Source organism: Perca fluviatilis, chromosome 17 (assembly GCF_010015445.1).
Source record: "Perca fluviatilis chromosome 17, GENO_Pfluv_1.0, whole genome shotgun sequence".
Lineage (NCBI taxonomy): Eukaryota > Metazoa > Chordata > Actinopteri > Perciformes > Percidae > Perca > Perca fluviatilis.
Window position 1 is genome coordinate 25681942 of NC_053128.1, and position 144179 is coordinate 25826120.

General features: G+C 41.4%; 1 protein-coding gene and 1 long non-coding RNA gene across 2 annotated transcripts; one reads left to right on the forward strand and one right to left on the reverse strand.

The window, feature by feature from the left end:
* Nucleotides 1–5794: 5794 nt before the first annotated feature.
* On the reverse strand, nucleotides 5795–89457 carry col5a1 (procollagen, type V, alpha 1). Its single transcript, XM_039779366.1, is given in 67 exon segments — nucleotides 5795–8495; nucleotides 8749–8982; nucleotides 11792–11860; nucleotides 13506–13618; nucleotides 14900–15167; nucleotides 15273–15326; nucleotides 15442–15477; nucleotides 15578–15631; nucleotides 16360–16467; nucleotides 16707–16760; nucleotides 17235–17288; nucleotides 17474–17502; nucleotides 17505–17568; nucleotides 17684–17737; nucleotides 17849–17902; nucleotides 18028–18081; nucleotides 18171–18224; nucleotides 18390–18497; nucleotides 18751–18804; nucleotides 21167–21274; nucleotides 21371–21424; nucleotides 21589–21696; nucleotides 21823–21876; nucleotides 22047–22100; nucleotides 23312–23419; nucleotides 23506–23613; nucleotides 23961–24014; nucleotides 24543–24632; nucleotides 24834–24941; nucleotides 25974–26027; nucleotides 26126–26179; nucleotides 26288–26341; nucleotides 26439–26483; nucleotides 27059–27112; nucleotides 27305–27349; nucleotides 28120–28173; nucleotides 28647–28700; nucleotides 29925–30032; nucleotides 32415–32468; nucleotides 32919–32963; nucleotides 33848–33901; nucleotides 34151–34195; nucleotides 35345–35398; nucleotides 36609–36653; nucleotides 36740–36793; nucleotides 37563–37607; nucleotides 38123–38176; nucleotides 38891–38935; nucleotides 39487–39540; nucleotides 39629–39682; nucleotides 39796–39849; nucleotides 40258–40311; nucleotides 40593–40646; nucleotides 40794–40850; nucleotides 41339–41431; nucleotides 43328–43402; nucleotides 43521–43583; nucleotides 44147–44188; nucleotides 45837–45893; nucleotides 46323–46835; nucleotides 47730–48170; nucleotides 49155–49262; nucleotides 50937–51068; nucleotides 62450–62612; nucleotides 63324–63537; nucleotides 69470–69637; nucleotides 89048–89457. Coding segments are annotated over 67 exon segments (6021 nt in total). The 5' UTR covers nucleotides 89148–89457; the 3' UTR covers nucleotides 5795–8348.
* A 41069-nt stretch (nucleotides 89458–130526) lies between these two features.
* LOC120545910 lies at nucleotides 130527–131294 on the forward strand. Its single transcript, XR_005636755.1, has 2 exons — nucleotides 130527–130599; nucleotides 130700–131294. It is a non-coding gene; the product is annotated as an uncharacterized LOC120545910 (long non-coding RNA).
* Nucleotides 131295–144179: the final 12885 nt, after the last annotated feature.

Sequence of the window (144179 nt, forward strand, 5' to 3'; positions counted from 1 at the left end):
CTTCATAAACACTTGTGTGGGTGAGCGGGGAGGCTTTGAAAAAGAAAAGAAAAAAACTTACTGAAGACATGCCCACAGCCTCCCTTAATCTGGTGATGCAAAAAGCACGCTCCCTGTACACTAAAACTTCTGACGTCCTAGTACAAGTATGCCGTGTACTTCTGAATATCGCTTCTTGGCTATTTTATAGGATGATTCTGTGTGAAATGAATCATAGCGATGTGTGATTTGTTATTACGTTGAAATATTCTTCATAAAGTTATTGTTTTACGCGACTCCGCCAAGGAGAAAAAAAACAAGCCCATGGTTTGTTTGTACAAGCAGCAGTTGTTAGCCCTCTAGTGGCCGTAGTCATTATGATGGGAGATAAGCAGGAAGTCAAGTTTGTCCTGTTTCAAATCCGTTTGAAAAATAAAAAAATTATCAGCGAGTCATTTTAACTAAACAACAACTACGTCACCTTCTGAGTCACATGCGTCATTATGTCGTGTATGTAAGCATGGAAGTGAACTTAACGAATGTACTGATTTGAATCCAAACTGCTATCTTTTGCTAAACTTAACCAAATAGTTTTGTTGCCTAAACCTAACCAAACTGCGATAGTTTCACAAAGTAACAACGTGTTTAAAACCGTGGATGTCACATTCAGATATTAGGATGGAAAATCATTGGACGCATTTCCTGCCCCCACTAGGGTCTTATTTATGAAACGCTGGGTCGTACTAGACGGTAGGATCAAACAACCTATGTGGTCTTTTGGTTTGGAAGACTTGTTGTGTTTTACATACACCGTTTCATAAAAAAAAAGTGTGCTTGTAATTTGAGGGTTTTGCTTCACTGGTTGAACAGATTGTCTCACATTCGTGACTTGCTCTGAGCTTGTAGTAGATTTCTACTGCTCCTTATACCTTTTGCATCATCTAATTGGATCAGCTAATGACTTAGGGCCTGCAGCTGTGAGATGGTGGGTGGAGTCCATCATTACAGCACACTGACAAGATGGCTTGAGGCTGGCATGTTTTTTTTTTTCTCTGCTTTCATTCTGTCTTTGCTACTAAAATATGACAAAAGGAATCGGAGCTCATAGACCAGTTTAAAGTGCCCATAATTATGAAAAATAAAAACACTTTTTCTGGGATTTGGGGTGTTATTTTGTGTCTCTGGTGCTTCCACACACATACAAACTTTGAAAAAAAAAAACATCCATGCTGTTTTGAGTGAGATACGGGTTTCTGATACTACATTTACACGTGGCCGGCTATTTTCATAAACGGACATTTCAACCTCTCCGTTTTCAGAAAAGTGTTTGTTAATATGTACCTATGTATATATGCCGTCAATGCAGTCAAGAGCATGCCAGACCTGTAGGTGGCAGTGTAACCAGAAGCTCAAGCCCACGTTAGCCAATCAGAATCCCGACAATAGCACCAACAGCAACCAATCACTACCTCTTTCTCTCTCTCGGCTGCCTAAACCAAGGGGGTAAGCGAGCATCTGGAATGCGTAGCTCCCATGGCGCCATTTTGATGCTAACAAGTGATCACCCGCCCTTAGCATTCCATTGACTGCCATTCATTTTGACGTCACTTTGACAGCGAATAGCTGTTTAGGTTTAATTACTGATGTTAACTAGCATTTTAGTTAGCAACAATTAGCCTGTGCCCATGTTATCTCCTTACATATACCTACGCTCTCCATCTCTGTAAGATTGGGAATGATTGAGATTTCTCTTGGCACAGCTACCAGAAAACGTACAACTTTCAGACAGGTTGCTCACGTCACATTTACGTTGTATCTCTCGCTGCGCAGTAAAGCAAGTGATCACCGGAAAAGTGCTTCTAATATCCTTCACTGGTCTCCATCCAGAGCAACGGGATCCGTTGGTCCATTATATATGTCAATGGCCTAAACCTCCGTTTGTCTCAGTTTACATGCAAACGTGCAAACGAGGTTTTCCAAAATCTCCACTTTGGCCGGAGTTTTTAGAAATAATCGTTTTCTGTGATAAAAAATGGGTTTTCGTGTAAATGAGAGGCCAAACCGCAGGAAAATATTTGCGTCTTCCATTCGTGTAAACGGGGCTTCAATGTGTCCTGCCTTCAGTCTCTGGGTGAGCTGTTCAAAATCTGCACGGCTTTCTACATAACTAGCCGAAACGAGGGGCCTAGCATGCTAGCTCGTCTACAACACACACACAAATTCACCCTAATCTACAAAATAAATTGTACAGAACATGTCCCTGTTCTGCAGGTATTCCACACAAAGTTGGAAGTGCGCCCTCGTTTAGAAGAAGTCTCCCGGCTAATCCTGCCTTGTACAGGCCGAAGTTGGAGAAACAGCTAGCTAGCTCATGTAATCCTGCTTTGACAGAGCACACACTGAACTGACAATTAAAAATGGAATAGAGCAGAAAAAAAAAATCAAGGCACTCCTTGATACAAAATGAGAATGGGAGCCAGAGATCATAGCTGCTAACCATCAAACAACAAGTTTGAGTCAAAGAATGGAGACCGAAGTGTTTTGTAAAGTTTTAATCTCCAGTGTAAAATGATGTAGATAAGGCTACAATGTAATACAACAGCACACAAACCCAGCAAGTGATATTGGAGAGACGCAGCCATGTGTAATGTTTGGGTGGCCAGCCTCTAATCACATTAGAAAAACCAAGCATCTTGAACTACAGCCACTCCTCAATCTCAAAGTCTATTAGAGCGGAAAAGCCTGTTATTAATATCCCAATATGACAGCCCGTGTTGTAACACTATCTCGTTCTCTCTCCCCTATCTGATTCATATGTAAGTAGGTCAGTGGTGCCGGGGCCTGGCTATGAATGGGCTCTGTTAGCCGTAAATCCACAGGCTCAAAGCAATTACACATTAACACAGGGCTCTGTCCCAAATTTCCCTTTTAACGTATTGACACTTTATCCCTTCCCTAACCAGCCCGGACCACACATTAGCACTCCTTGACATTTAATATGGAGACTTTTATGTACTGTATGTGTGAATTGATATAATACTGATATATGTTAGTAAGTAAGGTTTATTTGTTTGGCACCTTTCACAATTACAGAATCACAAAGTGCTAAACATTTAAAACAATTACACAGTATCATGTTTCTAACGTCCCAAGCAATCACAGAATGGGAGAAGCAAGTTGTCAAATAAAAATACGTAACAGCAACTGGCAACAGTTTGCTACCACAACAGTGACATCCAGGAAGATATTTACAGTGATTTTAAATCTTGACTGGTTTCCTTTTTAGTTGGGATATCTCGGAAATTGCCTGCAGTTATCTCAGAAAGTGACAGGTCAATAAATCCATGGCACCCATATTCCAACAAACATTCGCCCTACTGTTCCAGCCTGACTCGCTGATGTGCTCATATTATGCTTTGTGCCTTTTCCCCTTTCCTTTATTGTGTTATATATCTTTTTTGTGCATGTAATAGGTTTACAAAGTGAAAAAGCCCAAAGTCCACCCCAAAAGGACTAACCATCTCCAACAGAAAACACTGTTCACCAACTGCTCCAAACAGCTCTATTGTAGTCCAGCCTTTACTTCCGTGACAAACGTGCGCCATTTTGCGTCACAGTGTAACACACATTATAATGCTCGCCTAGCTGCTAGTGTGGCACGCCCTCAAACCAAGCTAGTTAGAGCGGAGGCCCGAAGAGTTCAGATAGTTATACAGCCATGTCCACAGTGCAGAATTAAAACGTTCCGTATGAAATACTAATTTGTTAACATTTAAATAACTTACCACTCTGAAACGTCTTGCTCCAGTCTAGGTTGCGAAGCTGGTTTGGGTTGTTCTGCCTGTGTTTCGGGATCAGACTCGGGTTCGAACGCGTACGGCTGAGCCAAAGCCATAGGTTACCGGCCGGATGGGGTTTGTTTTGGATCACACTAGCTTGTTTGTCAGGGCCCGCCCTACTCTGCTTCTGACTGGCTAGTAGTCCTTACCTAGGTACTGCGCATGTGCGACTCCCAACAAAGATGGGATAGAAGTGCGATGCCTCACTCTGTAGATAAAACAGAGAGCTCAACACACAGGGTGAAAAGAGGAGCTGCAGCAATGTGCAGTACGACAAAAATATGGTGTTTTCAGAAAATTAAACCATGTAAACCTATTCTGGTACAATCTCTAAATATAATTATGAACCTGAAAACGAGCATAATATGAGGTCTTTAATCCAAGTCATATTCTTCACTCATCTTTTCTTTAAATTGAAACATTCATCTACAAGGTTTACTACAGACTCAGTCTGCATTTCCTTAGGGTTAGTCTCCCATGTCTGGAAAATCAGTCTTGACAAAGCTGCTGTTCTTTGTTAAAGACGGGCACTGCCACCTTTCTTACAGGATGTGAGTAATGCTCTTACATTTATTTGTAGTAATAAACAATGAATATAATAATACTTCTCTTATAATATAACACTTCACAAAGGTGCCATTCTGCATAATGAGTAGGTTTTACTTTTGATTCTTCAAGTACATTTAGCTGATAAAAAGCATACCTCTGTACTTACTTACTAAGAAAAGGATCTGAGTACTTCCTAGTTTATCCTTGAGCAGCTCAGATATGCACACTTCAGTGTCTGCTCGATACATTTTGCTCCGCTATAAATTCAGTACTTTGCTCCGAGCACATTTACATGTCCCAAAGTGACCTCTTCACACATCCAGAATCTGCTCTTGTAAAATGTTTCACAAGCTTATTACACTTAGGTGCTGTTGTAGACTTTTGACACATCACCTGTTGACGTCATTGGACAGAGCTAAATCCCTACCTGCTGTTATTATTTTTTTTTCTTCCTATCTTCGACCCAACTTTGATGTCCCACTTATCACCCCCTGCATTGCAAGTAGGTCTGTGTTTAGATGAGGAATTAGCTTTCCCGCTTTGGTTTCTGCTTTACTCACCCAGGATGCTGCCTCAGTAGAATCCATGCATTCTGATCGTCCTATAGCCCTCCTGTAAACACTGCATTAAATATTGATCACGGCATCATGCACAACAACTTTTTTTGTTTGCTTCGCTGTGCTAGGCTTAATGTTCACCGTGTGAGGTTTACTGCTAATGAGACAGCTGAAGTGCTGCAAGTCATCTTCACCACCAAAGATTTGATCAAAGCTTTACAGATTACAGATATTGAAATTAGTGGTTCACAAGCGGGTTAAAAAGCAGAATTTCATTTTAATGATCACCGAGGAAGGTTTGCATGAAATACACACAGTGGAGGAGTTAGCACACATCACATCGTACATATATTTGCTGCCTTATCATAATGCGCTGCAGGCAGCGTAGAAAAATGAGCATGGAGTGATAAAAGTAGGCCTATGTACAGTAGCTGTCCAAAAATGCCTAGCCAGGAAGATTCTTTTCTTGTTGTTGTTGGAGACATCAGCGGATGACTGCGTGTCCTATCACGGATGCAGCCTGGGAACTTTTTTCTTGTGGAGCATCTGTGGAGCAAGAGTAGTTTCACACTATTAAAACATACCGTGGCAGTACAATTACAGTAATAGTAGCCTTACCTGTTATGCAGCAACAGACATCCACTCATTTGTTTAGAGTTTAAATAGTCTAAACCTTCAATATACATTCTCTCTCTCTCTTTCTTACACACATATACACACACACACACACGCACACAGCCAAGAGGTTAACATGAGGACTTTATATATATTTAAAAGATTTGGCCAACACATCCTGAAAGGCTCCATTAAAAGAGCTCATATGTTGTGTAAAATAGCATGTGGTAAATGAATAACCTTTCGACAATAACGTTTGTTTTCCTGTGTGCATGTAAAGAGGGGGCCTCTTACACTTACACACTATGGTATCATTTAACATTTATTTTTTTATTTTAAATAATACAATAAATATACTACAAACGAACATTGGCTTTGGTAGAGTTACAAGTTCATCATTTTGTCTTCACTTCACAATTGTGGACATGACCTTACTCATCTGTAGCATGGAAAAAAACGGATGTATCCTGATGAATAAAACGTGGGCCGGAGAACATGTCACTCTACAAAATTGCAACAAGAGAAAAAAACTTTACAATTTCATGCATACAGATAGGTTTTAATGCTTCAAAAGACATACAAGAGTGGATGGCCACAGTAAACTTGAATTTATTGACATAAAAACCAATATAACTTCTATCCTCTTATCCTTACACAGGTTTGACAAGACTGTGAAAACAAACAAACAGACAGACAAACGGAAATCTACAAGATAAAACGAAACAAAAACAATGGCAGCATCACTGCTGGTTCTGGAAATTTACAAAAAATTGTTTCTCCTTTTTATTTGAGAGGAAAGTGTTAAATTTGGGTGTACTGCATCACAATGAAAAATAAAGCCAAAGATCTACAAGCATGTTATCTTTAACAGAAACGGTTCAAGTCACATATTTGAAGATACAAAATAAAAAAAAGGAAACAAAACAATCCTATGCATGAAGGGCTGTAAAGATTCTGTGGTAGATACTAGTGGTCATAAGCATAGAGAGTGCATAGTTTGAACAAAGAGCATAATTACAACGAGGGCAAAGAAAAAAAAAATAGTAGACCGACAAGCAACTGTTGACGCTGCATCAGCAAACGCTTTCATCTGGCTAATTTAGTGACCTGCTTCTACTGTGGCAAAATTGAGAAAGTAAATACAAAACTAAAACGATTTCAAGCCTCCGTGGCCCTTAAAGCTAAACATATACCTGAAAACCTTTGGTGGAAGGGGTTAGGATTTCAAACACCGAAAACAAAACTTTGGACTATATCCTTTACAGTTGCTTTGGCCCAATCACAACATGTCCACTTCTCAACTCCCATCACGTTGATGTGGCCCAGATGATCCAACAGCAAGAGCTATAATGCAGCGCCTTAGAGCAATGAAATGCAAAGCCAACAGCACCATCTTAGTTTCCTCATGTCATTCCAACATTTGGTACAAGTTTCTTATCCGTGCGCTCCGCTGAAGCAGAAGATAACATACGCCGCCGTGCTGCACTGATCTGTGAGTGGATATGTAGAGAAATGGCATTCAAACATCACCAATGGACATGAAAAAAAAAAAAAGAAAAAAAAAAAAGGGATGCAGCAAAGATCCACCTACGTTGGATGTGGTGGTTACGAGAGTCAAGGGGCTGCTGGTGATGGAATATCATCACCACAAATTTCCTTTCATTCAAACAACACATACTAGAAAAATACATAGCACCACAGAAGAAAGAAATATAGCACCTAGGTTTTGATTTCTTTGTGTTTTTCATTTAAATGTGACATCATCTCCCATTGCATAGTCAGATAGATGTGTATTTGAGGGGGAAAAAACAATAGAAGCTGTTTATTAAGTTAATGATATTACCACCGAGGTGGGTGTTCTGTTCAGAGGGCACAAAAGGAGGAATGTATTCTTTTTTTGTTGTTGTTTGTTTGTTACGTAAATCAAACTGTCACATAATATCACAGAGCTTGTTCTCGTCTTTTATTTCCATTCTGTTCTTAAATTACAACAAGGTGTGCTCCACAACTGCAACAAGACAGGACTTCCCAATTAGTTTTTTTGTTGTTTTTTTTCAATTTACAAGTCGAATTTCCTCAATTTCGATATATTTCTACAATTTAGGTGTTATCGTCTGCTACCTCAATTCATAAAGTCACATGCATGTTTTGAAGCCAGAAGCAATAAACATTACCAGGAAAAATATACAAAATGTACTTACAAACATTAAAATTATTTATATATATTTATATATATAAGGTCCACTCCGAGGGAATGGGGGAGAGAATTATGCACAAACAAAGCTCCCGTAGTGAATGAGCAAAAAAACAAAAAACAAAAGACAAGTGGAAAAGAAAGCCAGGGAGATGAGGGAAAACATGAGATCAGAACTTGAGAAAAGAAAAGAGCCAAATAAGATGGAGTCATTGGCAAATACTGCGACCGTCTGGAACGGCTGCAGCTCTCAGGGTCGCCTTCGTTGTTTGGGTAAAAAAAAAAAAAAAAAAATCAAGTGTGATGACATGGGGCTAGGGTTGCATGTGTGTGTGTGCGAGTGTGTTGTGTAGGAGGCGGGATCTGACATCCAGTTTCAAAACGTGCATGTGATGGAGAAGGCACACTGAGGTTTCAAGGTTTTTTCATTTTCCTCTATTCCTATAGAATTTCACTGTATTCTCATTGTACTCATACTTGTTGCTTTATGGAAAAAAAAAAGTTACTTTTTTTTTACAAATAGAATTGTCCTATTCTTTTTCAATTGTTTTTTTTTTTTTTTTTCTGAGAAAACAAATATATGCTTTTCTTTCTCCATTTGTTCAGTAAACAGTCTTAGCCGACGAAACAGACAGGGCCCACTTCAAATCCAAACTTCTGCGTGGAGCCGCCAAAATCGTTGAACATGATGTCCACAATTGGCACCTGTTCCACCTTTGGTGTGTTGATCTCAAGTACTGTCTTTTCATAACCCCTTTTCAACTGTGGAAGAAGAGAAGAAGAAGAAGAAGAAGAAGAAAAAAGACACAGCAGGGAGGGAGAGTTATTGTGTGAACAAAATATTCTTCAGTAATAAAACAAACAAACACATCACACACTTCTGCAGGGCTCTTATTGACCGTGCCACTACAAAGGCAACAATAACATCATTTTCTGATAGCTTTCATCAAAGGAACCCCGCCGACCGACCGCACACACGCACACACACACACACACAAACACCTCTTTGACTTACCGCACAGCCATCGACCACGGCGCGGACGTAGGGGTTGTTATCATAGGACATCTCCTCATCGTTGGAGCCCAGGAAGCGGATGGCCTTGTCGTAGCTGTCCTGTTCCTGGTCGTGCCAGGCCACCGACTGGTAGCAGTTGTATGTCATGTTTTGTCTGGCTGCCGCGCTCAGCAGCCGCATGAAAGTCATCTGGACCACACTGATGGGGTTGCCCTCCGCATCCACGTAGGAGAGCTGCAAAGAGGAACGCAGATGGAGTTGAACATCCAAAACGTAACACCAGAAAGGACCGGTGTAAAAAAAAAAAAAAAAAAAGAGTAAACCGAGAGGACGAATATCCTGAATATCCTATGAAGATTCACCTAACATATTCATATCTATACAGTGCAGTGTTTTTGTCTCCTGGGAGCCATGTTGATTACATTTATGACTGATTTGTATTCCTGTTTTACCGCTGGGTTTGGATTTCTAGGGTGTGTTTCTTATTGAAAACAGTGTTGTGAAAAAGGAGGTGTCATCCAAGGATGCAGAGGTAATAAACGTCCATGCTCTGCCATCAGAGCAAAACTAACAGAACTTCATTTGCAAATTCTGAAAACAATACAGGACAGCATTTTGACCTCATCATTTTTCTTATTGTCAAAATGAAAAGGCCAGAACCAACAATGTGTGAGTTTGTCTCTCAATACTCTCCCGACTTACCTATCCTGTGCGTGGCACTCAGCTCCAAGCCCATTCATTCCTACTGACGTTCATCTCCAAAGGTTTCAAAAATATTTATGTATTTAAAATACAGCTGGGCACTGTAGATTTAGCTAACGTTACTCCAACAGGAGGACATATTGCATTTGTTTGACTATTTCAACCCGTGGATGAATAAATATTTAGTTTACTATTGAATATTTACAACAGAATAGTGTATAAAGGACTGACTATGTTCACAGTAAAGGAACATGTCAGCCAGTGCTACTGTGTGGCTCACTGATGTTTTTTTTTTTTTAATAGTTTTGGCGCTCTCGTACCATTAGTAGAATCACTTCATAGTTGGTTTTGGCCTTTTCCTAGGTATTTGTTGACAATACAAAATATTGAATATTATCCGCCTTACGCTTAAGAACTGTAATGTGCAAATATCTGCAAATGTCTCCAGGGTGAAGATGAGCGTGGAACAAAGTCCACATTAACAATGGATCAGGTGATGATACTATATGGATTGTAAGAAGGGCTCAGAATATTTCCAAGGTCTAATGCCTGGAAGCTGTGCTGATGTGCAATGCTTAATGTGGAAAAAATATGCCATCAAAGTACAAAAAAAAAAAAAGCATAACTAAACCCCTCATTTAAATATTGATTTTGTAATTATGTAAAATATGTAAATATGTACCAGTCACGGTACATGAAAATGTAATTATCTTAATAGGAAATATGTTGCAGTAATGATACGTTAATTGCCTGCTAATTAACCTAGAATTAACCTAGAATTTAGCTTTTTCAGCCCATGTTACATAAAATCAGAGAAATGTTCAATTAAGCTGATTATTAGCGCTGTGTAATCCTGACCGATAAGATGGCAGGTTTGGAACCAGTCACGGTTTAGTTGAATGTCCGTACCTGACTATCTACATACCAACCATCAGGAATCCATTAGATCCACATAGTCGCTTCGTCTTTCAGACAAACAGGACTTACTGAGAGTAGCGCGCATGCACACCATGCAGCCAGAGCAGCAGACCGTCTGTGAGTCAGGATGTGGTCTTTCTCGACTTGTTGTTCTTGCACACACACACACACACACACACACACACACACACACACACACACACACACACACACACACACACATGCACGTACAAACCCAGAGAGTGCCGACACTCAAACTTGACATTAACAGATGGAGCTAATCATCTTCTCCATCTATTTGTGCAACAATTTAGCGCCAATGATTGATTTAATTAGCCAATTAATAACAAGATATAAACAATGAAGACTTTGTTCTGCAATATGTCTATGAGTGTCGGCATCGCGACTCAACAAAGTGCCACGGTTCTGATGTTTTGATCCTCAAGAGTGGCCGGGTAGTCCCATCATGCTTTTCTTGTTTTACCCAGCCACTCTTCATCCCCCCCTTTTCCCCCGCCCCCAAGCAGCGTGTGGATCCAGCCCGACATCGCCAGGGAAACATTACCTCTTCATCATCACAGCCGCAAGTCAACAGTGACTGAGAACCCAGAAGCCCCTGGGTGGTGACTGAGTGCCTGACCTCTTTGACTCAGAGCTACTCTGCCGGATCTAAGTAATGTTTAAGGGAGACATTGGGAATGTGAGTGCAGCTGAATGGCTGCAGCGGAGGAGAAATGATACTTATTTTTCTCTCCTTGTGGAGGATAGATTACCTGCTGAGGCATGGACTAAAAAAAAAAGTGTCACGTGAAAGAAAGAGAAATGTTAAGTGATGTATTCACTCTCAGGAGTTTTTGTCCAAACTATTAAATCAGCTATGTATGGATATTGCTTCTTGAGTCATGGGAGTGTCAAGGCACACAGTCACTAGGGAATGCTCTCTTAATGTAGCAGAGGTGTCTTAGACTGGATATATAATCAAGAAATTTAAACAGTGAAACAGCAGTACATTGTTTTCCGTTTGTTAAACTCCATTAGATGCCAAATTATAAAGCTTCACCACGGCAAAGCTTGCCTGTACGGTGCACAAACCTCTCCTCCATTTCCTTTTTAGAGCATCACCCATGTTGTTGGACTGTAGGCGAGTGCAGCTCGTTCTGAATCATGCACCACATTAAAGCAACAACCAAAATGCAAGGTGCCACCGCATAAACATAGCAGAACCATGCAGAGCCTCAGGCACACCAGAGTCCAGACCGGAGCCAGGACTCTGGGACCACGGGCAGGGCCACTTACCAGGGAACCTCTCTTGTAGTGACTATACCATGTGCCTGGCGAGTCTTTGGGCCATTTTGCCATTTTGCTCTGTAAAATATAAGAGGCATTCAGGGAAGGGAAAAGGACTTGGGGAAGTCGGGCTTACCAGTTTACCACGTTTGAATTCACTGAACCAGGAGCCAGGATTCTCCTTTACCCAGGATGTGAGTCTAACCTGGGGGCATGGATCGACAGAGAGGCAGAGGAGGGAAAAACAGCAGTGTTAAAGAAAGGAAACAGATCTGACAGAGACACATCCCATCTTCTTCATTTTTTTTTTTTTTTTTCTTCTTCCCCTCTTGCTCCTTCTGTTTGACCTCTGATGAGTCTTCCAGACCTGAAACAGTATCCAGTAAGATCAACCAGACCAACCAGTCCAGTACAGAAAGTTTTAGTAAGCCATTATGCCATTTTGTACAGAACAATCTGTAGCTGGCAGCTAATTGCTGCTGAAAAATTCATGAGTACACAGTGATTAATTACAAAATGATCGCCTGCAAAGAGCTCTTATAGCAAGGCCTCTATCCCTGCTGTGTAGTGTTAGTGCTGTACAGCCATGGTGCACTAACTTTGTTATGCCATTAAAAGCTGTGGATCGGCCAACAGGGCACAGCTCTAATGATCTCAGCCACGACAATGATGAATTTCTCTATAATTAGATGGCCCGGTTTGATATGGAACTGTCCTCAATAGCTTAATGCGTTAATGAATGATGAGCTGGAGATCACTTAGCGCTGGGAGATGGCATACATTAGACCCATGCTGCCTCGAAGGTGACCTGCAATTGTTTTCACTGGGAGGAGTAAATATATTCTTTCTGTGACTTTCTCTTTTTCCAGAATCCATGATCGTGTGTCTGGCTTTGGGACTGTGATTCTGTACAGTGCGTGGACAGTGTAACTATGTGCTCTTATAATAACTGTGCCAATCTAAACGCACGTGGGTGTGTTTGCAGTCTCTACGCCAAGACCGTCAGCACAGGCTTTTCTTTTCAGCCCCGACACAAACCAGAGCAGCCCATCGCCAGCACTCTATAAAAAGTCTGCTTCATTATTCGAAGCTTAAGCTAAATCCTTCTCCTCTGAGGCTTGGTGAGTGTCATCATTAAAATGGCTGTAGCACTGTGCTATTACACAACCCCGACTTGTCAAAGACAGTGTTCCCAATGTTTCAGCACCCTGCTACTCTCCTCTCCTCCACACACTCATGCATAATGAAGTGAAAATCTTCTCAACGTGTCTGCCACCTGCCAAAAGTCTTTACAGTTCCTTAATGGCATTCAATCTAAAAACGGCACTGAAACAATAGTATGGACGAGAAAATGCGTTTGAATGCGGGAGTTGTCTCCCTGTGGTTACCAACTGTCAGAATTAAACTGAGATTAAGCATGTTTATAACTTCGGCCCCTCAGGGGAAATGCAGAGAACCCTGTTGCGTCATCACCCACGTATTATTGGTAACAACATGCAAAGTAATCTCATGGAGGCTAATTATATGGGTACATGAGCTACAATAGAGTTACTGTTGCAAATAGCGCCGTCATGAGATGTTTCGGTAATTTATACAGTATATGCACGCCAGTTAGTCCCAGATGTGAGGAAAAAAAACAATCATTCACTTATCTGGAGTATTCAGCTAATGTTACTTTACTGTCAATCAAATCCACATTTGGAGGCTGGAAATAGAGGTATTAATACCACATCATCTTGCTAGCGCTAATCCCATCCTTTCTGCTTATTCTTCCTCAACCTGACTGTCCATTGTGCGCGCGCGTGTGTGTGTGTGTGTGCAAGTGTTTGTGTACACGCGGCCAGACTTACCCCTTCAGACTTCTTATCTGGGAAGATGCAGCTCTCGCCACCTGCTGTGAAGTTGCAGTAAACCTTGAAGGAGTCCCGAGAGCAGCCCTGGTTTGGATCGATCCAGTATTCACCTGGAGAAATGGAGACAACAGGAGAGCAATTAGAGAGTGGTATATATGATTTGAAGCCTATACTATACTCCCTCAGGCCAAGGCAGTGTCTGACATTATATGGCCAGTGCTAAAAGTATCCTGTCTCTACGGCTACACTTTCAGTCTGTGTTGAGCCTATTTCATATTCTGAGATGTTGTACAAATAAAAACTGTTTAATAATGCCTTGCTTAAGGCAAACATAACATAACTTGTGAAACACAATATACTGTACAACACAAATCTTAATTAATAGTGTTTTCTATGAAAATCAGCATTAAAAGTGTTGACACCCAGTGAGAGACATTTAACAAAAATCTGTCTTGTAATTTCTGCTGTTTGATAACATCATGCAAAGATGGAACATTTTACAGAAATAGAAATATTTGTATTAAAGGGTAACTCCCATTTTTTTCAACCCTTTTTCCTATGTTTTTGTGTCTAAGTGACTGATGGGAACATCGATCTTTGACATCGGTCCAGTATTAAGCGAGATCGCTGCAGTCGGCAGCGGCGAAAAAAGCTACAATGTACTGTAAGTTAATAGGGCAAAAGTGCCCGTTTTGCCACTGACAGATTAATATTCTAAGTGTCTGACAACATTATGGAAAGGATCCCTTCAGAGATAGACCTTTAAAACATCTTTGAGACATTTCTGTTTAACCAGAAACATCTCTGAAGTTGCTAGCGCTAAACCCACCAGACTCCATTTAAAAAAGCAATACTTTTAGCATGTATAGAGCCAACATATGTAAATTGGTAAACTATGAATTTTATTTCAACCAAAACTAGAGTTGTGATTGTTGGAAAAGTGGAAAGAAAAGTGTCTTTTCACAGTTTTATTTTGTTTACTGTTTATTTACATGGAGTCTGGTGGGTTTTGCGAACACAATTTCGCAGATGTTTTTATGTTTATAAAAGGGTCTTACTCTTTAACAGAAAGGTCGACCTCCTTAGAAATCCTTTCCATAATGTTGTCAGACACTTAGACTATTAATTTGTGCCTGTCAGTGGCAAAACAAATGCATGTAATGATGATTAGCTGGTTGATTCTAGGGCTGCAACTAATGATTTATTTCATTATAGATAAATCTCTATTGTTATCTAATTTATTTGAGTCGTTTGGTCATATAAAATGCCAGAAAAGACTATCTAAAGCCCAGGGGGACATCAAGATATTCTATACAGGAATTACAATCTGTGGAGAGGAAGTATTAGCCAATAGACCTGTCGGCTCATTTCAGATAGAGTGGAACACAAACCATCGGGGAAATCGGGGTGGCAGAGCTGCAGGTCTTTGCAGGTACGAGCGGGGTTGGTCTGTGTGCCCAGCGGGTGCTTCATCTGCTCGATCTCCAGTTTAAGGGAGTTGAGCGAGCCAAAGATTTCCTCCATGCCATCGTCGTAGTCCTTGTAGTTGGCATCCGCGGCCGCGTCGTCCATCACCTGGCTGGCATCGATGTTCCTACGAGTTCGGCCCTTCATGGAAGACATTATGGGGAGCGGGTGTATGACATCGCCGGGGGGGCCCTGTTATGGAGAGAGACAGATGCCAGTCAGAGATAAGGATGGAGATTATGACTTGGAAGGATAAGACACAAAAAGGATGATCGAGTAGAAAAGTCTTTGACTTACAGGAGGGCCAGGAGGGCCAGTTGTACCAGTCTCTCCCTTTGGTCCAGTTTGACCCTGAGCAGGACAAGTTAAAGCAATGCTTGATCTTAAGTGGCAAATTCTTTCAGAAGTGTCGTGATTGATACTTTTTCCTTATCTGATGGGGTGCAGGTGTCACTAAAACACTTACCGATGAACCTTTAGCTCCTTTGGGGCCAGGGGGACCCTAAAGGCACAAAAATGGCAAAGCAATCAATATTGGCCTAGACATTACGCGCTATTTGGTTGCACACATGCTGAAGCACAACACATATGATGAGTCTTACAGGTAATCCGGGAGGACCAATGGGACCAAGTGGACCTGAAGGACCAGCAATACCCTATAGGAAGAAAAGAGAGCGTGAATCCATAACTGACATCTGACAACAGAAGTTTATTCCTGATGCAACAGTTCGGGCTGGGCAATATATATCGATATTGATATATGGGGCTGGATATCGTTAATGTGGCTCGGGAAAGGGAAGTTTGGGGTCCCCTGCTGGAGCTGCTCCCCCCGCGACCCGATACCGGATAAGCGGATGAAGATGGATGGATGGATGGATAAATATCGTCTTAAATTTTGGATATCGTGATATGACGCAAGTGTTGTCTTTTCCTGGTTTTAAAGGCTGCATTACAGTAATGTCATGTTCTGAACTATACTTGCGGTTTTATTATTTGCCTTTACCCTCATTATTGGTGATTATTTATCAAAACTCTCATTGTGTTGATGTTTTGTGAAAGCACCACTAGTCAACCCTACAATATCGATATTGATGTATTTGGTAAAAAATATCGTGATATTTGATTTAAATTTTTTTTCCATATCGCCCAGCTCTAGCAACAGTATTGACTAGAATGAGGGATGTAAACACTAGTGACTACATTTGTGCCTGTACAAAATAAAAAACACCCCAACGCCGAGGATTATCAAACACTTTCAGTGGGCTGATTATTGGCACAGATACTCTTCTACAGCACTCCCAGTCTGATTTTGGCATACAGACTTTTAAAAAAAAAAAAAACAAGCGTGGGCCTTTTAACATGACTCCAGTGTAGTTGTACTTACATTGTCTCCTTTGAGACCATGTGATCCTGGTGGACCAGGAAGGCCTCTGTCACCCTTCTCTCCCTGTTCACCTGGGGGTCCGATAAGACCAATAAGACCCGGATGGCCCTGAGGGTAGAGAACAGCACACAACATCAATATCAATAAAACAGTCAATAATACACCATCACAAACATTAGCCATATAATACATCTATCCGGCACACCCTCTAATCATTAGGGTAATGATTTGAGGGCTGGAGGCAAACAACAGATCTAATCAATCTGTTAGAAAATGGGTCCATTAGTCCTAGTATTAAGCTACAGTAATGCTTTACATCCAAACATTCGGCTGGGGAGGTGGCTCACCTTTTCTCCTTTGACACCAGAGTCTCCTTTCAAACCGGGTAAACCAGGAGGACCCTGTGAGAGAGGTGACACATTGGAGATTAGGGGTGTTGAAATGAATCACTGCAGACAGACCATAAATCGATCATTGCCTGCTGATGTTGCTTGCTGATTTTCCAGTCGCTGCTTTTTTTCCTGTTTGCCTTTTGTCTGTTGTCTGCTGTGTTCAGACTCCGCGACATTCAGGAAGTGTCTTTTTTTAAGAGCAGATACAATAAAAAGGGGACTTCATATTTATATCTGACTGCTCGAATTTGTCGATGAAAACCACGTGTAGCAATATAGAATAATATTGAGGAGGTGACGCGTCGTGATGCATCGGGACATCGAAGCAATATCAAATCGTTGACTGGATTATCGAAATCAAATCGAAACGTGACACCAGTGAAGATTCACACCACTATTGGAGAGGGGGATTCAGATCAGGTCTCACACATCACTGTATGCAAGATACTTTGGTTCAAAGGGCCAAGAGTCACTTCTACTCACCATTGGTCCGGGAGGTCCATCCGGGCCTGGAGCACCAGGTAGACCTTGCTCTCCCTGCAAAGAAATACCAATTAGACAGTGTTTATTACCGGCTCATAAGAAAAAACATGTTTCTATAAATAGCACGGCTCCTTTATGTTCAACAGTTTATTGAAAACCATCGATGTGCACCTGCTCTGTGAGCTGTTTTAACAATGACTGCAATAAATTGCCGTGACGGTACGAAACATTTTACTTACAACTGGGCCAGGGATACCCCTGAGGCCTTGCCAGGTGATCCTTGAGGACCAACAGGACCCGTCTTTCCTTGGGGACCTTCCAAGCCAGACTCTCCCTTTCACACAAAAAAAGCGAATACACAAACCATTAGATTCTTGCTCATTTGTTGGGGGCATGATATTGTTGATGTACTGAGTGAAGAGAAAATGTGTATTTGTTGGATGCGTTACCTTGGCTCCCTTCTCTCCTTGTCTTCCCTCAGGTCCCGCAGCTCCAGGGGGGCCCTATTTGAACATAAATAAATGACAGATTAATATTGTGCAATACAAAGAGATAGATAGATATTGATAACATTTTGAAATGACAACGACAAAAGCGCTCAGGACAGTACTTACTCTCTTTCCTGGTGGTCCGGAGGGGCCAGACTCTCCAGTGGGTCCAGGAGAACCCTAGGTTGAATTGTAATTAAATACAAATCAAACAGTATTCATTTTGTGATTTAAATTGAATTTTTTTATCCAAAAAGAAATCCTTTTCAGCACACAGAGTTGTGGTAAAGTAACACAACACTCACAGCTTGACCGGCCTCTCCATCATCTCCCTTGTCACCAGCTGGACCATCTAACCCCTGCATAGGAAATGAACAGAGCCTCAGTCATGCTGCATTGCAGCCAAAAAACAGAGTTTGCACAATGCATTCACTCATGCCATACGTACAGCAGGACCGGGCTCTCCAGGAGGGCCAGGGTCACCAGGGAAACCACTCGGCCCCTAAAAAAAATAAATCAATAGAACTTGCATTACTTTCTTTTTTGAGAAAAGAGATGTAGTTTAAGGTCACATATGTCCTTTGTGAGAAGTGAAAGCGGTGGCGAGAGTGCACTTATTTGTAACATAAAATTTATTTTCTGAAGTCGAAGGTGGAAAAAGACCTACTGGGCTGCCTTTGGGACCATCATCTCCAGGGGGACCTTTAGGGCCGGGAGGGCCAGCTGTACCAGCCGGACCGGACTCTCCCTTTTCTCCTCGCTCTCCTCTTGGACCCTGGAACAATACGCAGTAGGTATGTTATTCTAATTCAGAGATGGTTGTAGAAAACAAGTTAAAAATGATGAAAGGAAACTTCAAAGCAAAATCTAACTCTGTCTCATTATACGTTGTGGTCATTGTAGATAAACTGATTTGTAGTCCAGCTATTGACCAACACTGATTCAATTGGTGGTGAAATTATTGTTGGTCCTTTCATCCTTTGTACTTATTCATCTAAATATGGAGGAAAGAAAACCAGATTACTCACTGGTGGGCCAACTTCTCCCTGAAGACCGGGCTCTCCTGTTTCACCAGCATCGCCCTGAAAAAAGAGAAAGAGAGAGAGAGAGAGGGAATATTAGAGGGTGAGAGAGGCACATATATTATCAGAAAGTTGATTTGTTGATCCAGCGTGGTTCTAAAATTCCCATCATTTACAGCAGCGTCCGCTGTCCTGGCGCCCTTGTCACCCAAATGGGGATAGAAAGAGATGACACAAGAGATTTCAATCCATCAAGTGCAGACAGATTGGGCGCTGACCTCACTCTTCTGCCTGGACCCTGCCTTTATATCTTGTCCTCCTTCCCCTGCCTTATTGGATAGTTGCCCTGTTGACTCACCTATACACCGGGCACTATCGTTATTCACTGTCACATAAGCCTACCATCCTCCCTGTTGGGGTTTTTATTGCAGATGCAGTCTGCCACACCTGTGTAAGGGACAACTATTAGTTTGTGCCATATTTGGGAATCGGGGAGCCAGTGGATCGCACAGCACTGCAGAGCCAATGCCAAGCCATGCGGGGATGTGTTATGATGATGAAGCATGTCCTGAGTCTCTCTAGCATGAACAACAGGATTGCTCTGTATTGTGAACATCAGCTGATCCTCTAAATTAGTGTCTGGCTGTCTTCCAAACCTCTTTGCTGCGGTCAAGAAATCCACTCTAAGCAGTTGACATGTCTTGTTCAAAAGCATGACTGATCCTCCTGTATTAGGAGCAGGTCTTAAAGCTATGTTGCATCAGAGAAGCCCTGCACAGGCCTCGACTCCATCCATACAACAACCTGCCTATGTTCACCACAGGGCTGCCTGGAAAATCTGCTGACAACAGGGAACAACCAAGAGCATGAAAGACAGCTGCTCATCACAGATACAGTATATGAGAGATGAGATGAGATGAGATGAGAGGAAGAAAAAAAAGCCAGAGGTCAGTGGCTTGCCAGCTCCCGGGGCTGGCCAAAAAAATGCCAGATCAGCTCAAGAGCGATTAGCCAAGAGAGCGCTGTGTTTGTTTGCACAGGAGAAGGACAGGCTATCCTCAGGGACAGTATAAAGGTGATTCTATTGACTGGACCAGATAAAACAAATCACATCATCGCTACGGACAAAAAGTGATGAGAAAGTGCAAAGCGCTGCAGTCCAGCGGCGGCAAAAGCTGCCAAAGCGGGCCTTTCATAATGAAACGGCAGCAAAGAATAAGAGATTATATGAGAGCCCCATTTTAATAATGCATTCATCATCTTGCAAGTGCAGTGCCTTTGAGTATTAATTCACACTCTCTCCACCCAGCAACAGTACTGTAGGGGATGGCAGCCCGTCCACTAGATTTGCTGTGCATCTGTCACTCTGCGATGGGAAAGAAATGATCATGTCCAATTTAAAACGGTATCCCATAAATAGGCGTGGGAAATATTAATGGCAGCAAAAGCCTTTTAAATAGGTATCATTCACATTATATAGCCCAGAGCACTCAAACAAACTGTTAGCACACCGAATCTGTCGCTTCCAAAGTGTTACAAAAACCAGTCAGCCGGACAAAAACATGTATATCTTATACAGTAGGGAGGTTCATTGAAACAATTGTACATAATCAGGTGCCATAGTGGTCTGGAATCCATAACACTGACACATTATGGGACCTTTATTGTGTTGTCTGCCTCTCTGGTAAAACTGTGTCATCTTTACTTCTCTAGATGTGACTAATTTCACATCTAAAGAGACATGGCACCCAGTGTTTTTGGAACGGGACCAGAGGTGCCATCTGGAACAAAAAGGCTGTACAGTAGCATACATTGTCAATTGAAAGAATACTGGTCAGCCGGTTTAGTGGACTCCCATGATGGCCAATAACAACAACTCCTTACATCTACTTTAAAAGCCAAAGAAAGTTTCAGTCCATGCTTCTCCAAGCGAAAAAACTGTTTGTGCAGAATACACGATTATACTGTACTGCAATCCAAATACAGTATTTACATGGGTGAATGTTGTAGGCAATGATCGAGAATGAAATCATGATTTCTGTGTGTAATCATAGTAGTTTGTTTAGACAAATACCTGTGAGGCTAGAGTGCAGACTTCATATCTGATTTTACTGTCTGCCTACGTTTTTGTTTACTGATGATGATTGATGATTACGTTGTCCATTTACCTAATTGCCTACAGGGTAGATATACTTAGCATCAAATGAAAAGAGGCACAAAACAACATAACCAAAAGGAGTTCATGTGACTTTGGAGATGTCTGTGTTTACACTTACACCAACCAAAAGGAGTGGCGGGTGTAATTTAAAAACATTTCCTGCCAAAAAAAGCCAACAAAATGGTATGATGCTACATAAACTGCTTACACAAAACCTCAGCGGCACCACTTTACTCTCACACCAGACATAGAAGAGAGGTTTACCTTTTCTCCAACAGAACCAGGGTTTCCAATGCCACCGGGAGGCCCCTGAGGGCCATCTGCTCCTGGGGGTCCTGAGGGGCCTCTGGGACCAGGGGGGCCGGGTGGACCCTGCACGCAAGAGAGAAATACAGTCTAATGAGCAAGGACCCTTTACATGCAAACTTCCTGTTACGTGATGTATTGAATGATGACACAGTCACTTACCATTTGACCAACGTCTCCAGTTTCACCTTTCTCACCAGGTGGACCAGGCAAGCCCTGAGGAGTGTGCAGAGGGTTTAATCATACAGCCTCAGTGCAGTGGTGGAAGAGTTTTTTTGTTTTTTTAACATGTTCAAAATAAAGTAAACTAAAACCACTGCCTCAGTGTTTCTTAATGATAACATTTGACCATAGTTTATATGTTTCGTAGCAGTCCGCACCTGCAGCCCAACTGGCCCTGGAGGTCCGGGGAATCCTCTGGATCCTTCATCTCCCTTCTGGCCAAACAGACCCTGCTGCCCTCTGGGACCAGGCTCACCATCTGCACCCTGCGACAGATGAAAAGGGGGGTCCCGATCAGGAGATACAACGGTCGCTGATACTGTCGGCCTAGCGGATACAGTGGATGAGGCGTTGAGTCATCTGAACACTTGATGCAAAGACGAGACACTTACAGCAGGACCGGGTGCTCCAACAGGTCCTTGAGGGCCGGTGGGACCAGGTGGGCCCTGCAGAGGAGAAGGAACACGTCAAAGGGTCAATCAACTCAAAACTGTCAAAACCCATGAATTCACAGTAAAAAAATTTAATCAAAATGGATCGTGTTAAGAATCTCAGGCAGTGAAATGATACATAAATGATGTACTGTATTTATGATTTCTGTAAATAAACAACTTACATGCTCTCCTTTGTCCCCCTTGCCTCCTTTCTGGCCTGGCTCTCCAAGCTCTCCCTGTGAAATGACACGATCACAGTGTGAAACCAGGACAGATAAAAAAAACTCACAACTCAAGACAAAACACAACTAAGAGAGGGGAGATGAAAACGTGACAGTGAGTAAATGGTCTTCAAACACGCCCCAGGACAGAAACTGACATATTAAAGCACAATAAAACTCAACTATATCCCACCTTTATATTCTTTCCTTAGGGATCTGTCTATGGAAATTTCAATTAAATCTCTCCAAATGACAAATGGGGACAAAAACAGTGGTTATCATGATGGCTGAGTCACTGGGGCTACGGGCAGCCAAAACAGAATAGATAATTAGTCCTGTCTCAACCTGTTTGCACCAGCATTCTCAGAGTGAAAAACCTTGCACCGTTCTTTCAAAGCCTTCACATGCTGTTGGCGTTTGGAGAAATAATGTTAATATCTGCCAAACCCAAAGCAATTTACTTTTGGTTTGAGTCACACAAGGCTCTTTGTGAGGCAGTATTAGTCTTAAAATAAAGGCCTTGGAGTTATTCCTTCCCCGTGGATAGGACTTATAATGGGAAAGTGTCTGAATGTGTGTAAACATTAGCTTGCAAGATCCTTTTTATCTGCACGGCAAATACGCTCTGTATTCTCTGTGTCCGTGTGCACCGTGGGGACCAGTGTGAGGCCGGTTAAGAACTGAGGCATTCTTCAAAGGATAAGAGATTATCCTCTGAGTATCTCCGAGGCTGATCTTCCTGCAAATGTTTTTTTTTTTTTTTTTTGGAGCCGATGAGGAGTTGTTCTCGCTTCTGAATACTAAAGGGTCACTTTCACACATTCTGTCATTGCCACAAAATTCCTCCCTATCCTCTGTCTTTTTGTACAGAGGAGTACAAAGCTGTAACGAGGCAGGTTGACCTTTTAAAGTCCTGTTAATCTATGAAAACTCTGTTGGACAAATTCCCCTTAGAGCACTTAAGGACACAGGGAAAGAGACAAGAGAATATCTGGCTTAGAGCTCAACTGTAAAGTTTAGTGTCTTTGTAAGGTGGTAAGTGTGCATGTGGTGTATATTAGTGTGTGTGTGTGTGTGTGTGTGTGTGTGTGTGTGTGTGTGTGTGTGTGTGTGTGTGTGTGTGTGAAGCAAAGTGCTCAAAAAGTTGAAAGCTATACAGCTTTACTGGATTTCATCCTTTCTCTCTTCACGTGGACGGCAAAACAAGACATTAAAAAGTAACCCACCTTGTCTCCGTCCTCTCCAGGTGGTCCAGGAGGTCCTCCAGGTCCTGGCAGACCCACAGGTCCCTGAATACCATCTCTTCCGGCTGGGCCTTGAGGTCCTTTCTCTCCCTAAAATTTATATTTTTCAGGATGTTGTCAGCCATGCTTGATCTGTGAAAAGTGTTGTAGAAAATGTTCTAAGACGATGTTCTTACCGGTCCACCTTTCTCTCCTGCAGGCCCTGGGGGTCCCTGGGGGCCAGGGCGTCCAGGAAGACCCGTAGGTCCGGCTGGGCCAGCAGGACCACGCTCACCAGGTGAACCCTACAGCACCGCGGCACAGTAATTTTAGTAATCAGAGTAACTGAACGGAAATATCATATTATATATATATATATATATATATATATATATATATTAAGTGATTTTAAGTGAACACTGAAACAAAGTCATCATATCAGGCACATTTACCAAATAGGTCAAACCTCTCTTATGTAAGCAGCAAACTGTGCATATAATTATATTATGTAAGAGACTGGAAGAACTGAGGGTGGGAACTTTGCTATGAAGACAATTCCCAGAGGCCGAGGCCGAGACCATGGAAGGTGAGAGCGAGAGTGAGAGAATGAAAGTGACAAAGTGAGGATGCGGATGCAGTAAATTGCACTCACAGCAGGGCCAGGTGGGCCATGAGGTCCTTCATTCCCTTTCAGGCCGTGAGCCCCCTGCAGAACAAAATAAAAAGAAGGCTTCAGAAAACAAACACATCGGTTGGGGGAAACACATCCTGCCCTACGCTGGACAGGCTCAGCGTGAGATGGAAAACCTCCTGTAGTCCCCAAAGTGGAGGCTGAGAGCAGCCGGGGAGAACAGTTATTCAACAAAAATTGCTTCGAACATCCGTTATATTACAAAAGTGAACAGATATATCGCTTCATTTCTGCATCCTAGAGTTGGAAGCAAAAACTGTTTCTGCCATTGATTTCTTTCTAAAAAAGTTTGCAGTAAGAAAATGGCATGAATTGCATAACTATGACTTTGTCAAGTTAGAGTAGAATAAAAAATTTAAAAAAAATAAACAGCCTAGAGTACACTGTTCCTTATCTGAAGCCCACTCAGGGATGTGATATGATGTAGGATTCTTGAAGTTAACTACAGTGATTTAATAGCCAAGAACGATTACACAATAACCAAGCTGTGAGGTGTATTGAATTTGTGAGATGTTTTTGTACTGAGCAAAAAGCAATACTAACCACAGGGCCAGGCAGACCTCTCTCTCCGGGGAAACCTCTCGGCCCAGGGGGGCCATCCTTACCTGCTGGGCCAGCAGGACCAAAATCACCCTGTGGGTCAAAGCACAATGCCATTAATTCTATAAATGCAGTGTTGTTGTATGTATGCTCCAAATTACACTAAGATAAGTGCAGTTATATCATCTCACAAAACAAAATAATCGAGATGGGATGGGAACAATGTTATTGCAGGTATGATGCTGATTGGGTGCTATAAAGATACAATATTAAACAGATAGCTTCAGGATTCACCTTAGCTCCTTCTTTCCCTGCAGCTCCAGGTAGACCCTGTTCACCAGGTGGGCCTGGGGGCCCAGGATGACCCCGATCTCCCATTGGTCCAGTCTCACCGGTTGGTCCCTACAATTGAAAACAAAATCCCCGGAAAGTAAGACACCACAGCTATAAAAACCCAGATGCAAAGGAGGCGTGAAGAAGAGCAACTACGGTAAGAGGATCACTGTGAGCAAAATCAGCAATTCAACACAAAAAAAAGATCCCACAATTTCTCCATCTCACAAAACACGGCGTGGAGAAGCTGTGTGGGAGGCCCACTAGTCATTAAGGCCACATACAGCTCCGTTATCGCCAATGTTCTCAGCCGGCATTAGCAGAGCGGCTGGGGGGGATAAAGTCTGTTAAATGCTTATGCATAATGGATGAAGAGCCCGTTGCTAATATGGAAGAGAATAAACAACACTCATGGCTTGTGAGATACAGGTATGAGGATTAATCCATGTGTTTGTCGGAAAGACATAATGTTGAGAGCATTCTGGTAGCTTTACTAGTGCACGTCTCAACGATCACAGACAGGTTTCTCTACAACACACAGTGTAACTTTGAAAAAAATGAACACATTTTGAAATGAATACAAATACATATTTGTTATTTTTCAGCATCTTAATGGAGATCTGTCTCTGCACTAGGGCTGTGCAATTAATCGAATAGTACTCGCTATTTCCATTTCGGCTCCTAACGATCACAATGTAACAATTACAATGTAATCGAGAGAAACGAAATTTTTTTACATTGCATTCTGCAGTAAACTCTTATTTTGCCTTGTGTTCTGAAGGGGAATTCAGAAGGTTTAACGGTAAAAGTCCTAAGGGAAATTTCACAGTTTACGGTGTTTTCACTGATGAGTTGCTTTACTGTTTCGCTGTTTAAGTTCAATAAATGCAGCATCTTCCCAAAAGTCAATGAGCAATCGTTTTAAATAATTGTGATTTCAAAACTGACCGACATAAATTGTGATTTTTTTTTTCTCCACAATCGAGCAGCCCTACTCTGCACAAAAGATTACACTCAAAGTTAAGTTATGATACTACTACTAGTTACTGATAATACATATAAGGGAACAACACGGCAAGATGGCCGGTGACTGTGACTCACCTGAGGTCCAACCACGCCTGGAGGGCCAGGAGGGCCAGTCTTGCCTTGGAATCCCTGTTTATTACAGAAGAAGAAAAAACAGAGTTACATGACATTTAACTGACGCTGTTGAATACAGATGAAGAGCTGAGCATTCAAATTATTTTACTCACAGTCTCTCCTCTCTGTCCGGGATGTCCAGGCAGTCCATCTTTCCCTGAAGGTCCCTGAGAAATACATCCAAATCTATGAATGCAAGTGTAAAGAATGCCAAAGGAAAAGGAACGATGGGTTTATATACACAGTCGTGTGTCGTGTTATGAGTCTGGACTCACAGGTGGGCCCTTTGGTCCTGGGAAACCTGTTGGTCCCTGAGGCCCTGGTAGACCCTGCAACAAACGACAAATGATTCCGGGTCAATAATCGGTTGGACTCTACGTGTTATGAGAACAAAACGACCCTTGATGACAGTGTGATGGTACGTACCCTCTCACCGGGAGGTCCTGGTGGGCCGTCATTTCCTGAGTTACCCTGAAGAGACAAAATAATGAGTGAGTGGGCATTCACACCGACTCAACTTTTGGAGAAAAAAACCCCGCAACCCCACGTCCCCTGCGGTGGCCAATCATGTAACCGGAGATCAGACTTGTCAGTCGGTTTTGTGGCGGTCTGAGAATTCCGTACTGTAAACAGGAAACATCACTGCCTCCGTCGCTGCCACAACAAAGTTTTTAAAACACGAAACACAAGTGCCGAACTGCCCAGGAGTTTGTGTAACAGCTGAATGTTTGACAAGCAACAAAGCACACTCGAGCCATCTCGTCTCTTAATTTCTTTCTCTCTTTCTGCCTTCATTCCAGGAAATGATCCTGCCTTCAAGTGCGGTCGGAAACGTCGAGATCTATAAACGATCTGACGGAAAACAGTAGTTGTGAAATATAAAGTCTACTTGTGCTACATCGGGGGCGGTTAAAGAACACAACAGGACGTCAATGACACTTCCACCACCATCGCCGGATGGCTTATTTTGGTCTGAATGGACCCCAAGTGGTGAACTTGTACCACTAAAAATACACAAGAAAGTGGCAGTGAAATATATGACTCACCTTTGGTCCAGATTTTCCTGTTGGTCCTCTTGGTCCTCTCTCTCCTCGAGGCCCCTTGAGGGAAAAGACAAAGTGATTAAAAATGATAGAACGGGTCCTAAGACATATTTGTGACCTGAAACGGTTATGCTTTCCCCGGTTGAATCAGTGTGGGTTCCCCTCAAGCATGCCCAGGTTGAACCTCCAGTTTGACTGTGCCAAGCTCGCCATCTGTATACAAGCACGAGTCTGCTGAGTAAGACTAACCGTTGGTCCTCTCTGTCCGCGTGGGCCAGGCTTTCCTGCTGTTCCCTGTGGACACGGAGAACACAAACAGTGATCAAAGGAGTCACCTCCTCAAGAAGAATCAAACTAATGCCGGCAGTCAGTAACATTTGCAAATAGATTTGAACAGAATTGGGCAATTTAAGAGCTCTGACATCATCTTTAATCATTAATTAGGAATTACCAGTTTCAAAAAATACAATCAATATTTATCCTGACTTACATTAATCAGATTCCTATGTAAATAGGACGCTAGAATTATCAATAATGCACAATACAATGATTTTAAAGCGATATTACAATTACAGTGGCTGCATAAATTTTAATGAGAAAAACAATCATATCTTTTGTGAGGCTTTAAAAAAAAAAAGAATTACAAAAAATATGGTGCTGTGAAACGATGCTAATTGCCCTATTATCCCTTTCTGTCTGGGAGCTTGGTCTCATAAACTTCACAAATGTTTTGTGAAGATGAAAAGCTTTATGTGCCCTGCTCGACTCGCGGTGGCAAACCATTACTCTTGCAGGCAAGCTAATGGCCCAGCCCTTAAACAAAGAAAATGAAACATCGCTCAAGTACCGCAAAGTGATAAACAATGCATTTGGTGGTTCGAAATGAGTTGTGTAAGTGCTCTTTCTGTCCTTGGTAAAAATCTTTATTTTAGAGCCATGCAACTTCCTCTAGGTTGATAAATCTGGAGCTAGGACAGAAGCCTGTCGCCAGCACTACGCCAGTATTGATCCAACCCTTTTTGTAGCAATGAGAAGAATAATAATAACAAGTCTATTTGACATACCCGAGTTCCTTTCTCTCCATTGGCGCCAGGGAAACCTTGGAAACCTTGAGATCCCTGCGTGAGAGAAAGAGTAATTCATCATTTCAGAGACAAACCTTAAATATTAGTTCCTTTGTTTATTCCCTGTGATATCCCTAGCATATTAAACGCAACAGAAGACAGGGTGCACCATAAATAAAAGCAGTGTTTTATTGTTGTCGTATTATAGCAGCTTAGGGCTGACACCAAAAGGCATATTCAAATCCCCGGCTCTTTGATCAGGGAGCTTCAAGCATGTCCACTTGTCAGACTGCGGCTTTGCCTCTGAGAGGCTAAAGCGAGAGCCATCAAATGTTCAGCAAAGCAGCCCGCACATGCACGTGTATGAATTTTTTATTGTCTTTCAAATACACATAGAAACACGCATGTGTGTAGAGACGCTGTGGCCACATGAATTGTGTCTCTTATGAGTAGGGTTTCAAAGTTCCTTTATACTCATATCAGTGAACTAATGGCAATATTGTTATGCAATACATGTGCGCAATTACCTTTGGTCCTTGTCTTCCTGGGTATCCTGGCAATCCGGGAACTCCAAGTTTACCCTGTAAATGAGAAGAGCCATATTTAGTTTTAGATTCACTTTTACAGACTTGAAGTATTGCACTTCCATGAAGTTGGGGGACTCATTTAAGACAGATTCAATGACACAACAGTGCAAACTGATTCAGAACTTTACAAAGCTCCCTCCAGAGCCTCAGACAACATTATACAACTTAGTCAAAAATCGCTTTTTTGGGGGGGTCAATTTCCACATTATGTAATCCTATATTACCTGATGCTTGTGATGCATACATTACATATTTAAGACACCTAGTATTAATGTGACTTTGTACATGAAATTTAGTCTTTTGTTTTTATGGCTTATAATAATGCAAAAGAATTGCTTTGCAATGTTGATTTCCTAACGAGTACCTTGCCAGCCAGCCTAAATGCCATGCAAGCAAACTGCATTATACTACAGTGGTACAGCTGTGAATGTAAACAAAGTAGTAGTGTGTTATTTTAGTAGTAAAACTTCAATAAAATATGAACACCTGCTAAACACAGCTGCATTTATTATGACTAAGCTGAGTGTTAATGTTGGCTGCTATGCAGGCTTCCGTCAAAAGTATGAAAATGAGTCTGCTGTTACCACATGTGTGATCCAGATACAGACCAGTGTCTACATCTATAATGCAGTGTTACTGCGATTCTGCAAATATATGTACAATTCCGATTAAGAAGAACACTTTAAAGCTAGAGTGCGTAGTTTCTGTCGCCCCCATGAGGAATTCTTAGTAATGACAACAACAGTGTCGGTGCGTCCACACGATACAAGCCTTCCATGACCGATTTTGTTAGCACAGTCTAAATGACGCAACATGTTTCGAGCCTTTTGTGAAAGACCACAGACAGGCTGCATCCTCTAGAAAAGACTGACGTTTCTTTTTTTATGCAAAGAAAATGTCAGCAACAGCTAACCCAGTGTTCACTTTAACAATGAAGAATGTTAAAAACTGAATCCATTTTATGCTCCCAGCTGGTTCAAGAGCAGCAGCAATGACAAATCGGTTGCTGTTAGGAAGAGAACGATCGGAAAAACTATTTCAACTATTCAAGCCCTGCTGAACTATCATCCTGGGTCAAACATGACTGATGATACAAAATTGCAACTTGTTTTTGATTCTGTTTTATCCGTCATTGTTAAATTTAGGCAGAGGACACGGTATCTGTTGGATCTCAGCATTTTGGTTGTGAAAGCCAAGCTGGAAAAAAAAGGAGCTTACCTTCTCACCACCTGGGCCAAGAGGACCAGCATCTCCTGGGAGACCTGAGCGACCCTTTGGTCCCTCGGGACCATCTTCTCCTCTGGGTCCTGCTGGTCCAAGCTCTCCCTGGAAAGCACCGGAACACATACTTGTTCATACTTACAACTTATCATTTTCCTTAAAGCTGCAATGTGGAGTTTTCGTGTAAAACATGTTGAATGTACTGTATTTCCTTCACCATAAACCATAAAATAGTTGAAATAAAAAAAAATTAGCAAAGCCAACTTTGTTTTGTTTTCGTATATATTTGTATACCTCAATCGTTTAGATGCATACACCAACTAGCACTTTTCTTTCTTTTCTGCCTTTTGCTTGTGCATTTGTCGATCAGTTGAACTGCGTGAAACAACTACATTACACATTTGCATTCGTGCCCTCGGCAGTGGGCAGGAATGTTAATCCACCTTAATAGACCCAGAAAACCAATTTTCTCAATCAGCTTCTGAATTGACAATGTGCAATGGACACAGAAACGTGCAACTTTTTCTTTTCTTGTAAAGCAAACAAGTCAATTCATTCTGGGTAACTCGGGTCGCCCTTTTTAAACTGTTGTGAGTGTAAAGTTGCTTAAAGAATCAAGTAAAGCTACTTTCCCTTGCCGACCGCGCCTCAAAGCAGTTAGCGATCCTATTATTGCTTCTCTCTGTGAGCGTGCTCCCCTTCTAGCGGGACACCCACTTAATGACAGAGTACAAACTCACTTTGACAACCAGTCGCTGCTGCGGAGACTCAGCGGTGTGTGAAAAGTTATCCAGTTAAAGGGCCTGCGCGGAGTTGCACAAGCAAGCAGCTGTCCGCATACGCGCACTCAAGTACACATAAAACGGCATCAAGTAAACTGTACTTGACTCACACTTGCAAGCTCATCAAAGAGAACACTTGCAATTGAGCGCACGCACGCATGCACGCACACACGCACACACGCACGCACGCACACATGCTTAAAAATTTGTCATTTAGATTCTAGTCCATGTGTGTCTACTCCAGAACAGAGGGATGCCTCAAATCCTTGCTTTCAGCTGGATCTGCTACGTCTCCAGAAGAAAACAGGCTGGTGCCCCATGTCTCTCTCCCGGGTTTGAAAGCGTTTAGAGTGCCATCGATTTCTCCTTCCTTTCTGTACTCAGCTATAGACAGCCTGGTCAGGGATTGGGGGATTGATGTTTGAAGTGCGGGTTGGGGCAAATTATGTTTCTCACTGCAAAAGACTGTTTTCCTGCTCCTTTGACATTGTAAATCCCTAAAGCAGTTTGTTCTGCTGTTCCCGGGATACACCTGTCAAACCTTGTGCTTCTTTTAGCAGTTGAGGTTAGGACTGACTGGAAAGTAGCACACTGGATAGAAAAGGAATTGGAAACTGCTCGCGTGAACACATACGCATGCACACGTGCTAACAGCTGGCAAATGGAGCAACACCTTATGTTTGCTCATTACCCCACCTCCAAAGTAGTCACAGAGGCTTAGGCCATAAGGGGGCTAACTCAGGAGTGGTTGCTGCTTTCACTTAGTTCGGGTAAAGGTCACCCCAACAAAACTAAGCCCCAAAAACAATGTTGAGTACAGAAGTTACAGTTGGCTAATTAGTGTAAGTTATTTGAATTGGCTGCACCATATGAGGAAAATATGCGATAACGTTGTTGAACATCGCGATAACGATATGACTTGCGATAAATAAACAGATATTAAAGTCCACTCAGTTCGGCTGCTTTCAGTATTCTGCTGAAATACAACAAATTGCTAGCCTAGAAATGTAGCGGCAGCAAATTTTATTTGCAGCCAGGGGGGTCTAGGCACTCTCCGTTGGCTTGCGAACTATAAAAACCAAAATCTGGTCAGGCCAATCACATCGTGTATAGAGTCGGTGGGCGGGCTTATGGCTGCTGCTGCTGCTGCTGCTGCTGGGAACAGCGGTCTTCTGGAAGACTTGGAGTTAACCTTTTCTTTGAGAAAAGTACAAAGAACGGCACAGAAATCATTCTTAAAAAAGGAAGATGTGTTTGGAGTTTTGCCGACCGGATATGGCAAAAGTTTAAAGTTTAATCTATCAACTAGCTCTGCTACCTTCTTCGTTGCTCTGCCTGGTTGTAGCGCTATCCTATTACGTGCAGAGGGAATTTGAAAGACAACCGTTTATCCCGCCCCTCGGATTGAGCTCCGTCAATGGTGAGTTCCCAGAGCCAACATCTTGATGTGGGTCTGGCTTGCCAGGCTAACAAATTGCTTGAATGAAAGGAAATCATTTCTAACATACTTGTATTGAACAAATTGAACATTGAACTGAGTATAAAAAGCACCACTGAAAAAAAAGAATGATGCGATATGTCGCAGCGATGACGATAAAAAAACAAAACAATATATTGTGCAGCCCTAATTTGAATGATGTTTTCCAATGCTCAAGATGTGACTGACACATACTGCTGAGTTACAATATAAACAAAGGCGCCTTACCCTGTCGCCCTTGATACCCATATCTCCCTTGAAGCCAGGGAAGCCGTCTTCTCCCTGGTGACAGAATAAAGGAGACAAAGAGGTGAGGATGTAATGAAGGAGAAATAATTGGATAATGCAGATGTTGAAACCATTTGTGTGGTATTCATACGCATAGGCACGCTCAAAGACGAGCACGCGCACGCGCACACACACACACACACACACACACACACACACACACACACACACACACACACACACACACACACACACACAGATGTGGAGTCTTGGCAAGATCCCCTGTTGCCATAGAAACTCCTAATCGCCTTTTTTCCTTTCTGTACCAGGATCAGTTTTACAGGACTTCATTGAGATTATCATTAGCATGAAATATTTCATGCAAGACCCCCACAAATGTTCAGTTATAATTCATACAAATGCTACAATTTCTCTGAAGTTTACAGTCACTTCTTTCACACAGAGACTTTCTTAGACTTTCTTAGCCAATAAGAGCTCTCTTACCTTTTCACCCTTATGTCCTTTAAGACCGCGTACACCGTCGGCTCCCTGCGATGGAAGAACAGACAGATGTTACAGGCCGATAGGGTGCACGTTGGACAAAATGGAGGAGTTCATTTGTAGAGTATGCAGTCCCACAATGAGCAATACACGTATTCACCAATGTAATTAACACAGCTTTTCTAAATTGAGGCAGAAGTCATCTGATTAGCTGTTGATAGCTGATTGTCACTGTCCCGCCCCCCCGAGTGCGTCAAACAAAATGTGCTATGGAGGCTACACTATGTAATCGATGCATTAAAATGTGCTTTGTCTGTAGTTTAGAAAATAACTGGAAAAGCATTTGACATGGTACATCTACTTTTCTTGAACATCCTTCACATCTTCCCAGAGAGAGCAGACACTTCGGACCTCAGCCATGTAACTGAGGTGTAAGTGTGTGATCCCCGTCCCTCAGTGGAAGCTTTACTGATTGGATCAGTCACACCCTCTTGCCAAGATTTCATTTGATGGGATTTCTTTCGTCTCTAGCTGCTGATGAAGGGCTGTGCGCCTTGAGCTGTCATCCGCCCCTGTGACTAACCTCAGCACCACATTATGTGAGCAAGGTGATGTAAGATTTGACTTTCCCGTCTTAATCATTGCATCACTAGGATCGTTTTCATGAGGCCATTCCATTCTAGACAGTCCCTAAAAAATAAGCAGTTAAGCAGTAAACTAGGGCTTTGATTTTGGTAAACAACAGCTTTTTACAAAATCACACTTATAGTTGTTGGAAGAGCCTTGGAAATAATAACATTGTTTTTTTTTTTCAGAGAGGCATTTTGATGAGATAATGTGCAACTATTAGCACATAACGGTTGTTAATTGCAGGGTACCACGACCTGATGTTATCACAAAATGGATTTATGAGTGGTTGATAATCATCTCACCTTCACACCTCGGGGCCCAGGATAACCGATGGGTCCTTGAGGGCCAGCAGGGCCCTGGGGGGAGATAGATGTTTAATAAGAGCTTGTAGCACGCACGCACACGCGCACGCACACACACATGCACACGCACACGCACACACAATTACAGTACACACATACACCCACAATGCAAATGTTATCTACATTAATGAAAAATGTTTTATGCAAATGTCTCTGAACTAGACAAAGGGAGGGGAAAGAAACTTAGAAAAGCTTCAAATAAATTCAAAAAAGAATAAAATGCAAGCTCCAAATAAAACCTACCAAGTGTCCTTTCTCTCCAGAGGGCCCCTCCTTTCCAGGGTGACCCTGTGAATTATTAGGAGAAATATTATTGCATCTCATTTCAGGATAATTACCACCATAAATACTACAACACCCTCTATAACTGAGGGATTAGGTTGTAAACTGTTGGAGGAAAATTGGAATAAGCCTTTAGATTTTTATCTCATGTATTATAAATTGGAATTAATACACAAGTATTATAAATGCACTACATGCTATTACTGGGTTCTACAAGTCAAGACTGCCGTTTTGGGACTTCACAATACATTACGCACATAATGTATATGTATGTGTGCAAACACAAAAGCAAAAACACACATCTAATATGGATGTCTGGTAAAAAAGAAGAAAAAAAATGGAAGCAAATTGATTGCGTTCTCATGAGACAAAGAAGCTCTGCAAAGCCTCTGATGGGTTCATAGTGGATGTGAGAGAGGATGGAGGAGGAAATAGATACTACAGAGTAGAGAAATGAGGGGCACGGAGGGAGCATTGAGGTTGAGAGAGAGAATACCGCGGATGATGGAAGATGCAACAAATGGATGAATAAAAACAAATAAAAAGCTCAGAATGTAAATGGCGGAGAGCTATTTCCACTCCAAAAAGACCCTGAAAGCCATTGAAGCACCAGGGGACATCGTACGCTGTCTGCTCTCCTCCATTTCTTATTCCTCTCTTTCACCAAATCCCTCATTTTCAACACTGTCTCCGTGTGTCTTTTTATCTCACTACAGTTGTTTGTATTTCACAGCCTCCCTCGCCTGGGTCTCTCTCCAGTGCACCAGCCCTCTAAGACACACCTGCCATTAGCGCAGGTGTTTTCTCTGCCGTCTGTGCCTGTGATGGGACAGAGAGTGTTCGCATGTGTGTGGGCGGGTTGTTCCACTGTTACACAGCTGTGTTACTGTGTTGTACCATACATATGTTTCAGACAAATAATTATCGCAGTGCATTTTGACTGCGTTAAGTGGTTTCTAAACATCAAAATGTGACGTACTGCTTTGAAAGTGTTGTTACTCACAGTTAACAATTATGATTTGCAAATTGTCAACATCAACAAAAACTCCTTGTCTTTTACAGAGCGCGCGAGAGAGAGAGAGAGAGAGAGACAGAGAGAGAGAGAAGCTATTTCACTTGCATAGGTTTCTTTGGACGTGTGGTGTATGAACTCACCGGTGGACCATCAGCTCCTGGCATTCCCGGCAAGCCTGGCTTTCCAGTAGGACCCTAGACAGAAGACAAGACGAGATGTAAAGACATCGCAGAGTAAGACAACACATGGCAGTCGAAGGTTAGAGGTAGGCATGGGCTGGTATGAGATTCTGACGGTATGGTAACCTTCAGCAAAAATACCATGGTTTCACGGTATTGCGGTATTGCAATTACAGCTTTAAAATGTATGATTATTGAATGTCTTTCAGTGAATACAATGTATTTTATTAACACAATGCACACTGGCAGGCAGAGGGATTTCTAAACTGCACTTTCTGTCCTTGATGACTCATAAAAAACAGCTCATACCGCAGGAACGGTGTGATGGAAACTCTGGTAACACTTTACTTGAAGGTATCTACATAAGAGTGACATGACACTGTCATGAACACATGAACCCTAACCCTAACTTGTCATGACAAAAACCTAATGACACTTAATGACAGAAGTGTTATGTCATAAACGTTTATGACATGTTTATAATGTTTATGACCCGTTCATGACAGTGTCATGTCTCTCTTATGTAGATAGATTCAATTAAAGTGTAATCAAAAATGTTAGTGGTTTTCAAACCGTGACTTTATCAAACCGCGGTTTACCTTGAAACCGTGACCGTCCCATGCCTAGTTAGAGGTATCATAAAAGAGTCCAAAGCCTTGCTGGCAGGTCTTTGATGCTGTACTTAGGCCCAGTGGTGCTTGGAGCTAAACGCTAAGTTCAGCATGCTAACAAACTGATTACATTTCTGCAACTCCACGGTGGGAAAAAACTGCCAACTGGATAAAATGTTAATAACCACAGACTTGAAATCTATAAAATTGCAGTACATTGTCTCGTTCATTTGCATGAGCTGAAAGCCAAGCTGCTATCTTATTCAGTTCCAAATGCTTATCACACTATTATGCAAACGTGTCCCCATCCCCAACGCAGGGCCAAATAGTGCCTAGTAGACAGTGCAGAAAGATTTTAATCCTGATACATTTTAATCCAATTTCAGATAAATCACATTTTCCAGTTTATGTGGAGGGGTATTCAGCTTATTATTGAACAGTTGGAATTTGAGAATGAATAATGTTTGCATTGTGTTTCTCCTGATTATAAATGAAATATTAGAAGGCTGTGGTATTTGATGTGGCGAAATAGAATCGAATAAAGAATACTTTATTATAAAGTGGTTGAAAGAAGTTGTGTTTCACAATATGTTATTGTTATTCAGTGATCTTACCTTCTCTCCTGGAGGTCCGATGGCTCCCTGGGGCCCGGCAAGTCCCTGCGGAGAGGACACAAAATGCTCAGAACATTTCATTTGATGGATGAACGAAAAATCAAATGTCAGACAACCTGTTCATCACCGACCTGGGCGCCTGGGTTGCCTTGCTGTCCAGGAGGTCCTGGCTCTCCTTGAGGTCCCTGAAGAAAACAAGTTCATTTTAGAAATCTCATTACAAACACAAAGATTGATTACTTTATTTACTTGAGTAAAACCTCCCAAGTGAAGGTAAGAGTGATTAGTTGCTCCATATGGTCCATTAAAAGTGAAATGCTGCTCTCAACAGGTATAAATCAGAAGCTGATACCTAAACAGGCAAATAGCACAACATCTTGCTCTGGCTCAAGGTAGAAGATACACACACACACGCACACACACGCACACACACAAACATACGCATTCACACACCTACTTTCCTAATGACTGAAACTGCTGAATCACAAACACAACACACATCAATTATGTTGAAGCTGTTGATCTGCCATTTCTACCTAGTTGGAACCTTCCCAACAGAACAGACTAGCTGCTCCAGGCAGGTGTTCTCTCATTACGGTCAGGCGCTACCAGAAATTGACCTGGAATGATACAACTGGCCGTGGTGGACTGCTCAAATGGATCTAAACACAGCCGACCTATTCTTCATTATCTGGTAAGTATCCTCTGATTGTACTGGCGTGTTGTGTGTGTGTGTGTGTTTGTGTGTGTGAGTGTCAAGCGAGTGAGTTCATGAGGCAATACTGTGGATTTGAGGATAAAATAGAGAGATATAAAAGTAGTGCATTTTCTGTCTCTGCGACAGTTGCGTTTGTGTGTGTGTGTGTGTGTGTGTGTGTATTGTGTTTTTCGGTTTTGTCTGGGTAATGGAGAATGCTGAAAATTAGCAATTTAATCAATTGCAGCTTCACTTACTATGTTTCCTTTGGGTCCAGGGTGGCCATCCATTCCAGTAACACCCTACAGCAGATGAGATGAACACAACATTTAGCACATATAAGGCAAGGCCAGCACATCTGTACAGTAGTACACTGAAAAGGGGAGTCTAACTTTTAGCTGCTAATTCTCACTCTTAGCTGTAGACAAATTGAACAACCCCACCTTGGCTTTTGCATCTGCACCATATGAATTAGAGCATATGATTATTGTACGTTATATCTCTACACATCCTGCACAGAAATATCACTTCAAAATACACTACTTGATTGATGCGCACTGTCCATGTGAAATCTAATCTGTTGAAACAATATAAACATTAGGTTTAACTTTGCTCCGCTGTAAACTCAATAACCTATGCTACTCTTTGTGTATGCTGTCTGAAATATATTGAGTTTTGTATTTCCCGGTGGGTGTTGTTTGCAGTCTCTTTTGTTCTATGAGATGGTAAAAAAAAAAAAATGATTCTGCTCTCTAAACAGTAAATCACTTGTAACAGCATGGCTATGAAAAAGTGAGAGGAGGGTATGGGGACTCACAGGGGGTCCAGGAGGTCCCTGAGGTCCTTTTGGTCCCAGCAAACCGCGGGGACCCTAGGTGGAAAAAAGAAAAAGGAAATGAGTTTGAGAATGATATCACACCTGTGAAAGGATTGATGAATTATTAAACATGTTAAACAAGTTTCAAAATGATACTTCAGGAAACAACCCTGACTTCCCAAAAGTCCTTGAGGATATTCTGCCGAGTCAGATTGGGAGGAAAAGCTTTCTTTACTACGTTTAATTCCCCACAGCTATGCCTCTCAAACACTGATTTGCATTTCTGCGCTTTGCCTCACAGCTACAGTTACCTAACGAGACCTATTGTCCTGTCAGTGTGAATTCAAACCAATTTGGCACACCCTGGTGGACAAAACAAGTCATAGCAGCAGCTATAAAGGGTTTTCTGGTGGTTTCTCCTTCCCTGTCTTTCTCCCCCTCCGTGGAATATATCCTGATCTGAGAGAGTGGGAGGCTATTATATCAAGCTTGATGTGAGCTGCCTGCATTTATCACCTCCAAAGCTTCCCTTATACAGATGAGGCACTAGCAAAAGCCTCATCAACATACACTTCCCAGCAACATAATGCTAAGAAAAATCTCCATTTATATGAATATGAACAGCGGCTGCCGTCTTCCGATGATATATGATATCATCAGATCATTTGATTGTTCGCTAACACAATGGCATGACGAGAGCGGGCCCTCTCAGCTCTGTCGTACTATCTCTCAGTGTAAGACCGAACGGTAATACGTGCGATCACTCACGGGTTCACCAGGAAGTCCTCTGGGTCCGATGTCTCCATCATCTCCCTGGGAAAGAGAGAGAACGGGTCAGAATGTGGACCAGACCGTGAATGATAATGGAGGAGAAAGTAAGAGTGTGTGTGTGTGTGTGTGTGTGTGTGTGTGTGTGTGTGTGTGTGTGTGTGTGTGTGTGTGTGTGTGTGTGTGTGTGTGTGTGTGTGTGTGCATGCGTGCACGCGTGTGTCGACGATGGAGAGATAATGGAAAGGCACAAAGAAAGAGGTGGGAAAGAGGGGATCAGGCTGCATCAGCTGTGGGTAATGAGGATGGCGAGGGAGATTAGAAGCAGATGAAGGTGTGAAGAGATCAAAAAAATATTAGGGGAGATAATTGAGTATGAGAGGGGAGACGGGGAGAGGAAGTGGAAGTGAGAATTCGGGTGCTGACAAAAAAAAAGGTGAGTTTGGTAGGAGGAAGAAGTCATTTCTGTCGTCTGCAGCATAACATTAACAGTTAAGGAATGTGATACACCAGACACAATCAGAATCTAAATCACCACCCTTCTGTTTCTCTAGGAAATAAATGGGAAAAAGAGGTGTGAAATTATAATTTCTTACCCTTTCTCCATCCTCTCCAGGACTGCCAGGAGGTCCAGAGGGGCCAGATTCACCCTATAACAACAAACATTTAGATTTAACAATGGCACACATCAAATCAATATACATAATACACTTTTCATAGCACCCCAAAACATCTTACTCTGTGTCCTTTTTCACCAGGAAGTCCGGCCAGACCATCAAACCCTCGGTCTCCCTGGAGGGCAAAGACACGTCAGGTTGCATACCACTTGTACAGGATTGAAAAAACACTTTTAAACAGGTATCATGAAATATGCTTATGAATTATGAAAATGGTAGACCAGGTACCTTGGGTCCAGACTGTCCCGGCATGCCCCTGGCACCGTCGGCTCCAGAACGACCCTGTCAAAACGACGACAGTTACAAAACATGTCAGAAATCACTGTGACTGGGCGCCTGGGTAGCTCACCTGGTAGAGCAGGCGCCCATATATAGAGGTTTACTCCTCGACGCAGCGGCCGCGGGTTCGACTCCGCCCCTGCAGCCCTTTGCTGCATGTCCTTCCCCCCCCCCTCTCTCCCCTTTCATGTCTTCAGCTGTCCTATATAAATAAAGGCCTAAAATGCCTTAAAAATTATCTAAAAAAAACAAACAAAAGGAATCACTGTGACTATATGGAGACTAGAAAATGCCGATATAAAAAAATATAATGTTTTTATATCGGCACTCCAAAATGTACAGTATACCAACTATTCAATATGAGTAATACGTTGCATGCTTTGCTGCAAACTCAGTGTGTGTCACGCTTACCCTTCTGCCAGGCTTTCCAGAGGGTCCTAAAGATCCCATAGGTCCACGTGGTCCCTGAAAAAAAAAAAAAAAAGAACACTTCTATCAAACTCGGAATAATTTCTTTATTTTTCTTTATATTTCCATCTTGCAAATATCACACTAAAACAAGAAAAGTTGCATTCTACTCTGCTTCAAAAAGTTACAAAAAGAGTAAGTTTGAAGTCATGCAATGCTTCATTAGTGTGTAAACCTAAACAAATGCATGATTTAGCTGTGGTTTGCTTCGATTTAGTTGTTTCTGTTTCTCAGTAATAGATTTTAAAAAATCATTTTCACATTCTTATTTCTCATACCTGAGGACCTGCCTCTCCAGACTCTCCCTTCAGTCCTGACACACCGGGAGGACCCTGAGAAGAAAAACAAACAGAGATTCAATGGACACTAAACCAATACAAGTTTTCAACTCGGCTACAAACTGTTGATAACATTTTTGACATTAACGTTTTTATTGATTTTGAGTCTGTGATCGTCGTAGGGTGCTTTGAAATACATACCAGAGGGCCGGACCTGCCAGTCAAACCCATTGGACCTGTAGGGCCGCGCATAGCCAGCTGAACACAGGAAGGAAAGGATTAGCAAAAAAACATAAAAAAGAATACAAATATAAAAAAGAAATATATAAAGGAAATATATAAAAGGATATAAGATTGAAAGCTATTGCATTTGATATTATAACATGTATTTGCCATTTGCATGTGTGTGTCTGTGTGTGTGTGTGTGTATATGTTTGTGTGTGTGTGTGTGTGTGTGTGTGTGCTGTAAGTGTATTTGTGTCCGTTTGTTCTCTGTGTGAAATTGTATATTAATTATGCATTCTTGTGCGCAATCGCAGGGTAATAAAGTCTAACAATGAACTTTTGGTGATAAAGGAGTACCAATGATGTATGTGTATAAAGTGTATAGATACAAAGAGACACATGTAAAAAAAAATTATTAATGCAAATATGGCAAAAAATAAAAATACAAAACAATACAAAACATTGCTACATACAGTATAATGTTGACTACTACAGTCTGTTGTGTATGTGGGAACCGTTACCCTAGCCTGCTGCATGATGGCCTGCATCTGGGCCTCCTGCGCTGATACAGCGGGTCCTTTCTGTCCAGAGTCACCTCCAGCGCTCATTCTGAACTATGGAGGGAATCAAAGAATGGTGAGACTTTACTGCAATAAAGATGACACCAGCACACACAGGAGGCACTGGCACAAAACACAAAAGGAATAGCTGAGAAAAATGTGGCAGCGAAAAAAACAACATTTTAGTTGAATCTATTTACCAACAACATCTGCAACATTTCTTTAATACGGTGTCCCTATCTTGGAACTAGGTAACAGATGTCAAACTAAGCATCACCCTCCAGCTGTCAAACCAGCACCATCAAGGTCTGCCTCTGCAGGCCACGAGCTTCCAAGTCTACCGGCATCTGGTGGCGATGAGCCGGCATTGCACCAGAGGTGAATAGCCAGGATTTGTGGTGCAACACAGGTTTGTTTGGGCCATGCATCTCGGTTGGGTTACAAAGCACAGTCCTCGGGAGGCTGACTGTCGGGTTGGTTTAGAGATGCACAGCAACACAACAGTGAAATACTGTGCAGGAACAAACAGTGTTACCAAGAAGCGAAAATACAAACAGTTGATTCAGAACATCAGGGCTGAGTCAGATCTACTGCAGCTCACCCACCATAAACCAAATGTCTCCAGAGCACAGACTTTTCACAAGTATTGCGCAAATCCTACAGTTTCCCAAAGTTTGATTAAATATTGGCCGTTCCCTTTTCTATATTAGTCACAATCAAATATATGCAGCTATTTAATTTTTCCCTCCTGCCAATCTGTGAGCCTTTTGGGTCTGTCTTTGATTCTTTCTCTCTTCAGCTTTTTTTTCTCACTTTTTTCGTCATTCCCCAACATGCATTCCTATTTATCATTGAACTTTGAACAAAATGTTCTGCTACATCAAATTGTTGACTAGCGAGCCCAGAGCAAAAGAAAAACACTATGATGGGAACTACGTTATTGTTTTCACACAAAACCTTACCAACTTATGGTAAGGCAGACTGTCCACAGAAAACAAAGAGAAGCTGCATCACTATTCATTGCACCCTTTGAGCAAAAAAAAAAACAGTGTTAAAATTCACAATTTAACCCCGTTATGTTGATTCCGCAATTTTAGCACTGAGCCAAAGAGTCCTCTGGTGAAAGAAGGGGGAAACAACAATGCATGTTTCCCATTAGCCTCGGAGCTCAAGGATCAGATTTCAAGCCGTGCTTTCTGCCAGTGGATACACCAGAACGACTTGAGTTCCTGTCCAGACGGAGCTTGCCTCATGGCTCACACAGACAGCTCTGTGGACCCCTGAAACCACAACTTCACATCTGCACAACTAATCAGATCCAACGGCAGCAGTATCAGACCTCTTCCGAGCACAAGGAAAAGAAAGAGGTACTTAAAAAGGTAGACAGCGTAGGAAGTCGTTAGCACTGTGGCTGTGTAACTGTCGCAGTCGAGTCATTGGATGCAGCTGAAGCTACGGAGAGAACCGACAGCGTTGCTTTGCTTCCTGTCTAAAGCTGGACGACTTCCTGGATGGACACACGATAGGACAACTGAAATGCTGGCTAAGGAATGTGGAACAAGTTAAAAGTATGTAGGTAGAGAAAGTCCTTTAATACGCAGATTTGAGTTTATGGAGTCAAAACAACTGAGAGTGAGCACTACAGATGATAGAGATGGGGAGGGGGCTATCTCATTTAATAAACGTACCACAAGGGGCTGCTGAAGCACATATTTACATTACAAAATATTTGTAAGCATCAGGCCCATCAAAATCGGTTTCAAAGGAAATCCCCTTCATTCCACTACACTGTGTAAACCACATGTCAGAGTTATTGATAAAAGAGAGAAAGATACGTCATACTTGGCTTTGAACAAGGATGTACAGCCACATGGAAAATGTTTTAGTGCTTTAGGTGTGGGTAAACATAAAAACACAGGGCTTTCTTTTTAACAGTTGTATTTTACTTACAGGCAGCATCAGGACAGTTCCAGGGGGTCCTGGCAGACCATCAGCACCAGGAAGACCAGAACGACCCGGAGGACCCTTAGACGGAAAATAACACAAAAATGATTACCCACACACACACAGACAGAAATGTGGATCGCTTTTTTGTATTTGTAGAGCTTTGAAAATCAGTGTGACATATGCAATTTATACACACCCTCTCTCCAGAATCTCCAGGACTGCCTGGTGGGCCAGAAGCACCTGGGGGTCCGGGGAGACCCTATGATAAGCAAAAGATCTAATTTTACACACATCATACATGCACAATGCCTCACAAAGAAACAGTCATACTTGCTTCACTAAATGTTCTCGCCATTATCTTGCAAAGTGGTCACATATGGCAGAAAGGAATGCATGATACAATATGGGGCAGCTTGTTGAGTTGTAAATCCTTTATGAGGCGCTCTTTATTTGTCTATAGCTCAACGCTTGAATGGCTGGCCTCTGTGGGATTCCATCTGCAGTGTGTCAAGAGCAACTGTGTCTGAAAAAAAATCGTCCTAGATAAATAATTAAGTAGTTGAACATCTGGGCAAGTCCATATCTCTTTGGGGGGAACTGTTTTGGCCACTCCCTTTGCATTACAAATCAGGCATCCGGGGATTTTTTACAGAAAAGCACTGAAACTTGAATTTCCCTATCCATTGGACGTGGCATGCAAAATGGGTGACATAAACTGTTATCGGCTTTTATTGATACACAGGAATCACACAGAAAAATGACAAGATGATGGCGAGAAAAGAAAAAGAGAGGAAGTAAAGAAGGAGAGCAAGCTCGACTTACTGTTGGCCCTTCAGGCCCAGGCGGACCCTCCACTAACATTCCCTGAAACACACAAGCACAGAAATCATCACTTACCACAAGAGTCCCCACAACCATCTCAGGCCTCATTCATAAGTCTGTGTGCAATGATCTCACAGTGTACGGATGCACCCGCGAGCGTTTTGTACTCATCAACACTAAAGGAGGTAGTAAGTGTACATTAATACATGTCCCAACACACCTGCCTATCAACCTTTCATCTCAAAGTCTTTGCTAACTTAATGTAAATTCCTGAATGTCATTTCAGTTTTGCTTGCAATTAATCCATGGAAAAAAGGAGGATGAGTAACTACAGAGCCAGAAAGGGAAAGACGCCCTTAGGTGCTCTCCTACTTGGACAAAAGCAGAGGAAAGTACTAATGAAATGGCAGTAATGATTAATTTCTTCACACTGCCAGATTTGATATTTGATCATGCATGTGATATAAAGCCAGTTTATACATGTGTCTATCCTTTGAAATACATTAAATGAAGTTATGGAAATGCTACCATACATATTCCTCCCTATCGCTAAAAACATCTCAGTTCGTGTGGACGACTTACAAGCATCTGACCCACAGATGCATTGTCGCAGCTCTGTGGCTGTTTGTTTGCGCTTGTGGTACCATGCTGGCTTTCTGATTTGTTATGAGGACAGAAACCCACACGTTATCCAAACTTGTTTAAATTATGTGATGTTTCTCATCAATCCCCCAAAGCTGTACTCTTTGAGCATTTTCATCATACAATTACTGCAGTTGATCTTTGACACCCCCCAGGTTTTGCCTTTGTCTTGCCAGCCGTGTGTGTGTGTGTGTGTGTGTGTGTGTGATGGGAAAGGGGCTAGACCTTGAAAAAAAAAAAAAAGTGTGTATGTGTTCATGTGTGTGTGTGTGATTCCAGCTTTTTGAATGTTTACAAGAAAAAAAAAGACACCCTGGGTGGTTGGAAATGAGTCCTAGAACATGCTTACACACACACACATGCACATGCGCGCACACACGCACACACACACACACACACAGACAAACACAAACATACAGTACACACACGGCCATTTAGGAAGTGGACTTTGACACACCCTCCTTTTTGCTCTCACATATAAACATGAAGACACTCAGTCACAGAAGGATGTATACTTAGTGGAGCTCATTGACATGTGTTTGCAGTGAAACAGCTGTAGCTGCTTTAGAGATATAATTTCCTTCTGTGTCTTATGTACCTTTGCAAACGAACCAAAGGAGTTGTCCTCACCTGTATGAGTATTTGAATCAGGACTGGATGTATTCCACCAGTTTCTATTTAAAACAGCTTAGGTTTTTTGGTAGAGAGGCAAGAAAAGTCTTTCTAACTCCCTTTTGTTCTTCTTGTATTCCTTCCCTCCCTACACACTACCCACACTGTGTTAAGAGATTATTGATAATCCCTGCATGGCCGTTGTCCAAATGTTTATGCTGTAGTCCTGATGACCAGCCAGGAGCCAGGCTTTGCCCACAGATGCTATGAGACAGGTCTGGTGGGCCATGATGAGTGTGTTTGGCCTTGATTGGTGGATTGTGTTTAGATGTGGATCATACATATGTACTCGCAAATATTAACATCCCCGGACCCATGCGCGCACACGCAGCCTACATCTGTTGCTCAAGTATGTTGTTCAAATAGTGATACTCACAGGCTCAATAACAGCAGGCTCTCCCTTCTGTCCCTTCTCGGCACGAGCTCCGTCCACCTGCACACCAAACACACGGAGACACAAACATCATCAGCGGACCCTCTCCTTCAACACCCTCATCATGCTACCCGGACTGATCTTCTAGATCAGGGGTGTCAAACTCAAGTTCCCTAAGGGCCACACTAGAAAATGAGAATCACATCAAGGGCCAGACATAGAGTGTGTTGCTTTTATGTCACGGGAAAAGTCAAATATCTTTGACTGAATTATTGCATGTCTCAGATAGTCTTCTCACTTACAGTTTGAAGAAAATGCCCAAAAAACACGTTGTGAAAAGTAGGTGGGCCAAAATCTATTGTGAACCTAAATGTAGATAGGGGCCAGATTAAAATTAGCAAGGGGACGGATTTGGCCCGCGGGCCTTGAGTTTGACACGTGTGTTCTAGATCATGTCTTTGCCAGTATGTCCTTCCAAATGTTTTTCACCTGTCCATAATACTCATCGGTCTCAGCAGGCAGCACTTTGCCCTCTTTGCCGTTATAATCCAGGTCTCCGTAGCTATCATAGACATCTAAATCGCCATAGTCGGGAAGGTTCTCCTCCTTGAAGCCGTCCTCCAGATCTGCGTAGTCGCCATCGCCTTCCACGCCGCCGCCCGTTCCGGTGGCGATGGATCCCCCTGCTCCGGTTCCGGCGCTGGCCGACCCCCCTCCAGTGGCGGAAGATCCTCCCACAGAGACAGAGCCATCTCTGTCAGAACCGCCCCCGATGGTGATGGTAGAACTGCTGCTGCTGCTGCCTCCTCCACCACCAATGTGGACTGAACTGCTGCTGCTGCTGCCTCCTCCACCACTGACATGAACTGTGCTGCTGCTGCCACCGCCACCTCCGCCACCAATGTCAACGGTGCTGCTGCTGCCACCGCCTCCACCAGTTGTGTAATGGCCATCCACGTTATAGTCATATCCGTCGCTGAAGTCATCGTAGGAACTTCCTACCTATAAAATCGTAGATTTCGTTAATAGAGTGAAATTTGCAGCATTGCTTGTTTCAGTTGGAAGTAAGTGACAATGAAGAGCTCACTTCCTGTGTAAACAAATAACATACGAATGCAAGAACATTACTTTGCATTTTCTGACCTATTAAAATATACACGTAGAGCACTAAGGCTGCATCTAAGGATTCTGTTCATATTATATTCACATCAATCTGCAGATTATTATTTAAATTAAGTTTGCTCTATAAAATGTCATACTGTATAATCTCAAACTCCTAAAGCCCAAGGTTTTAACAAATAAAATACAAATGCAAGAACAGTACTTTGCATTTCTGACCTATTAAAACATACAAGGAGCGTACTAAGGCTGCAACTAAGGATTATTTTCACTATACATACATCTGCAGATTATTATTTAAAGTTTGTTTCCTCTATAACATGTCATAAAATCTCAAACTCCTAAAGCCTCAGCTGACATTTTGAAATGTCTTGTTTGATCATCAAAATAGTTGCAGATGTATTTTTTTTTTTGTCATCCACTTGTCAATTCATCGACTAATCATTTCATCTCTAAGTAAGATGTATTTTCCCAAAGCAGCAATGATTGGGGTCTCTATGAAAAAAAAATGTATTCCTTCATGGTGGCATTTTTAAATACATCCACACTGGCTTTGCTTCCCCCATGTGGATTGGTGGATTATAACATGAGGAAGGGCCCAAAGAAGCCACTGCTCATGTATCCCGCACATAAGTGCAGGTAGGCCTTGCATAGAGTACGTAACAAAGTAAAGAATAGGATTTCAAATGTTCCAAACAGCTTAATACATCTATTAGACCTACAGGTCACACCCACAACAACTAAGTGAGGCTGTCAGTGTAATGAATGGCAACGTACTGATGTCTTATTGCTGGAGATGGTTATAGAAGATCCTCCTCCGCCAGTGATGACCTGCCTTTCGATTCCGGCACCTGTACCCAAGTCAATCTTGCCCCCTGCTCCCAGATCCAGCTCCCCCCCGGTGCCGATGCTGGTGCTGGTGATGGTGACACGCCGAGAGGTGTCGGCATCGGGCGATGCCGTGGCCTCGTCGTAGTAGGTCTCGTAGTTACCGTAGGTGTCGTAGCTGTCGTAATGGCTGGTCTCCTCTCCGTTGGCGTCTCCTCCGCCAGCGGCAGTACCTGAGGAGCTGCTGGATGAGCTGGAGGATGTACCAGAGGAAGACGTGCCAGAGGATGAGCCACTGGAGATGGAGGTCAACACTTTGCCGCCGGTGGTACCAGCACCGCCCCTCACAACCTCCTCAACTTGGGTCACCACAGTGTCTCCGTCTGTCCCCTGTAAGGCACAAAGGAAATGCTTACTTTGGTGCATTTGAAACAATATGATTGTATTTACATTAAGCGAGTAAGTAAAGTTTATTCATATAGTGCTTTTCACGGATACAAAATCACAAAGTGCTTTACATAAAACATACAATATGATACATATTGAAACAAAGTGCAATTAAAATCACAAGGTAATACATAAAAATAAAGGGTCTGTTTAAAAGAGTAGGTTTTCAACGGATTTCTAAAAGAGTCCACAGAGACAGCAAGACCGTATTGGAGGAGGCAGAGTGTTCCAGAGTCTCGCTGCTATCGACTCAAAAGAACGATCACCACAGGTCCTAAGCCGGGTGTGAGAAACAGTCAAAAGATTGGACATACTGGACTTTAGGGAGCGTGCTGATAAATCAGGTTGCAGTAGTTTGCAGCCACATATGCAGGTAACTGTAGGCCTGTCACGATAACAAATTTAGCTGGACGATAAATTGGCCCAGAAATTATTGCGATAAACGATAATATTATCGTTCTGAGACCATTTTCATCTAATATAATGATAACGCCATAATAATGCAGGTAGACCTTTTCAAAGATCAATAAACTTTTATTTCTAAAGAATATTTAAAACTGGAACTGTAATATATCCACAATAAATGAACAATACTAACAAAAACAATAAGTAAAATGGACTCTCCGTCTCTGTTAATAAAAAATGCACTGGAATTAAAATCAAACACAATCAAAAACAATATATACAAATTTTCCGGCCGCAATAATTTCCATTTCAAAATTATTTTTAGTTATCATGCGATTAAGTGATTAAGTGATTTATTGCATATTGCGACAGGCCTAGGCGACTGACTGTGCAATGATCTGTATGTGAGAGTGAGAATTTTAAACTGAATTCTATATTTGACAGGGAGCCAGTGGAGAGACTGGAGAGACTTAATACATGAAGTCCATTTGTGGCAAAACGTATATTGGAGGACTACAGTACCTTGGCTTCTTTTATGGTAGTCTCAGTATCAGATGTTGAATCAAAAGGCTTGCCATCCACATCCTCATAGTACGGGTATTCATAATAGTAGCTGTCCTCCCCCGTGTTCTAAAGGAGAGAAACATGACACCAACACTGAGAGTGAATTTGACTGAGAGAGACAAAATAACTATCAGTTATTAAAAACGTGATTTCCAAACATGATCGACTGCTCTGCTGCTGCTGGGTCTAGCTGACTTATGCGCGACAGACTGGCCATCGATCAGAAGCACACAGGAATGCCTTCTGCTCGTGGAAACCTCATGCTGCATCTCCCTGTTGCAACTTGTTACGAGTGAATGACAAATTGCTTTTCCAGTGCTTTCTTAATGAATCTGTCACACATCGTTAGAGAAAACACAGGTCAGGTTTTTGTGTAACTTGCAGGCATACTGACGGGCCCCAGGGCAGGGAAAAGGTCAAGAGGAAGGACTTCCTGTCCCTCTTTTAACCCTTCTCTGACACACCTTTAATCAGCATGCAGCGTTTTGGTATTCAGTGCAGAAAAGAACACAGTGCAGGGATGCAGGCTTAGGCAGGCACCACACCATTCCTGAACATTATTAACTATCTGCATAGCCTGATAATCTTGTTCTTCCCAGTCAGCACTTTCCTCTGGCAGAGTGCAGTTCTCTTGTATAAGCCAAGAGGCTCTTTTCAGCACAGGATCCAACTAAGATCTTATTTGAGTATTACAGACAATTATGGATTAAGGGAAATTAACTTCCTTGAGTATGATCAGCTATGAGAACACTTGGTTCTTTTGCTGGTTTCTACAATGTCCTGTATGCAAAACTCCAGTAGAATTACCTTTAAGCTGCACTGTGAGCTCCAAGGTACAAAGTAAAAAGGAACATATTTTGGGCTAATATGACATTTGACTTTAAGATGGCGGCACGTATGGACGCTGCGGCCCCTCTCTGTCCCGATAGCGTGGTGTTTTCCTTTTCAATATCTTTAGTATTTTCAATATGTTTTGTCTTTAGTTTTTTTATACTGCCTTACATTTGCACTGTTTAGAATGTATTACTGTATTGTACATATTACATATTATAATTTTTTTTTTTTAGATAATTTTTTGGGGCTTTTCCCTTTATTGACAGTGGATAGACCAGAAAGGGGGAGAGAGGTGGGGGCTGACACACAGCAAAGGGCAGCAGGTCAGATTCAAACCCTGCGCCACTGCAGGACTCAGCCAACATGGGGCGAACGTTCTTACTGTGTGAGCTAGAAGTCGCCCCTACAGTCTTTTTTAATTGTATATATTACTTATCTTTTTTTTTTTTATCTTATCTGTATATATTACTTATCTTTTATATTATACTAGGAGAGAAATGTATTTTTAATTGCTCTGTATGTCTGGCACATATTGCAGAATTGACAATAAAGTTGACTTGACTTGACAGTCGATTCATTTTTTTCAATTAATCCAAAAGTTGTTGCTCTATAAAATGTCAGGAAATGGTGAAAATGGTGATCAGTGTTTTCCAAAGTCCACTATTATGTCCACAAATGTCTCATTTTGTCCACAACTCAAAGATATCAAGTTTACTGTCAAAGAGGAGGGAAGAAACTAGAAAATATTCACATTTATAAAGCTGGAATCAGAGAATTTTTTTTATTCCTCAAACCCGATTAATCGTTTATCAAAAATAGTTGGCGATTCATTTAATAGATGACAACTAATCAATTAATCTTTGCCGCTCTAAACATATTCAAATGATAAAAGGTCTGGTTACTCACATATTCATCTGTGTTGGGGTCCTGGTTCTGAGGCTGGTCGGGCACTGGCACTTCACAGTCGGGGCTGTAGTGCTCACAGTAGTCATAGGCAGCACGGTGGTCTGCTACAATCATTAGCTGCTGGATGTCTCCCTGGAAACAACAAGAAACAGGAAGTCATGAGATGCACTGGACATAGCTACAAGTCATGCATGTAAAAAAATAAAAAATAAAAAAAAGCAAACAGCGACTGAGACGGCAGTCTCACACTCGGTGACCCTTGGGGGGAAATGAAAGCACATAAACAAATAAAGATGAGGGAGAACATCTGCGAGCAGCATTATCACACGCAGAACAGGCAGTCCTGAAACTAGGTCAAGCCAGGGGAATCTAAGGCTGACTAAACGATGAACAACTTTGTCCCGAGTTCAAGATTGTCGTTTTGCATCAGAGCTGAGCACCGGAGTGTGAGACAAAAAGCTTACAGCAAACAGAGTTACAAGAGAACAACTGAGACTTCATGTAGCTGGAGGGGGGAGGGGGAGGGAACAGACAAACACAGGCTCACATTAGGGCTGTGCAATTAATCTAAATTGTAATCGCGATTACAATTTCAGCTCCTAATGATCACAAAAACAGAATAATCGAACAACTGTTTTGCACGTTACGTAAACTCTTATTTTGTGTTGTGTTCTGAATGAAAGGTCAAATGGGGAAAGTATTAAGGGGAATTTCACGATTCAAGGTGTTTTCACTGTTGATTTGTTTAACTTTGAAGTTCAATAATTGCAACATCTTTCAAAAAAGTCAACGAGTAATCGCGCTAATTAATCGTGATTTCAATATTGACCAAAATAATCGTGATTACGATGTTTTACATAATCGAGCAGCCCTAGCTCGCACACACACACACACACACACACACACACACACACACACACACAAGATGATAGATTTTGAAGAGCGTACATTAGCCCTGCCCTAGATCTGAGGACATGAGCGATTTTGCCTTTGAGCTGATTGTGTAAGATAAACGGATCAACTTAGCATGAGTGACATGGAGAACATGAGCAGACCTGCAGTTCAGGTAGCTGACCTGAGCCATCAGTGTGTGCATATACTAAGTTGTTGAGGTGCAGGGGGGGTGGGGGTGGGGAGAGATAGTAGCAGACGTGAGAGATTTAAAGAAAGAGAGATGGAGAATGAAACAGAGATTGATAGAAAAAGAGCAAGAGAGAACAAGAGGGAAAAGAGAAAAGGCTCAGAAGGATCCCCGGGCTACATAGGGAGTTGGGTGTGTGTGTTTGCCACATGTTTCTGAACAGAATGCATATGAAACCAAAAACGCTGTCCTGATCACACTTCCAAATGCAGTGAAGTCATTCCACATCAAGCAAATACAATGCCAACGTAGCTGAAACAAATTTGGTTTCGGGGGGGGGGGAGGGTATGAGAATCACATTGTGACGCAACTATGGGAACAGACCGCCACAGAAGATGGAGTGTTTTTGATTATGTCCAATTGCTGAAAATCTGAAACCTCTCAACATGTCTTTCCAGCTGAAATTCTCCTCAGATAGCTGTCTTTTCTGACAAACATAAATTGATTGCATTTGTGGTCTAACCAGTGACAGTTCATTGAGGAGCACCAGTCCAACTTCTACACTCGAACATTCCACACAGAACTCCCTCTCTCCTGGATCCTTTAGTAACTCTTGCAAAACACTCCACGAGATGATGTTTCCTGCTCCGGCCTTGGCTTGTGCTTGGGCTAATGGTGGATGCAGGAAAACAAATCACAAAACTTTCTCCAAGACAGAAAAATTGGAGTAGCCATTACACTACTATCCCAGCTATGAACTGGGAGCTCCCAGGAAACTTTCAAATGGCTACCTCCGTACCATTTGTCTAAAGTCGGGATCTGTAAGGAGCCTATACTTGGTATCAGTCTGACAGTCAGTCTTTCCCTTATCCTGGCAGGACTGTGTGTAACAGCTGCACAGAAAGGGGGTGATGGGAATTCAGAGTGTTTAAAATGAGGTCACATTCAATGAGGAATAAGCCCTCTGTTCAACAAAACAACCCTGACGTCTGGAACATCGCAACTGCTTTCCTATTCATAATATGCCATTTTTCTGCTTTCCTTTTTCTTTTCCTCCACACTCCTCTTTCTCCATCTCCCAGAGCAGCCAAAGGAATGTCAGGGTAGATCTGGACCACAAGAGGTGTGATCCTAATTGTAAAAAGTTGAGAAAATGAACCATACACCTAGGCATTAATGAGAACATCCTCACAGCACTGAGAGAGCATCATGGCAGAATGAGTTTAATGATGTGTGACAGGAATATATATATCCTCTGCATTAAACTCTTAACTAATCAGGAGCAGTGACTCCAGTTGTAATGCCAGTGCCTACCTCAAGGACAATGGCCTTGCATGTCTTTATGGTGAGAGGAAACCCACGTGAACACAGGGAAAACATGCAAATTCCACACAGCAATGCCCAGCCATAACGGGGGATTTAACCCATTGCTCAGCAGTGCCTACTTGACCACTGAGCTACCGTGCCGCCGAAAGAGGTGTGTGCATGCCTAGTTATAAGGATCGTATTGAGGCTGCAAAGGCTGATGGCTGCTTTTGATTGTACTAACTCGGTAGCCAAAGGCATATGAGAGGGGGGAAAGGATGAGAAGAAGCTGGATAGGGAATGGGGCCTGAGCTGAGCTGTGCTCATGCGTGTTGGACCATTCAGCACAAACAGTTCCAGCCGTCTGAAGTTTTATTCTGTGTTAAAAGTTCTGGACAAAAAAGGGAGGCCAGGCACTGAGCACTGCACAAAACCAAATGCAGATGGATCGGCAAAGAAAATCAACAAACTATTTTTCACTTAGAGGGACATTCTAGCAACGTAACATTGCACTAAGCTTAAGTCTGGAGAATGGTGAAAGACATAAGAATGGTCAAAACAAAATCACTTCTAGTCCTTAGAATAGGTGAGGCTCCAAAACACTGGATCCTACAATTCCCATAATGCAACTTCATTAAATCTTCATTAGGCCCTCCGTGCCTTGTAAATGCAGACATCTATCAACCTTAACACCAGTTTGTAATGCAAACCTGTTGTGAACTCATGGACTCCAAGCTCAATCCCAGATGACCCTGATGACATCACAATGACATCATCAGGGGTTATTTTCTCAGATTTGACAAAGCTCCCCCAGTGCTACAGAAAACATAATACCCCTTTAATTGTTAGCCACAGTTGTATACAAATAAATAGATATAATAATTATGTATAATTATTTGGAAGGGACATCTGATTTTGATCAGATATAAACAATGATGAACTATATGTAAAATGGTCTGTATGTGACAGGCTTACGTCACAAAAATATGCTTACCTATTTTCTTTTCACCCTCCATCTTTACACAGAATTTATTTCTGTGTTAATATAAAAAAAAGGCATACGGTGCATTTGCTCCCATGAAACTGCACACCTTCACAGTGAACCTATTGTCAAAGTCTTGATCCACTGTGACAACCACTAAAGCTGGTTCTGATTTCCTTTCTTTGAGCCAGAGCTGCTCTTTTCACCACACGTCGCTCTACAGATTCTGGTGCCAAACGTTATATAAGCTGATGTTTTACAGATGTAGGAAAGCAGTAAATATTCCTATACTGTACTCCAGCTGTATGCTAATGCCAAATTTCCCATTTAGTATTCTGGCGCTAAATAGTCAACTCCGTCCAGAAGCCCATTAAAGAATGAGATATTTACTCCATTCCTGTACATGGAGGCAACTTCTCTATATTTTGATGACAGGGGACCGCACTGCAAGTACTGTATGTGCAGACTCAGGGATTCAGAATGTGATAACGCTAATTGGTTTAACCCAACACTTAAAAAGAACACAATATTATAGCTTATTCCTCACTTCAAGTCACATCAGCGGAAGCTGATGCATGACACAAAACCAGAGTAAAATATATGTGAAATGATTAATATACAGCAACGCATGCACACACAGACACGCAAGAACCACCAATCCCACACCCAAACAGAGCACACCAAAGGAGAAAAAATGGAATTATACAAATCACACCCAAACCTCTTGGGGGGGACCATAAAAGACATGCAATCAGCTTTCATTTTTGAGAGGGGACAGCGACATTTTTCACTCTGGAGCATCATGTGGTACATCAGAGTGGTGCTTAAGGCAGACATTTCAGACAATAACAGGGTTGCTGCTGTCAGCATCTCCCTGGACTCAGCTGAAATATGACTCCTCTCCTGGCCAATGCTCTGGTGGAAAAGCCATTGCCTGTGGCTGAGGGCGACGGTCGATCTCACTTCACATGCTTTGTGTTAAAGAAACTTCTGAGGACACTTGCATGCACACACAAAACATACACATGAAATCCATAAGTGATTACAGGGCTGCAGTTTACGAGATTAGATTGCAGAAAGTGGAACAAAGGCTGAACAATAACACTTAAGATTGTTGAGATTCATCTATTCTTTTTGTATTTTATTTATACAAATGTTGCATCAACTTTTTTGGCTTTCGTTCCCGAACCTCACCCTGTTTGGCCCACACACATGAAGCCCAGCTGGGTGTTCTGGTTGTGTCCAGGTGGGGGCAGGAGAGTGCTCTAGTGAGCACGAAGCCAAACATTTGTCTCCATCTGAACCTGACCCACAATCATCCAGGGTGGACCGAGTTCATTGTGTTCCCCGCTTCTGAATCTGGTATGATGCATGGCATGGAAAGCAACATCGCTGCGGTTTCAAAATCGTCACGACAAAATGGACAGCTAATGAATGGGGTACATTATTGCTACACAAGCGTCTTAAATGTCACAGAACGAACTTCATGCATATATGCTCTCTTCCTCTCTTTCTTACACAAACACATATACTTTATGCATGAGGTGAAGGGAGTCCAACAAAGGCTTATTTCGATTAGAGTATGGTCCTGAGATGTTGCCAGGCGACCCCCTGCTGATCAGTTTAAGGGGGCTTGCACTTTCTTGGCTTAGAGCAGCATAGCATAAAATTAAACAGCACAAACCAATGCTCCTTATACCTTCATATCCCCAGGGACACCTGATAATGGCTGTGTTTACCTTTTAAGCCTCACACAACGCTAAGACAACAGCTTAAAGGAGAAAAACTCAAGTCTAGTTTCTCTCATTCTCATTTTTCTGGATTATATGTCAGCAAAGGAAAAAATGGGTAGGAGGGCCCCACGGAGCAGGATAAGACTCTGGGAGGTCCACGCTCTGGCTGCATTTTAAGGCGAGCTACTTTCACAACCTAATTACACAGTCACCCCTGAGCTCTGAGCCAGGCCTAGGTCCCAATGCCAGCCCACACCAGCACACTCGGCAGTCCCACCGCCTGGGCAAACTCCAACCTGACCGCAAAAACCAAACAACACGTTGCAGAGGTCAGCCCGCCGCACAGAGGCCATTAATCAGCATGGACACACACACACAAATTGCACATGTACACATAAAACCAACTAGATATGCATTGTCTACATGGCTGTGTAAGTACATACATGCAAACATACACACACAAACAAATCTACAGAATTCAGCTTTTACCAGACATCAAGTACAGTTTCAACCACATACACTTTCCCCTCCAGACTGTAGCTCATTCCCATCGCTCAGAGCAGCTGCCAAGAGCAACAGGCCTGTCTGCCACCCCACTTATCTACCGCACAGGCCCTTAACCATTCCCCCACCTCTCTGCCACTGTTCTGTTTTTTTGGATTGCATCTAGGCCTCACCATCATTTCAATCCTCAGCTTCCCAGCCCCCATCACACTCCCTACTGTATAAGATTTTAATGCTACGTCTCTGAGCACTATGGGAAGCCATATTCACATTTCCTGTTCATTTGGGGTGGGGGAAACCAAAGCAGCTCGCCTCATCTAACAGACGTAGATTCTGAGTGTTTGGCTTGGCCATTTGCTGAAATCTACATAAAAAAAAGTGCTGAGGGCACACTTCAGGCCTTGCTGACACAGTAAAGGAATAACAGAGGGAATACGGGGGTGAAAGACAAACATCTGACATGAGTTAGGGAAATTCTCTTAATTATCCATGGTGGAAACTCCATCTTCCCCGGGGCTACTGAAGTCTACGTCCCATTCCTCAGCCTGAAATGTATAGAGGTAGTGTGTTCTGACAGTGAAGCATGACCTATACCTTGGACAAGATAATGCAGACAAAGGGACTACAGTAATGTAAATGTAATAAATATGGATTTAATATTGTTTACTTTGGAAAAAACGTGTTGGGTGTTTTAAGGTACATAGTTGACTACAACGCTATGCCACAATATACCATTCAAAAGTGACATTATGGTTTCATTATAACACAGTGAAATACACAGCGGTAAATTCTCTACTTTAATCTGTAATAATTCATTATAATCTGGATCACAACATCTGGATTACTGTATGCATAAATCCAGCTGGGACAGATTGCAGTTGCCAGTTTCCCCCACTGACTTGATTTTCTTTGGGAAAACTTGCAGTTTGACAGATAAAAAACATATACATTTGCACTCGACATTGCAGCAAAATACACAAAGTAATCAGTTAATTATGTACGCCTAGCTAAACCTAATACAGTCTAATACAACAGTACTGCAATAAATGCTACCTTCAGGAAGACTATAATGTTCAGTTGTTGTAAAAGCAGTTTTAGAAAGGTGTTAATTCAACTTTATGATCATTTTGGAGGCTATAGTTTGTGGTGCTGTTCATTGTATTACGTTGTGCGGGTGTTTGTATTATTTTGTCCATCCCATTTATATCAATGACCTATATGCCTAATAAACTGGCAACTGAGTGTAAGATAACTGAGGTGGATTCGCAGCACCTTGCTGTTCGCTGTATGTAAATCAACCATGATTGGTGGTTCAAAGCTGCCAAGGACTAACTTGTGGCCACACCTCTGAATAGGCATTTATTGATCTAATCTCAATGCATTCGCAACAATTTCACACTCAATTTATTAGCAGCGCTTTTCAGACCTGTTCACGTGAGATCAGATTTTAGTGCTTTGTGAAAAAAAAAAAAGCTAAACTATAGTATGCCCCCCTTCATATTTCTGCACCAGACCAATCAAGAAGACCCAAGCAGGGCATCACATTTCCAGGTCTCTTCTAATAGGGGTCCATTAAAGAAGCCATTATCTATCAATTGCTCATCCAAGATAGACCTGATAATCAAAGAGGCTAGGTACATTTGTGAATATTGTTGAACTGTGGAGCCACTTATTCAGAAGCTTTACTAGAGCACTGTGTAGCTAATAACAAATAATAAAACAGATGACCATGTAAAAGTCAGTGGGGTCAACCTCTCTGCAAATAGTCAAGATGTAAATCAGGAGAGCCTCTACAAGTGAATACATATTTACCTTAGATGACTGGAACATGTGAACTGTAAATAAGGAGTGCTGAGTGAAGTGCAGGAAAAGAAGAAGAAAAGTCCTGTGCCAGAGATGGAAACAGGATGTGTAAAACTCATCACAATATTAAAGCTCTTAACAAGCATCAAGCTCATGTGTTGCATGTCTTTACTACTTTTTCCTGGCTCTGGTTGCACCATGGGAGCCACACAACTCGCTTCATCCCAGCCCTATTAAAGGCCTCCCAACCCTTTGCGCTGCTCCCCTTACTCTTATCATATTGTCTTTAACTCCCCCACTCATTCCATCTCTAATCTTTTATTTCAATATCTTTACCTCAATCCTCCTTTTCCGAAGAACATCACGCTTCCCTACCTATCCTCCCCAACTTGTCACCCCCCCACCCACACACATGCCCGTCCACCCCCGACCCTCCCCCTTGTTCCGACCATCAGCCTGGGACAGCCTATCAGCGGATACCAAGGAAACCTCTGGATGATGTCATGTGGTATGGTTGCTGTTCCAAGACTGACATCAGCGGGGAGAGAGCTCCTCATTCTTTCCAGAGAATGGCCCAAAGGTTTTGGCTCCACTACCCGAACCTACTGCTCCAGCTTCCCCGCTCCTCCACACTCTCAATTTTCGAACATCTTGTTCTTCTGATCTACTCTGCTCCAACTCCCTAATATGCCAAATTGATGTCTCTCTGTGACAAAAACTACACTATATGATCGCCCACATTCATACTGGACTCAGATGCTTTCGCTCTGTCCAGACTGCAACAATGGAGGCCAGACAACAACTTTTGTGTTTGCACAGCTCCGCCTCGGCTACTTCGATTCACTCAAGTCCCTTGTGGACCCCTCTGAGTGAGGCCAAGCGGTCCATCTGTCCCGTTTGTGTTCCCTCGAACCAACCACAGCCATTTATTTCACTGAATGCTTCTTAGAACCCAGGGATCGGCATTAAATTATCTCTGGTTTTTCTTGGCACACTAACAGAAAAAAAACAACTGTGAACAGTGAACACGGAAATCAAGGGACACATTCTGCGGATGGACTATGTCATGCAAGGTCCTAAATTCTGAACAACAGAGATTAAAACACACTGGGAATACACACATGCTTTCAACAGCCATAACCCTACAGTCACGAAAAGTCATTAGCCGGACTTTACTTAAGATAATGGTTCTTAATGACAGATTTGAACATGTGCATTACAGTCATTACAAGGGAGTAATTACTATTTCATTTGCAACAGATGAGCATTGATTAGCAGGTAAAATACCTGTCTTCTGATATAATCATCACCTTAATTACCTTCATAGTCTTTACTGGCACACGCTACAGCACTCTTATGCAAGCTACCAAGGAAAAAAAATAACATTATGGTACTTATAGAGGGTAGACGCTGTCTCTGTGACCGCAATAACCATGTTAGAAACCAAACCACAAACCACCTCAGCATAGAGTAAGTAGTACTTGCCGCCTGACTGCTGTATGTAAAGAAAGGGAAGAGGAAAAAAAGACACACTGTTCACTTTAACTCAAAGGTTTTAAAAAATCAGATTACCGTACCTGTCCCTCCTCAAGTCTGTATGCAAATAATATTTATTTATTATGTCTTCTTTTTCGGGGAAATTCTTTCTTAGCAGTCATCCTTATGATGCAAGGGAATATATTGTGACTCCAAAGAAAAACTTTCGAGAAATCAAATCAATGCTGTCAAAAACAGCTCTCTCAAATTGACAGTTCAAAAGGTGTTTTTGCTCTGTCTTATTATTTCCCCTTTTACATGATGTTTTTCTAAAGAGGTTGACTGGAAATCGTAGACTTTAAAAGTCAGCTGAATTAATTGGCCTCCAGGTGAAATCGCATACGTTTCTTTGTTGGGTTTTTTATGCTCACCACCTCTTGGTGGTAACTGACTCTGGCAAAAGTCAACACAGGATCAGACTAAACTACAGAGGGGAGAAGGGAGTAAGAGGAGGAAGGGAGCGCGGCCTGAGCATAATTTGGAAACTATGTGGCATATTTTCCGTTTTCTGCACACACTGGAGCCTGTCCTGTCTCCCAACGGGCAGACACACAGCAGGAGGGCTTTAAACATCTCACACAAAATATCTGTCTGTTCCCACGGTAACCATTGGACTGTTACCGCAGCTTTGATTGCTGGCGAAGATTTAAATTGTTCCTGTATCACCCCAATCTCATGACGAGTACGCTACGGGCAATAGTAAAAATTACAGCAGAATTACAACTGTACTGGATAAATGCAGTCATCCTGTTGCCAACTGGAGGAATTTACTAGTGGCCATTAGGGCTTAGGCTAAATAATAGCTATAACACATACACACAAACACACACCAAAAACATCTGTATGTATGCCTCATTAAATAGTTTGAGTCAACAAGTTCACTGTTGTGTGAATGTGAACATAATCCCTGTAATATAAAACAGTGTTGTACTTCCCTGCTTCACTCATGAACCATATCTAACACTGCTATGGAAATAAATGCTTACATATACAGTACAGTGCTGTACGTACTGTCTTTCTTGAAATGTAGCTTTGGTTGCGAGGCTGTGATTAATGGTTTTGACTGAGGGAAAGAAATTAAGTTTTGGTGTTATATCCCATCATATATCTATCTCCCCTATGGCTTGGCAACTTTAGGGATTTTGGGGGAGTGATGTCATATTTCATTTTTTCTTTTTTTTTGTCTGTTCTCGCTGAGTAGCAGTGAGGTCAAAGGTCAGCTGGCTCAGCATAAGTCACATCAGTCAGCTTCTGTTACTAATTATTATTGAGGGCCTCAGCCTCACAGACTAATCCCCCTTTAAACAAGCGCAACTCTGACGGGACAAAGACAACACTATTCCTTGTGCCTTGTGCCTCCCTGTGTGCCTTTTTTGTGTGTGTGTGTGTGTGTGTGTGTGTGTGTGTGTGTGTGTGTGTGTGTGTGTGTGTGTGTGTGTGTGTGTGTGTGTGTCCCTCACAGGGGTCATGTTTAAGAGCCACAGATATCCACACAAAAGCCTGTTTAAGGCACTATCGAAACAAACTCTGATTCTTCACAGTAGGTAAAGACAAAAAGGTATTTCATATAATGATGCACATCCGGTATCTCTATCTAGTTTATAAACCCAAAAAAGGCTTCCTTTCACTAGTCAGATTAACATCCATCTTTCATCTCCAGACACAAAGCTTTTCCAAAGATAAAAAAGGAAAGGAAGAAGTAAAGCCCTCATTCTAATAATGAAAACCTGTCACCGCTTGTTAAAAACCTCTGTAATCAAAAATGGTGCAGCCAATTCAGGGAAACAGTTCAAACATGAAACCACAAACAGAAATATAACAGTTTGACTGGTAGGTTTTAACTGCTTGGTATCCACAATGAGGCGAAACTTTAAAACATCAACAACAGATGCAGAGTTGGACGGCAAAGAAATGCGGCACGGTTGGAACGGAACAGAATCAGGCGACTTTGTGTTTTTGTGTGGAAGTAGTGGAATATATGGCACCTTAAATTAAATTTGATTTGCGATTGTGTGAGTGCGTGACAGAGGTCGGGGAGTAAGAAGCTGGGGGTTCCACGAGCTAAATCCACACATATATAGAGGATGCGGTCGCGACCACAGTCCCCACTCCGGGCGCCATGACACGCAGAATGGGGATTGGGGATGGATGACGATGACCACCAGCTGCACCACGGCCACATGTGTCTGTACTGTATTTAGAATGGAGAATCATTTTCTTTTATCTCATTTGCCTAAGGATTTTAAATCAAAGTCAAGTTGGCCTGAGTATCGTCCACAGAAAGGACTGTTGTACTTACTGATGTACTTACTTACTTACTAAACTCGATTAGTACAGCCTTGAAAATAGCATCTAACAGCAGATGCAAAAAAAAGCATCAGTTTTCAAAACTACAAATCAATTCATTCATACCACTTTGGCACAATCAATTCACACACACGTACCAAATGGAAGTAGTTGAGTGGAAAACTAGTGTGCATCTGGTAAAAATGACACTGACTCAACATACACACAGTTCTAAATAGTGCAATAATAGAATGTAGATTAGGAGTTTGAGTATAATGCTTACCTCAAAGACTTCTTCATCAAGTATTCTAGTTCCAAATACTACAATTCCCTTGGTATCGATGAGGGGGTTGGGGCTTCGGAGCAGCTTCTGGGTGGTCTTCTTTTTACAGTCCAGAATGAGGGTGATGGTCTGCTTGTGCACACTGATGGCCACTCGATGCCATCTGGAAGGGAAGGTGAAGTTAATTCACACACTTACTGGGTTACATGCTGCCCACTTACACGCTACTAAAGGCACTATTAAAAGCCCCTTTTGTGTTTGGCTTCTCGTTCAAATTCAAATATTTCCCATAGACCTTTTTCGCGGCAGACATGTTGACGTGTCATAGTAGGAAAAGCACAGGTGTATTTAAAACCATTCAGGATGGCTGCATTCCACTTAGGAGAGGCCCTGGTGTTGTGCATGCTGACTCACTGAAATAGCTTACTGGGACACTTGATGGAATTGGGCCATCGTTAAGATTATCAATTTAAGCTGTGCTTTTCCTACTATGACAAGTCAAAACGTCTGCTGTGAAAAAGGTCCATTGTGTTTTTTTTTTTGTGGTGACACAAACACAATTCTACACTGCGCCTGCAAGCAGAAGATCCACATTTGAAGACACTGCAAATCCACGTTAAGTGTAAGGGAACAAATGAACAATATGACAAAGAAACAGTGACAAGGCTGCATGTCACAAACAAATCTGTTGCAAAAGGGACACCTGGGCCAGGTGCTGCTTAACAAATTAAACCAGCATCAAAGCCTAACACATCCATCTGGACTCTGATTAGAGGGAAAGATGCATTAACAAAATGCAGAATCTAATATGCGTTTATATGAGTGTACTGTACAACTGCTGGATGTTCATCGAGCCGTAAGCAAGTGCACCTACTTTCCGTCAGCTAGGTTGACTCCTCTGAAGAGGGGGTAGTCCTCAGGGCTGGGTTTGCCTGTGTGGTCCTCGTACAGGAACACTGGAGAGCGGCCCACTTCCAGTCCGAGCTGCTGGATGCCTTGTTCATTGTACAAAGACAACAGGAAGGACTGGCTGCCCTTCTTAGGCTTCACTGTAGCCATAATGGAAAAGTCCTCTGGGAACACATCACCTGGCAGGACGAATGGCGGGTTGGACAGAAGGAGAAAAGTTTTGGAGAGTTATAAGTAGCAGGAACGATTCATCATCATAAGAGGAATGATATTCTATGTTTGTGTCCAGGATGTTGTAACCGTATTATTATTTCAGGAGACAGACTGTGCTCTTCTTCGGTGTCAAGAGGGAGTATGAAAATTATTACTTTTTAATTCTAATGAAAAGAAAAGTTACAAAAACAGACACTTTAGATTGGAAGAATTGGGAAGATGGGATTTGAGCACCGAAAGAAAACACCGGTGATTTGTAACAGGATAGGATTCATCTGAAAGGGATGGCTGGCAGAAGAGAGGAAAAAAACTAAACGTTAGAAGCAGAAGTGCAAAGTCGAGAATTTCCAGCGCAGCACAGGATGAGAAGCATAACGACAAAAGCATGTGATCCTGGGAGACTTTGTCGAACTATCCTTCAGAACCCTCCACTCCGCCTCTCTTCTCCCGCAGCTGATTGATCCAACAGACACTGAGACGCTCCAGCAGAGAACTGGAGATGGGGAAATGGGGAAAAAAAAAAAAAAAAAAAAGAGCTGGTATGGAAATGGAAATACCAATAATAATCTGGTATTTAAACACATAAAAGTTGCAGGAACAGACATAAAAAGGATGTGTTTGCCTCCATCTGCATGGTTCCACTGTGCGGCCTCAACTATTTCCTCTATTTTGCTAAAGTGTGGGGCACATCTGCCAGACAGATTCAGGACCCCAGAAAGAGGGCGGCCTTTCCAACTACCCGAGGAGTCTGGTGCTCACTAATGTCGAGGTCAGACTACACTTTTTGATCTTTTAGTTTGAAAAAAAAATAAAAAATAACACAAAGGCAATCTGGCTACTTTATTAAAACCACTACTGTTGAGAAAAAACAGCTAGCGGGATTATATTTAACATACTGTAAGCAAAAAAAAAAATGCTTGGATTCCAGTAGCAGATCTTTGCTCTTCAGTATGCAGAGCAGAGATTTCCAGACGGCCGGAAAAGAGGGGCAGGGTTTGTGGTTGCAGTGGTTTTGTAGCACCTTGTGCAGCCATCAAACCCCCTTACTCTGTCACCACTTACAGAATAGAAGGAAAACGCGATGTTGGACTGAGCCAATCGGAGGCTGTGGACAAAAAGAAGTCCCAGAGGGAATACGGTGTGGAAACCTGAAGTGAGGAAGAGATAGTGGAAAAGGAAAGAAGAAAAAGAGAAAAGAGACGCTTCACCACCAAGTTTAAATTGGCCCCATCATCCATTCACTTTATTCTTACTTTTTTCATTGTCTTTCACCCAGTCAGCATCTGGGTTCCTGTCTTGTCTTCCTGCATTTTTCTATGATTCCTCCATTAATGCCAGGCATCAAATCACATCATGCGGAGAGCACATGCCTTGGCAGTGTGCTCCCTCAGGAATTCAGCTTGGCATCATATGAGAAAGATTGCTTTAATTGACAGATGCTTCGACAGGATGGTGTAAGGCAGACATCGAGAGAGGGCGGCGAGCACAAGAAAGAAGGAGAAGAGACAAATAACCCTTCATCGTATGGATGAGTTTGGTAACAGATAGATACATGAAGACTTAAGCGGGCAGGAAATTATGAAATTAAAGAGTTATGATGCGAAAAAGGACGCTGGGAAAAATCAGAGAAAAGAAACCACATGCAGGAAAGTTTGTCAATGCATCCTGTTGCATGAGCCACGTCTGTCGCAGAGACAATGACTCAGCGCTGGCTCAGGACAGGCTGTTTGTGTCGAGGTCAAGGGTCAGCTGTGTGGCGAAAGGGACACCATGGCATAGAAGAAGAGGGAGCGGGGGGAGCAAAGAAATGAGAATGACTCATTTTCAAATTCAAAGTACTCTTTTTTTGGAGGGCAAAAATTGAGAATTAATCTGACTCTGAATTGAATTGTAGTAGCATTTACTTCTCATTTGTACATCCGTGTTTGTGTGTTCCGTGTCCTGCCCCCACTGAGAGGGCATTCAGAAAAGCTCGGGTTTCTTTTGGAATGTGTCTCTGAAACCGCTACTTCGGGCCACCAGATGAGAGATACTTCATTCCTCATTTAGTGTGTGTATGTGTGTGTGGACATGGTGGGAATGGAAAGTCTGTGATGCCAGAAGTCCTGAGAGTTTACACTGGCAGCACCATCATCAGTGTAAAAAGGTCTGGGAAAGTCAAAGACTCAAAGACAAGCCCAGACAGGCAACCACACGCGACCCAACAATTTCCTCCAGATTAAATAACCAATGAAAGTTGCTTTTTATATTTTTGATAAAATATCTAAAGTGTGATATAGCTGGCTTTAATTTCACCTTGAATGGACTATCATCTAGTAGACCTACAGCACAGCTTTAGACAACAAGTTAAAAGAGAGACGGAGAGAGTGGTTCGACCACCCCGTCTCCAATTTCACACTGAAGACATTTGACATCTACATCCAAATTATTCTTCTTTATCTACCAAATTTACAGAATCTCTACAAACGCCTCAAAAGTGAGGGAGGGGTGTGGCCGGGTTAGCTCAGGTGGTAGAGCAGGCGCACAAATATAGAGGTCTACTCCTCGACGCAGCGGCCGCGGGTTTGACTCCGACCTGTGGCCATTTGCTGCATGTCATTCCCCCTCTCTCTCCCCTTTCATGTCTTCATCTGTTCTGTGGAAATAAAGGCCCCCCAGCCCCAAAAAAAGTGAGGGAGGGGCAGGAGTTATGCCAGCACTTTGACTGATCCAGTCCATCCATGCATACGAGCAGGTAAATGGGGTAGAAAGTCTTGTGTCCTGTAATTGGTCATTCTGTCATCGCTGTGTCCAAATCCCCCCCCCCCTCCCTTCTGTATGAGACAAGCAGCATTCCCGTGGGATTGCACATTGCTGCAGAGACAACAAGTGTACCTGTCTGTTGGTGCGCAAAAAAAAAGGGAGAAACACAAGGACAAAGAGATACACATGGCGAAAGAGAGGAAGATGGATGTGAGTCCAGCATGTACGCGGCTCTAATGGAAAAAGGTAGAACTAGTAGTGTGTCAAGTTCAAGGCACAAATAACATCATGAGACTCAAGCTCTGTAGTTTAAGAACAGCCTGAGAATGTTTTGATGGATGGAGCTACATATAATCACATGTCTTATTGTCCGTGAACAGCTCACTTTGGTCAATAGAAGAGGGAAATTATTTTCCCTGATCCAACTCTGATTACTTCAGCTTCTTCAGAGGGCAATAGGAATTGAATCACGAGTGATAAATGTTATATGATACAGAAATGAGAGGACAAGTGCAGACTCTAATGTTTTAAATTGATACCACAGAGACATCCGGAGCAAACTACTGGTATTATTATCTGCATCAGCTGTAGTGATGATAAAAAAGATTGGTTCTCAGGTTTTGGCTAAATGTTCCCTCATCGTGCATCCTCATTTACTAACTGCCATGTAGAATCTCAGACTTTGTAATCATTTTGTCAATCATGTTTTTGTTTTATAACCAACAAAAAATGAATTTCTAATAACATCTATCTCTTTTTACTGTGTTTTTGGTGTTGTTCCTTTCATGCAACCTTTAGTAAAAGGCCCCAAATTTACATTACATTTCATTTAGCTGAAGCTTTTATACAAAGCGACTTACAATTGCTACATATGTCAGAGGTTGCACGCCTCTGGAGCAACTAGGGGTTAAGTGCCTTGCACAGGGACACAATGGTTGATGTATCACAGTGGGAATTGAACCCAGGTCTCCCAAACCAAAGGCATGTGTCATATTCACTGCACCACCACCACCACCCCAAATAGAGGTGGGCTTCTGTTAAAATGAAATGATACTATGCATGTGGGATAGGTATATCTTCTAACGTAATAAATGCAGGCACCACGGATTCCTCACTTCTCATTCACATCATAAAGGTAAAAAAGGACCCTTCTGTTTTTAGTGCCTCTGTGCTTTCAAATGAATCATCCCTTCCACATGTTTGCCTAATGATTGCATGTCTGCACTTGCTCTTTTCCAACACATCATCACAGTGTGGTTACGGGGTCACAAGCTCAATCAGAGCTACTGTGGTTTTTATTACCAACATTATAGTCGTAACAAAAACAAGCATGTTTGCACGCCTTTGTTTTCTATATGTGGTATTTCTTTTTTTTCGAACCTTTAGGAGGGAGGATGCTGTGATGATGATTTCAGCAAATTTTTACCTCCAGGCTTCGGGCCAAAGACATAACTCAGTAGCAAATTCACTTAAAAGAAGAAAAAAAAAAGAGATGGATAAAATGATCTCACAAGTTTAGCTGCCCTCTGGAACATATTAGCTGTACATTCTCTTAATGTCAAAGCGAGACAGGGACGACGTCACAGACGCTTCGACTACATTTTAAGGCCTTCAAACCACAGGCGGCTAGTTATTCTGTTTGCACCTTGAGACTATGCGGTGCCTGTTATGGTAAACTCCTCCAAGTTGGTTTGTTTTATGTAGACTGTTATTTCAGATGATCCAGAGTGGCATGTGTGTAATTATAGCATGTGTATCTAAACAGAGACTCATATGGGCTCTGCTGTCACCGGGCTTCAAAGTGAACAGCATTTGTTTGATTGGATAGCATGATAGGGCACGCAGGCCACATGAGCTCTGTGGCTCTGCTTTAAGCCACAAAGAAGAGCCATGACATCGATCAAAGGTCCAGCGAGGCCAATGCGACATCTCAGAAGCTTTGTGGAAGATTAGCTTACAGGAAGGGTTATTATTCCTCCTTTGTTTTCTGCATCTAGACCACATCATTGCTCTTTTTTTTCCTCCCCCGTTGTATATCTTTAAGCTGCAGGAAAACCAATCACAGTAATTTCAGAAGTTGGTTGTCTGGGTCAGAGAATTATGGTTTTGAATTTCTGCACTGTTTAAAAAAAAAAAAAAGTATACAGAAAAGGGAGCCTAGCATGTTACCAGAAAGTGTAGATGGAACACAAAGGGAGAAAACACTGCGAGGCAGCAGCAGTCTAGAAGAAATGATAGAGGGAAAAAACGATGGCGCTTGAGGGAAAATAAAGAGAGAAGGATGGAGAAAAGCGAGGAAAGATTGCCTGAGAGGGAGGAGAGAGAGGAAAGTAGTACTGCAGCGCACCATAAAGCACTTACCCAGAGCCACGTCAGCACAATAGAACACGGCTAAAGTGGAACCCCAGACTTCCCTCCCCTCTACCACCCCTATTTTCACTGCTTTTCCATCGTCCGGCTCCTCCTAGAGCATCAAATATTACAGTGCTGGGTTTCTCATGCATCTGGTGTGTGTTGTCAAGGGGGAAATTAGGGCGCATTATCTTTATCCATCCCGAAATTATCTTCAACATGTGAATACGTGTGACTAAGCAACCGGACTGACTCAATTACCACAACTGTCCAGATATGCTCTCATTTCTTTACATGTCCAAGTCTTCCAGTAAAGGCTGTTAGACATACAGTGTGTGTTTTGGTAAGGGGTAAACAAGTTAAGACGGGAGTGAAAAAGATGAAACCTTGCCCAAAATCTCATAAAGCAAAGGTAGAATTGACATAAATAATCAAGTTACAGGAGCAAAATAAAACTGCTGCAAGGAGGAAAAGGACAGAAGCAGGCTAGATGGGAGCAAATACAAATTTCTTTCCAGCTACCTTTTAATGCAGTATAGCTACCTATGATGAGGGGTGAAAGGTCATACAGCTGAACAGATGGCAAGACTGTGTAGCAGAGACACCTTGTGAGATAAGTTAAAGATCTTGAACAACCATCTGTAGTGATGAACCTAAAGCAGTGGTGTGGGAAAATGATTTGAAAGTGGATTTGAAGGGGTTTGTTTGATGTCTCGAGAGAAAAAAAAAAGAAAAGAAATGCAAGGGGTGATTGTATTCATTTGTAGAGGGAGAGCATTACTGTGTGTCGAGTCAGATACTCACCTGGATACAGCTGTACGGTGGGGGCGCTGAGCTGGGCTTCTTTGGATACTCTGTAAGCCACATCGGGTCCTTGTGTTGACCTCCGATGTGAGCAGAAACCTGTTGTTTTTTTAACACCCTCGGGTAAACTGTGAAAATCTAAAATCTTCAAGAGGTCTGCTGGTTCCACTACAGAGAGAAGAAGGAGACACAAGGAAAAGAAAAGAAGTTGTTAGATTTTATTTTTAAATGGGTTAAAAAAAGGCAGTTCAATTTGTCCAAACTCCGTAGTACACATTGCTAACTTTACAGCCCAATGTATCATATTGTTTATACAATGCAAATACAGATACTACTCTTTAATAGGCCAGAATGTCTGTATATCAGATAAACCCTAATTACCGGTATGACCATTTCCCTCTGTGTGCTATCTTTTGCAGAGTCAGAAGCCTTAGTTACTCAGCAGGAGATCACAGTGTTGTGGTTCAGAGAAGATTTCAGTTATCCATTTAGGCGCTAAACAGAGATGTGCCCATTTATAGATCACCATGATCATGGGTTAGGGCTGCAGCAAAACCCATCCTTCCATCCATTTCCCTGCAATGCTAAATCTACCGCTGCCTCCCTTCGACCACAACCATGCAATTAGCACACTTTCAGGCCGGTCGTCCCGGCTGTAACCAGGCCACCGCAGGAATACACTGGGTCAGAACAATGTGACATGGGGTTTGACCCTGGACCGCACCCTTGCATGCCAAAACCACCCAGGACAAACAGCTGTTCGTGCAGCCAGATGCACACACAACAAGCTCCACGATGACACCCATTAGCATCCAGCCTTGTCCCAGCAAAGATCTGGACAGAAAAGGGCACTGGGTCATGTCTATAGGGACAGTCGCATAAGGAACGGGTGGGGGGGGGGTGTCTGTCAGGGTGTTTTAGAGGAGGGCAAACAAAATAGAGGACAACAGAAGGATTTTATGGCACAGGAGTTACAGAAATAAAACAAAAGACAAAAGCAAGCATGCTGTGGTATTCTGCTGGATGCATTTTTGTGTTGTTATGGTGAATGTGGACCGTCAAAGGCAACCCCCCTGCATGCACATACACCCACACACAGGTACAGAAGTCCCAGTGTCAGGCTACAAAGACCACACACACCGTTCAGAGAGTGAAAAGAAGAAAAAAAAAAAAAACGTTCAATAGCCCCATCCATCTGAGAGCGAAAGGGATGCTGGGAAAGGTGGAAAGGCGAATGGGCAGAGCGAGAGTGTTTGTACATTCTGCGTTACCCCTGCAACAACCTCCAGCTGGATGTCATTACACACGGCTCGCATGCAGCGCACACCAATTTAAAAGAAAACACTCGACATTCTTAAACAGAGGTCTCCATTTAAGAACACTCTGGCTACACGTGTTTGTCCACAGGTGTACAGTGATGGGGGGGGGGGGGGGAGGGATGTCCTTCTGATCAGCTGAAGTCTGATTGCATGTTGCCCTACATTATCTTCCCATCACAGACAAAGACCCAACTAGAGAAAGCACACTGTTCAAGACCAAGAAATATGTCAAAAGTAACCAAGTTCTTTGATTTACAAAGCACAAACACATAAACTTCCGTTTGCAGCTGCAGCAACAACATCAGCCAAGAAGTAACTTGTTTCGATTACGCTACAAATAAACTAAGATGTAGCCTAAACATACTGGGTAACAGTTTATACCTTTTTAATACACACAATAGACGATCTGGAACAAGTCTGTGTAGAGCATTTCGAGAGGAAATGTGGGATTTGAGCGAGATACTTTTGGTGTGTGGCGATTTCCTAATCAGGATGTTCTCATCTCACTCTTTTTCTATCTCTCTCCTAAGCCATCCCACTCTTCCTGTCTTGGAGGAAGTCTATTATCCAATCGCAAACTCTGCAATTACATTTCTGCAACATGTACAAGTGGAACCCTGCACATTTGCTTATGGGGTCACATTAGGCAGAGGCACACAGATCTGTAATAGCAATAGAGAAATGTTTGAATCCAAGCACCACGCCCATCTGTTTCAAAAGTCCACCAAGCCCAGCATTTAAGCATGTCAAAAGGATAACTATATTCATATTCCTGGGAAGTGCACAAACCACAGGATGACAGAGCCTCTAAACAGGCGAAGGGTCTAAACAAAAAGGCTTTGTCTGTCACCAACTCATAATGAAGAGACAGACAGACAGAAACTCTCCCACTGGCCAGAAAAGATATATCATTCACCATGAGGCGATGATGGAGGTTTATTTAATGAGCTTGTCTCTGAGTGCCAATAATATGTCAGAATGTCAAAGTGTTGGGAAATGTAGTTCTGTTACAAATGCTCTTATTGATCCGTCAATCAAATCTGTTATATATAGGGTTTGCACTTATTGGTCTGTAAGTGTTAGATTGTGGGAGCTGATCATGTGATATAACGAAATAGCATGCACATGATGCAAATATCTCTGTTCACACTGGTCGCTTAGCAACTAAGGCATACAGGGGCCTGAATGCCTACAATAAACTTCTGAAAAGTTGAGTAAAGGTGTCAGAAGATACAGCATTGAGCACGGGGACCCTTGGGAGTGCAGAACTTATAAGGACCCAGGAAAGCATAATACATCTGCTTAATTGCAGCATCTGCATTTTACAACTGACTGACTTTTATATGTCTGAATAAACATGTTAAAAAAAAAAAAACATTGTAAACTTTATTAGACAGCCCAATTATTCGTTAGAGAATAGTATAGTCCTGAATTCTTCATCAATGCAGGACACTGCACGATCTTCTCTTTTCCCCCAAACTCTAGAAGTTGCATACATTTAGCATCTTTTAGACAAACTTCCTGCAGGATTCTAATATTTAAAAAAAAATCCTGCTAGAGATTCCTTAAAATCAAAATCAGTTTCAGTGAGACAGACAGGGAGTTACTGTTTCTCAGCTACTAACATGAGAGAAGAAAGTGACGCATTAACTGGCACATGAAGCGTTTTTAACAAGGACCATGGTTGACAAAAAGCAAAGCTCATCGTTTTTTGCCCTTGTCTCAGCCGGCCACAAATGTACCCCGTTAAAGCCACACGACAGTCTGCTTTGACACCGCAGTAATTCCCTCGGACCTGCCAACATCACAGCAGCACGTTATTCCCTTGGGAAATAAATCAATCGATCACTGACAAAAATGAGTCCATACAAGGCATGGAAAAGGCTTAACTGCCCCACCAATTAATCACAGCGGCCACTGTCTAAATGATGGAGCTTACATGTCACGTTAAACTGAGCTACAGCATTAAGGTCTGATCACGTTCATGTGGAGTTAGACTGTGATTCTGAGACTAGCCATAGCCTCCCTTTTCCATCTCCTCTTGATTCATCGTCATGTAGTCTCTCCCTACCACACACAGCCTCCTTATATGGACACAACCTTGCATATAAGCCCTGCTGCTAGAGACTGGCGGTGACAGGTACAAATACTCACTTAAAATCTTACCTCATATAACCGTAATACTCATATAGGTGTACTTCAAGATCATCCTGTCAACATGGCGACACGTTTACTGCCATCTCAGTGTCACTTTGTGTGGGAAGGTGCTCATAATGCTGTTCTTTTGTATATCTATTTGTAGAGTCTGTCTTCACACATTAAGACAGACATAAACGCTAACAGATAAACACCAGCAGTGGCTGATCGCAAACTACCACTGATCAGATGCTTCCAACAAGCCACAGCCATTTTGGGGTGAATTATTCAATTAAGTTCCTTTGGCCAACAGTTGCCTACACTCACAGAGTGCATCATAACAATATGGCTGTCATAATAGCAATAACAAGAGCATAATAATAATGACAGCCAGCTCAGCACCACAGAGAAAGAAGAAAAAGGGGGGAAGTCTGCAAGAGCATCCAGTCGATGCTAACTGTGTCATGACCCCTGCTGAGGAGTGTTGCTTTTGCTAATCCACACTGACATATACTAATCCCATGAAGATCAGCAGCTTTTTGGGAAGGAAACAATTGTCATCGGGACGTCCCAATCATTCCACACCTGATAAGCGCTCATTTCCTCCCATCAAATGGAATCAAACTGTTCCACTTTCTCATCTCCCATTTTTCCAATTTCCTTTTTCCTCCCGGCGAAATCTGTTTTATTCCTTATTTCAAACCGAGGTTTTTACATCCCCCTGATGGATCTAAAAGTGACCACTTCTGGGCCCCTTCTGGGTCATCTGGAGGTGAGCCAGGTGGAGAGGGCCAATTAGCAGCTTACAGGAAAAGAGATGGAAGGTGAAAGGATAGCATAATATATCTCCGTCCGGATGCCAACTACAAAAACAATAGGCCTATCGAAAACCCATCTGAGGACAGCAAATGTCTTTTCCAATAAAGCGATGGCTCACCTAATGCAAAGAGCCATTTCCTTAGTGACAGTCAGACAGGCACTTCAGAGAGTTTATCACACAAGCTCTAGCAGCTCTATTCGCCTCCCTCTTCGACGTATCCTTCCTTACACACCTTCATTCATGAATTTCTGTCAGCGGCAGTCGACCTTCCAGCGGAAGCTGTCCTGACCGCATCCGAAGCCACAGGTGGGGGTCTCCGTCGCACCTTGTTAAGCTGAGATGTTTACCCACTTAGCATGGCAGTTCCCTCGAGAGACCAACACCTCTGGCACTACATGCTAAACACACATTTCCCTCTGACCACAGCCCCTCACATCCAAGAGGCAGGTCCTCTGCAGATAAACACAAACTGTTTATATGACACGGCCTTGTGTTCATTTCCTCTCTGCCAGTCTACCGTCCCTCTTTACTTCTGCTGCTTTGACTGCTTTCATGCAACGGCATGAAATAAAAGAGCAAAGCTGTAAATACAGTGCATCCTTTAAGCCTCAGCGCTATTTGGAAGTGTGCAAAATGAAAAAAGAAACCTAAAAAAGATACGTTGCTTCGATCAACAATCCGGGGGAACTTTTTGGGATGCTTTAAATGCTCCGATCAGCCACAGGGCCTCTGCTGTCCACAAGTAAATGCATTTACAACACAATTACAAGAAAAGGACATGTTTAAGGAGGATTAAAATAGGGAAGCTGAGCTGTTCCTTAAGTGTTATGTGGTTTAACAATGTTAAAGGATTCACACAGGATTTTGACTTTGTTGATGAAAACTCAAACTTGTCTTCCTCAAACTCTACACAAACACAAACGTGTTTACTGCTATGAAGCCCTCATCTTCAATGCTTCAAAACTATTTTTCTTTTCTGAAAGTATATCCACTTCTACTCCTACAGTTAGGTTTTCCTGAGCCATGTGCACAGCGGGAACACTGTAAGTGTTATGTACAAAATTAGTAAGCAAAGTGTTGTATCCTTGATGTGATGCGCTAAAAGAGGAGCGGTTAACTTTGTCTTCGGCCTTTTACGGGTTTGTTTGTCGGGCGTGGGCTGGATGAGGTTGCAGCATAGTAAAGGATAATTAATTCCTAAAAGTATGTAGTTTAAGTGTCAATAATTTGAAAATGTGTGGTGAAACTTACGACACTACAACCGATTGTTGAAGAGATGAGTGGGCATGGTGTGGTTTTGCAAATACCTTCCCCTCCCTACCCCATTACACTTTCTTTCTACCTTTTTTCTCTCTTTCTCTGAACAGTAGCTCGAGTGCCGGATACATAATCCTGCTCTCGGCTCAATGCCAAGACTGTGGTGGATCCCATTCCCCTAACCTATCCATGTACCCTCGATTTCCACAAATGCACACATACATACATACACACACACACACATATCTGCAACAAGACTGTGACTCCAGGCGGCACCATTTCATTTGACAGGAGTAGGGGTGCCGGACCAGTGAATTAGGACTTTTTCATGGGGGGGAGATTAACATTCTTGCCTCTTTCCCTGCCCCCTATCCTCCTCTAGCCCTTTCTGAAGTGAGGCCTGACTCTCCAGACACATGCTTGACCTGGCGCTGAGGACAAGGAGTAATTAGCAGCCATAAAGAGGACCCTGCCTCTCTTGGAAACCAGCACAGCCGAAAACAAGAATGCCCAATGAGAGACTTCCCCCTCCTAGAGCGTATCACAGACAGTGATGGTGTAAGAGTTTTTTTTTTTTGTTGTTTTTTTTTCACCTGATTCTGTTATAAAACTTTAACTGAAGCCAACTATTGTGAAGCTGGAGCCTCACTGTGAATGCAGCAGGTTACAATTAAGGCCCTGACTTTAACTACTTAACTACTAAAAGAAGTAAGACATTCATCCTTTTACAAATGAAAAGTAAAATTCATACGCAATAAAAATGCTCTAGCTCAATTGAATACATTTATAGGTTTGCAGCTACAGCCTTATGTTGGTCTATCATAACCTGTATCTGAGATGCTAAGCCTCCTGGATCCTGAAAGAAGGCCTAACTAATACTAACACCCATTAAATATATGGCATTTTCAGTGTGAAATAGTGCCTCTGATCTTTTTCCTTTAAAGGTTAACGTTTCATCTCATAAAAGTGTATAAACTTGTATTAAGTTTTTGCAAAAGTACAGCCCTCCTCTGCTATAAAACACAGCATGAAACCTTCAAAACACAACTCCTGCAAATATATTTAAGCATCAAGATATCTGATCGAAGAATATGATTAAAAAATAAAAAAGCCCAAGACACACGTCCATTAACATTGACCTCAAGTTGTTGCTTCTGGGAATCATGTGACCGGACCTGGAAATCATACTGCAGGCATTACGTTTGCTAGATTGAACGCATTACATACACTGCATGGAGTGGACATCCGGTGAGAGAACACACACTGACATGCAACACATGAATAAACTAATGCCAGCACAAAACTGAATGGGATGTCAGTTAGCAAGATGGCGAGCAATCACACACACCTTCGCACCTCGGCTTCATTTTTCACCGCTCCTAGACACGTAAGCTTTGCAGTGAGGCACTAAGCAAGGTTCAAGTTGCACCAACACGTGCAACATACTGTACTACATACTGTACTACTCAACACAAATTCGGAAGACAAGATCACAGCTACAGTAGAATGGCGTACAAACGTTAATGCTAGTGGAACAGCTACTGTAAAATCCTACCAAGGACTGGGTGGTATGACCAGAAATCAATCATAATAATAATAATAATATTAATAATAATTAAGAAAATCATACATTTATGTTAATATTGATTAAATAAATAAATAAAATGTTCAAAAATACTATATGTATGTAATTGGGGCTCCCTGAGAATATGGTGTAAAGTGAGATTATGTAACTTTTAAAACACAATTCTTCCTCTTAACAGTGAAAAGTTGAATTTATGATCAATGAAAGACACTAATTCTCAAATCTATTCTGCTACAGCCTTACTTGGTCTGGTATGATCAGTGGTTTATGGTGGCTAATGTTAGCCAACTTCAGATAGATATTGCTGTGTAACTGACAGTAATGAGTCAGTTCTCTGACTTTACTTTCTACTTTTGCCTGCCTATTAGGCTGGCCATAGTAGGTGCTGTTCAGCAACTTGAATGCTAATTTATTAGCATAAGCAATCATCATGTTGGCAGCTGCTTTTGAAGAAAGATGACGAACGAATGCCAGCGAGGGTATCAACTCTCAACGGCAACTAGAGGTGTTGAAATTAATCAAATAATCGATGCATCGAATCGTGGACATGGACGATGCTGCGTCGATATTCGGCAGGCTCATAATCAATTATTTCTGTTTACAATTTAATGTAGGCCTAACAACATTTATTTTTACATATTCTGTTATGTTTTGCACATTCAGGAAGTGCCATGTGCTCAGTGCTGTAGTTTTATGTATCCAATATATTTAGTATTAGAGCACCGCAGAATGTTTTGTTTTTGAAGCTTGAAAAGCTATGAATTAAATATCCTACATGGCTTTAATATAAAAATTTATTTGACGCATCGTGATGCATCACGAAGCATCGTGATGCATCGAGATATCGAATCGAATTGAATCGCTGACATGATAATCGTAATCGAATCGAGTCGGGAGATCAGTGAAGATTCACGCCTCTAACGGCAACTGAGGCCGGTGTTTACACCAACTAATTAAGTCTGTAAATGACCTCACATGCCAGTAGGGGTGGGAATCCCCAGAGGCCTCACGATACGATATCATCACGATACTTGTGTCACGATACAATATTATTGCGATTTTAAAGATATTGCAATATTCTGCGATATATTACCTTTTTTCCAACTTCAAATTTTTCCCAATTTCAAATTATGTCCTCAAAAGAAAACTTTGTCAACATCTGTTTTATCTAAAAAGATACATTTCTCAGTTTGTTCATCTCACTTCAGTTTTATTGCTGCAAAATGAGATTGTCAAGCAGACAAACTGACCAACACATATATCATAAAAGATCGATACTTGGCGTCTGTGTATCGATACTGTATTGCAACGGAAAGTATTGCGATACTATGCTGTATCGATTTTTTCCCCCACCCCTACATGCCAGTACGAGTTAAGTTTCATTTTGTCGGCCAGCTTTATTGCAGACATTTCAGGACACTGACCCAGTGACTGGGGCTGAGAGCTGCACGTGAAAGTAGCAGCAGGGAGGAAAAGGCAAAGCAGGAAATCAGAGAGTGAGATTTCTTCTTTGTTTATACGCCTAATGCCTTCATTTCCCGGGTCATTATCAACTCGTTCTGACTCATTCATAAGGAGACAGTCAAAGTCTGGCCTCTAACTGCAAAATTACACAAAACACCACATGAGATGAATTTAGAAACACAAGAAACGATATGCAGACTGACACAAACACATGTAAAGACAAACAGAAAAATCGCCCAGAATTCTTCCGACATAGTGTTGCATATTTACACCTAGAGACGTTCTGACCTACACACACACACACACACACACACACACACACACACACACACACACACACACACACACACACACACACACACACAAAGCCACGAGCGCACAGACCTGAAAGATGATCCAGAGAACAGAGAGGTTTTTTTTTCTGACCAGAGCTTCTCTTGTGTACTCTGAGGCTCAGTGCTTTAGCCAGACTCTTATTGCTTTAACAGAGGGAATACCAGATGGTTTACTTCACTGTCTCCACGCTGCAGCTCACAGCAGTGAGGATAAATCACTGTCTGCCGTCCAACCCAGACTAAGATGGAAAAACTGAGTCAAGAGATTCCAAGGCGCAGCTCTGAATGCTCATTTTACAGCAAGAAACTGCAGGAATGGTACAGGACATTTGAGGCACATGTGTGATGGCTTACTCTCATCATCTCTTCTTCTTCTAATTCCACCCTTTTGTAGTTTTGACTCTTTTTGCACTACAGCGTCATTCAGTTTTATTGTCTAACCTCCATTAGCAACTGTATTTCCCTCTGCCTATTTTATCTTTACCTCATTCTGTCTCTCCCACAGCAGATATTGTTTTGATGGCTGACTGCTGTGAAATGTATGATGAAAGAGGGCCCTTTCAGCACTGACATTAAAGAACCATTTCCTCTCACCCAGCCTCAAAGATAACCATTATTCCAGCACCAAACACACCGACACAAAGCAATGAAACTGAATCTAATACAAATGAAATCCTGTACAATAATGAAGCTTTTGGCTTTGTTAAGGACTATCTAGCACTGGCACACAAGTCATCAAACCTAAGTGGCCCATTTCCGTGCCTCTTAAGGGAATCAATCTAAATATGCGATGCTTTCTCAAAAGGGAAGACTTTCATCAGCATTAGTTAAATGTTTTTACCCAGTCCAAATAATCTAAATCTTGACACCAATATACAGCAACAAGAGTAGATGACAACACAACATTAAAAATGATTTACAAGGATATCTTATGTCCAACTACTTTGTAAAAGCATCAAAATTCCCAATTAATAATTCTAGAGTCATACTGTTTCATTAGAATGGGGCATTACTAGAAACCGATAAAGGCAGCAAACGCATACCACCGTCGTTCCACCTAGAAATTTCGCATTCCACGTTACCAGCTTATAGCAGATCAGTTGCGTTTTTTTAGTTATTTTTTTTTTAATCAGGGCAGCAGTTTTCAGATTACATTATGTATTTACATAATTGCAAAAGGGTTCTCAACTGTTGTAGAAAGAAGTGGCTGATCTTTAATGCAATATCTACATTGCCCATTTTCAGCAACCATTCATCCAATGTTCCAAAGGCACATTCTGTTTACTAATCTGATATCATTTTTAGGGTTGGGTACCGAAACCCGGTTCCACTATGGAACCGGTTCCTACGCAACCGGTAGGAATCGGACCGGATTAGAACGCAAATTTCGGTTCCACATTTCGGTTCTACCTAATGTGTCGACTGAAATATTTTCCCTTTGTCACTCCAAAACGGATGTAAAAGTATCACACTTTCTCTGTAGTCTACCGTTAGCTAGCTACCGTAAATGTAGGCTACTTTTAAAATGCCATATTTTCCCTCTGGGCTCACCAAAACAAATGTGAAAGTATATTAACCATTAACTGTACGTGATCGCTAGTAAACATTACACCTTTGATGTCATTTTTCAGTTTTTCAAGAATCGGTTTAGGAATCAATCGTTTTAAAAGTACCGGTTCGGCATCGGAATCGTAAAAATCCAAACGATACCCAACCCTAATCATTTTAAAAGGCTAACTGAGAAAACATTGGAGAACCCTTTTGCAATTATGTAAGCACATAATGTAATCTGAAAACTGCTGCCCTGATTAAAAAAACAATGCAACTGATGTCAGCTGGTATTCTGTCTATAATGGAGTGGAATGGAAACGTCTAAGTGACCCCAAACCTTTGACCGGTAGTGTAGGTAATACATCAAAAGCAGCCATTTCCTGATGCATAAGCAATCATTTTGCATCAACAATGTCTAAAGGGAAAGGAAATCACAAAGACAGGATGGGCAGAGTTAAAAAAAAAAAAAAAAAGTGATGGCACAGCTGCAGTGAGGTGTGGAAATAATGACACAACACAAAAATGGGAAAAAATAAAGGGAACATTTACGTTATCAATCATTGTTCTTGTGGTAGTGATAACAACCAACAACTGTAATTGCAGCCTGGAGCAAGGAAAGCTTGCCATATCATGTAGTGCCAAAAATGTAGCCCCAGTGCAATGACAGCCAAGTCAACCGTCAATTCATCTCCTACTGACACTTTAACTCGTGTCGTACTTAAGCAACATCAACCCTGTGGGTGAACAGACGTTACTGTGCGAATAAATTGCCTGGCTGACAGTAAGATAATTCACCTGAGTCGTCAACTATGAATCCTCAAAACCAGCTTCCGACTTCGTGTCCCTGGTTAAGTTAAATGTTTGGTAAAATAAAAGAAAAAAGACATTTTAAGAGAAGATGGAGAGCTGCGACACCAATCTTGTCTCCTAGAAATTACATTTCTATACTACCGCTGACTCCTCCAAACTTTGTTTTAACAATTAAGTTTCATGAGGAAGCATAATGACTTCCTGGATTACTGTACGTTCCCTGGCGTCCTTTTGTTTTTGTGTGCGTACAAAGTGCAGGACTTTGACCCATCCCGAGTGCCGCTTGTGGTTAGCTTTGCGCAACAAAAGCAGTTTGGCTAAGGTTAAGAAAAGATCGTGGTTTCGGTTAGGCTACATACACGGTTAATACAGTCACTGTTGAACTTTTCAAGATGCAGATTCCCCGAAAACTGTTATGTGCTCAAAACACTTATTTTTGCTTTCTCCAACACATTTCTTTCAGCTCTTCAGCTTCTCCACAAATTCGTGTTTGCGGTAAAACTCTTGCTCGGTCCCTTGTTACAACAAAACCAAATGAATGAAGCCCAAGGCGTAATTGCAAAATACTGCTGAATACACAGAAAATTGAAGTCTTCATTTAATGCTGCCTTTCCATTCCTACTCATTTCATCACCTAATAAAGTAAAATAGAATACAGCTGATGACAGTGAAGTTTCTGTAGTGACCAGCATTGCATTTCCCCTAGTAGGAAAGAAATGCTTACACTCTGTATTCCTACTGCCCTGGCTGTGGCTAAGCTCGGGCTGGGGAAGGGGGAATGGGGTTGGAAAGGATGAGTCACACATTGCTTTCCATGCTCAATGATTATAATACCCCATTACACAGAAAAGCACTGTTTCCCAGCTGAAGTGAATACTCGGCGTGTGAGCCTGGACCAGACTTAACTTTGCACTCTGCCATGAACTACGCTGCAACAAAGCATACTGTTAAAAATTAAATGCACTTGTGGGAGTTGCATCATGAGGTAGCACATCCAACTTTTACATCACTGATGTGTTCGTGTTGACACTGTCAAACACCACTGCCTCCATTTGGTTCCCTTTTTTTTGTCTGTCAGGGAGTAAAGAACAAATGATCTATCTTTGTATCTTTGAGTGTTTTTCTAGCAGATACTAGCTTAGGGCAAGCAACACCTAAAGCGAAAACCATCTGTGTCTGGCTTCAAATCAAGCACACTGTGTCATAACAGAGGACCATTGAGCAGTTGAAAACAATTCTTTGAACCTTAATTAGTCTGGAAAGGAATAGACGATACTGTGGCAAAAATATGCATTATTTGTGCTGCACAAAGGATCTCCTTAACTCTGACATAGGGTCAAAAACTTGCCCTGCATATTTTGTTTTATCTCCCATGTTGTTATCAGGCATTAGAGCTGATTTACAGAGGCCTTATTCACAAAGCCTGCATTTACAGGCTGAACTGCCAAATGTAATTGCAGGGTCACTGCTTTCCTCCACAGTCCAACTAACTCAGATTCCTTCCTCAGCGCCATGGCAATAGGCACACACAAGAAGCCACTTTTTCTCACCACCACTTATCTGATTGAGTAGGACATGACCTCAGCATTGACACTTATAGGTGAGTAAGAAACATCCTACTGAAACCCCACGGAAGAAAAAGAAAAGAGAGATGATTACTGATGGAACGAGTGATGCCAACGTCTCAAGCCTCATGGCTGCCATGTAGCTTGGTGAGATAACTCAAAAGGCACATCTGTGTCTGCCTCTCCCCTTGAAGTTGGATTTTGACAGATCTCACCAAACTGTTCTAAATGGGGGAAAAAAAACGCACAACTGTATCTTTTCGCACAGTGGAATTTATGGAATCCAGATGTGAAGGTACAACTGTATCTTTGTCCTTTCATTCAGTCGTATAAATGGGTATTAACAAAATGAAAAGGACCTTATTCAATAGCATCATTTAGGGCAAACAGATGTTAGCATCCTTTACAAATAAAGCACACTGGAAGTTATGCAATTTATTAAATTTTCCGTGGATTCAATCACATCTATGCAATTCTCTAATTGGCCTCATAAAGAACTTACATACACAGTGACAAAAAGGCAAGATTTACTTATCCATATAAATTCCTTTAGATGAGGAGCTGTCCAGATATAAAGAGACTGTAAATGACAAACAGCTGCAGACCAGCTGTATTCAACCTTTAACCCTGTCATAAAGTTAGGCTTAAACAAAAAAGAACCTTTTAATGACCCTGGATGTGTGTGTGCAAACCTGGCACACTGCTATTATCTTTACAAACTCAGTTATAAGGCTGCAGATGTTATGTGATTAGGAACTTTCTGTTAAACCAGCACAGAATAGTGTATTTTCTTTTGAAAAATCCAACAGTATATTTTTTTCATGGCCCCCTGTTCCACCAAGAATGGGAAAAAAAACATCTGGAACACATTTTTTCTGGGGTTTTGGAGGCCTTAGCAGACAGCACAATGGAACTTATCGAATCCAGATGTGGAGGCGCTCAGTGAAACAGCAAGGCCTTCTTCTGTTTATCCCTTTAAAATGTACATAAGGATAAAACAAATGCCACCTCCTAATATATAGCATTATTCTTGAATCATGTCCATATTGGCTTATTCCTTAGTATATCCGCTGATCCTTTCAATACTGTCGTCTATCAGCATCAGTAGCCTTGGCCAAAATCCATCCTTGTTTTCATTTGCACAAGGTATTCAAAGAATGTTATTTCAGGATTTTTGATGACTAAAGTACTCTGCACAAGTAGGTTCTGGTGTGAATGTTTGTTACGGACCAAAAACTTTTAGTTAATTAATGATAACAAACCACTGTGAAAAGAGTCAAAACTAACTTTCGGAGACCTGTGAAAAGAGTCAAATAACTGAGGAAACTAAGCAGAAAAAGCAATTCAGAAGAAACCCAAATGAAACCATTTGAAGAAGGTAGATTTGGTCTACAGTACAGCAGGCATGCTGATCATAAAACTACAAAACAACTGAGGTCCTACACCAGAAGGCCAGGGTGTCTATCACATTTGAATGGATGTAATTATTCAGTCATCTGAAAACATCAACTAGTCAGAAACAAGGCAAAACACCTTTATTACCTAAATCACTTTTTCTGCATCCAAGTTAAGTATAGTGTCCGAAAAACTGTAAATTGATGCAGAGATTCTATTCTTAAAGGTAATTTAACACAGTCTTCAAATGTATTATTACACAATCTTTGACCTCCAAGAGTCAGAGGATCTGAATGAAACAAGGAGCAGTGGGGCTTCAACAGCAAGAATTCTTTCTTCAGGCTATGAAACTGTAAACCTGACAGCAGTGGAAATCTCAACCTTCACCTTTGAACTCTGACCCCCTCTGCTCATTCTTAACCTCTATGTCTTATAGGCCTTCTGTTATTACCACCAAAGAATTTCTAATAAGGGAAGAAGTTCCACTCTCTCGATACTTCCGGCTTCTGAACTGGTTGCAGTTCCACTCTGGTTCCACTATAAGGCGCTCACAGACGAGTGCAGAATGAATGGGACTCTATGGAGCTATACCCTTTATACCCTTTTCTCAGGATATCATTTTTTTGTCTAGTAATTTGAATGTTGCATTCGGAAGGGGAGGCAAAGAAAATACACACTGCTGGGCGACAACACAGCTGACAGGTCAGGCTCTCCCTGTTAATACACGTGCTAGAAAGAGGTTTGCTAATGTTTTAAAGACCACGCCGAAATATTCACTCTGACATTCTGGTTCCGCTTCGGATGCTGTCAAGCGGGATCTCCGGTCGTAATCAGACCTTCCCAGCGTGTTATGTGCAACAACGACTCAACCTGTAAGAAAACTAAAGGACATAAGTGCTCGCTCATTCAACTTTCAACCTGTAATCCATGTTGAACTTGCAAAAACTACAATCAAATCTGAGATTTCTCAACGGCAATCAGGCGAAAGAGACAAATTTAGCCGTCTAGCTCCATAGAGTCCCATTCATTTTGCACTCGCCTGTGATCACCCCCAGTGGAACTCTGGTGGAACTGCACCCAAATTCGGTACAATGGGGCTAAATAGGGAGTGAAAAGGCTTTCCGTAGACCGGCTTTGTTACCACTTTTCAGATAAGTTTAAAGTAAGGTTTTCTCATTAATGCCAAGGCAAGATGCCCTCCCTGAAGAACTGCGGACTACCACTTCACTCAGTCTCTCTAATAGAGCTTGACTTACATTCACTGCGTTAATCCTCTATGACCTAAGGTTGCCCAAAGATGGTCTACAAAGCCGTTCCACTCCCTATTCAGCCCCATTGTACCGAATTTGTTTGCAGTTCCACCAGAGTTCCACTGGGGGTGATCGCGGTCCAGTGCAAAATGAATGGGACTCTATGGAGCTAGACGGCTAAATGTGTCTTTTTCGCCTGATTGTCGCTGAGAAACCTCAGATTTGATTGTAGTTTTTGCAAGTTCAACATGGATTACAGGTCGAAAGTTGAATGAATGAGTACTTATGTCCTTTTGATTTCTTACAGGGTGAGTCGTCGTTGCCCATAACAGCTAACATTCTGCTAATGAATGCTGATTGGTCAGTGAAGGACTGATTACGATCGGAGAACCAGCTTGACGGCATCTGAAGCAGAGCCTCAATGTCAGAGTGAATATTTCCGCGTGGTCTTTAAAACATTAGCAAACCTCTTTCTAGCATGTGTAATGACAGAGAGAGCCTAACCTGTCAGCTGTGTTGTCGATGCCTCGAGAGAACAAAGGAACCGAGCCCCCGAGCTTGCCGTAAAGCAGTATCTCTGGCCGTATATGTGTTTGACGTCATTGACATTTTAAAAGGCTTTTTAGAGCAAAAAGCGACTTTAAAAAAATCTAACACCCAGCAGTGTGTATTTTCTAAGCCTCCCCTTTCGAATGCAACATTCAAATTACTATACAAAAAATTATATCCTGAGAAAAGTGGATTTTGAGGGGTATAGCTCCATAGAGTCCCATTCATTCTGCACTGGCCTGTGAGCGCCCCCTATATGGAACTCTTGTGGAACTGCAACCAGTTCAGAACCCGGAAGTAACGAGGGAGTGGAACTTCTTCCTATATTAGAAATTCTTTGGGTTGCCTATAACTTCAAACAATTCAGTCCAAATTGTTTTTAAATTCATACACTTTGAGAATATACCACAAACCTAGAGGCATATTTAAATATTTTGTATCTATACTGTTAGGTTTGTCAGTACCTAAAATGCTAATTCATCTCATTTTAGCCAGCTAATTGTTTAACAGGCTAACGAGCTAATTTGACTGCAGACTTATCTTTTTTAGCAAACCTGTACAATAAAGCTACACCAATTTTTTGTATTTTATTTTAAATGACTGCATGTAATGTGAAAGGATTCCCTCATGTGACAAACACACAGAACATTATCACTCAACTCTACAGTTTGCCTCAGCTCAGAGCTATTAGCATCTTTCTGCTAACCGTTTTGGTTTTACAGCCCACAACTTTATTGTTTTTATTCTCTGTCACTGTTCTCATTAATCTGGTTTCAAGCAGCAGCAGGCAGCTGTTTTCAGTGAAAAAAGCACAGGTAAACCAACTGTACCCTACCTCCGCAGCACCAAACAGCACAGACAAAGTTAGCAACAAGTTAGCCAGTTAGCACTGTGGAGCCTTTAGCAAGCTAAAGACCCAGATATTTTCCTCAGGAGTTAGTTGAGACCAAAAGAGATATAGAAGGAAAGTGAATATTAAACTTACATGTGCCAGTCGGACATACAACTCCAAACGAACGCTAATGGACTGCTGGATGTGTACACAGGAAACAGTTTGCTAACACATTGAACTTTATAAAGTGATTGTCAGTGTTGGGTTTCCAGCTTGATCCGCTGCCTCCAGGTGGTGAAAAAAACAGCGAAATGAATGCAGCTTCATAAATTAAAACTCCAATTTTTACATTTTAATGACTAAAGGTAGGTTTTGCATAGCTAACTGTACACAGTGCTATTAAACTAAATGACTACCTTAAGGTAGATAAAAATAACTATAATGATTTTAATTATTTCATAAGAGATTTGTTGTTCGAGTCTGAGTTTATAGCAGATCTGGGAATCAAATCCATTGTGGAACTAGTTACTGGATTAAATGAAACAGTTGTCAAACATTAATGCCAAGTTGTAACATAAACTCTATAAACTGTGTGTAATGTCTTATTATAGTTGCCCAATCACTTTCCTTCCAGTGGAATGTAAAAATATAAATATATAAATACTTCAGTTATACCTGCATTTTATCGAAGTATAGTGTGTATAGAGTTGACAAGTCTCAGAGAACCAGTGCTGGTGTGTCTGGACAGGCCTCTGCAAGCTTTCAGATGAATGCATATCCAGGTCCTCCCTGAGGCTAAGAGGTCATGTTTTTTGGGTCAAGACGAATCTTTAACTGCTGACAAATTACTGTCTGTATACATAGATGGGACAGATACATGCAAAAATGTAATATTTTACCATTATTCGACATAATTTATTAATCCAATACTATACAGTACTTAATGCTTAACTGAACTTAAATGAGCAAAAAGATGAATAAAAGTGAAAATCTTAAACTTCAAGAACAAGATAACTCGTTTACAGAAAACTTGCATGTAGTTGGCATGTTGCTAGTCATCAAGCATTTCCCATTCGGCATGTGTCAAGTGTCAAGTTTCAGGAATTGTACCAGGCCCCTTGAGGATCACTTACAATACCCTGGTTTCTCTCCATCGGTATAAGGAGCTGATTAAATCCAGCTTGCAGCATCAAAATGGAATCAGTCCCAATTTCTCTTACGTCAACTCAAGTCCAACTCCTCCTCTGTCATCAAAAATGACCCATATCTGGATCCAGCCGTTATACAGTGACCTAAGTTGTGTTCAGTTAACAACCAGTGTTTATAGGCAACATGAAAATAAACAGGCTGCAGTTATTCATTTATATATTTAACAGTATAGTATATGACCTCGTAAAACCACTTCAACTGCATCTGGTTCTCATTAGAATCATTTCAGATTTCCAATGGCTTTAGATTGAGCATCTGACTCGGTGAGGTTTAGTTTGAGCATCTGACTCGGTGAGGTTTAGATTGAGCGTCTGACTCTGTGAGGTTTAGATTGAGCATCTGACTCGGTGAAGGCTCAGCACCACATTCATAGCATCAGCACAATCTTGGACACTTTCTCACTGTCCCTGAAGCAGACAGAAGAAGCCACCTGTTCACCTTAAAGTCCTGTGTGGGAGCCTCACAGCAGACAGCAGACCACCAATCATGCCAGGCAGTCTTAAGGTGCTAATAATACATGTAGACCAGGCCCCACTACCACAGCACTGCCTGACCTCTGAACACCCATGGGACACAGTGCCACTCTAAAGTGTCTAATGATAAATTAAAAAAACAAAAAAACAAATCCTCTTCCTACCAGTCTATATGCGGACTGGGTAACTGATATTTAAGTGAAATGCCAAACTTTTACATTCATATTTTCAAACTGTTGTATAACAAAGTTATACAACTGTTACTAAGTATGTGGAGATTTTGTAGAAAGCAATTAATGAAATATATGGGGTTTTGAGACTTAGCAAAGGGCCCTGTGCTTTAGAAACTGATGTCAGTCTTTAAGGCGGCTCCACCCTACCACTTCAGATGAGCTACAGCCCCTCCCTCTTATGAAAATTATGCTCATCCCTATCATCAGGTTTTTTTTAAAGTTAAAGGGGAAAAAAGCCTTTTTAAAACTTCCTTGAACTGCTCCATAGAAAATGTGCGATTAGGCTACAACTTAATAATACGTCTGCAAAATGCAAAACACGAATTTGATACCTTCTTAAAGTGGCATCTGAAAAAATACATTTTGTTTGTAAGTCAGGGACATACTGTACACTATCCTATCACTGTCTAATGCATGTACACTTTGCCACAAGAAGCCATTAAGATGATTCGGGCATTACTTTATTGATCAACTATTGGGTATTTTTTTCCGTAGAAAACCTTTGCACAACTTCAAATTAGACCAGTACCTCAGAAACAATAAGTCGCCAGTTCCATATGAGCCTTTCTCGAAAGAAAACGAGTTCTCTCAAAAGCTTGCCGCCTTTTGACACTTTGACTAGTCCCATAGTTTCGGACAGACCAAGCTGAATACATTAAGGCACCAATAAATGCACAAAGATGAGTTTAGGAGGAGGGGCGGACATCACAGTGATCCACTATAACCAAAAACCAATTTTTTTTTTTTTTTTTCAGTTTCCAAACTCCATCCACAAATCTCACAGCTGCATCTTACCTGAACTTGCTTGCGATGTGACAAAAAGCAGAATCACCGCTAAAGTGATTTGGGCGTCCCTTATCCTCCGTTTAACTTTCCATCTTATATGGGTATCCATGACCGCCAGAGACGTCCACGGCAAGTGGATTCACTTTTCAACTTGGAGCAACTAATTAAACTCGCAACAACTTCTGGTCAGGGCGATACTAAAAAGCAAAAAAAGTCCCAGAGAAAGAGAAAAAAAAGGGGGAGGGGGGGTGTATCGTTATTTCTCAAGCAGCCATAAGGGTTTGTTAGTGTGCGTTCCTCCAGCTAGTTGACGGATGGGCAGCCGTCTCTCCCGCACAGCTCCTCTCCTCTCTGCTTTTCTGAACTGTCCTGCACCACCGCGCCTCCGTTCAGAACTGCTGCCCACTCTTTCAGTCGTCACGTAGAACCCCTTCAAGTCCAACGGAGCAACACTAAAGTCTCCCCCCCCCCCAGGCTGTCAGTCACTCCGCGGACAGGAGACTCGGGCAAATCAGAGTAGTCCATACATAACAGCCAGCCCTGTTATTGGCCGTGGGTGGGAGGAAAAGTTGAGGGGAAAGTTTCACGCCTACAATTCTTGCATGGAGTCCACTATTTCCAGAGGAGAGGAGACAGGCAGAGCGGGAAAAGCAAAACTGCTCCTGAGACAAATCATGGAGAAAGGCATGCAATTTAAATATGCACGGTTTTGTTTTGTATAGCAGGCCTATAGTGATTCTCCAAGCTGGGTGTGATAGTCAGGGAGTCGTGATGAGATTTCGTTATCAACAAGTGGGCCCCACTTAAACCAGTTTGTCCATACTTCCACATGTTAGGGTTCAGCCAGTATCCTATTGAATGTTACTTTTACTGACACGTAATTCAAATGATGTATGTATTACATATAGCCAGCCAGGTCGTTGTTTCACTATACCTCACAAGGCTGGATTAGGCCTACCAACTTTTTTTTTTTTTTACTTCTTCAATAACTAACTTTAACTTTATTATTTAAGTTTATTCATTTAAAAGAAAAAAATACCAAACTGGGTAACTGGCGGACTAAAAAGTTCTCTGCTTGTCAATTGGTTTTTGACACATTTTTCAGGGACACAATAGGCTGGAGGATGAGTAACCTTGACTCCCAATGGACAACTGGAGCACACCAGCAATTACAGACATGATGGATAAACAAGTGATGATCACCCTCTGGGCAAGATGGTCCAGCTTTTGTCAAGGACAGGCCCAGTTTAAGAAAAGAATAACAACACACAACTCTCAATTATTATTATCTTTATTAATCAGGCGTAACAGGATGCAGTGATTAGTTGGTTTATCAACCAACTAATCAATGTGTAAAACACACATAGTGTGTGCAGGTGGAGTCCAAACGACTGTACAGTAAGTGTTATTTTTGCTATAGGCCTACTGTGAAATCCTCCTTTCAAAATGTCTATTTTATTAGCATATATTACAGAAAGTACACCTCCCAAATAACAAATATTTTGTAACTTCCCAGATCCCATTTGAGCTTGAAACATTACTTTCTCTCTTGTAATACATGATCTTTAAACAGTTCATCAGCCAACCAACCAACATTCAAAGCACACTGTACATGTCACTGTTGTATTTCAATGAAGAAGAATAGTCACAGCTGTGAAAAGCAGCTTATATGTGATCTAATCACAGCAAATGTATTAACCACATTGAAGAGCGGTACTATTTTTAAAACTTATTTTGAGCCACAGTGAGATTCAGACACTAGCTCTTGCTGACGTTGTCTCAGAAGCTGTCTTTGATAGGCTGTCATATGGCTCTTCCAGTGAGGGGCAGACTTCCAATAACTGCCCAGTAAAAGTAGGTTTTAAGCACAATAAACAAACGGCCACATATGACACTGTGTCACATTGTGAGGTGTTAAATTAGACCATCTTAAGACATGCAAGTGACCTTTTAATGTTACAGACTGGACAATGTCAAGAGGAGCAGAGCATATGAAGTTAAAGAAGAAGACCAACTGTAACATGACTGCTCCACATCCGCATTCACATTTCAAAAGGCTCTTATGTAACACTCAGGCAGGGGCTACATTCCCTTTTTCTTTGCTTTTGATGCTTTTTTAAATGTTTTTGTCACTCTTTTCAACGCTTTTTTTAATTCATGGTCAATAAACCTAATTTAAATGATCTAATTTTTTAGTTTAAAAAAAGCTGAAATTCTGATTTTATTTTGACTAATAGTTAAGATCAGAGGATGTTGAGTGAATCACAGTTTATGTAAAAGTTTTAAAACCATTTAATTCTTTTTTTTTTTCAAATGCTATAAAATTGAATAAAACACCCACAGTTCAATGGAAGTAATCATTAATTTCACCTGCGAAAAATGTTGTACAACGTATATATTTCTGGTCAAATTTGACCCGAGGACAACACAAGGGCTAACAAAAACAAAAGTACACACCTTGAAACCCCTGTCAAATGTCATTAGTATACAGACTGTAACTACATGTGCTGTATAATCACATTCTTTCATTCAAACAGACTTTTGCCTTCAGCCTTCACAGTAGTTTTACCTGAGGTCACTCCCATTGCCATATAGTTATACTCTCTTGGGTTAAAAGGCGTTAAATGTTTGATTTAATTGCATCACATGAGTAGCTTGTCCTCAAAAGGGAAGAGGATATTTACATCAAGAATACACTAGCTTTTCTAAACTGACCACTTAGCCATATAATGGTTACGTGGTCAGATATATGTTTCAAATTATGGCCTGAGCCCTGTATTTAGGGTGACTTTATACCTACACCACACTAATCTCAAAGCTCTCTAACTACTCATGTACAAGGCCTCCACTTGCTCTCTTAAACTGTCTTCTAACCAAAAACATAGTGGTTTATCTGACTCTGGACCATTCGTGGTTATGCCTCATTTGAGGACTTTCAGACAGAATAATATTTCACCAAAAAAATCCCAGTGAGAGAAAAGATAGGAAATACAGTCTATAACAGAGAGGAGAATTGTGATTTAGTGCTTTTCTGTCCAGAGCCATTTCTTCCGTCCCCTCTCTCTTCGTCCTATTTTCCACATTCACCATTTCACCAGGTGTCAGACTGGCTATAAAAGCCAGAGAGAATCTAATTCAATCCATATTTATTATTATCCTCCACTGTTAAAGCAACACCTACAGATGACGGGACTATTACTGAAACCAGCTGAGAAATTCCAGTGATCTTACACACCATGGAGCAGGTGGCACCAGCTGTTTCCAAGATCAATCTTTGCCTATAACACAAGTGCTAAATGGAGATTTACACGTCACTAAATTCAAACCAGTTGCACTATACACTTTTTTGTTACATGGAGATTAGTTGTTGATTACACGTAACTGCCTGTTGCATAGCTAATTGAACCTGAAACTGACAAAGCTAACATTATTTTCCTTATATAAGACCTATTCACTGTACAATGAAGAGTAAGAGAAGTAATGGCATAATGGTTGGCATATCTGACTTGACAGTTGGTTAAACCGCTTTTTAATGATGTAAATTGCAAAGTTTTTAAAGTAAATCAGTTAGCTAGAGCAGAGGTTTTCAAACCGGGAAAGTGTAACATTGCTTTTAAACTCTCAATGGCCAATTGCTGCAAATTGCTTCATAATTCGTAACATTAACGTTCCCCCCATTTCTGAGTCATATCTCACTCAAATCTGAACACACAACCCTGAAACACACTTATAGATTCAGTGCAACTTATACTCTCCAATGATACCATCTCCAGCACAAATAAAAGTGATAATTCAGGTCCACAGTTGGCAGTTTAGTTTAATATATTGTTTGCCCTGTTATTTTTGGAACTTATGGCACTACAAATGTTTGCTAACAACCAATTTACACATTTCTTAAGTCGTTACTAGCTAAAACATTCCTTAAGTTTTAAAGGTGTATCCTAATTTACTAAACCAAAATTCTGAAATAGCTAGTAATTACTAAATAAATAAATGATGGTGAAAAAAACTGGTTCAATCCAATCCAGATGTGCCACCATAGAAGGGCATACGCAATCATACAGTATACACACATTCTTTGAGTATTTTCAACTTGTCTGGTTTTATACAGTTTTTTTTTTACTGTTTAAAGTTCTTTTTTCCTGCATTTTAAAAAGTTGCAATGGATTGCATGGATTTCATTGTATTTTTATTAGCATCTTAAAATATATAGAGGATTTTAGAAGGACATCTTTATGGGCAAGTCTGTAAATGAAGAGAAGACTACACAAACAAGAGCTTGCATCTGCACGTCTTCTTCCCCCTCAGGTTCCCTGTAAACTCAAGCATTTCATTTGTCAAAAACTTGTAAACTTTGTACGAGTTGAATTACACATATTTAAACCTGCCTTTTAGACCTTTTGAATCATTTCCCAAACACCCAGTACTTTTTCACAGACTATACATCAAAACATTGCTCTCCAGTGTTCTCATGGAGAGGAATTACAGAATGGAGTTGATGTGGTTTCACTTTAATGATAGATTCTTAAGGAGCCAGAAGGAGGAAACTTAAATACAGCACACTACCAGATAAATCGTGGATCCTGGCACTGAGAAGCTCCTGGCAGCTCCAAACACAGATTAGATTTTTACGCAATGTAGGATGTTGTGCTGCAGATCAAGAATCTGGAAGTAACAAAAGGAGTGTGTATTTGAAATACAGTGTGAGTTTGTATGTTTCGTTCTCTTGTTTTGTTTGTTTTCTGGCACAGAAGCAAATCCTGGATTTAGAGGAGGCAACTACACTATCAGAATGAGGAACACCTGGAGCTGACTTTCTCTTAAAAAAAACACTAATATGAAAAAAAGAGACAGTGTGGGTCAGATTTTATAATTGGGTCAGATACCAGTTTTATATTTTTTTAAACCACAATCAAGTGGTAATTAAATTAGACAGCCATCTGAAACACAAATGTGTGCAATGTCAACAGCTTGAATTGCAGATGTTTTTTTTTCTTTTTTCAGTTTGTGGAGTTTTTTCAGATGATCAAGGCTCTGCAGAACAAGCTGTTTTAAAAAAATGTATTTGAATTTTTAAGAATGAGTGTTTAACCTTGAAGAAAGCCGAAGAAACGTTTGACAGAAAATGAACCTAATGCTTCCTCTGCCAGACGCACACTGGTGAAGTTATACATTGTTCAAGCCTGTTTGGCTCCCGACACCGTGGTAGAACACCACATTTTCCATTCCACAATATGTGACTCCAGACTGTGCCAGATTATATCATGGCAAACATCCCTAAACACACTGTGGGGACACTTTGAAGCATTAAGAGACTTGACTGTTAGGTGAAGAAGGAAAAAGAGTATACGTATATATACACTTGGAAAGGCAATGTCTGTCATCAGAGAATAAAAACACACAGGTGTTCAAGTAGTCTGTCTCACCGGTCTTCTGACGCTCCAAGCTGCAGCTCATCGACATTGGTACAGGAAAACATTTGCAAGCACATATTTCCTCTTGTACAAATACGCAGGGCAAAAATATTGATGCCAGGCATGAATCAATCAATGAGTATTAACGACAATAAACATAACAAGACAACCATGCATGCATGGCCTTGTACTGCATGTCCTGCAAAAATATGCGTGAAACCGGGAGGATCGCAGTGCATTATCATTTGTACTAACAGTGAACTGTCCTGCTCTGACCCTCAAAAGGGTGTCCTCAAAAGGGTGAAGACATGAATTTGTTACACAGCAACAGTGAGTGTGGTTTCTAACCCATGTGGCAAACTCTTGTGTTCCCCCATGATCCTTGACTTCAGTGGGGCCGCCACCTTCCTGTTTGAACAATGCAGAGTTTGATCCAACTTGTGCTATTCAAGAAATGCAGAACATCTGCTTACACTCTTCGAAAGTGCTTCTGAAAACTCACTGTTATTTCTCGTTGTTAAGGTACAGTAGTGCCTTTACATATTTTCTTCTTTACATTTTTTTTTTAAAACCGTTGCCGCATTGATGTTCTCAGCAAAGAGGGTCTGGTAACCTTTTCGGTCGGCACCATTTATCCTCACAGGATGTAGTAAACATTTATAGATTCTATCTTTTGTCCTGTTTATTCTAATCGGGGTTGCATATGTAGAACAGGCACAACACGTTTTGATTTAATAAACATTGAGTACACTTTGGCTGTCTTACCACAACATTCAACATACAACATACCATTGAAATAAGAAAGGACATCTTTCGCCAGTCTATGAGAGGTAAAGATTTGGCAGATTGTAAATATATCATGTATTTCATCAAATAAATACATAATTATAAAACATTTCCTATGATCTATATCTATGTTCTATGTCTTTCACCACAGATGAAGTGTTTTAAACCATGACCATGTGTAATCTGTAGGCTATACATGAATGACAGAATTTTTATATATGTATATATATATTGTTTATAAAAACATAGATGTGTCAAATGCAAATGCAGCCACAATCACGAAAAACATTACTATCAGGTTTTAATCTAATACTTTTTAACTACATGGATAAAGCCTTTGATGTAGATGCTAATTAGTTCAGGGTCGTCGGAATGTACTGCTGTGAATTATTTCTTGGCTGACTTAATTAAAGTTGTTATAACAATGTAAAGAGGGCCATCTCACTTATATTTGCAGATGTTTCCCCATATTACAAACACCAGTATATAAATTAGATATTCTAGGGCATTTCGAAGGTACATCTTCGTACCTACAGTAGTTCCCCTCTCAAGCTAAGAGACCTAAAATTAAATCTCTCCACCAAAACAGCAAGAAAAAAAGTGCCAAAGTTGTCGCCTGCCGTCTAAGGAATTAACTAACCATGTCTCCTTCCCCACCCCTGTGAGCCCAGCTCCGCCCTGTCGGCCGTTTGTAGTGGTGACTGTAATTATGGAAGGCAGTTCATACTAGTGTTTTAACAAGACCCATTCGTTAGGTTCTTCTCTCACTGCTGCAGGCGGCTCGTCACATAATTGCTAAGGTCTGAGGAGTGACACTGCATAAACAAGTTGCTTGTCTACTGTAAGTCCATTGAGGTTTGAACTGGAGTTCACTGTATGACAGGTGTGCAAGTATGGTGTTTATGTAAAGAAATGTCAAAAAAAAATATGCTCTTGTAAAATGAATGAATAAATCATTTTGCAAGTGGCCGAACTATTTTCTCAAGAAGTGTCTATAGTGTCTATAGCACTATCTACCTCAAATGTGAGGATATTTTGTGTAAAATGTTGTAAAATGATTCAAACGCAAAAGTAATTTATGGTTAGTTGAACTCCAGTCAGACTCCAAGCTGCTTATGAAACTGAAATCTCTAAAAGTGGAAATAATCATATTTCTGTTTGAGAAGGCCAAAGTCAGCCCTGGAGAATCTGAAAAATATAGACCAGTTTAAATTGCACTTTTTTTTTTTACAATCTGTGACCACCTGTAATCTTGCACCAGAGCTCAGAACTGCACGGAAACACCTCAAATCAAAGTAACAATTGACTTTCTATCTGCATGATAAATAAGGGCTCTATCACACCTCAATGGTTTTTTCAGGTTTCCCTCCTATTTCCATCAAACATCTCCCTGCTTGACTATATTATCCAGAGTCACATTTTATTTTAGCCATAGTGGGGCTCTAGGGATGGCAATGTCAGTTGGTCAGTCCACCACTTTGGTCCAGACTGAAACACCTCAACAACTTGTCAATGGATGGCCATGGACTTTTGTGCAGACATTTATGTTCTCTAGAGGATGAATCCTAAATATTTTGGTGATTCTCTGCTTTTTCCTCTTGCACCTCCATGAGGTTAACATTTTTAAGTTCAAAGTGGAATGTGAAACAATTCGATGAATTGCCATGACATTTGGTGCAGACATTCATGGTCCCCTCAGGATGAATTTTAATAACTTTGGTCATTCCTTAACTTTTCATCTAATGCCATTGTCAAAATATTATTGTCCAATACTTTGGTTTATGACTAATTACCTGCAAAACTAATGACATCACCATAAATGAATGAATGAAATCTTTATATTGAAAATATATTTATATAATAATCAACCTCAATATAATAATAATAATAAATATTTAACAAATGTTTGCATGCTAACACGCTACACAGCGATCATGGTAAACATTATAGCTGCAAAACAGCCATTGTGAGCATGTTGGCATGCTGACCTGAAGCACCAGTATGCCAACGTGGCTGCAGTCTTGTTACTCTTTAACTAATATGTCAATGACACTCAACTTTTCAAACAAAACCAAATCTATTTTATACTTCAAATAAATGATAGCATTAAAGGGATATTTTGCCAATTTTAATCCAGCTCTATGTCATATTTGTGTGAACTGTGTGTTTAGATAAATGGTGTGTGGCTTCCCTCTGGAGCCAAAGTGCTTGAAGCTTGGAACAGCCGAGATCTGCCGAGACCCACCGGATGGCGCGAATCATGTCACTAAGGTCTGCTGAGGTCTGCTGAGATCCGCATCTAAACACAGTGCCCACACTGCCATGACACAGAGCTGGATTGAAATACATACATTTTATTACTTTTTTTCTCCTAGATAATGCTAATACACAAATAATGTTCACTTTAGACCCAAAGCAGAAAAGGATTTGGTCAGATTTATTTAAATTCTAATAATATTACTACAAAAGTACAATAGACTGCTAATGAAAAAAATCATATAACCTTTGCCAGGGCCTCTCTTAGGTGGCTCTCTAGAACGCATGTGATGATTACAAAGTACTGCTCCCAACTTGTTAGGCATCACATAACATGGCATCCCAATATATCATTAGTTCACAAGCCTTCCACATTCTCTGCTCGCAGGATGCTGAAATCGTTCCTGCATTCAAAAGAAACAGCTTAGGGTCAGGGTCATCTTTTATGGGGCCTGCTGCTTCACGAACAAACAACCAACCAGTTTTTGCTGACATTGTAGACTTTCAACCTTTTGAAACTCCCAAATGGGGACAACGTACAGTGCCCCCAACCATGGTTGAGTCTACACAGTCTGAATTTGGACCACATACTCAACTATGATACAGGCCAAAAAAAATTGTCACACTAAAACATGAAAAAAAGTTGTAATTGTCTACAACATTATACAGCATTTATTGTGAATTCCCTTCTTTCAGGCTTCTATATTTTGGACCTATTTTGTTTGGGAATGAAGGCATTTACACTGTTGTAGATCCACTAGTATATTTCAACATTAAGTTGCCATATTATGTCAGTGGGATGAAATGAGACTCCTCTTCAAAATAAAGGTTTCAAACAATCGCTGTGTTGTGTGTGGTTATGTTAGGATCCGTCTTCTGTCAATCACAACCAGGTCAAGTCAACAAACAAACCAAACCTACATGCTTTTATCAGCTAAAAAAAATGTCAGAATAGTGTCTTAAAATTTGAAGCTTCTTCTTTATGTTACTATATAATTAGAGAGAATTTGCTATATTTCAAGATATTTACTTTGTAATTAAATAAAGGGAGGGGGGAATAAGAAGTGCAGAAAGCTAAAACAGTTTTTTTTTCCATTTGCAGGCAGACCTAGAAAGACACCTACACAGACAAAAATAAACTCACACAAAACACCCCCTTCTTTTGTCGTTTCTTTTGTTGATGTGGATGATAATGATGATGATGATGATATGAGTGCTTCTGACACAGAGAGTTTCCATTGGCCTTTAGTTGGCATTGAACTCATATAAATATTATCATGAGTGCATAATACTTGTGCACATGTGAAAGTGTTCCGCAGCTGCTCACAGGAGAGTAATACATCAGATTAGACCATAAAAGCATAGATACGCAGAAACTCACACACGTTAGTGGACGCACACACACGCGCACACACACACACACACACACACACACACACACACACACACACACACACACACACACACACACACACACACACACACACACACACACACACACACACACACACTACACACTTGACACGTTGTCATGAACTCACCAGCTGCCAGTTATCAATTGAGTGCAAATCCCCAATTGGCAGGGATCCTGTGGCCTGCATGTTTGCACTGTGGAGGAATACCTCTCCCTTAAGCTTGGAGTGTTATCCTTGTGGAGACAATTTTTAGCACATAAAACTTGTTATGAACTTTTATGTCAGTAGGATAAAACTTTATGTCATCGTTTGTAGGCTAGATACACACACCGACTACTATCTACATGTGTTTTGCCCACAAATCATGCATACTTTTGTTTCATTTCTCAAAGCATAATATACCTTTAAACTATAACTATTAGTGTCCTATGTTCATGGCAGCCATTGATTTCTATCAATTTAACCTAGGGCAGGGCGATATGGAGAAAATAACTCCATAATACATAACAAATATTACGATATTTTTGACCAAATACCTCGATATCGATACCGCAACGATATTGTAGTGTTGACTATTGGTGCTTTCACAAAATATTTACACAATGAGATTTTTGATAAATAATCATCAGTAATTTGGATATAATGACTAAGTGGGTAAAGGCAAATAATAAAACAGTTACAACAGTCTGGTAAGTTCAGAAAATGACATCACTTTACTGTAATGCAGCCTTTAAAACCAGTAAAAGCCAACACTTATGTCATATTACGATATTACGATATCCAAAATCTAAGACAATATCTAGTCTCATATCACGATTTTGATATAATATCTATATATTGCCCAGCTCTAATTTAACCACACGCACGCAACTTGGTATTTTTTTCAATGTTTTATCATCATTTTGTGGTAAAATAGTTGCAAGCTTGGACCCCAACCCTAACCCTAACCCTTTAAGATATTGGATGCACCAACTATGAGCAACTAAAAGCAGTCCTTACAAAATGCTTTGATCCAATTTAAGGCTCATCATTTCATGTTTTAGAATTTCCCATTTGGATTTCTTTTTGTTTGTTTGTTTTGAAAATCGGTTTAATTGTATTCACAAAGGTTTTATGTGGCTGCATATCCATAAATAATTGTGTTTCCTGCTGCAGGAAGGCACAGTAAACTGTTTACCGTTCATAGTTTACAGTTTGTAAATTATTCTTGCTCAGGCACCTTGCAGAGTAAACCTGTACTAAATACACCTTATTCAAATGCACTTTATAGACTACATAAGACACTTTATGGGAAGTTGCAATAGCACAAGGTCTTTACAGTTTTTTACTGGTTTGAAATGACTGTATATGTGATTGTCTTTTATGTACTGTATGTTCCTGTGTACGTACTGCCTTTTTTTAACCTGACTGGCACCAAGACAAATTCCAATCAAGTGTGTTGACATGGTAATAAAGTATTGAACTTGAACTTGATCCACTCACAAAATGCCAATTGCCGAGAAAAATGTGGAGAAAAACATTTGCTCTAAAGGTGTGATTTTTAAAATAAATGTCTCTATGGTAAAAAAAATAGTTACAGTATTACGTTATTAGATTATTCCGCAGTTTCTATTAGTGAGCCATATCATTAAGAAAGGCCAAATCTCTTCTTAAAAATGGAAAACAACCCATATAAAACTGCCATCCTTGATTCATTACCATTAGTGTAGAACCTTATGTAAAGAATGTAGCCAAAATTCAAAGGTCTCTATTTGCACATATATGTTCAGATGTTTTAAGTCGATGTTATGTTTATGATATGATGATAAAAAGATTTTCTTTTCGGTAAATAGTCCTTCATATCTGCTGATTTCAGCTGGTCGGATGGTTATGAAAGATTTGAGATGTGTTTTAGGAAGGTTTTTTTCTGGCAAAAATATATTTGTAGGAATCATGAGAGAAGACTATGTTCTTTAGTTGCAGTGCAATATTTTATGTAAGTAATGATGTCCCTTTCTTGGTTTACCGCTGCTATATATTTGGTGTCTTACGCATGCAAGCCCATGTGGGGTGGTTGTGTATGACAGAAAAATGAACAACAACCAATACATAAAAAAGACATGCTTACTTGAAAGATATCTAACCAATAGAGTTGGTCATGTCATGTGTTTTGTGACCACCTGTAACTGTGCCTTGGAGGAAAGTGGGTTTAGCATCACTTGTATGTAATTTGAATGACCCCAATGACTCTGTCAACAGCTGAGAAACAGCTTGGATTGCTCCTTGCCCCTGGGCTGACTGCACACTCGACTCTGCAGGCAACTAACCACTCAAATACAGTACCTTGGTCTCACATGTGGCATGCAGCCCCTGTTCTTGGCTCACATTGGTCCTGCTGTTCTCTGTCCCACACTGTATTTTTTGTACTCGTTGGAGAGCTGAGGTCATAAATTAAACATCACATACAGGCTGTAATAATTAAGAGCCTAGAGGATATTCTAATCAGAGACTCCACTAGAAGTGGAGTTGAACAGTGGAGATAGAGCGCAAGCCAGCTGGAGTCTGGGTGGCTGTGGGTCAGTTCAGAGAAAAATGCGCGCATTAAATATCTGTAGTGGTGGGGTTGAAACATATAGCGATGTCACTTGGGGTAGGAAGGGGTTGTCCCAAAATCTGGATCAAATCTTTTTTTATCGTCTCTCAGTTTCTGTTGGGTCTGTTGTAGCTTTGATGGTTTTTGGATGTTCCAAGAGGTCTTCTTCGCCGATGGCCTACCAGATGAGGAAGATTAAAATTCCTCATAAATGCTAAATTGGAAGGAAAAGGTTTGGGGTAAAAGACGAATTTCTGGGTAATTATAACCCACATAGAGTGCTTGCTGGGAGATTTGCTAATTAGCTGACAAATGTTTCTAAAGAACTTAAGTTGTTGAATTAAGTGGGTTTGGGTTAGTTGGACATTTAGTCAACATTTGCATACATGCTTACAATTTATATTTCTAAATTTAAATCCCTTTCAATCCTTATTTATGCTAAAGAAATATAAGTTGGCATTTTTAAAGTAAATGGTCCCCAGAGGATGAATCCTCCTGACTTGGGTGATACCATGACTTTTCACCAAGCACCTCCAGTAAATTGACATTTTAGTTTTTTAGTGAAATGTCAGCTATTGGATGTTATCAAATTTGGTACATTGGTACATTCATTGTCCCCAGAGGATGAATCATAACTTTAGTAATCCACTTTTCCTTGAGCACCATGAGCAGGTTAAATGATCAATTATCCAGAGAAATTACTCAACATTTTCCAGATGAACTGAAACAAAATTGTGTACAAACAGTTGTGGATGTACCATATAGACTTTGATCATCCCCCGATCTTTTTTTTCTAGAGCCAACATGAGGTTGACAGTTTTGGTTTTGAATGTAATGTCTCCACAAGGATGGGTTGCCATGGAATTTGGAACAGACATTCATGTAATGACTTTGGCGACCCCTTAACCTTTCATCTAGCACCATCATCAGATACATTTTGATTTGTCCAATACCCTGTTTTATGACCAAATACCTGTTTTCTATCTAATGGCATTCCCATTAGCCTCAGCTGTACTTCGTGTTTAGAGCGAATAAGCAAATGTTAGCATGCTAACACAAACTAAAATGGAGAATATATTAAACATTATACCTGCTACATCAACATGTTAGCATTGTAATTGTGAGCATAGTAGCATGTTTACTGTAGCATTTAGCTCAAAGCACTGCTGTGCATCTTACGGAGCTTCTAGCATGGATGTAAACATCTGGCTGAGATCTGATATCAATCAGAGCCTGACCATCTCCAAATGTGCTCTGGCTAATCAGGTTGGTTTTGATCCCATTCTGCATGCATTTACACGTGGCATTAACATGCATTTTTCCTTATCCAGATCACAATTGAATGCCTCTCTTAGAGTTTAACCTCTTAGTCAGAGTTTCATCAGATGTTCTATGTATGAAGCATTGTAAAATATTGGGGAAATGCTGGAAACAGTAAGATGTGCTGAGTCAAGCAGCCTGTGGTCATCTTTTTTTCCCTTAACTGGTCATGATGCCATTGGCTCAGTTACCTCTCTAACTAAAAAGGCCAATGTGAGGGTTTGGATTCAAACTCACAAAGAAGCAAAACAATAACTTTTTGTCTGTTTCTTGCCAGAAGAAATTGTTTGAGTTTTTCCTTCTATCATAAGGTTCAACTTTAGAAACAGTTCCTACTAAAGGTACAAAGTTCACAGAGATAAAGGACTGATGGACCCTAGCCTTTCTCTCATCGTAATCCCATCCCGATCTGCCCAGCAGATGTTCTCACATACAAAAAGACCCACCCTATGTAATATGGCGAGGTGCTGCTGAAGTTAATGGGCCTTCCTGAATTCCAGGAGCACCCGTCTCAGACATTCAAACTATTTCCCTGTGGTGTTTTTAGCCCTAAGGGATGAATCCTTCTCACCTCATTCCTCCTTTCTGATGGCTAAGAAAATCCCATGTTTATTGTATGCATGGATGAGCATATTAAAGAGAAGTATTAACAGCCAGGTGAAGCTGCATACAGGCAGGAGGACCTGAACTACTCAGACTGGATTTAAATTCACGAATCATCCCCATCCCCCTGCTTTACTTCAAAGTTTTACACAGAAAGAGTAATGTATTTCTGGGGATAGCGCATGTTTATACAAGCATCCCTGCTCCTTTGTGAATTGCAGCACGCACGTACATACACAACCACAACCACACACACACACACACACACACACACACACACACACACACACACACACACACACACACACACACACACACACACACACACACACACACACACACTTACAATGCATACATGCACACAACTGTTCCATCGCTCATAATTTTACTGGTAATCTTCCTGCTCAGCCCTGTTTAATACACTTTCCATCTAATGCGATTCATCACAAACATCTCGTTGAGGTTTGGCAGCACCGCTGTGGAAAATCTTAACACTGCACCCCATGCCAAAGTGCTCATTGGTCTTGATAAACACAATGTCAGGAAAGTGGACTCGCAGAAAAGTGGTGACTTCTTGTTGTGAATTTATTGCTGTAGTATGTTCGAAAATCAACTTTTTGTTATCAAAGCTCAGATGAAAGGAACATAAGGGCACAACATGCCCATTCATTACACGCCCGTAACAGTAATGTCACTCTTTGAATGTCTGTCATTTTATGGCTGCTACTTGCCACTTCTCTCTGTTAGGCCATAAAAGCTGGAGCTGTTACCATGTAATGGTCTGCAGTTGAAATCCAGATGTCTGCTGGTGAATGCACAGTTGGAAAAAGATACCGTAGAGGAGGTAGAGAGTTTGGGGGGGTCGTGAGGGGATGCATTTGTTGAAGATAGAAGACGTACAGTGGGAAAAACAGTGGTTTAAAATTGTTTTGTTAAAACGCAGATGGGCACAGACAATACAAAAAATATGCAGACAGCCACAGATCATGACAGTCTGAAGAAAGAGTGGCACCAGGGGGTACGTCAGAAATCCCAATGTGCTGGCTGTTTCATGTGGCTGATGACACACTCACACACCCAGACCACAAAACTCTGAATGAACAAAATAATGTCTGTAAAGATTTTCCTCTAATATAACTCCAGACTACAACAGACTGGCACAGAGTTAAGTCATTTACTTTATAAACGAGACATAAACTGTACATGTTGAAATACTGATGGGCACATAATGGAGACAAAACCATCCTGAAGCATTTCCACGGTGTTCAGTGGAAGATTCTGCCTACTGTCTGCTGAGTGTCTAACCTTGATTCAGTCCAGAACTTTCATTCAGACCTCCTCCCTGAGGACTGGAACCATTGGCGAGGGAGGGAGGGAGGAGGAGATGTTTGAAGGCAAGCAAGGAGGGGGTACTTTCCCACTACTCACTGGGAGCTACTCATTCGCTGTGTGTACGTAATATTTTTTCTCTTCTCCCTTTCTTTTTATAATTCTAACACCATGTACCCTGTCTTGTTCAAATGTTTTTTGGACTTTTAACTGTTTTAACATAGTTTCTTTAGGGTGGCTCTTGGGATAGTGATGCCTGTCTGTTGGTCCAGACTTCGGTATCTCAACAACCATTGGATGGATTGCCATGGACTTTTGTACAGATGATCATGATCCCTAGTGGATGCATCCTAATGACTAATGTTACAATAAAATGTTTGACAAATGTTAATAAAAAGTCATAATACAAAGAGGAATGATTTACCTTGTTTGAAGTTGGACATTAAATATGTTTACATGTACTACATACATTGGCTCAAAATTATATGCAGACAAGCATGGACCCCAGAGGAGCAATCCTTTGACTCACTTAGTGATCCCCTGACTTTTTTCTCAAGCTCCACCGGCACGTCAAAGTTTTCACAAATCTCTTTAAATAGCTCAAGATCTACAGTACTCTGTGAATTAGCACATTTGGTACAGGCATTCATGTTCCCCAAAGGATGAATCACAGTGGTGATCCTGTGACATTTCATATAGCGGCACTATGAGGTTGACATTTGATGTTTTGAGTAAAATATGTCTACAACGATTGGATAAACCTCTATGTAACTAAAACATGAACTGCCATCCCCTCAGGGTCCACGGATCAGGTCAAAATTTAAATTTGCTGTTGTTACCAATTATCTGCAAACCTCTGCGGTACTTTGTGTTTAGGTTTAGGGTGTGCCTAAAGATAGCCTCACACAGCCACTAAGGTGGCTGTAGAGGCTTGTTCTTTCACTAGTTCAGGCATGTGAGCCCATAAAGAGCACATCAATATAATTAAGATCAGTCTCTGTTGTCAAAAGGCAGTCATACAGTCTAAAGGGGGACACATAGATGGAAAAAAAAGAAAAATAAACTTAAGAGAGGAGAGAGGACAAAGTGAACAGAGGGGAAGTGGATGGTGTGATGGGGAAGAGCGTGTCTAGACTGTTCCTGGCCGGCCTGAGCTCTGCTCTTTGAAGTGTGTGTTAGTGATGCGTGCTGCTCTCTCAGGGCATGTGTGCAGGGCTCCGATTAGGCTTATTCTAGATCTTCTGTTTTTAGACCATCATCTCCAGGGTTATAGTCTTTGAGCCCATAGTAGTGTGCTCTCTCTTCTTTTCCCCTTCCATTCATATTACTTTCACTGATCTCTTTCCCCTTTGTGTCCCCCCTCTCATCTCCCTTGCCTTACCTCACGCCATGGCGTTGGCGCTGGCCCCCACCACATTCCAAGCAGATGTTAGATGTTTGTGCCTATATGTGTATGTGTGTGTGTGTGTGTGTGTGTGTGTGTGTGTGTGTGTGTGTGTGTGTGTGTGTGTGTGTGTGTGTGTGTGTGTGTGTGTGTGAGACACAGATTGTACTTTTCATCAGATGCAAAGACGGGACTCATACCTGGGTGCTTTAATTGATTTTCTGTCTGATCTCCCCAGAGGGCAGTAATTCTAAAGTCAACCATTTCCTCTCAAAATAAAACATGATGGTGGTAATGACTCTACCGAAGCACTGAAAAAGAAATTCAGAGTATTGCACTGTAGTTGAACACGTGAACAGGGTCTTAAACAATCCAGTTTTAGTAGTGGTGGAAACATTTCAGCGAGTCACACATAAAGTATTGCCCTGTATAAAGGGGGGTTTATAGAAAGTGTGAGGTAGCACTTTCCAGAATCTTCAGAAAATTACAAGAAGGGAGGGAGGCCAGAGGGAAGGAAGGGGGGAAGAGAGGAAGGGAAGGTACCATGGAGGTTTGTCTTCTCAACTGGGAGCTGCTGGCAGTTATTAAGCTATACAACCCACTGAGAAGAAATGTACACTCAGAAACTCGTTAAAAGGGCAGTGGCAGGCAAAATGTGTCTGTAACATGCACTTTGAGAAAGAAAGGGGAAGAAATAATGAGCTAATTGAATTCAACAAGATGACTTAACATTTTCTGTGGTCAATTTTGTTGTAGTTTGGCATCTTTGCCTCTCAGCGTTTTGAGCCCACATGAGGGGATTTGATGTGATGTCAGAACACACTGGAGAGATCGGATTTTGGAGAAAGGATAAAGGATTTAACTCACAGCACCTTGTAGAATACTGTCAGAATGAATGACAGATGACTCAAACACAAATGTTAAACATGTATAGTGTCGGAAAATGAAAGAGTAATGTGAGTGATTCGGTTAAACATGACAACAACCAGTAGTCCCCTTGTTAAAAACCCAATGGAAGAGCACTCAGATTTAGCATGTTTGCAGATAGGTAGATAAATAGACAGAAAGATAGACCAATTATCTTTTCTGGCACAAATCAGTGCCTCAAGTGCTGCTTGGCACACCTCAGTGGAACTAGCTGGTAACCGAATGAGCTTCATTACATTGACAGCATGGCATGAAGGGAGGAGGTCATTGAGTCAGTAGTTTCGCTGACATCCTTTTCCACACCACTACCTCCAGGGGGTCCAGGCTCAGTCATTTTTAACAGCATGCCAAATGCCCAGATATGAGCAGCAAATAAAAGTGGGTTGTTGTAGTTGACAGAGCATATTAAAATGATCTAAGTCTAAGGAAGAAGCTGATCTGTCATTTCATGTATAAATCATCCGTGTTACAAAGCATAACCCCCAGAGCCAACATTTACATCCAGTGCCAACATGTAAATAGAAACACAGAATGTAGTGTTCCCTTTACAGCATGGAGCGAGGTGGAAAAGCACATTATTGTTTTGGAGGTCGGGGTGTTGAATGGACATTTTAGCAAGTTGACTTAGAACTGTTAACATTTTACCTAACGATGCAAAGTCTTTTATTTGCCTAACTATTAACCATAGTTAATTAACCATTTCCAAGATTCTCGAACCTTAACAATACTGTAGTTGTCGTGCACAGAAATTGTTGAAAGCGAGAATTAAAAAAATTAAAACATTGCAGTTGGATGTAAAAAAACTAACCCATTGAACATAATTTAGGATTATTTTGCAGCGTTATCTACTATGTTGTTCCTGTCTGGCAATAAGGTTAAAATAATTATATTCACAGTTAATAGGTACCTCAATAGCCCAGCTGTCATGTAGATCCAGTAGACAAACATGACAGTTTGAGTTTATACACCTTACACTCCAGGAGCCAAAACTTTTGTAAGTGATTAGCAAGTAATATAAAATCTAAGCTTTCGGTAAACAGGAGAAAGAACGGGAAGTCCTTTACACATTGCTGGTAGATAACCCATCTATCCAAAGATGGAGTTCCCAGTTTTGTTGTGCTGAATGAACAACAAACACTGTTTGGATAGAGTCTCCCTTTGTTCTTGCTCAACGTGTCTAGGATGTTAAATAAGTTCTCAGAAACATTCAGATCATATGTGAACAATATAGGTGTAAATCCATGATTCTAGTTGGACAGGTGTTGTGTGATGGTGCTTTAGTTAGATCTTACCAGTGCTGCAATAATCCTGGTTGTACTGTTGGAAAAGGTTCCACATTCGTGTGTGGTTCATTGACACTTCTTGCACCAACTGACCCACAAACAAACTATGGAATTCCAGTGAAGTGGTGAGGACACTTCTCTATGGAACCAAACTAGACAATGGTGATTCGATATTGAACAAAGCTTGAACTCAGCGAACTCCGTTTCTCCACCATATTGTAGCAGGCAGGTAGCCATCAAAAGCCATGGAGCCACAAAATAAAAAAGTGTGCTAATATAAGACTGTGAGGCACCATGACTGCCAGAATCCTGCATCACACGCTGGCATTGATTCCCCGACCATCTGGACCTCTAGTGGAGGAATGCAACCCAATTCTTCCAGGATATGGCATCATTTGGTGTTCTCTTGATTGGAACACAAACTGCTGGGTCAAGTGCCTCTCCAATAGCACTGATTTGAAGAGGTGTACAAACGCCCTGAAATAGCCATCAGCACTGTTTCTACATTATGTGAAAGCAATGACAAAGTAAAGCCAGATGGGCAGATGGAAGCAGCAGGGAAAAGAGCAAGCATAGCTGAAAATCAATAAAGGCATCAAAATAGTGTCATTCAGAGCAGCAAAGATTTGCAAAGCAATGGCCAACTGGCTCATTCTTTAACTCCTGGTCCAACAATTTTTATATAGAAAACCATATGTCTGGCATCACAACCCCTTAACCACTCACTTTTGAGACTTTTTTTTTCGGACTGGTTTTTAGTGAAAGGGTTTCTAATCATAAATCTGACTCTCGTAACAATATATCAATGCAGGATCAAAATATTCTTTGCTGTAGCTGGGGAGGCTGGGTGTTTTCGATTCTGCATTTTTATTCCTCAAGAGTGCTGTTGGAGTCCACGTCAGAACGGTACAACTTGTACACGTTATCACAAGCCGACAGCAGCACGCTAATGAGGTAGAACGCCAGTGGCAACAATGTTCTGGAGGGCCATGATTTTTCTTCTGCTTGCTTTGGTGGATGGTGCATCCACCTGCCTCCACTGCCTTCCACTGTTCACCATTTGACTTAAGCTTTTTGTCAGGTGTTATGGTAAGCCCCAAATGGAAAGTGCAGAGCCAACATTTTTCTGTTTAGATAGATTGAGGAATGACTAAACTGTCATTTTACACAGTGAAGCTTTGTATTAGAAAAATGCATATTCAAATGAAAGGGTCGCAGGCGAGGGAGCAAGGAAGACATGGGATTCTGCACATACCTTGTAAATTTGAGAACAGAGAGAACTGGAGTTGGAGAAACCAAAAAAAAAAATGCTTTAGAATCACTTTCTTGCCGAGAGTTAGACGACAAGATCAATAACACTCACATAACCTGTACGCCAAATATGAAGCTGGTGCCAATTAGCTTAGCTTAGCACAAAGACTGAAAGTAAAGGGAATCAACTAGCCTGGAGAGTGGTATAGATCTTCTCATTTAACTATTGGCAAGACAGCAAGTATGCACACTTCCCAAAATAAGGAACAATTCCTTTAACTCCGAATACAGAGTGTGCCATGAGTGAGAGAGTAACTCAAGTGTCTGCCTCAACATGGTCCACTTACCCCACATGAATTAATATGAATTTCCATATGAATCATATATAGCCTAATGACTGAGTAACAAATAGAATGACTCACTTGGCCTGTGTAAGTAAAAATGTCAGGAAAAGTAATTATTTAAATCAATTCTCGTACATTGTGTAAAAACAGCTGTGTCCTTACCGTATCCATGCAGCTGTCTTTTTGGCTGACTCACAATGCTGTGGTCAGTCTGTACTGTCTGTTCCACCACCACTTAAAGCACCTTATGATTATGTCTGCTACTTATGACTGCACTTTTTCAGACTGAGGACTTGATGTACTTACAGGAATGGTCAGTCATGTAAAGCTGGTGTAACAGCTTTGTCTTTTTGATGGCATACTCATTACATTTTTATTTGGAGGACGGCTTCGGCTGCCACCCTGTTAACACTTCTCCTAATATCCAGGGCCATCATGTGAGGAGGGCCCAAAAACATGCTAGAATGAATAGCTGTGGATGTAGGGAGGGACCCATAGAGAATATCTTTCTACAGGGTCCAGAATTTTGTGCTACGCCCCTGATTGGACCTAGAAACATCACCATCAAGGCCATATTTACCTGACAAGATTTACCACACAGAGACCCTACTGCCATAACATTCCTGGTAACAATCACAAATCAGACAAGCCCTGTATACTGTATGAGTTGTATGAGTTTCACTTGTGCATGGTGATTCTCTAATGCAAGAAAAAGATAGATAAAGAGAGAAACAAGGGGTCACCTTTGATTTATTTAGGATGGTCTGTCTATATATAAAAAGCACTAGCTAAATTTAAAGTCTGCTGACATGGGGCACACATAACCCCTCTCTCCTTTTCACTGCATGTCTGTCACTTTACCCACCCCCTCCCACACACACACACACACACACACACACACACACACACACACACACACACACACACACACACACACACACACACACACACACACACACACACACACACACACACACACTTGTGGCACTATCTTTGTGGGGACCCGTCACTGACAAAATGCATTCCCTAGCCCCCTACCCTAACCTTAACCATCACAACTAAATGCCTAACCTTAACCCTTACCCTCAGCCTAACCATAACCTAAGTCTATCCCTAATCCTACAAAAGTCTTAACCCTCAAATAGCCCTTTAAACTTGAGGTGTCCAGCATTTTGGCCCCACAAAGCTGTCGGGACCCCACAAGTATACTGGACTCCCGGTTTTTGGACCCCACGAATATAGTTAAATAAGCTCACACACACACACACACACACACACAAATGCTTGGTATGTTATAGCCCATGCATTTTGAAGCACTGATATAAAGACACATTCTCTTCCTGCTTATGCATTTATATAAATATGTACACTGATACTAAAGTGTGACAAAAATCAGCAGTGGAATTTCTCTCTCTCTCTCTCTCTCTCTCTCTCTCTCTCTCTCTCGCTTTCTGTCTGTTTTGTTTCTCTCTGTCATATACAATCAGTCCCACACACAGTTTGTTTGACAGGCCCATCTGCCATGAGCGGATGTGACAAAGTATTTCCTCTTCCATGCCTCTGGGGTATTCAAACATTAAAGGATGTAAAGGATGTACATCACACAGTTTATAGATCAGCTGCTGCTAATGATTTAATTTATAGAAACAAGATATGGTGAAATACGGTAAGCTAAGATAACATAATATAACATAAACTTAGCCTACATTTTGTTACAGTTGCTTTAATAAATATTTTCATATTAACAATGAATCAAAAGACTATCTGGAATGAGTCACTCAAAGTGACTAGTAGGGACTCACAGAGAATTATCAACCGACTCTGCAGTTCCCCTCAGTTCTACAGAGCATTTTATGGTCTTTCAGCTCAATGTTTTGGTTTTATGACCCACAACTTTACTGTTTTAGTCGCTTACTGTGTTGTTTTCAGCTGCAGCAGGCAACTTGTTTTTGTGAAAAAAAGTCTAAAACCCCACTGTACACTGCCTGCCTTGCAACAGCCAGAAACACAACTCCAAAGAAATGTGTATTGCTTGTCTACTGGATGTGAAAATAATTGGTTTGGTAAAATCTCCATAAATTTCCATATCAACATAAAAGGTAATGCTATGTCAGTGTTGTGATCACAGCTTGTTTCACCTGCCCCAAAGTGACCAACAAAGAATTTATTGCAGGTTTGACTTAACTTACCTTAATGCGAGACAATGTAATCTTAACGTTTGTTCTCTCACTGACTTAGTCAGTATGAGCTAGATTTTGGTGGCTAATGTTAGCAAATGTTAGCAAACTAGATATTGTTGCGTAACTCACATTACTGAGTAGGTTTACTGACTTTGTGACTCTTTCCTCTTTGTGCTACTTTTAGACTACATTTCAGTATTCATGTCTTAATTAGGCTACCACTTGTGACCACAGTGGCCTCTATTCTGCAAAAATACATATGCTGCGTTCCAGACACAATTTTTTGCCCTTAAGTTACAACTTCAAGTTGCGACTTACGACTTGGTAGCGTTCCAGGCAAAGTCACCACAAACCATTCTAGCTAGCGTTAGCTAGCGGCTACCTAACATTGACGTTAGTTAGCGCTAGTTGATGCTAGCGATAACCATAACCATAACCTGTAGTACAATCGTATGTGTATTGTTTTGATTATAATGTGCAGAATTACTTTAAGTTGCTTATTTATGTATATTTATTTCTATTTCTCACTGTTAATCCCCGGCGTCTGTACAGCATCAACAGGGCTCGCCATTGTTGTTTATGTGTGTGTGAGACGTCAAAAACTGTAACTGGGAGTACAACGATCTGGTACAAGTTCCCGGGTAGTAAGTTACGAGTTTGACTGCCGTTCCAGGGCACTTTCACAGCTAGAAGGTTTTGCAAACACGAGTTACAGGTTGCCTGGAACGCAGCAATAGTATCTCTAACCTAATATGCTATAACTCATCTTTTATTTGACGGTTTAGATACAGTAGAGAGGTGACAGGGGAAAGCAGCGGGGAGAGAGGGGAAACTACACCACCAAAGAGCCAAAGGGTCTGGGCTGGAATAAAACAAATTGCGATTACAGTATATGTTATGCATGCATTTGAACCGCTGTTAAACCAGGACGACCCCATAACACACAACTGTTAAACCTCAGAGATGACCTCATGGGGTGACATCAGAGCAGCACCTTGTTAAGCCTCTTTCCTTTCAGCTACCATAACATACTTCACCAAACCCGGCTGTAACAGCGCTCTGCCAAACATCAGCATCATGGGACTAACGTGCAGACGACACAGTGGCAACATACCAGACATGTCTTTCATGTAATGACATCACAACGCTGTCCTCACCTTAGGATAACACTGCTATTGTGTAATGATGTGTAAATGGTGATACTGAGTCAGCTCAGTGGCATCGTGTGAAATTACCACATTTGACTTAAATGCTCAAATGTTGTCAAAATAAAGAAATATTCCTTTAACTACATTCTGGGACAGGTCTAGACATGTGGAAGACAGCTGTCATGATCTAAAACAGAAAAGGAGATAATGCCGCGGATGTGTCTGGCTCACTCTGAGGTTATACAGTCATTGTTCAGTCAGAGAAAAAGCAATAGCGAAGGAGGAGGTGGGACAAGACGGGGCTCCGGAGACTTGACTGGAAAACTTCAGGCGTACAGATACACTAGAAGAAGGTGGAGCTCATTGTTGGAATGGCAGCTTTGTCGGTATTACTCCACCCCCTTCTCTCTCTGCCCCCTCCCAATGCACACACAGATACGGTTTTCCTATATTTTCTCCACAGCCTATCATGTAATAGTAGAAACATATGCGCACTGGTGTGCTGACATGTGCGCAGGCCCTGGGTCCACTGGGAGGTTGAGGGATACATGGTGCACTGAAAAAATGCAATTAATTCTTCTTCTTTCCTTTTTTCTTTCTGTTTTCCTTTAGTTTCCTTTATGCTGTTTTGTTCGTTTCGCATTTAACTTGGTGCATAACAATCCCACACATTCCCCTCCCCAGTTCTAGTTTGTTCCATATGTAACTGAGCTTTCTGATCTCCACTCTCCTGCTTCTCTGGGTCTCATTTCGTCTGGTCTGTCTAGTTCTGTTTGGTCATTTTCCCTTTTGCTATTTAGCAGCCCTTCTTGCTTCCTTATGCTCTCTCTCTTCTCACTTTTAGTTTTCCTCTCTGACTTACATTTTTGCCCATTGTGTTGAAACAAGTCGCACAAAGACCAAAGATGTTTTTAAAGAACAAAAGTCCTTGACAGCTGCGCATTTGCCTTGGCACTTACTTTTGAGCAAATTCCATCCCGCCCTTTTGCATCATTCACTGCTCCGTCTGCCTCACGTTCTCACAGCTCCCACGTTTTCTCTCTACGACACTTTTTTTCTCCTTCCTCCACCCCTCTTTCTCCTCTCAAAAGCTCCTCTCAACTCTCCCCTTTTCTTTTTCCCTACTTGATCCCTTCCTTCCAGATCCCTCCTCCCTACTTCTCTTACCTCTTTTTTGGTAACATCTCTGGTCTTATTCTCCCGCCCTCTCCTCGCTCTGTTACCCATCCTGAAGGTTGGTTTTGCTTCTATTTCGGTCTTGGATGACAAGATTGTCATTTACTGTGACCATGGTCCAATACCCTACTGTCAGCATGATTTAAACCAATCAGGGTGAGGCGTGGTGTGACTGTGACTCCACGGGAAAACAAGGAGGGAACAGATATCAACAATTAGGATAGACAATTGGGTCAGACACATATAAAGAGACCAAGAGATCTTCAATCAGTTAAAGTAGTTCCTGTTACAGTTACAGTTATGTCTGACATAGCTGGATGGCTCATTCTTCTTCATGAATGTATACTTGGGCTGTGTGGGTGTTTACTGAAAAAGGGAGGATGACTCTGGTTTCCGGGATAAGAAACAGACATGGCCTCCGCTCGTTCCAGGAGGGAATGTAAACAGCAGTATTTTACAAGAGTATTATTTTCTCAAGACTTCCTCTCAATGAAGTAAAGTGTGGTGGTAAAAAAAAAAAAAAAAATCCCACTTCACTGATGCATTAATGTAGTTGTCTGATGTCCTCTGGGAGGCTTTGACCTCTTTACTGAAGTGGGATTGTGGGACAAAACTAAATCGCAATGAGAGTAATCAATAATAGCCCAATCTGAATAAAAATGTCTCATGTAACCTCCTCAATCGGAAGAGACCGGCCCAATTGGAAGGATTTTTCAATCTAGTTGAGAAGGGTGGTGTAAACCATTGAGACCATTGAGAATTCGTTCACTAGGAAAATACTGTCACTTAATAACATCTAAACGCTTAATCTGATAAATATATTCTTTTTGCGTAGGTTTGCCCCATGTGGGGATAACATAAGGTGCCGTTGCTTCCGGGAGGGACAGAAACATGTTGTGCAAAATAAAGAAAAAAGGGCGCCCGGAATACTCAGTTGGTAGAGCGGGCGCCCAATATATAGAGGTTTACTCCTCGACGCAGCGGGCCCGGGTTCGACGCCGACCTGCGGCCCTTTGCTGCACGTCATTCCCCCTCACTCTCCCCTTTCATGTCTTCAGCTGTCCTGTCAATATAGGCCTAAAAATGCCCCCAAAAAAAAAAAGATTAATAAATTAGTTAATAGAGACCGAATAAATATCCTACTGAAATGATTAAAAGTAAATTGATTGATGATGACCTGTCGTATGATTTATTTACTGAAAGTCTGCCTTAATGATAATGACTAATTATATTTAAAATTAAATTTAAATATGATAAAAAAAATTACTTAATTATTCTCCATCTTTAATAGGAGACAACACCCCCTCCCCCTCCATCTATTTAAGATGAGGTTGAGGTTTTAATACTACAACTACTTTTAGCTTCTGGAGTCAAACAAGACTCTAAATCACGCTCTTGTGGATGTTCATCTTTAACACTGTTCTGAAGCTGTGGTCAGAGTAAATAGATGTGGTCAGGATGCTGCCTGTTTTGTTTTGAGCCACAGCTTTTGGTAGGTGACACTCAATTTAGGTGTCAGGTGATGTCAAATTAAAGTTGACTTATGGAAACACTGGGCCTGCCGAGAACATTTCTTTTTAGGTGGGTCTGACCACAGCTTTAAAATAATCATGTGAACGTCTCTTCACGCTTGCTGCAGAAGTCGTGAGAAAATGGATTTCATTCATCATGTATCAAAAGACTCTCCCTTTCTTCTACTCTGTCTGAGCTGAGATGGACGTTTGGATTCCTGAGCTTGCCCCCCCTGCTCTATCTCGTCCTGCCCCAGCAAAGCCTCAGGACAAGCCGGAGCACAACAGGTCTGCAAGTGTCAAGTTTTCATACTAGCCTCACCTTGCTGTCCCCAACTTCCTCTGCTCCCTGCACCCAGCCTCATGCATTACATCAAATCCTAGAGTGTAGTTTTCATAAGGCAGTTCAGCCAAGTGTCAGATACCCCATCCAAAATCCCCAGAAATGACCTTAATGCAGAACATTTTCTCTTTCTTTTCTTTACAGCAATGACAAAAGTACATATTAGTGTTTTAAAGCTTCAAAAAAACTGAGGTTTTCTCGGTGAAACCATCTTGCACTTAGTGGAAAATGATTACCCTGCAATAAAGTTTCTTCCATGATTCAGCAAGCTGGATCTTTTCCATTAACAATCTAGTTATGGCGGTCACATGCAATCATTCAATAAAATAAACCAGTCAACTGGATGTTGCATCAGTTAGTCATGGCTACAGCGAAAATGCTTTCACTTTAATCACCTAAAATCTTATCAAATGTTCCGTAGTGTTTGGTGCCCAATTTACCCCCTCTGCTACCTCTGAGGTACAGTGATGGGCATCTCGCGGCGACATTTCTTCCATATTTGTATTGTGTGATGTGGGTTGTTGCAGGGATGTTTTGCCCTCTCACTCAGAAGTTCTCCCAAGCTCCAGGACATTGTCTTCGGCGCCACTTAATTAACCTCAACTTCAGCTGCCTCTTTTTTATGCTATTATTTTTACAGCAAGCCATAAAGCCAAACAATATAACATCATTAGTGTCTTTTCTCAGGAAATACATAGGCTTAGAATCAATTTATTATATGACATGAAAAAGGACGTTTGCATGTTGCATGTCTAAAATAATTTAAATGTGCTTTTGCCAATAAATAAAGGCTATACAGTATATAATGAAGATATATTGAGGAAATCCTGTCCAAACAAGATTCCCTCCAGTCCACACTGAGGGTTTCAAGTCGTTTAGTTTTTTTGTTCATTGTCCACAATGAAATTCTAACAATTTCTTCTTTGTCCTCTTTTGGTTTGTAAACATTTTATTAGCATCATCTGGGTTTTGGAAAAACATGGTCAAATACTCTGCTTGGTGTCTTTTTTTTGTCTTCTCTCAATCTCTGTGTTTTAATATTCTACATACAGATGTATTCATTGGCATGTATTTCTGCTGTTGTTGTCAAATGACTGCATTAAAATGATACTGTAACTCCTGTTATGAGTGATCATACAAAAATGGCATTATTGGAGTACGAAGTATAACATTTGGGGAAGTTTGAGAAGTTTTACACAAGAGCTCGGTTTTCGTCATCCACAGTAGAACATGATTCTTTTTTTTTTTTCTGAAAAGCTCTGTTTTAAAGAAAACGTTGCTTAGGGTGAATACAGATAGACAGTCATTGGTTGTTGGTCATACTATACTATATCGATCAATATGTGTTTGTATGAAAATAAGTGTTTTACATCTTAGGAAAGCAGCATACTGGATACAGAAAGAAATGCATACAGGGCTAAAAAAGAAGACGGATTAGAGAAAAGGGGATAATAATGACAGAGGGTCCCACAGGAGGACAGGAATCTGGTAGTGGGGTGCAGGGCTGAGTGTGTCAGGGGGCTGAAAGACCCTGTTTACAGAATCCACAGTCTGCTAAAGACATCAGAGCCCTCTCCCCTCAGCTATCAACACTTCTTGGAACGCTCATGCATAATCATGCTCAGTCATGCCACCTCAGATTAATTCTCTTACACACACTTATAGACAAGAAAAACTCACTTTAGCGGAGTAAGTACGACTCTTTCACAAATGTACACACACACGCATACACACACACACACACACACACACTGTAAAGTATTTAGAAATAAAATTCCTTTGGATTGCATTAAATGAGTCTTCCAGATAAGGAAAGTCAGTCCAGACTGTAATGTAAAGAGCCAATGGGCTTGTGGAACAGTGCTGACGTGGACGTAGAAGAGATGCTTTGCAGTTGAGTCATCCCAGGCAGTGGGAGCCATATCCTAGGCAGGCTGGGCTCCTCTGACCCCTCCCTGGTTCTCCCCCGGGCATCCTCCTCTTTGCCTCTGATTTACACCATGTTTCCAGAGGGACTCTTAGTTGATACGTGGGATGCCACCCCTCCTGGGAGGTCATCCCAAATCATGACGAAGAGTTGGCCCCCCCAGTAAGAAGTTGGCTCCATGTGGAACTCGAGAGGGCCCCTTTCTGGGAGATGGAGGCTGACCATTGGTTGATGCTGGAAACAGCAGACAGGTGTGGGTCTGTTCCCTATAAACTGCCTCAAACAGGGCCAGGGACCCCCAGAGGAGGCCTGACACCTACCCATGTGTAACTGCAGACACACACACACACACACACACACACACAAACACACACACACACACACACACACACACACACACAACACGGACACCCAAGACTGGTTGGGTGGGCCTGCTGTTTATTGAAACAACAGGAAACATCACGGCTGTCAACATTTCAGCATTGTGATTGTTTGTTTCTGTGTTTTTCTGCTTTCGTTTTTTTCTTTTCTTTTTGCATTAGCTTCACTTTTAAAGAAACAGTTCACCCAAATTACAAAAAAAAACCTTTTTCTCACTTACCGAGCGGTACCCAATAATGTGAATAGTTTGGAAGCATTGGAAAATTGCATTCTAAAAATTCACCGTGTCTTTCCATCAACATTGTTCCCAATACTTGGAACTGACCCTCAAAAGCCTCAGTGATCCTTTAAAGTATTGGCAGGCAGACGTTTTTTCCATCTCCAAGAGGCCCCTAAAGTTCTCCATGCAGAAGGCTTTCTCCAACCTACCCCATTTTTCAGTTTGATTTTCCATCACTCTTGAATAAGATCTTAGATCTTAAATAATACATATTTGTTATGCATGTATAGGTGCATGTGTATATACAGTGAAGAATGTAATTTGTGTGCAGAACTCACAATTTAAAAAGGACCATATCAGTGATTTTGGAGGTTTTTGTCCATTTACAGTTCAATGCTTAAACTTGCAAACAAGCCGGTATGGTCCTTTAAAGCACAACAAGGAATTAATCTTATTAACAAGTATTGTATGTGTATCCAAAGCCTGATATTGTTTGTTTCTCCACAAACACCAAACACACTATTGAAAACACACCAGTGAGTCACATCGTTGCACTGAATGACATGTTCTTTTATTACAACAAACAGGCATTGTAGTTTATTTTGAGACTGTACCACACACACACACACACACACACACACACACACACACACACACACACACACACACACACACACACACACACACACACACTATCCTACTGCCATAGCGCACCAAATCTTCAACTGAAAATAGTCCTGAACAAATACTCTTGTTACCGCAAACTATATGGGGCTGTTGCTCTGTCACTTAACATCTGACTAGCTTAGCTGCGGTTCAAACTGCGTCCAGCTAAACCAGAACCTTTCACATTTCCACATTGTCATACAATCAGTCAATCTAGGTGAATGCAGTTACACTGCAAGTGCACAATTATTGAAATTGTCACCCTTGACAGTGCTCTGATACCCTGATGCAACCACTGCTAATGAATTTAGTGTCACGAGTGAATCACATTAAAGGACCAGTTTGTAGGATTTAGTGGCATCTAGCAGTGAGGTTGCAGATTGTAACCATCTGAATACCCATCCACTCCTCCCTGTCTTTCCAAGAAGGGAGGGGAACCTACGGTGGCCTTCAGGTAATTAAAAAAAAAAAAAATGTGATAGATCCCTTTCTAGAGTCCGTTCTGGGCTACTGTAGAAACATGGCAGTGCAACATGGTGAGTTCCATGGAAGATGTCCCTAACGTAAATTAGGGCTTATTCTAAGCTAATGAAAACACGATTCTTAGTTTCAGGTGATTATACACTAAGGAAAGCATAATTAGGAATATTATATTCCATTTCTGCCAATAATGCCCCTAAGTCCTACAAAATTGGTCTGTTAAATGAGGAAACCATCTCTCAGCACATTTTATTATTCACTGTTTTACTTTCGGACAGAGGCAGGCCATCCATTTCCACCTGTTTCCAGTCTAACTGTCTCCTGGCAGAAATATATGAAAGTGGTATCAATCCCTATCCAAGAAAGTGGAAAAAGTGCAATTTCCAAAAAATGTCGATCTATTCCTTTAAGGTTTTACCCAATTCCTTGAGTCTTAGGTCAGCAGTGAGCTGACTCATGCCATCTGGCTGCCATTCCTAACTTCTTTCATATTACTGCAAATCAGAAACCAAAGCTGTGTTCTAATTCTTCATGTCTCTTTGTGTTTCTTCGCCTAAAATTCAAGGTTAAAATGCATCTTTTACACTTTTTCCTTCTTTTTCTGGCCACCCACTTTCGTCCTCCATTTCTATCTATTTTTTTTTGTGCCATTCAATACCTTTTCCATCTCTCTGCAGTTTTCATTCCCCTCCTCCCCATCCCCTTTTACTCCTCCTCCACTCTCCCTTCCTCCTTTCCCCAATGTGTAAATGGCGAGTGAGGGGGTTTGGGATGGTGGGAAAGCTGCTTGTAGGAAGTTTTTTTCCCCCTCTATGTTAACGTGTTCACCGGCTGGACAGCACATTCTTTCCACCTCTGTCGGCCTCGCGGGTCAAGCAGAACCATACCTCCTCTCTCTCTCTCTCTCTCTCTCTCTCTCTCTCTCTCCCCCTGGTTAATACACTGATCTGACTCTGCTAAGCTGCTGGAGTGGGAGCCTCAGATGTGGTGTGGGGGTGGGCAGACATTTTCGGTTGAATCACACTTTCCAGCGGTTTCCCCCTCCTGTGTTTTTCAGGTGCTCTCTCTGCAAAAGAGTTAAAAAAAAAAAAAAGGAGGAAAAGGCTTTAAATATAAACATATGTGGCACACCAGTAACGTGAGTGTTTCCATGCCAGACACTTGATGTTTGTCTGCCAGCTAAAACACAAGACTCAGAATAAAGAGGAGGGGGTGGAAGATGAGATGGATGAATGGAAAGACTGAGCATGGAGGAGAAGATAGAGAATGCTCATTAGATTACAACGAATGCTGGCTTTTTTTTTTTTAAATCATGTCTCTTGTCTCTGTCCCTCACACACATGCACATTGTACAAATCCTCTCACAGCTGAGCAGTCATTAAGGCGTTCTGGAGAGTGTTGACCGTCTCCGTTGTTGACATCTTTAAACATCTGTGTAGTCTGTGCAGCCAGTTGGTTTACTTTATTAGAAGTAGGATATCTCCCTATGTTTCTCATCGGCACATACACAACAACTGCAGAATTAGAGCTATCATGAGACATCAGATAGAGACGTACCGTACACCACGGCTGCAGCGAAGTGCTACAGGAGTGACTCATAGGGCACTTAGGGAGACATTTCCCTCATTGTGGGTTTTAACAACCCATCGCCCCCAGAAATCACCAACATGGACTCAAGCACAGACACTGACTAATCCTGACGAGAGGCGATCCAACAGCTGCCGCGTAGAAACAATGAGAAGTAATCTGGACCCTAGATGCGATGGGAGTGGAACAACTTGTTCTGCGGTCCATTCTACATTTTCACGAAATGGTTTAGATTACGTTTTTGGACAGGACGGACTGGTCATGAACCTGTGATGTGGCAATACAGAGAGACCATGATAGCCTAGAAATCTAGACGCACCCTAGTGGCAGCAAATGTAATTTGCAGCCAGGGTCAGTCTAGCAACTCTCCGTTGGCTTGCGAGCTGGAAAAACCAAACTCTAGTCAGGCCAATCACATTGGCAATAGAGTCGGTGGGCGGGCTTAACATAAGGATGGCAGAGATGCAACGGTTCGGCGTGAATTCCCCGCTACTTGAAAACAAAGAAGATGGCTGCTGCTGCTGGCGAACAGCGGCCTTTCGAATCGGCTTTGGCAGCGACTCTGGGAGGCTTGGAGTTAAGCACTGAAGTCATTCTTAAAAAAAAAGGAAGATGTGTTCGGAGTTTTGCCAACCGGATACGTCAAAAGTTGAATCTATCAACTAGCGTTGCTCTGGTTGGCTATGACTGCAGAGGGAATTTGAAAGACAACCGTTTATCCCGCCCCTTGGATTGAGCCCTGCCAATGGTGAGTTCCCAGACCCAACATCTTGATGTGGGTCTGGCTTGTCAGGCTAAGGCCATGACACAACATTTCAGAAAATTGATACATCAACCTGGAGGAGTTTATAAACCCTGGGGAGGTTTGTGAAGAACAAACCCTCACACACACCTCAGTCAAGAACGAGATGATTTAGGTCGATGTACAGTGAGTTTACTAGACTTTAGGGAGCCGAGAGGAAGAGCTGTGGGTCATGATTGTCCAGAGGGCAGGGGGCGGTGAAGATGGTGCATTTTTGTGGGTTAAAGGGTTGGGTACTTGAAGTGTAATGTGACGCAGATCGCCTGGCTGATATCTGTGGTAATTTAAACCTAATCTAAACACATGGCCTAAACCTGAGAAAAGCATGGAAGAGGAAAAGGGTGAGCTCATCTGTTTTTGCCGGAGGTCCTTGATGGCGAGGGGTCAGGGATCTCTGCTGTCAAGTGAAATGCGGATGGCTGGGGGTAAAGTAGGCAGGGGGTGAATGACAAGCATTTACCAACCTCAGCAGGTAATGAGAAAGTGCTGAGTTCCTGTCTCTGCCTTTTATCTCAGTCCCAAGAAAGCGAGCGTGCTTTTTCTCTCTAACTTCTCTCCTTACTATTATGTCTTTAGAATCTACAGTCAGACATAAACACACTCGAACAAACACACACTTCATCATTTGCTGTAATAACACGTACGAGTTGAATGACAAAGTTACACAAGTGACCTGTGATTGCAGGACGACGAGACAACTAAAACAGTAGTTCCCCTTTAAGAGTATATGTATACCGTGCTTTTGTTTATTTTCAAAAGAAATCAAATCCAACAGAAAGGCCTGAAAGTGGTCCTTGAAAGGCCCAAAACATCGGTTCGGATGTCTCCGAGCTGAGAGGTCCCACAGGTTTGCGGGGGAATAGGTATAGAAAAGAAAAACAAAAGTCGCTGAAACACAGGACAGGGGTAATTTTATAAAGCTTTGGCTGCCTACAGGATTCTGTTTCCTCCACACATTTGCTGCTTGATAATGGCTGCCATCTGTAGGTCGATGGCAAAGAGGGCACAAAGCAGAAGTGGTTGGGCAATATGTATCCAAAATGTGCTGTATGCAGAGCTACAAAGCGCATTAAAATGGTCATCTATCATCCATCATACTCAGCTTCCATTTAGTGCAAACTACTTTTTAAAGGTCCTATGACATGCTGCTCTTTCGATGCTTTTATATAGACCTTAGTGGTCCCCTAATACTGTATCTGAAGTCTCTTTTATATAGACCTTAGTGGTCCCCTAATACTGTATCTGAAGTCTCTTTTATATAGACCTTAGTGGTCCCCTAATACTGTATCTGAAGTCTCTTTTATATAGACCTTAGTGGTCCCCTAATACTGTATCTAAAGTCTCTTTTATATAGACCTTAGTGGTCCCCTAATACTGTATCTGAAGTCTCTTTCCCGAAATCCAGCCTTGGTGCAGAACTACAGCCACTAGAGCCAGTCACACAATGAGCTTTCCTTAGGATGTGCCATTTCTGTGTCTGTAGCTTTAAATGCTATTGAGGAGGAGAGGGCGGGGGGGGGGGCAAGGTGGAAGGTGGGGGTGTGGCCTTGACCAACTGCCACTTTGCTCATTTGAAAGCCATGATGTCTCTCTCTCATGGGCGGGCCAAATTCTCTGGGAGGGCAAAGCAGAGAAAGGGGAGGTAACCTTGCTCCTTATGACATCATAAGGAGAAGATTCCAGATCGGCCCATCTGAGCTTTCATTTTCTCTAAGGCAGAGCAGGATACCCAGTTTACACCTATCACCATTTCTAGCCACTGGGGGACCATAGGCAGGCTGGGGGAACGCATATTAATGTTAAAAATCCTCATGAAGTGAAATGTTCATGCCATGGGACCTTTAACTAAAATTAACCTCATCAGAGCAGGAGCGTTTGTATTTCTGACAACACATGCACACTGTCCACTTGATGAATGCACAACACCATCTGTTATCACCAACAACAATGTACAGTTGACGTAATGTTAAAGTGGCAGGGGTTTAATCATGGAATCACAAGATGAATTTACATACTGCCTGCCAAATTCAATACAATTATCTGATAGAAAAACCGCCCCGTCCTCTGGCGTCCTTATAAAGGGATACTGATTAAACCATTGCTTAAAAAGACTGAGCTTGATCCTGATATCCATGTAAAAAATGTCGCTTCATTTCTGAAGTCTCAGATAGAAGATCTATTTGAGCGGTTGCAATCTGGCTACAGGTCTTTCAATAGTAGTGATACTGCACTTTCAACTATGGTAAATAAATCATTATTTTGTCCTGTACATCCCACTTTTAAATCACATCGTGAATTCCACTGGGATTTGCAGCACCTCTTTGTTGGAGTCCTGTCGGTGAGACTACATGAAGTAATTCCCAGAACATTCACCTTAGCAGGTTTACCTTGGTGTATTGCACGGAACGCTTAAGTTAATTTGCATGCTTGCTATTTTTCTGTTGCCGAAATGCTCTGTATACAGTGCCTTGCGAAAGTATTCGGCCCCCTTGAACTTTTCGACCTTTTGCCACATTTCAGGCCTCAAACATAAAGATATAAAACTGTAATTTTTTGTGAAGAATCAACAACAAGTGGGTCCCAATTATGAAGTGGAACGAAATTCATTGGCTATTTCAAACTTTTTTAACAAATAAAAAACTGAAAAAGTGGGCGTGCAAAATTATTCAGCCCCTTTACTTTCAGTGCAGCAAACTCTCTCCAGAAGTTCAGTGAGGATCTCTGAATGATCCAATGTTGACCTAAATGACTAATGATGATAAATAGAATCCAGCTGTGTGTAATCAAGTCTCCGTATAAATGCACCTGCTCTGTGATAGTCTCAGAGGTCCGTGTAAAGCGCAGAGAGCATCATGAAGAACAAGGAACACACCAGGCAGGTCCGAGATACTGTTGTGGAGAAGTTTATAGCCGGATTAGGATACAAAACGATTTCCCAAGCTTTAAACATCCCAAGGAGCACTGTGCAAGCGATAATATTGAAATGGAAGGAGTATCAGACCACTACAAATCTACGAAGACCCGGCCATCCCTCTAAACTTTCAGCTCATACAATGAGAAGACTGATCAGAGATGCAGCCAAGAGGCCCATGATCACTCTGGATGAACTGCAGAGATCTACAGCTGAGGTGGGAGACTCTGTCCATAGGACAACAATCAGTCGTATACTGCACAAATCTGGCCTTTATGGAAGAGTGGCAAGAAGAAAGCCATTTCTTAAAGATATCCATAAAAAGTGTCGTTTAAAGTTTGCCAAAAGCCACCTGGGAGACACACCAAACATGTGGAAGAAGGTGCTGTGGTCAGATGAAACCAAAATCAAACTTTTTGGCAACAATGCAAAACGTTATGTTTGGCGTAAAAGCAACACAGCTCATCACCCTGAACACACCATCCCCACTGTCAAACATGGTGGTGGCAGCATCATGGTTTGGGCCTGCTTTTCTTCAGCAGGGACAGGGAAGATGGTTAAAATTGATGGGAAGATGGATGGAGCCAAATACAGGACCATTCTGGAAGAAAACCTGATGGAGTCTGCAAAAGACCTGAGACTGGGACGGAGATTTTTCTTCCAACAAGACAATGATCCAAAACATAAAGCAAAATCTACAATGGAATGGTTCACAAATAAACATATCCAGGTGTTAGAATGGCCAAGTCAAAGTCCAGACCTGAATCCAATCGAGAATCTGTGGAAAGAACTGAAAACTGCTGTTCACAAACGCTCTCCATCCAACCTCACTGAGCTCGAGCTGTTTTGCAAGGAGGAATGGGCAAAAATGTCAGTCTCTCGATGTGCAAAACTGATAGAGACATACCCCAAGCGACTTACAGCTGTAATCGCAGCAAAAGGTGGCGCTACAAAGTATTAACTTAAGGGGGCTGAATAATTTTGCACGCCCAATATTTCAGTTTTTTATTTGTTTAAAAGGTTTGAAATATCCAATAAATTTCGTTCCACTTCATGATTTTGTCCCACTTGTTGTTGATTCTTCACAAAAAATTACAGTTTTATATCTTTATGTTTGAGGCCTGAAATGTGGCAAAAGGTCGAAAAGTTCAAGGGGGCCGAATACTTTCGCAAGGCACTGTAGAGTGCTGCAGGAATGAGTCCTTAAACCCCGAAAATGAATACACATTTTTGTGGTGGGGGTTTGGTTAGGTTTAGGCACAAAAACTGCTTAGTTAAGTTTAGAAAAAGATGGTGGTTTGGGTTAAAATCATGACATTTGTGTCTAGGGTTAGGGTTACGTCATGTTTTGCATGTAATGCAGAACATGATGTAGTTCCATTTGTTCCGTAAAGTAAAAACTTTTCAAACGGGACCTGAACCCGGTCTCTCACATCATCTGCAGTCAAAAGTTGGATACATTTTTGACTTTTGATTAAACAACTAATACAAATGCTGTCCCTCACAAGTGAGATTCAAGTTCCTCATTTTGCAAGACTCAATTTAATTAATGTAAAAAAAAAAACTAAACCCCTAACTAGACAACAGATAATAATTTCAGTCCTGGCGTTCATCCTTTTATATTGAAACCAAGAATAATGCTGTTTTCTATCTTTGTAGGTATCCCAAGTCTAAACCAGTCACTGATGTGATGCTTGTAATGAAAACCACCAGGGCTCTGAGCACCAGGATCAAAAATGAATAGTCTAGAGTGTCTACAGAGTTGCTGCAGTTTGTGGTCACTGTCTGTTGATATTGACTCAATTTGTAGGAGGTTCTTAGACAATGGCAGTGTAGGGAGAACAAGAAACGTGTGCTCCTTTAGGGCAGCATATATCTAAATGAGATGATTTAGATGATTAAAGGGAACGTTTAATCAACCCTGTGGAAAATAGCTATTTCTGCATCAGTCAATTTAACTTTTTCCCATCAACATTGTGCTTCTGTCTCCCCCTAACTTGAATGTACTTTCTACTCATTTATAATCATCCAAAGATCCTCTATGAAGTTCTTTAAAGATGTTCACCCGTTGTTTCCAGCCAATCTTAAAATTCAAAAACCTTCCTAGGGAGATAAGGTCTGAATGCACTTGATGTTAACTTTCATAATGTCATAGTGACCCTCTGTGATTCCGGGGTTTTGTTATTGGTCCAAGCAGCAGTGACAGACCTTCAAACCTAGAGCCCCTTCTGCCAAACCTGATTGCCTCACCTTTTGAGTCATACCAGACCCCCCCCTGCTCTCCTGGTACTGAATCTGGGCAATACTCAACCTACAACACCAGACATTTTCTCCTTCCATCAACAAGAAAATGCAGTTTTTACAACTCACCATCTCCCCATATGAATGGAGGAGTGGAAAATAGCAGGACATAGCACAAAGGCGGAGGCAATGTGTGGACTGTGATTGAAAACAGCTTGTTGGTCTTCATTACCACCATGTTTTGAGGATAGATGAAGGCAGGGCGGACTTTAGGCTGCAGCTGGGAATTATTTTGTTCCTGGGTCTTTGCTGATATTCCAGAGATGATTTATAAACTCACAGCTGTGTGTATAACTCGCTCGCTGTTGGACATGTTTCTTTTTGGATGGACAGATCACTGTCATGTTCAAGATATTATTTGTTTAATCGCAAAAAAAAAAAAAAAAAAAGAGGTCAGTTACACAAATAAACTAATTTGCTGGGTATAAATAATGCGAAGTTTAACTATCATTGCCAGTCAATTGCTATCATCAACTTGGACGACTACAAGTGAAAGTTCAAGCCAAGCAACATGAACAATCTTGCCCAAGTCTAGCATGACACAACCGTGTAAAGCATCTGCAGAAGCCAAGATCTGACACAAGTGTTTTAAAGCCTACAATATGGACTGAAGAGTAATAAATCAAATGGAATAAAATCCAAAAACATGGAAAATGTGAGGCAGTTTTTAAATCCCCAACAAGAGATATTTAAAAAAAAGCATGATCCCACATGTTTCAGTACCAAATCAAATATCATTTTTCACCTTTGTGCACTAAAACTACAGAGTTGGTTAACACTGAAAACTTCTAAAGCAGACAGCTGAATTTGCTGATTGTTGAATTATAGTGCAGCAATAAAGCCAGGTTTTTATTTATTTTAACTCATCAGTTAAGGCAACTGGTGGCAACTCATGCTAGTAATGGTTTCCTTGGGGAATCCCTTAACATAGGAAAGGAATTTATCACCCTTTGAGTCAGACCTTTTTCCACTTTTCCAGACTGAAGGAAGGATAACCCCATGGGGGTGGAGGCTTGTTGTGGATGGGGGTGGGAGTTGGCTAGTTCACCACAACACCTCCCCTTACTTCAGCCCTCCCCTTCCTCTACTCCCTCCACACCCCCCCCGGGGCAGATGATAGTCACGGAAAAAACGTGAGTATGTAGGAACATTGTAGACACGTTTGGTCAGGATGGTCAGTTAAGCAGTGATCTGACGTAATGGTACCTCAAACGATACGGGAAGCAGGAGGAGGGGGGGGGGGCTAGGAGAGAGTGACAGACTGGATATGTGGCATGGCAGTGTCCGTGACTCCCGTGGTAATGCACCCTGACTCAGCCAGAGTTCAGGATCAGGTTCTGGAGAGCATCGCTCTGCTGTGGTCCGCTGTGCTCCGCAGGCCTTGCTGGAGGCAACAACATCCCAGGCTCCTGTGGCTGGATAAGTGGGTCGCGCTAACGCTCAGTTTTAAAGAGAAATCATCCCATCATCCCCTGAACTTACAGTACACGTGGGCTCGGGAGACTGCTGTGTATCCAACATGCTCTCACTCCCTCCTTCCCCTTTCTCCTCTCTTTCTCTGACCTTCCATTTCATGTTCTGTCTTGTGTGACACATTTGGACGCTCTTTTACAACTTGCTGCTTTGCCCCCCTATTACATCAACGTACCTTTCTCTCTCTTTCCTCCCTACTGTAAAACCTCTCTCCACCTTCCGTGTCAATCATGAAAATGGAGCATGAAACCTGGGCGAAGAAAAATAAATAATGAGATCATTTGATAGTTTTGAGTCAGTCTGAGCGATTTGCATGAAGGGAGAGTGGAAGTTGATCATAAAATACTTAATGAGAGGTTAGGCTCAGATTTGGTTTTGCCAGACTGAGAGTGTGTTGCATTATTGGACCAAACATCTGGCAAACGGCTTTCTCCACATCCTTCCAACCATCGAGTTCTCTCTCCTCTTGTTTGCATTTCCCTTTTTCAACATTTCACATCTATTTCTGTATGAATGTGATGTGGAAGTTGAGTTTATTGTTTAACTGCGTGTTCTGTACTTTGAGCTACTCCCTATGCCTTTAACAGATTTGTAAGATCCAATAAAAGCACTCTCATGACATACAGCATGAGAACGGCATAAATCAAGTCTGATTAATACAATCTTTCCCCTCTTTAGCAGTTTTTTTATAATAACAGTCATAAAAGGCTCCACTTATCATGATTTGACAGGCAGTCACTTATATGATTCCAGATCACCAACTGGTATACACAATAAGCAGAGTTTCCCACCCCCCCCCTGGTGGTGAGAATGAGAAACAAAATCATGATCGCGCCAGATCTCCTTTCGTTCTCTGGCCCCTGTCACAGATTTTCCGGAAACAAAACATGTAAACAGATAAGCAAAATGCTTGAGCTTCAACAAACAACTACATTAATGTGAGATAGATCAAATAAATCTGATGGTGTCACTCTTTTGGTTACAGGCAACTTGAGTGTAAATCTTTAAAATAAAAAAATTTGTAAAAATAAAATAAAAACACAGCGTCAGTTTGCAAATAAATTACGATTTTAAAACTCCCCAAAGTATTTCCTTAAGGAAATTTGTTTTTGTTCTTTTTTTTTTGTTCTCTTCAACAAAAGCCATGAACCAGTGTTTGGCTTTGAGTTGCTTTAAAGTCCGTTGTTTCTGATTCATTAGTGCTGTGGCAGAAAATAATGTGTTTACACAAAGTGGTTATACATCTCATCTTTGTCTATGTTCCTTAGTCGTATTCCTCTCCTCCTTTTTGCTCTTCCCCTTTTTTTTCGCCATATTGCTGATGTGTCACCAGCCCCCCTATTCTTCTGCAGCTCTCTCTTCTCATACACACACACACACACACACACACACACACACACACACACACACACACACACTATAGCGTTTCCAGATGTGTGCAGGGATGATGTCATGGCAGACCGGAGGCATTGGACTCTGATCCTTCTTTTTTTCTCTCCAGAAAACATTAATCGCAGACGAGGGAGCACGAGGCGGCAGAGTGAAGCGTTGATAAGTTCCCAGACAACATTGTGAGTGTAACATGTTTAAAGCAGACCTATCTCCCTCTGATTAGTCGTGTGGCTAAGCTTCTCTGAGTCACAACCTTGTTTGTCATTGAACTCCCACCAGGTTTATCCCCCATCTGACCCTGCAGCCCCTGGAAAAGTGCATTCATGTGTGTATGTCTTCTGTCATCTTTGCGCATATCACACCCCTGGACCACCAATGGTACCTGTACATCCCAAAACATGTGTACATCAGCCTTCTGCAGATGTGGCTTTGTGCAAAAGGGGGGCTTAACTACCAATGACACAGAGCGTTTAAGAGGAGGAGGAGGAGGAGGAGTTATTGAGTGTTGTGGTGGTTGCTAGACGACTGCAGTGTAAATAAATTGCAAGAGAAAGAAAAAAGAAACCAAAAAAAAAAAGCCATGTAAACTGTGGTCCGCAGCGTGAGGCCTTTTCTGAGATCTCTGGGGAGTATTGTGAAAAGGGGGATGACTGGTAAGGGATAACGTGAGCTGTGCCTATCCCTGTTACACACCCCAGCTGGACTGGGATTTGGGCTTCAGACACCAGCTGGAAGGAAGAAACTCCCCTACCACCCTGTCACACTCTAGCAAGAAAAAAAGCCTTCAAGTCCTGTGTGACGATTAAGCATGAGAGCAAATACTGTACACGTACTGTAAGTACTAAAATAAAACTGATTATGCAATGAAATGAAACCCCTTGGTGTTGTAAAGTTAAGCAACTTGTTCATGGAGGCATGGAAGTGCAATAATTCCACTAATTCTTTACAGGTAATGTTTTTTAGTGGACTTTCTTTCTTATTTACATGTGGTATTTGTTTGCATCTGTGATTTCTCTGTCCAGTTCCACACTACATATTAAATCAAAGCAAGTTCTGAGTATGTACTGTGTTTATACTGAAAATGTGACAAAATAAAGTAAGCTCAAAGTCAGAATGCATATTAAGTAGGATAACGCTTAATTTTTAATTAAAATTTTTATGTCAACAATGGATCAAATGAGATGTGTAATGTGAAAGGGGTAACTCGTATTGACGAAGCCACTGGGTATTATCACCCGACTTTACAGTTCCCCTCAGCTCTATGGAGCGTTTTAGTGTCTTTCAGCGTTTTGTTTTGATTTTTACGGCCAACAACTTTGTTGTTTTGCTTTAGTCTCACAGTTCTTATCGCTGGTGTGCCAATGTCATAGCAGGCCGCCGTTTTCAGAAAAGTTGTCTTTTAGAAAAGTTCTTACGTTAACTACCTAGCATCTAACAGCAAGAGATAAAAGTTAGAGACTAGCTGATAAACATAGAACATCTATAGCTGCTAAAAAGCCAGATGTTTCCCTCAGGAGTTGGTGGAGAGCAAAAACAGAACTAAAAGAAGAGTGTATATTGGACTTTAATCACGTGGACACAAATAAGTCTTCACATGAATGCTAATGTTACTCCAAATCTGCTGGACGTGTAAATAGGAAACTGTTTGCTAACACGTTTGCCACAAGTAAAAGATGAATAATAAGTCAATGCTGTGTGAGCTTGTTGTTATTGCAGATTTAAGTGTCCCACATTGCAATGCACGAGGAGGTGGGGGGAACCACAGCTGAAAAACATTACAACCTAATTGTGGATGGGATGGATTAAGAAAAACCTCTGAAAACAAATAACTATTAAATCAATAGGACAACATTTGGCTTTCGAATTGTGAAGTTGAATTGTCAGCCGCTTTCTAAAGTGGCAGTTTGATTTGATTTGCAGCTTGACAGCGTACATATTGTATCATTTCCTGTTAGTACCATATGGTAAAGTGTGTATTTTTGGTGTGTAATTCTTTTGTATTCTAACCACAAAAACCAGTATGACAGTACGTATAAAGTAAACTCTATACAAGAATGTGTGTGGAATTGGGACAACCAAATAAACAGACTTTTCAGGTTGGATATTTTGAGCAACAGGTCAGCAACAGGTGTAACTAATATCATTAACGATGGCTGTGGTTCATTTAGGTGTTCCATGTGTGTGGCTCTGGAAGAGCGCATGATGGCTCACTGGTGTGGGAGCAGAGGGATCATTAATGTCATTACGTACACCTGTGCCTCTCCCAACACAAGTCAAACTGTCTGCCATGAAAAAACCCTCTTCAGTGTTCAGGATCATTTTAATTCTGTGTTACTGTTTACAATGCAATGTAGCACTGGCACATGACTCTTTTCTGTATCAGCCAAATGTGTTTAAAACAGCTGAGTAGATCAATTTAGCAGCTAATCGCTGACTTTAATCAGATTACTTCACTTTAGTGAAGCTTAGGTCCCTAGCCCACCCACATACAACACAGTCTGTATCTGAAATTCTACTCTTTTTCTATAATAATAAAAAAACAAATCTTGTAAAGGACACAAAATTGGTCCAACCAGCATTGCTTTGGATTCTCCGTTTCGATTAAAAATAAGACCAAATCTTGGCTTTATTCCTGTCTAAATCCAAATCCCCTCTCTGTTTTTCTCTGCTGGGTGGTTTTACTACAAAGGCAGTGTGACAGATCTCCCAGCTGAGGCTAATCTGTCCTGATGTGTGCGGCACCTTTAGGTGTTATTCCTCTTATCAAATGATATTTTATTATTCAATTGATTTAAGATGTAATCTCTGAATCCCTCAGACACCATGGCTGCTTTATCGTCCAGTGTTTCAGACATGGAAAAAAAAGGGAGAATCTCACACCTGGCTTTAGTTTCCTGTGATAGTGGATAGTGAATAGTGAATTGAAGCACGGGCCAAAATCTGCCTTTGAAGTTCAAGCCTCAAGGAGTCTGGCTGAGAAAATCACTACTACACTAGCGCTTGCATCAACCATGAGCTGGAGAACCACTGGGACACTTTCACCATGCTTTCTTTTGAGCAAACACAATCACAGCAAACTCCATATAAGTGATAGATTATTGAGACCATTTGAAATCTTTCCAAACATTCTCAAGTAGCTTGCTCCATCTAATAACACTTGCCTGTATTTTTAGAGGAAAGAAAGACTTTGTTAAATAAAAAGGCAGACATTTTGGGTCCGACAGTTTCAAGACATGAGCCAACATCAATAGTTCACGTATTCACTCTTTCCAAAAGGCAGGGACATGATGGAATATATTTTTTTAGTGATTCTCTAAAAAGCCATTTCAATCACTAACATTTGTTTTACTCCCATTGCACTCTTTTCAATTACAACATTTCAACTTGAATCACATTCACCACACATTGTAATTAAAGTCTTATAATGGCAACATTCATGAATGTTACACTCCTATGCTGGGAAAAGTTTACTTATAACCTTTTGTAGCCTCCTCCTAAGTTTTCTCATCATCCAGTACACTTTTAGCTAATTTAGAATCGTTTTACAGACCTGGAAAAAGTAAGATAAGATAATAACATGCTTCTATTTTTCCATGTGAAAAAAATATGCACGTTTGTCTCCATAATCTTTATAGAATACAACAACAGAGCTCTACAGCTGGAATATAATTAGATGGTAAAGTTAAAGCTATCTAGAGGAATTTTTGCACTTGGAGTTCTTCGGAGCAATGTTTTTAAGAGCGGGTCCAATTTTGTGTCTGGACTGTGTGATGGCCTACCGATTAATTCCTGCCAATGGTTTAACGCTATGCCACTGATAGACAGTTAGTGGCAGTAACGTGCCACAAAACATAGCAATGTGCCAGCAAAGGGCAAAGAAGAAGGAGACTGCTAGCTAATAAACATGGATGTAAACAATACTTGTTCCAAAATATCCACACAAAAACGGCATCGCAATTGTTTTATGAGGAAAGAAATGCATTCAACACATTTGTTAGACCTCAAAAATACAAACAATGTGTTTTGTGAGAAGCAGTGAGCGTAAATATAACTTTATGTGTTGACAAGAAAAGTACAGAGGGTGTCTTTAAACTTCCATGGACGAAGTCAAAGAGACTTCTTTTTGTACAGCCCTACTATATTAAACCCCAGTGAAAAATACAAAGGGCAAATAAGGATTTGGCTGATATATGACGCCTTGCATTTTTGATACTCGCGTCATTTTTCAGTTCATAAATTAATCACGAATGAAGGAATGGTTAGCATCATTTTAGTCTATATCCACGATGTTCCACTTCCGGGATTGCTCCGTTGCCGACGGAAGTTACCTTCCGCTTTCTTTGTTTTGGAATTTTAAACTCTGGTCGATTTATGAGGACTATGGTTAACTGCTCCTCAGATCTTTACAGGGTAAATCCAGACAGCTAGCTAGACTATCTGTCCAATCTGAGTTTTCAGTTTTTATGACTAAAACAACCTTTGAATGTACATATGTTCCACCAAAACAAGTTCCTTCCCGAGGCTATTTTGCAGAGACTCCGTGCCGCTCTCCTGCTCTTACCGCCGGCCATGATGATTGTGATTGGTTTAATGAAATGCCAATAAACCAGAGCACGTTTTTCTCCCATCCCGGAATGCTGTGTGGACTTGCCAGACCCTCCTCCGCAGTGCTGTGGAGGAGGGTCTGGCAATGCAAGACTAGCATCGTTTTAACCTTTAATTTTGCTTGTTACCTCACTCGCTTTTTGCATGTGCGGTCACACTGCTGTATTTGTCCTCATGTTTGGGTGCTATGACGCCACCAGACAACACCATAAGACTCAGTAGGAGACAAAAAAAGGGGAACCAGACATAGGGATGCTGCTGGATGGTTATGCGGAAGACAAGGTGGATGTTTATTGTAACTCCACTGATGACTTTGTTCTTAAGACTAAGACAGGGAAGACGTGTTCATGTTTCCTGCACTGTTGAGTAATCTCATAATGCTGCTAAATTTTGACTAGATGTGACATTTCTGACACAAAACTGCTCAGCCAGAGACATTGCACTGGATGATTTTGGAAGAAACAAAAACATGAATCAGTTTTTCTCAGTCAGCACAGAAGAGGAAACATGTAATCCTGCAGACGCTTCCCAGATGGAAAAATCTGCTTGTTTTGGATTTTGCCTTTATGTGACTGTCAAAGAAGAAATATGGATCAAGCCTGCAAAAGTTCACCCGCATTAAGAGTGAGGAAGTCTTCAGTTAGGTTATGATAAAATGAAAATCGAAAATAAAATGATTGGGGATGTTTAGCTGTCATATGATCAGGTTGTACTGCTGTGGAAAGGTGTGTATCATCTGCATAAAAATGGAAGTAAAAACCATCTTTATAGATAACTAAGAAATAATTCATGAGATGAAGATGTTAGATTGAAAATTCAGATGGACAAATTAAACTAACAAAGAGGGGAATTTGAATATAGCTAAGTTTTCAAAAGCATTACTAGAGATGGAAAATAGGTGAACATTTTCACAGGATGCCGGTAAAAACCATTCTGTGATATTTTACCTTGTTAAAGCTGGAAAAGCACAGGTTCAACTAATAATGATTCCTCTGTAGGTGTCCCTTTGGGCAATTATTGATAATCAGTAACACCTGTGCTTTTCCTGCTATGCCATGTCAAAATGTCTGCTGAGGCACAAACCCACTGAAAGAGTTCAAGGACAACAATGTCTATATTTAGTTACAGTATTTAGTTTAAACTTATTTTAACTTACATTTTTACATTTTAAAGCTGCACTAATAGATATTCTTTGCATAAAAAAGGACAGTATATAACTTCTGCTCAGCAGTGCCAAACCACTGTGGCCAAAGGTAACTTTTACATTATAATGGAAAATGTTTCTACATTACCAAAGATTCTCTCTGAGTTAGTTGCTTTAAAGACAACCAGAGCAAGTTGAATAGGGGGACGTCAATGGAAACATCAATCATGTCTCCTGATAAGTTAAAGTGTTTACTTCTAGTTTTTAGTTTTGTGATAAAACCTTTGAAATGTGTCATGTGAATCCATGACGTAGCAGTAGCACAAGCAAAGAGGAGTCATACAGACTTCAGTTACACATCTATATCTATCATTAGTTAACAATTAGCCACCATAAGCTACAGATCATATTAGACCAGATGGAGTGATTTAGCCTCTTTATACCAAATTTGTCTGAATTTTCAAGTCAACAAACTCTGCTCTCATCCATTTCCAGCAGCAGCATGCAGCTATATTCAGCAAAAAGCTTACATAAACCCACTGTTCCCTACCTGTCCAGAACCTTGTGGCAGACACACAAAGGTAGCAACTAGCTGATGATCACGTTGGAGCATTTATCAGCTAAAGATAGTCCCTCATTGGTGGAGATCCAAATTCAAGAAGAGTGAATATTGTATTTACATGAATGAAAAAATTAAATAAATGCTAATGTTGCTACATGTCTGCTGGACATATAATATAATATAAATAAATAAATAAGCAACTGTTTGCTTACACCTTTGCCATATATCATTGTTGTCTTTACTTTGTGTGCCCAGAAGTGGCCAAAAATAATTTGATGCAGCTTTAAATAAAATAAAATAAATACAAAACTCACCTGAATATAGGTCCTAGGAAATGTTTCTGTAGCTGAATTAGTAAACACTAATAACACTAATGCAATTTATAATGTCAATTGGTTTAATTAATCAAAACACCCATCGGTTTCTGCTGGTATTTAAATGTAGGTACTGTGGAAGAAAACAATACCATAGGCATTGAGTATCCTAAATGTACCTAGTTTTTTAACCCTATCTCCTAAAAAATATGTTCCATACAATGCAACAGCAAAATATTTTCCAGCGATCGGCCCACGTTGTGAAATAATTTCTGTTTCAAACGTGTGATTGTGAATTGAAACAAAACTACTTGGTTAGGTTTAGAAAAAGATGATGGTTTATGTTAAAATAAGTATGTTTGTCATGTAATTTTAGTTACAGAAATTACGTAATTTAAGTACTTTATGTATTATTATAACCTTTATTTATTCAGAGAGGGCCATTGAGAGGAAGCTCTCTTTTCCAATGACGCCCTGATTACAGCACAAAAAAAGAAATAAATCTATCTAAAATATTACAGTACAAATAAATAATATGATCATAAAACAATACCCAAAATACAAGTGTATGAATACTTAGAGAGGGGTCCAGGCTAGGGGACCTAGAGAACATAATCCATTTAGTCTTGTCAGGATTCAATTCATTTTAAAAGCAGTCTGCAGGCTTGCAGCAGCCAAAGCAGGAGTGGGGCCAAAACTGTACAAAATTGTATCATCCGCATAATAACGGACATCACAATGCGGCGAAGGGAGAAACATATTAATATATAGAGTGAACAGAAGTGGACCAGAAACATACCCTTGAGGAACACCTTAACCCAATACAAGAGAGCTGGATTGAACACCATCGCAGACAACGGCCTGTTTTCTCCCAGACAGATAATTGGAAAACCAACTGACTGAAAGACTATCTAAACCAATGGAGGACAGTTTGTTTAATAAAATACTATGGTCCACAGTGTTAAAAGCCTTAGACAAGTCGATGAAAAAAGCAGCACAGTGATGACAGTTATCAAGACCATTCAAAATATTATTTAGTACAAGTGTTGCAGCTGTAATAGTACTGTGTTCTGGTCTGAATCCTGATTGTTGAGGTTGAAGGATATGGTTTGCATCAAAAAAGGCCCGTATCTGTGCATTAACCAAGGTTTCAAAAACTTAACACAACACAGCTAAACAACACAGTTTGGAAATTGGGTGCAAATTATTTAATTCAGTTGGGTCACCACCTTTAAGCAACGGTACAACCTGAGCACATTTCCAAACACTAGGGAGTGTATCCGGAAGTAAGGGATAAGTTAAATATGTGAGAAAGATGCAGGAAAATATGGGTCAAGATCATCCTTTCATATAAACAAGTCAACATTGACTTTGGTTTTATACTAGACACAAACAGTGAAGGTCCTGTATTTGTTTGAGCCATCCATCCACCCTGACCTCCTTACTACACTGACTTTTTGCGATCTTTGATTATAATAAATATATTATTATATTAATTATGTGCTGAGACAAACTTTAATCTGGAAAAAAAATTAATTTCCTTGAAACGTAATTGAGAATGCTGTTTCGTTGAATGTCAAGTTGGGAACGTAATTTTGAGGAGACAGGGCTGAAGTTTTTCAAAAATATGAGTATAATTTCTTCATTTCTCTAAAATGCCCCATTGTTCCTTATTCCCCATAGTCTTGTTTTCTTTCACACTACTTGCAGTACATTTAAGTACCAGTATGAAAATGTAAGTACGTGATTTGTACAACACAACTATACTGTAAATCACAGGCTGTATTGTCAATTGTTCCATGGCCAAATGGCCATTACCAAAGAAAGCTGGAAGCTATGGTGTTGGATATAAGGATAACGTTTAGATGTATTCTGAAACGTATATCCAACCTTTCCTCTCTTTATTCTCAAAAGAAAGAGTAATAAAAAAAGCAGTAATTCCTCATTTAAATGCATGTACTCATTTGCTTCCAGACAGATTTTCATTAGTGGAGCCTAGGGAATCTGTTCTGTGATTGGTAATCAGTTCAGAAACGAGACAAACCCGCAGTACGAGTCATCTCGTGAATTAACTAGAGACGAAATTGGATCTGCTGTCCTGCAGGCACCCTGGGATTTCATTGGTGACAGAGCCTCTTAATTAAAGCGTGTTTCGGGGTCTCCCAGGGTGGAGGCCATCTCTTAGTAGCAGCCTCCCTCAGAAGCTGGTTTCCAGGTTTTAGTGCTTGTATGATTTACAACAGCAATCCTAAGTCATCTCTAAAAGCACTTATTTGATCACTTTGACTTTTTTTGGTATTTTGGTACACCAATATAATTTCCCATAGGACTCCCGAATGTAGGACACTGTCCCCCCAACAGGCTTGTTAACTATTTTCTCAGGCAGAAAACAGAATATAATTGGAATAATGTCAACTGAAATAACAGATTAAGTTAATGGAAAGGTAAAATAAGCCTTCATTTATTGTGTCATTTATTTTTCACTTTACAATAAATGGACACAATAACGTTGAATCCAGTGAAGCTTATAATTCACTTTTGATCGTAGTGTGTGGTTTATTTGAACTATTTGATATGGGAGAAACTTTTATGGAAGAAAGGAGAAGAGTTTTGTATACAAGCCTCATCTCCATGAGGGTTTTGCCTCTCTGTGTGTATCCATGTCCTTGGTTTTGGAAGGGTTTGGGAGGATCTGTACACTTAATTACCTTGGGTTCATTGCTGGCTCCATATGAGCGTGGTTGGACCATCTAATGGTTGTGAGATGAGTTCTCTGTGGTACGGCTGCCTGGAGTCAGAGGTGGTCAAATGGTCTGGAGGTTTGCCACAGCTGCAGTCACACCGGGTAGAAAAAGACCTTATGAAATTGTCCAAAGATTACAAAGAGTGGCTGGAGCAACAGACGTTCCTTTGTCCTGCGGTGAAGGCATTCCTTACACTCATACGCTGTGGTATTCACTGTGAATACATACTACCGTTTGTTTCCAAAAGTCATTTTCCATACACTGTGTGTGTGTGTGTGTGTGTGTGTGTGTGTGTGTGTGTGTGTGTGTGTGTGTGTGTGTGTGGGGGTGTGTGTGTGTGTGTGTGTGTGTGTGTGTGTGCGCGATTTATTGTGGGATCTAACGGAGGATGATGACACTGAAAGAGTGCCATCTGAACTGTCTGGTAAAAATGTCAAACTGCAACCCGACCGTGTGGCTCAGAGCCAATGTTGAAACCAAATTACAACTCAAGGTGGAGAGGTCAGCGCAGGAATTTCATTGTTGGTTAGTCTTGTTTTTTTTATGGTTGTGGGGGGTTTCTTCAAAGGTGACAAATAGTTCAATGTCGCCTTCTTTCTCAGAGGAACTCCCAAGCACACATTTCCAAAATGATATAAAGAGAGGACCTAAACATCCAGTCAGCTATGAATAGAAATGTGGAGATCGCCAGGTTACCAATCAAAACCAGAATATAAATGGCACGTGAGCGTTACAAGGTCTTCGTCTCCTTTTGTTTCCTTAACTTCTATATATTGCATTCAGATCGTTCAGAGAAATACTTTCAATTGCACATGAACACACATGCAGAAGTGCTGAGGTTGCCACTCAATTTCCCCCCACTTATATTTTCCGTTATTACGCCCAGAAAATGGGATCCATCATCATTTTGCTGCTGCCTGGAGAGAAAAGAGAAAAGGGAAAGTGAGAGGGCGCACAGAGCAAGAGAGATCTTCCGCTAGATTGTGAGGTGTTTTATGGTTTCTGACCCACGGTTGCACTCCTTCGTCTCTAATTATCGGCAGTTAATTAAAGAGCAGAGATGAGTGGCTTTTAGCAGCCAGGCTTGCTGTGGGGAAAGTGCAAAGTATCTGCTTACACGCCCCCGAGCTCAGTGTAAACATATAGCACACACATCAATGCTGGCTTAACCCCCTGCTGTTACAGCTCCGAGAAAGTTACGACTGCTGACATTGGTACGTGCTGTGAATCAATCCAAGAGCAAATTCAAACCAACTTCTAGCTCATTCACTTGTCTCTTGAACCAAATTTGTTATCCTTTTATTGTTTGTTGACAATATTGAGGACTTATTGCCAGATGGCCACAGTATTGTTGTTGGGAGTAGATTTTACAGTGCATTACAGTGAGTTGTCAGTTGGGACCATAACGTGCAGAACATTATAGAAAACTGAAGCCACAGTCCAAGTATTATCTCAGCCCGGCTCGGGACGCGGCCTGCTGACAGCATATCTATTCCAGATGGAAGAACCAGCTTTTCCTCCTTTTTTCACATTTTTCATTAATCTTGGTTTTCAGAGACCTTCTTTGTTACACTCGCAAAACGTTTTTTTGGGAACGTCATAGCAGATTTTGTTTATCTCTAATAATAGAGCATTTCCTATTGATGGCCTGTCTGTCTGTGACATGCAGTCCAGGCAGTCCGAGATGGCCAAGTGACTGTGTGTTTTGTACACTGTGTTTTTGTGTCTCCCTTTCCCGCATTTGTTGTACTTATTCGACATATTTTGGCTCTGAAAATATTCACCAAAGGTAAAGATCTTCCAGCGAAGACGAAGCTGCAACAGGCCAGCAGCTGAGTGCTGTTCAGTGTTGAAAGATGTTTACTCATTCCAGGCTTGGTTTGACTTTGCACTCACAAAGACTGAATAACAACCTTCTTCATTCTGCACACCTGTACTGTATCCATGCGGTTACTTCATTAGAAGAAAAGAGGTCCACAGGGACCTCAGGGTCTTGTGGCTAACGCTGCTTAAAGGACATGAATAGCATGGAATTATACTTATCGTAATCAATCATTGAGTTTGGTCATCTGTAGTGACAGCTCCATTCAGGAAGTTGAACTAATGGCACTTTTAAACTGCATGGTATGGCACAGCTCTACTCAACTCGTCCTTTTTCTATTTTCCATTAGCAAAAGTTACGGACCTGGTACTTCTTTTTTTGGAACCACCACGGTCGAGGTTCCAAGCGAGCTGAGCCGATACAAAAAAAAAAGTTGGAGCCCGAAAAACTACACCGTACACTACGTCATATAGCTGACTGACAAAGTGCTAGTCTCGCTTTGGCAGACCTATCTCAACAGCACTGTGTCAGCAAGTCTGGCTACACCGCTTATCTATTCTGGGATAGGGCAAAGGACGACCTGGCTTGTTTGTTTGCATTTCTTAAAACCAATCACAACCGTCCTGGGTGGTGCTAAGCCCCGGATGCAGCAACAGCGCCTTTGCAAAATAGATAACAGAGATGGGGAGGGACATCGGATGTCAGGCTTCATCCCAGCAATGTACGTCCGTTGAGCCGGAATATCGAAGTGCGGACGTTCCTCTGCTTGGTATGAAAGGATTCAGCGAGTGTTACCTTAAAGATGATCACGGCAGTTTCACGTGGGGTCGCTGATGGCGATCAGCTGAGAAATCCCGCCTACACTGAGGAGGCACTAACCGCGGTACAAAATAAACGAAATAGAGAAAAGCACCTGGCAACAAAAGTGAGTTGAACCATGCAGTGGAAATGAAGCACTTGTGGTATAAAATGCAGAAACGCATAAAAATAGCTCAGGGATGCTGTGAAACTAAATCGTAAATTCAGCGCAAGAAAAAAAAACAAGTTGTATACAGACCATACCTCTGTTCTACCATTAAACACACACACACACACACGAGGTGACGGCCTTGATGCGTTTCGCAGACAGACACCAGCCCCCCCACCGGCCCTTAATGACGGGGCAGACTGGGCTGATCTCCCGAGGTGTGCTTTCCCCATCAGACGGCCGGCTCTCACACCAGGCCAGACAGAAGCATACCAGTAATGGAACAGACTGAAACCAGCAGGTAAAACACACTGCGGTGACCAGCCAAAAAATTATTCCAAGATTAAAACAAGGAGCAGCATTTATGCCCCAACTTTTATTGAGTTGCTGAAAAAGCCGTACAACTAAACAGTAGCATTCAGGTTTTACTTCAGCTAACATCTGTGTTAGGGTAAGATAAGATAAGGGAAATTCCCGTGTTGATTCATTATATAGTTTATAGATGGTAACTGAAGCTGGCGCAATTTCAACCTTTGAGTCTAAAACACACACATTCTTTTTTTTTTTTTTTTTTTCAGCCATGCTTGTAGCTCTGTGAACTAAGGCACATCAGTGCTTTGAGCTAAATGCTAGCATCAGCATGCTCACAATGACAATGCTAACATGCTGACATTCAGCAGGTATATGATGACCATGTTACGGGGTCACAGAAGTTATTAGAATTGATGCTGAGGGGGCACATGATTATTTCATGCATTAGTTGTTTGAGATATCCCCATTTAGTCTATTGTTTAAAGGTCCCATGGCATCAAAATTTCACTTCATGAGGTTTTTTCAACATTAATATGCGTTCCCCCACCCTGCCTATGGTCCCCCAGTGGCTAGAAATGGTGATAGGTGTAAACCGAGTCCTGGGTATCCTGCTCTGCCTGTGAGAAAATGAAAGCTCAGATGGGCCGATCTGGAATCTCCTCCTTATGAGGTCATAAGGAGCAAGGTTACCTCCCCTTTCTCTGCTTTGCCCGCCCAGAGAATTTGGCCCACCCATGAGAGAGAGACATCATGGCTTTCAAATGAGCAAAGTGGCAGTTGGTCAAGGCCGCCCCCCCCCCCTCTCCTCTCCTCCTCAATAGCTACAGACACAGAAAAGGCACATACTAAGGAAAGCTCATTGTGGGACTGGCTCTAGTGGCTGTAATTCTGCACCAAGGCTGAATTTTGGGAAAGAGACTTCAGATACAGTATTAGGGGACCACTAAGGTCTATATAAAAGAGACTTTAGATACAGTATTAGGGGACCACTAAGGTCTATATAAAAGAGACTTCAGATACAGTATTAGGGGACCACTAAGGTCTATATAAAAGAGACTTTAGATACAGTATTAGGGGACCACTAAGGTCTATATAAAAGAGACTTCAGATACAGTATTAGGGGACCACTAAGGTCTATATAAAAGCATCCAAAAAGCAGCATGTCATAGGACCTTTTAGAATGCATGGTCTAATTCATGTCCAGTAGTTCACGTAGGACAACTGCCTTCATCCTCCCTTGTTATATTGTTTTCTTTTTTGTTTGGACATTGATATTGTATCGCAAGCTC